The sequence below is a fragment of the Meriones unguiculatus genome, chromosome 4, assembly GCF_030254825.1.
Source record: "Meriones unguiculatus strain TT.TT164.6M chromosome 4, Bangor_MerUng_6.1, whole genome shotgun sequence".
In the NCBI taxonomy this organism is placed as follows: Eukaryota; Metazoa; Chordata; class Mammalia; order Rodentia; family Muridae; genus Meriones; species Meriones unguiculatus.
This window is the reverse complement of record NC_083352.1, coordinates 112,583,907-112,696,036: the sequence shown is the minus strand read 5'-3', so window position 1 is coordinate 112,696,036 and position 112,130 is coordinate 112,583,907. Positions and strand designations below refer to the sequence as shown.

General features: G+C 44.6%; 1 protein-coding gene across 1 annotated transcript; it reads left to right on the top strand.

Moving 5' to 3' along the window:
• Window positions 1–15,378: 15,378 nt before the first annotated feature.
• On the top strand, window positions 15,379–104,371 carry Arfgef2 (ADP ribosylation factor guanine nucleotide exchange factor 2). Its single transcript, XM_021637923.2, has 39 exons — window positions 15,379–15,683; window positions 32,175–32,205; window positions 32,795–32,918; window positions 39,241–39,387; window positions 41,111–41,290; window positions 41,873–42,116; window positions 46,766–46,834; window positions 48,710–48,861; window positions 51,446–51,576; window positions 53,533–53,767; window positions 54,444–54,543; window positions 56,278–56,417; window positions 58,491–58,599; window positions 60,041–60,224; window positions 62,776–62,887; window positions 63,374–63,579; window positions 65,683–65,767; window positions 65,887–66,058; window positions 66,954–67,105; window positions 73,389–73,517; window positions 74,563–74,721; window positions 75,575–75,722; window positions 76,470–76,569; window positions 76,718–76,758; window positions 76,844–77,013; window positions 78,670–78,821; window positions 79,906–80,078; window positions 81,165–81,325; window positions 82,510–82,640; window positions 82,776–82,905; window positions 85,682–85,817; window positions 87,308–87,446; window positions 87,555–87,609; window positions 89,810–89,924; window positions 92,580–92,710; window positions 96,413–96,581; window positions 97,852–97,990; window positions 99,707–99,824; window positions 100,903–104,371. Exons 1-39 carry the CDS (start codon window positions 15,563–15,565, stop codon window positions 101,077–101,079), a joined length of 5,367 nt encoding a protein of 1,788 aa, XP_021493598.1. The 5' UTR covers window positions 15,379–15,562; the 3' UTR covers window positions 101,080–104,371.
• The last annotated feature ends 7,759 nt before the right edge of the window (window positions 104,372–112,130 follow it).

Below are 112,130 nucleotides of genomic sequence, written 5' to 3'. Positions count from 1 at the left end.
ATGAGTCCTATGCCTTGTCAAGATGCCAGATTTAATGGGCAAGCAAAAAGGATCAGAGAGAGCCACTGGCAACCACTCTTAGTGGGTCCTTCCAGATGTGGCCTGATAATCCATCATTGGTCTGAGTCCAGGGGTTGAATCTCAGGTGGGAATGATGGATCCAAGTCTGTATTCCATCAGCTTTCACAGCCATAGGTGTGGTATGGATCACTATATAAGGCCACTTCCAGTGAGGGGTTAAAGATTCCCACCAGTTCTCTTGATCAGGACCAGGTCACCAAGCTGAAACTAATGGGGGTCGATTGGTGGCAGCTCGTGCAAATGTCAAATATTGATGTAGAGATCGTGGATTGACTTTAGAATGACTGGAAATGTCTGTTAGTAGGTCCACTTTAATACTTGGGAGGACCGGGAGACTCCCAAACATTATCTCATTAGGGGTCACTCTTATGAGTAGGGATTGTCCCTGACGTGTAGGAGGGCAAAGCAAAGGGGAGTAGGGACACCCAGTCATTCCAATTTATCCCCAATGCTCGAACTAAGGCTTGACTAACCTAGAGACGATGGCTGGACCACAGTGCTATCCCAGAGCTGTTGGAGTCCTGAATCAAGGAATTATTTCTTTTATAAGTTTTTTACTTACAGTTTGGGCTGTCTCTCTCTTAGCTGGGAAAGACTCAATCCATCCTGTAAAGGTATCAACAAACACTAAGAGGTATTTATAGCCAAATTTTCCTAGTTTTACATCTGTAAAGTCTGTCTCCTAGAAGACGCCAGAAAGTTCCTCTCACTTTTGGCTTGTGTCACGTTTGGGACTGAACTGGTCATTTGGCAATAGTGACACTCAAATAGTGACATTCTGCAGTTCTTTAGTCAAAAGTCTGGGAAGTAAAACTTAAGGGTGATCAATTCTTTCATTTTCCCACTCTCAAGCTGATGTTCTCATGAAGCAGTTTAATCAAGGCTCTTCCTAGGGCCCTGAGCAGGATTTTTCTCCCATTTGTCACATGTGTCCATCTTTGAGCTTTTGGGTAGAAGTTGGTAGGTCTCTGATAGACTAGAATCAGAAGGAAGGGGAGGAAGACCTCCCTTATCAATGGACTGGGGGAAGAGCATGGGTGGAAAAGAGGGAGGAAAGGTGGGATTGGGAGGGAAGAAGGGAGGGAGCTACAGGTAGGATACAAAGTGAATAAACTGTAATTAATAAAAATAAAAAGTTGGCAGGTCTCATCATCTTCCTGATGGTAAGGTGGAGCTTCAGGCAAGATAAGGTCAGGCAAAAATATCAGCAGGAGCCATGTCTGCCCTAGAGTTCCCTTAGGCTTTAGGTGACTGTTCCTTTTGGTGTCCTGGACAGTATATAATGGCCAATTTCCTAGGTGTTTATAGGGCTGTCAAGAGGTCTAGGATCTCTTGTTTTTAATAGTCTTTCCTTCTGCTGTTAAAAGTCTCCTTTCATGGTATATTGTCCACAGACATGTATGGTGGCAACTGTGTTATCACATGTCAGATTTTTTTTAAGGTTTATTTATTATGTATACAGGGTTCCGCCTACATGTACACCTGCTTGCCAGAAGATGGTACCAGATCTCATCTTAGATGGTTGTGAGCCACTGTGGTGGCTGGGATTTGAACTACGGACTTTCCTAGGAGCAGCTAATGCATTTAACCTCTGAGCCATCTCTCCAGCCCCGCTTTAAAAAAAAAAAAGATTTATTTATTATGTATACAATATTCTGTCTGCACGTACACCTGCATGCCAAAAGAGAGCATTAGATCTCATTATAGATGGTTGTGAGCCATGTTGGGAATTGGACTCAGGACCTCTGGAAGAGCAGCCAGTGCTCTCAACCTCTGAGCCGTCTCTCCAACCCCAGACTGAGTGCTTTTGTTAGAGCTATCAGCTCTGCCTCCTGGGCTGATGTCTTGCTTGGGAGGGGAGATGCCCACAACGTCTGATTCAATCCTACCACTGGCTACCTTGTCCTGTCTTCCATAAACCTGCTTCCATCAGCGTACAATGAGGTCTGCATTGGCCTACAGATGGTCAGGTCTGACTGGGTCCCACATACATGCTGCAGGATCTCCAAGCAGTCATTGGTTGATAGATTGTCTAAATCCGGGTTGGGTAGCAGAGTGGCAGGGTTCAGAGATGAGCTACTTGCAAAGGACACCTGGGGATGTTTCAAAGGACACCTGGGGATGTTTCAAAGGACACCTGGGGATCTCTACATCGACTGATGGTGCATGAGCCGAGCATTTGAGACCCGCTGATCAGATGGGCTCTTGAGAACTCCTTCTACGGCAAGGGGCACAGAGATGGGCAGGGAGTGTCCCAAAGTCCATTTGTTGGCATCCTTGATGAGCAGGGCAGTGGCCGCTATGGTTCTCAGACAATTTGGCCAACCTGCCACCACAAAGTTTAATTGCTTAGACACACAGGCCACTGGCCATCGCCAGGGACCCAAATTTTGTGTCAGTACTCCTTTGGCAATGCCTTGGCTCTCATCCACAAATAGAAAGGCTTAGTCATGTCAAACAAAGCTAGAGCTGGGGCAGACAGCGATCCTAATTTTAAGCCACTGAAGGCTTTCTCAGCCTCCTCAGTTCATTCAAAGGCTCCCTCCTGTCCTCTGGTTGCCTCATAGAGTGAAATAGCAAAGCCAGAAATCCAAAGTCTGCAAATGCCTCCTGGTGCTAAAAATTCGTGCATTTGGTGTTGGTTCTTGGGCATTGGAATGCCCAGGATGGCTTCTTTGTGAGCATGGGATAGGCTTCCCTGAACTGCCTCCGCCTTGAGTTTGAAGCCCAAATAAGTGACCCCACTCACACAGACTTGTATCTTTTTGGCTGATACTCAGTATCCCAACTCTTGTAAAGTTTCTAGGAGGGTCTCTGCTGCCACCATGCAAGAGTCCATGTCTGTGGCGGCTAAGAGCAGATCATCTACATCTTGAAGTAGGGTGACGTCTGTCGTGTTTCACCTGTACTCACATAGTTCTCGGTGGAGGGCTTCACTGATGATGGTGGGTGAATTTTTAAACCTTTGTGGCAGCCTCCTCCAGGTCAATCGTCCACTGAGTCAATTTTCCAGATCGTGCCGTTCAAACGTGAATATTGGTAACTCTTCTTGTCTAAGGGAGTGCTTCGAAGCCTTCAATATTGTGGATCTTCTTGTGAATGTCCAGAGCCAAGTAACACATAAAGGCCCCATTTGATGGCCTGTCGGTTCTCTGGAGCCTTGGAGTCGACTAGAGTGTAAGTCCAGTAAGCTTTCAGGAGGTGCTCCAGAAAAGTGGCTGGGGGCTCCATAGGTCCCTCCACTATTTGACTCACCTCAGATAAGTTTGTAGGGCATTTGGCTGCCACCCAGAGACAACCCCCAACCCATAGCATTAGTTTTTAAACTCTATTTTATTTGGGGTTCCTTAAAGCCTTTCCCTTCCAACCTCCCAACCATAACTAGCAAAGGGAAGGTTACTGGGGAGAGGGGGCACAAACCCCTTTACTTTTTCTGGTTGTTTGGGGTCAATCGTTTTTGTTTGTTTGTTTGCTTTTTTGTTTTTCAGGCTACACAAATCTCCAGCAACAGCAAACACAGACAGCAGTCTCCTCCAAGCTGCTATGCCCATGAGAATCTGGGGATGACTTTAAAAAAAACCCATTTACTTATTTTCGTTTTATGTTCTTAGTGTTTTTCTCCACATGTTTGTCTGTGTGAGGGTGTCAGATCATGATTAGATGTCAGGTGTGAGCTGCCAGGTGGGTGTTGCTGGGGCCCTCTGGAGGAGCAGTCAGTGCTCTTAACTACTGAGCCATCTCTCCAGGCCCTGGTGATAAGTTTTAAGTGCCTTCCTACCTTCAGCTGAATTAAGGTCCCAGTCAGTACTGCTTCCGGGGAAGGTGGCATCAGTATCCACTGGGTTCTTGGACTATCTGCCATCCTTTCGGGGAACCAATTTGTGAGCCAAAAGGATCTGGTTCCTCCGTAGTAAACCGAGTCTGGAGGTGTTGGTTATCCTCCTAGGTAGGCTGGTGGGTGAGAAATAGTCTCAAGAGGAGAAATCAAAGCCTGAGGTTTCTCAGAAAAGGGGGATTTTGAGCCTTTTGCTTCTTTCTTCCTGATGATGGTGTCACCATGGCTGTCACTTCTCCAACCAGTGAGCTGCCACAGCAGCTTCTGGTTCAGTGGTCCGGGCATCCTGCCCTATTCCCCAGGCCCTGCTTCCAGGTCGGTCTCATCTCTCCCCGTCACCTTTTCCATGCCTATTTCCTGAGCCTGTCGCTTGCTGCTGCCTGACACCTGGAATGTCACCCCAGGTTCCCTGCTTCCCAGCCTGAATTTTCCAGAAAACTTGTGGTTCCCCGAACCTTCTCTGGCATTCAGCGCCAGTGCCTTTTCCAGTGGGCTCACCTAGCGCCATAATCCTCCACACAAACTGTCCTAGGGTGGAAACCAGCCTCCTCAGGTTGTAGTGTGAGAAGAGGCGCTCCTGCCTAGGTTCCCTCCCTCTGCCTGCTGACAGGAAGACTGCTCTTGAGTGTTGTTTTCACGTGGGCGCCTCTTCCGAGATTGTAGGACAGTGTATGGCAGTGTGTGAGTCCTTAGGTGAAACTAAACACACGTGGGCATGCGAGGGGCAGTGGGGCACGTGTCAGGGTCTTGGCTCTCTGGATGGTGGAAGTCTATCTCCTTCTGTCTTTTACTCCAGGACAGGCCTACAAGCACCAGGTAGGGGCTGTAGTCAGGACTCTTGCCCTCTTCCCTGGCATGTGGCTCTTTGGGAGCTAGGAGGTCCCTGTCTGCTCTTCCGCAGTCTGGAGACACAGACACGGCAATTGGAGGAGCCCAGGTACGCTCACCTTCCCAGGGTGCTGGCACCCAGCGAGCCCGCATGCTCCAGGACCCGCTTGGTACTAGCCAAGTAACGCCTGTCCCTAGGCTGTGGGCCGGGCTGAGAAGCACCTAGCTCTTCCTAGGTTCTATCCAACCATCCAACCGCACCCAACACACCCCATCCCAACCCCGCGCAGTCCCAGGTCAGCCCCGAACTCTACGGAGCAGGCGCTGCAAATGCCTACTTGAGACTCTGAGACTCCGGGTGGTGGAACCGCTTCCCCAGCCCGGTAGCAGGAGGCAGAGAGTTGTGCCCACGGCCCGCCCCCAACACACACACTGTGGATCAAAGGCTGCATCTACCGCATCTACCTCTGGGACCTACAGAAAAGAGCCTCCGGGACAGGACGGCTGGGGAGGTGGCGGGACCCCCCTCCAGAGCCTAAAGGAGACGGCACTTCCGCCCTGAAGACTGCAGCGATTCTCCGCGAGTGGGCTCCTGCTCCCACATCGCAGCAGGTTTGCCAACACCCTCTCCTCCCCTGTGTCTGAAGCCCAGTTTCAGAGGTCCAGCTAGAGGACCCCAGCCTCCTGGGTCGTGCGGTTCCGCGATCCCCATTCCCAGCACCCTTGCTCACGCCTGTCCTGTGCTCGGCCAGCCAGATCCCGGGTAGGTGGGTCCGCTCTTCATGCTCTTCATGAGCCAGAGTTGCGGGCGCCATCCCATCCTCAGGTTCACTCCATCATCATCCTGGATACCTGGATCTCCCCGACATCCCAGAGCGGAGGCCTGCGCACACCACAGGCACACAGCTACACCCAGACCGTGGACAAAGCCAGGTTACAGCACAGACATCCTACGCCCACCCCCTGGAGGCCAGGGCAAGCCTGAGAGAACCAGATAGACATGGGACACATATGTAAGTCACAACACCCGAACGACACTCCTTCTGGGAAAAAAGGCACCAAGACAAACGAATCAAAACCAAGGGAGAAACAACGGCAGAACTGAGAGTTAAAAAAGAGAAGGCTGCCAGGATGAGAGTCCTTCCCAAGTCCAAGTCTGAAAGGGTGGACAGAGATCTGTGCCGAATGGAGAACAAAGGACTCCCTGGCTCGAAGAGCAATCCTGCGTCCAGTTTCTCTCCTTTGAGCCATCAAAAGGTCTAGAGTACAAGAACAAAACCAAAGAACAAGAAACTTACCTCCCATCGGAGGGGCCGTAGGCTTGTTGGTGTTTGTTGATATTGACTGAGGAGTAGTCAAGGCTATGGGGCTAGTTCCAGGCAATGCAGCAAATACTGGGGTTCAGGAACAGCCGCACAAACTACTCAGAACTATCTCAGTCAGACGTGGGTGTTCATTTGAATACACACTCCCAAGACTGATCGATCAGGGACATAGCTACCCTGGTGGTTCCAGGAACCAGTTTTTATTCGGGAACAACCACAAACAGGTGCATTTGCAACATTTCTGCAGGGTCTGACCTTTAAGCTAATTGGCAAGGTCTAATGTCATAGGAGTCTAGGGAGTTTCCAAGATCTGAGGGCCTCCTGATGGGGAGCTTCTAAGCTACAACAACACAATGTTTTGGTTAGGGCAAGGAACGTGAGGTCAAATTAAGGTTATGAGCTAAAATGGTGGAACTATTGTCATGCCTAAGCCTAACAGTCTGAGGAAATAAAAGCAGTTACAGAACTGAGCAGAAGGCAGGGTGTATCTAGGGCTTTTTAAAGGATGAGCTTTCAGGGTGAAAATTTGTAAGGTAGAAATTGGTAGGTTGTCATGTTCAGAGATTGATGGGTTTCTGTGACAAGCTCAGTGACTGTTGAGTATCTGTGTTGAGCTCAGGGATTAGGATTCTGTTTCTTGGGCTTGGGGTCAAGTCAGTGTATTTGTTTTGTTTTATTTTTTACCTTTTCCCCTCACACAGAGGCCATGTGAAGAGGGCCCTGTCCACCGTAATCAATCTCCTATTTAATTCTGGTAAGTCTTCACCCCAGCAGAACCAGGCACCCTCATTCTGAAGATGAGGAAACTGGAACCCAAAGGGATGGTGCTGGCTGCTAATGCTAGGCACTAGTGGTAAAAAACAACAACAACAACAACAATAAAATTCTGCCTAACCCATTCTTCCCTATTGGATTACAGAGCTTGTTTCCATCAGTTGATGTGTGAGGAGCACGAGTTCAAAGCTAGCCTGAGCTACACAGTGAGACCCTGTTTTAAAATGGAAAGTGGGGGGGACTTAATGGAAAGGAGCAGAGTATCCCCAAAAGAAAGGATGTCAGACCCTGAGCATTACCAACGGGCTTCCAGAGAGAGAGCCAGAGAGAGAAGCTGTTGACAGGAAGTTGCCGCTCACTGAAATAGAGGAAGAACCGTGGAAAGAACCGAATCTAGTATCCAGAGAGGCTAAGCTGAGCTGGAAAGGTCTGGAGGAATCTGAGGTGTAGGAAACAGTTCTTGCCCTCAGGCCCTTTTCAGGCTCTAGCAGGGTAAAAATCGAGGAGGGCTGTTTTCAAGAACAGGAGGCAGTTCTGCATGGGGTGTTGGGGGCAGGGATCCGGCCAGCAGCAAAGCTCCCTACAGACTCGGATGGCACACAGATGAACTTCATGCCTGTAGTCTGGGAGCTAACTTAGACCGGAGAGGACCTGCCACTCCAACAGTCTTGGTAGTTAGTCTTCCAGGCCAGCCTGATCTACAAGGAGAGTTCCAAGACAGCCAGGGTACACAGAGAAACCTTGTCTCAAAAATAAACGAACAAACAAAAAACCCACAGTGAAGGTGTGTGTGTGTGGGGGGGGGAGGGCTGAGCAATTTTGCAGGGACAGTCACCAAGGGAGGCAGGCAGGCTGCTGTCCAGCGTGGCAGGAGAATAAGGAGAGTCTGTGTGACAGACTGCCGGAAAGTCGGGCATGCGCAGAGACGCCAGACTTTGAGGACTCCTGCCTTGCCACGTGGGGACGCTCCTCAGGAAAGCCGGGGCCAGAAAGATCCTTGGAGGACTCCACCACTGAGCAGCTGCAAGGGGAAGAAAACAACAGGTGCTGCTGGGTTCTGTCTCATGTGAAAGCTAAGATACGCTCCTCAGAATCAGCTTGGCTCTCTGGAATGCCAGGTACTTGGGTGCGGGACATTTCTCATTCAAAGCGTAACCCATATTAACAAAATGCACGTGTTTATCTGAATCTGGTATGTTTCGTCACCTCAGGAGGAAAGGAATGAAAAAGGAAAAGGAATTATGTTTCTTGTTGCTTTAACTAAGGGTTTGCTTGGCACAGAGGTTGCGAGGGCGAAGTTCATGGTGGAAAGGAGCAATAGCAAGTTCTAACGAAGGTGACGAGGCTCCTGTAGACGGAAGCAGAGAGGTGGCGTCTGATACTCAGCTTGCCCTCTCCTTTACGTATGATCGGGATGGTGCCGCCATTTGGGTGGCTTTTGCTCCTCAAGTTAAACCTTCCTAGAAATGTCCTCAGCCATTCAGAGGTGTGTGCCTTAGGAGATTCCAAATCCAGTCAAGTTGGCAATGAACACTGTCAGGGACAAAGACAGAACAAGGGAGAGATGGACAAACAGCAACATCATCATAGATGCACGTAGTAGGAAAAGGCGGACTGGAGAAGAGCTGGCAACCAGTAACCTGGCCTGGGAGAGAAGGAATGCTGGGACCAGCAAGACGGCTTCAGCTGCCAAGCCTGATGACCTGAGTCATCAGGAATGACTGGGATCATCATGACAGAGAAACCAACACCTGAAAGTTGACCTCTGACCTCCACACCTACATATCAGGGAACACACACATGCACCCACACAGAAAAGACAAGGTCTTTTATTAAAAAAATAAAATAAAAATTTGCTAGAGCTTTGGTCACTGATACAAGATCAAGCCAGCTAGAGCAGTCAATATTGCAAGAGGCAGCACTGCTTGAACTCAGTGGGTTACAAAGAAAAGGAAAGGAAAAGGAGAAAAGAAAAAGGAGAGGAGAAAGTAAGCAGGAGGGGAACACGTTGGAGGGAGTTGGGGGTGGATGTGATGAAGATACAGTACATAGGTGCTGGCTAGTTTTATGGCAGCCTGACACAGGCTGTAGTGATCCCGGGGAAGGGGATCTCAATTGAGAAAATGCCTCCATAAGATAGGGCTATAGGCAAACCTGCAGGGCAGTTTCTTAATTAGTGATTGATCTGGGAGGGCCCAGCCCATTGTGGGTGGCACCACCTTGGGCTGGTGGTCCTGGGTTCTAAAAGAAAGCAGGATGCCAAAGCAGTGACAAGCAAGCCAGTAAGCGCTGTCCCTCCAGGGCTCTGTGTCACCTTCTGTCTTTGCCTCCTATGTTTGATGGTTAGATGGTTTTGGTTCGGTGGGTTTGTTTGCTTTTCGAGACAGAGTTTAACTCTGTGTAGACCTGGCTGTCCTGGATTCGCTTTGTAGACCAGGCTGGCATGGAACTCTCAGAGATTCACCTGCTTCTGCCTCCTGAGTGTTGTTATGTCTTTCTGTATTATTTTTTTAGGGTTTTGTTTTTTGTTGTTTTTGTTTGAGGCAGAGTCTCTCTATTTATATAGCTTTGGCTGTCCTGGAGTTCACTATGTAGACCTGGCTGGCCTTGAACTCAACGAGATCTACATGTCTCTGCCACTTGAGTGCTGGCATCAAAGGCATGCGCCATCATGTCTGGTGGCTGACTGAATCTGAAGTCTCTCTGGTCTTGGGTAAGTCACTGAAGCCATTCCTTGCACAGAGTCCTGACTGGGTACCCTGGGCAACGACGTGGAAGTCATACAACCTGGGGAGTCAGCAAACAGTGCAGAAACACTGCTTTGAGATGGCACCTGATGATTCCCAAGTGTGTCTGGACTGGTCACTCAACTGGGTGTACACCGAGACAAAGCTGAGTTGTGTTTGGAACGTTAGCAAGTGTTGCTCGTTATTGCAAGGGCACGTCACCAACACCCATGCCTTCCTTGTGTGAGTCGCCAGAATACCCGTCAGTCTGCACAGTGAGTTGCTTCGAGGGCTTTCATAAAACTCACTTCTGTTTCCTTCCCCACTCTCTTTCTCCCACCCGCACTTTTGCATATGCCAACAGCTTTACAGTCTAAGACCTCCCACCAGTAAGGCCATGGCAGGGGCTTCTGGGAATTCACCTTCCCAAGAGGAGGACATCCCACAATGCCTCAAATTCCCAACCCTTAGGAACTGTGAGGTGGTAAGTGCCTCATTTTTTTTTTTAACTTGTTCTCTTTTTTTATTTGAAAAAAAAAAATTTTTTTTAGTCAGTATCTTGCTATATAGCCCAGGCTGATCTCAAACTTGCAGCAGTCCCCTGCCTCAGCCTCCCGGAGTCATAGATGTGAGGTACCATGTCTGGTTTTGTTTTGGTTATTCTATTTATTTATTTACTGACTGATTGACAGATTCTCTCTATGTGGCTCTGGATGTCCTGAAACTCACTATGTAAATCAGGTTGACCTTAAACTCACAGAGATCCACTTGTCTTTACCTCCTGGGTGCTGGGATTAAAGGCATGTGCCATCATACCCAGTTGTTGTTATTAATTTTTAAATTCCACCAAGTTGCCCAAGCTAGCCTTGAACTCGCTTTACTTCTGTCTTGACTTGAGTAGCTGGTGTCACAGATGTGCACCCCCACCTCACTCTGATGAATAATTTTAAACCATTCATTAGGTATTCAGACACTTGCTATATAGCAATAGGTAATTACAGCAGATAGACACCATCCTTTCAAATTAAGTGCATTGCAAGTAAGAAAGCGATCAGGATGATTTAGGAACAGGTGGTGAGGGAGGGGCTTCCGGCGGGATTGGAAAGGCCCCGGCTTGTGACATTGAGCTGAAATCAGAATGGCAGGAGGGGGCCACTGGCATGCTTATAATCTCAGTAGATAGTACACATATCATTTTATAACCAAAGGCTTCCAGTAACTATTTTGAAAAAAACAAAACAAAACAAAAACAACAACAACAAAAAAAACAGGTCATAGATAATAGCATCTTCCTACACTCATAGTTTTAATAAAGAATAGTGACTTTAAAAAGATGAGCCAGAAGAAAGAACTGTATAATTTCCTAATTTTATTTCCATAGATAAACAGTCACAGTTACACTAGAAGACAAGATAAAGCCGCCACCCGCAGGCGGAGTTCTACAGCTCCACCTGCTGGGGCTTTGGCTACAGACCCACCAGTCCTACACTAGTCCCCAGCAGGCGCCATGAGGCCTGGGTTTTTGCATGATGCTGTGAAGTCTCTGACAGGAAGCATCGTAAGGGAGACAGGGCTTGTTTCAGCTCAAGGTGTGAGAAGGGCTACAGTCCAGTTATTCAGGAGAAGCCCTGGCCGAATGAGCACATAGCTGTGAGCTGGTCACATCACATAGGTAGTCTAGGAGCAGAGAGCAGACAGGAACTGGCAGTCTCTAAAACCTCAAGGCCTGCCACCAGTAACCCACTTCCTTTGAAACGTAGGATCTTTATATTTTCTTTCTTGTCTTTTTTTCTTTTTTTGTTTTGTTTTTTTTAGAGATAGGTTTTCTCTGTGTAGCCTTGGCTGTCCTAGACTCGTTTTGTAGACCAGGCTGGCCTGGAACTCACAGTGATCTGCTGGCCTCTGCCTCTCCTCTCCGAGTGCTGGGATTACAGGTGTGTGCCACCATGCCTGGCTATGATCATTGTGCTTTCAAACACAACAGGTGGTAAGCATTATTTGGTGAAATTCCAGACCAAATACATGCTCCCTTGACTTGTAACAACAGCTATGTTTCTGGAAAACTTTGTAATGTTAAAACTGTGCAGCTGGGCGTGATGGCGCATGCGCTTAATCCCACCTCTGGCAGAGGCAGGCGTATTTCTGTGAGTTATAGGCCAGCCTGACCTACAAACTGAATCCAGGACAGCCAGGGCTCTGTTATACAGAGAAACTGTCTCGAAAAACCAAAAAACAAACGAGAAAGAAAACCTGTGCAACTGGGAGTAGTGGAACACACCTGGAATCCCAGCTCTTGGGCAGTGGAGGCAAGAGAATCAAGAGTTCAAAGTCATCCTTAGCTACATAAGGAGTTCAAGACTAATTCCGGTTACATGTAATTCTGTCTCTAAAAGGGTGTGTGTGTGCAGGGACTGATGTAAGCTATGCAAAATGTACTGTGTGCTTCTATGCAAAGTAGACTTTGTGCCTACGTCCTGTCTCTGTAAATACACTGCTCAGCTCCAAGACTGCCCAGCCCTGTGGCTCACGTGTAATCCTTGCCCTATGGGCTGACCTAGATCAGTCTGTTTCCAGCATTTCCACAGTCCAGACTGTCATACTAACAGCATTTCTCCAACTCAGTTGCAAAATACCAGCCAGGGCACAGGCCTGCAGCTTCAGCTATTCAGGAAGCTGAGATAGGACATCACAACTCCAGGCCTACCTTGAATTCAAGGCCAGGGCAGGCAAGGCTATACAGAGAAACCCTGTCTCGAAAAAAAAAACCAAACCAAACCAAACAAACAAACAAAATCATCTTGGCATTGTACTTGGTGGGCTAAGAGGGCTCAGGAATTGCTGCACCTTCTTCTTAGCTGCCATTCTACCCTGGTCTTGGCCTCATGGTTGAGTCTGGACCTTTACAGCAAGGCTGAAGGACTAGGGGTGTTTGAATTGTCAACAGGAGACCCAAGAAACACATGTTGGTTCTGAGTGGACAATCATCCTGATTGTTGTTCTGGATAAAACGCTACCCTACCTACCAGTGAATCTCCATGCAGGCTGAGTAGAGTCTGACTCAATGGTTGGGTAGTTAATGGGGGCAGGAGCGGTTTGAAGATGGAGCTACTCAGAGTTTAGTTCCATCTCAGATACCCAACAGGTCCTGTAGCTCTAGTGAGAAGTCACCACCGTTGCAAAAATGGCCTTTCAGTGTCTGCAGAAGTAACCAGGCAACTGTTAGAATGCACACATGAGCAGTGTCATCTGCATGGAAGCTACTGGGAGGCTAGTTATGTATTGCTCACTGTGAGAACCCCCAAATTAATGACATTCAGGTCAACCGAGAGAAGTGATTTTTGCTTTCAGAGCCTGTCTGTGTGCTCCCTGGGCTGATCTGGGTCTTCAAAGGGCACTGTATGGAACAATGTTTCCCTCTTGGTAACAGTCCCCCCTTGTCTTTGCTTGTTGTTTACACAGCCATCTTGAGTCCCACTAATTTCAGCTTGGTTTCGTCATGGAGGATCAATCCTACTTTGTAAAGGGCCTGTGACCCTCCCTGGTGTTTTATGACAAAGCTGTTGAAAGCAGTTAAGGGCCTAGAGCTTGCTTTTGCTTGCCTTTTGTATCCTTGCAGTGGCTCCTCAGTGTCTCAGTCTGACCTCCCTGAAGGATATACGGTTCACTTGGCCCACCCCACTACACTGTGCTTTGAGAATTTCACACATTTGTTCATTTATTCACTCAGTGCATAAGGATTAAGAGATTCTACTGGTTGGTGTGTAGCAAGCACCCCCAAGCTATGGCGACTTAAAATGAGAGTCTGTTGTTTCCCTCTAAGGGGTGGGTTTCTAAGCAACTCTGCTGGTCTCACTACACTGTGTCCTGCTGCTGTGTTCACCTGATGTGTTGCCTGAGAACTGGCGACGGCTGGGAGTATCCAGCTCTCTTTAAGTCCTCTTTGTTTTTTGGGACTCTTCTGAGAAGCATGCAAAACCCACAGAGAGCAGAGGAAGGTATGGGCCAGGCCTCTCTGTACCCAGCCTCAAACTCTGCCACTCTGTTGGTCACGACAGTCACAGGGTAGTCGGGGCTCAGGGGTGTGGAGAACCAGATGACCTCTTGCTGACAGGAGCTTCAAAGTCACTTTGTAATCAACGGAATTTGGCTACAGACCCCCCCAGGGACAGAGCCCAACAAACTGACAAATACAAAAGGTCCACAACCGTTATTAGAAACATCAGCCAGGATGACAAGAGCTATTTGAGCTATTTGAACATGATGGCATGGGACATTCCCAAAATTTCCACAAGAAACTGTCTCCTTGTGAGACAAAACATCAAGGCTGCCTCCTATGGGGAGGGAGGGGGCGGGACATCAGTCCTGTTAAGACATTGGAACTACTGTGCCATGGAGTAGAAGCTGCCCGGGGTCAGGGCCTCTGTCTTCCACTCTTGTATAGGCCATGCCACACTGGCAACCCGAGTCAGTTTCTTCTCCCGTCTTGCCCTCTATACTGTGAGAACTTGAGGCTGATGAAAACCCACCAGGAAAAAGGGAAGTCTCTCTTGGCAAGTACCACCATAGACTGGCACTTAGAAAGCAGATGGATTCAGGTGTGGTGATATACTTCTGCAATCCCAGCTGGGAAGAGGACACTGAGTTCGAGGTCAAGGCCAGCCGGGAATAGTGAGGCATGTATCAAAACAACAAAACACAAGCAAGCAAGTAAACAGACAAACTTTTCCACAACAAAGGCAATTGTGGTTGCTGTATGCCATCATCCCACCATTTGAGAGGCAGAGATAGAAGATTACTACAAGTTCAAGGCCAGCCTGGTCTATGTGATGAGTTTCAGGCTAGCCAAGGCTACAGAGTAAGACCTTATGTAAAAAACACAAACCAAACAGACAAACAAACAAATCAAAAACAAGCTGAACTTCATGAATTGGCCATTCAGAAGCTGTCTGCCCTATAGCACCAGGACAGTGGGCATGTCCTCAGGTTGGTCCAGGGCTGATGTGGTTGCTGACCAAGTCCCAAAGGGATGGACACTGGCCTTTCCTTCATCTCTCATCTTCTCTCCCAACACCCTCCCTTTTCCTCTTCTCTGCCAGCATGTCCTCTCCAGATTTCCTTATCTCCTACCCTTTTCCTCCCTCGAGGACCATCTTTCTCCACATTCCTCTCCCTGCCTTCTTTTCTGTTCCCCTCTGCTCTGCCCCGCCTTCTCTCTTCCTGCTTCCTCTCATACCCTCACCTCCAGCCTCAGCCCTGGTTCAACACTTTCCTGAACCTCTTTCCTCTCCCATTTTCTCTACCCTTCCTGGATTCTCCTCCTGACCATCTTCCTGTTCTCAATCTCCAGGCTTTTCTCTTCACTGTCTCCACTCTCTGCCACCTCTCTTCTTTCTCTACCCTTTGCCTTCTCCTCTTTCCTAGTATCACTCTCTTTTTATAAGTTTTCTTTCCCGTTTACCCCTTTTTATTTTTTCAGCTTATCTGTCTCTGTCCCATCACCTCTCTTCCTACTTCCTGTTGCCTGTATCTTCGCTCCTCTCCCCTTCAGAAGAGCTGCCCACTTCTCTAACCTTTGACCTCCATTTTCCTCCTTCATAGTCTTACCATACCCAGCTATCCTTCTTGGACATGCTCCTACCAACCCAACTCGACTAGGCCCCGCCCCAAACATACAGACCACGCCCGCCACAGTTCCACACCCCACGCACCACACCCACAGGGCTCCACCCCCATTCTGGCCCCGCCTCCAGGCTGGACCCCGCCCTGGGGTCACAAGGTCGACCGACGCACAGCAGACGTAGCGACCCCACCAGTCACGTGGTCACGTGACGCGCTCCAACATGGCGGCGCCGTGGGGCCAGGGCGTCTCTTCCTGACAGGGCGGCGCGCTCGGACACGGCCGGTGTCGGCCGGGACGCCGGGCCCTCAGCCTCGCACTCCTGCTCGCTCGCGCCGCCGGCTCGCGGGGCTGCTGGCCCCCGCCGGCCGGGGCCATGCAGGAAAGCCAGACCAAGAGCATGTTCGTGTCCCGGGCCCTGGAGAAGATCCTAGCTGACAAGGAGGTGAAGCGGCCCCAGCACTCCCAGCTGCGTAGGGCCTGCCAGGTGGCGCTCGGTGAGTGAGCCGCCCCGGTCTGGCCCGCGCCGGCTTCCTCACGCCGGCCGTTACCCCCAGGGCCTGCTGGCCTCCGGTTCCCCCAACCCGAATCCCACCCTCCCGGCCTCTTCTGCTTACTGGCCCCCGGGGAGCTGGTGTTGGGGCGGCAGAGACTGGCCCAAGGTCACCTAGCAAGTTGGTGACAGCCCGGGCTGGTTCTTTAGCTCCCCTGCCTAGGGCGCTTGCCACGACTTCTTGTCCCGTTTCCTGGTTCCTCCCCTCACCATCTCCAAGTCCTCTGAAGCAGTAATCTTTGTTAAGTTTTTCCTCTACCTGGGCTATGCTGGTTGGGGTTCTCCCACAGGAGCGAGCAGAGCAGGTGAGAGAGCTGCCCAGTTGGTGTTGAGGGACCCCTTTGGCTTGTTTTGGAAATGTCTCACAGGAGAACATTAGGGCTCCGAGAGCGCTTCCCCTCGGAGGATGAAGGGTGATCTATGTTTCAGGCATTGGACAGTGCACAAGGCACTTATTTTAGGGTGGGTCCCTAAAATAAAGGTTCTGAAGAGCAAAGATACTTGTCTTGATTTATTCAGTGCGGTATCCTGTACACCTATTACAGTGCTTGCCACACAGTAGGTGCTTAGTAAATATTTGCTGGTTAAATGGATCTGTGGATTGTAGAAAGAGCTTGGTAACTAACATCAGTCTTCTATCTTTTAAGTTACTTATCAAGTACCTGTGTAGCGGGCACTGAGGATATGGCCATGACGGAGAAATGGAGTCCTCGTTTGCCCCCGTGGATCATATTATATTCTGATAGAGGCGACAAAACAATACTAATAAATAGTGGCGTGAGAATAAAAGAGCAAGAAGTGATACAGAGGACCTGAGGTCTGCTTTAGCTTGGACGGTCAGGAAAGTAGTACTTCTTGAAAATGTGGCATTTGAGCCCGTTCTGAAAGCCAGGAAGTATCCACCATGTGGAGTTTCAAGAGAAAAAAAGTTGTGGGCAGGGAGCACTTGACCAGAGCTGTCACCCTGCTAATTCATCACCCTCTGCTGCAGTTCCACGTTGGCATCTTGTTAAAAGGCCTGCTTTCCTAACAAATTGAGTACATAGAAAGGCTGCTTTTCTGTTGCCCTCACCTTTCTCTGTTTGGTGCAAGGAGAGAGTTCACTTGAAACCTTGGATGGTCTTCTGCTCTTTGCGCTTCCCTGCGAATAAAGTCCAGGCCCTATGTGGGAAGCATTTGAGAGTCCGTTAGGGTCAGAAACTATTGTTGGGGAGGTGCTTGCTGCCTGAGTATCCCAGAGCAGCTGACCTTGTGAAATTCAGGGTCTGTGGAAGGGATTTATTGAGACCTAAGGATTAAAGCTTTGAACCTAAATGTTAAAGCTTTTCTGTTTTGAAAGCTAGGGCTAAGGATTGCGTTTTGTTTTATCGGGAATGTAGGATAAGCATTACAAGAGCAGCTGTGAGTTAGGCATGAGCCTCAGGTTGAAATCCACCTAGACTCCATTCTTGCCATAAAACTTTAAATTTTAATTTCATATATATATATATAGTTTGTTTGTATAGTTTTTCAGGACAGGGTTTCTTTAACAGAGCCCTGGCTGTCCTGGACTTGCTTTGTAGACCGAGCTGCCCTCAAACTCACACCAATCCTCCTGTTCCTGCCTCCCAAGTGCTGGGATTAAAGGCGTGTGCCACCATGCTTAGCTAAGTTGTAATTTCTTATTCAGAAATTTTAACATCAAATGTCACATTGCTGGCACCTACTTATAAAGTTGTCCTGTGGGCCATACCGGGCCATAACATTGATACATTATTAGATCACATTATTGGATCACATTTTTTTGTTTAAAAGTTCAGATTTTCCCAATGCAGGTTGTTGAAATGCACATTTGAATTATTTTATACACATGTGTCTTCACATGTGAACATGCATACATACTGCATACACATTCGTGTAAGAAATGGCCTTGACAGGAAGTAACTTCAGTGTAGGTTATGTGAAATTTGAGTGATGGCTTGTTGTTATCAGTGATAAGGGACTCACACATGAGGAGTTAAAGGAGCCATCATTTAAGAGAGTAGCTGTGTGCATAGGTAAGTGAAAAGACTTGCTTTTATTTCTGAAGAGTAAAAGCATTGCAGAGAACCTAATGTTCCTTCACTCATTATCTCAAGGCCATGTCTTGGGTCTAAGTAATCCCACTTAAGAAATGTGTGGGGCTGGGAAGAAAGCTCAGCCGATAAGATGTCTGCAGTGTAAGTTTGAGGGCCAGAGTCCACCTCCCCAGAACCCATGTGTATATATAAGCCAAGCTGCTGTGGCTGCCTATAGCACAAGCGCTTGGGTTCTTGGGCAAGCCGCTCAGCTAGCTAGCTGAATTGGTAAGCTCTGGTACAAGGGGAGATACTGCCTGGATAAGTGGAGAGCAATCAAGAAACACATCCAACACCAACTTTGGGCCTTATTATTATTATTTTTTTTTTGGGGGTGTTTCGAGACAGGCTTTCTCGGTATAACGTGTACTTGGGTGTCTTGGAACTGACTCTGTAGACCAGACTGTCCTCGAATTCAGATCTGCCTGCCTCTGCCTCCCAGGTGCTGGGAGTGAAGGAGTGCACCACCCCTGCATGGCTATTTGTTTTTTGTTTGTTTGTTTGTTGTTTTGGTTTCTTGCTTGCTGTGTAGACTAGGCTGGCGTTAAACTCACATTGATCTGCCTGCTTCTGCCTCCCTGAGTGCTGGGATTAAGGGTGTGTGCCAGCATGCCCGGCTTATTTTTTCTTTATTTTTATTTTTTAAAGCAGGGAGTTTTTTTGTTTTGTCTAGTCTTGAATTTTTATTGATTTGTTTATTTTTATTCTATATGCATTGGTGTTTTGCTTGCATGTATATCTGCATGAAGGTGTTGGATCCCTTAGAACTGAAGTTAAAGAACCAATAGTTGTGAGCCACAATGGGGTTGCTGGGAATTCAGCAACACTGGGTCCTCTGAAAGAGCAGCCAGCGCTCTTAACTGCTAAGTATCCCCAACCCCAAGAAGTATAATGTGTTTAAAGATAACTTATACAGTGTCATTAATTTTGATAAGAGTTCTGACCACTGAAAGCTAAAGTGCATGGATGATAAAGAATTCTTACTGCAAATTGTCTTTGTGACAGATTTCAGTCAGTTACAGAATGTCTTGAGAAGTTATGAGCCTTCCAGGATTCAAGACTTCCTGGATTCAGAGTACCTGCCATTACTTTCTATGTTTATACTCTATCTTACATGTTTGTCCGGGTTACCATTAAGATGAAGTTAGTTGACATGGATAAGCCCTTGGAGAGTAGTGGGCACTCAGCAGATGCTCGCTGCCATGCTTATTGCCACAGAATCTGTTAGCACTCTGATTTGGTGTTTTTAACCTTGGTTAGGTCTTTTAGGGATCTTTCAGTGTAATTACGGGACTGGGGAGCAGGCTTAGCAGTTAGGAGTGCTGGCTGCCTTTGCAGAAGACCTGGATTGTATTCCCAGCACCTACATGGTAGCTCACAAATCTGTAACTCCAGTGCCAGAGGACTCTTAACACTCTCCTTATCTCTGTGAGCTCCAGGCATACACACATACGTGTAGACAAACACTCATATGAATAAAGTAAACATAAATCTTTTTTTAAGAAAAAAGAACATGATTATGCGACAGAAAGGCAGTGCTTGTTACAGCATTAACTTGCTAAATGCAGTGAAGACAGTTTTCTCTTGTAAAAGCAGTGATGAGCCATGTGGGACAGGATGGAGTGACCTCAGTGAGTCATCTCTTTAAATACCAAATGCATAGGTAGATGACTGTCCTAATCAGGGTGGGGTCCTAACCCTATCAGGAGAAATCAAGAGCCCTTGAGAGTATTTCACCCCAAGGACATTGTTGATCTTGTCCCTTCAATGAAGCCTTTCAGCCCTCTCTCAGGGGTTTAATTCCATTCTTAAAACTTTTCTTTTGTAATTGTTGCCCTGAAGGCCCATCTTTCTCCATGATGTCTCTTTATATTCTGTTCTTAGATTGTGTAGAGTTTGGAAGCTTAACAAAAAAAAAAAAAAAAAAAAAAAGTCTTAAGTGTTTTAAAATTGAACATGGAAAAATTTGTCTGCAGTTTAACTGACTCAGCCTAGTAATCCTTTTGTGTGTGTGTGTGTGCGTGCAAGCAAGTGAGAGAGAGAATCTAATAATTTAATGTGCACAAATTACTATGAAAGGGTCAAAGTGTTCTGCAATTGTTAGCTGTCATGCTCAGTCATCATGAAAATATAAGAATGAGTATCTGTCATATGAAACTGACGGTAGGTACATGGCATATAGCATCTATATAATATCTACTGTATACTAAGTTTCTGGATCCTGGGCACAGTGCCACTGTGAGCTTTGGTTTAGACCTTACTATTATTATAATCTCTATTAATGCCTAAGAGTTGAGCAAGCTGGCCAGGGGTCACTCAGCCAGTAATGAGTCCCTACATAAGGACTCCATCAAATCTTTGTAAACAGTCTTTGCACTATGGTAAAGTTTCAGTCAAGAAACTGGTTTCTGTCATGGGATTCTGAGTTATATTTGAAAGCTTCTGGTCAAAAAGATTTTTTTTCCCCCAGCGTTTAACTGTCTTTGTTGTGCTGGGAAGTGGTTTCATATGAGCATCACTGAGCTAGGTTTTTCTTATTCGTGATGTCTGCATTAGCAGCATTGTGCTCTGTCCTGCAGATTCTGGAGTGATAACTGTACCCATGCAATGGGAAACACAGGAGAGTAGTTTGCCCAGTTACATGGTGGGCAGGCAGACGAGGCTGCACTTCCCATTTATCTAACCTTTGGAGGATGAAGTCCAGTCTCAGGCCTACTGCTCTCTCTGCTTAATATCATAGTGTAGAGGCTTGAGAGGCACGTGTCATCATCATTGAGCTATTTGAGTGGCACATTGCAGGTGAAAGCCACACTGGTGTGGGAGGAGTGTGAGTGGGAGATGAGGACATAGTGGGCACAGGCAGGGCTTTCTCCAGGTTTAGCTATACTGTGTTTGTCTAGCGTGTATGGTGTCCTAGTCACAGCACAAAATCCTTCTAAACAAAAACCTTTTGTCACTGTTAGGAAGAGGAAGAGCCTTAAAGTGTAAAATTTGAAAAATATTAATAGTATTGCTACTTGCCTAATGTGGTATGCACCTTTAATCCTGGCATTCCAGAGGTTGAAGCAGGACTGTCTTAGTTAGGGTTTTTATTGCTATGAAGAAACACCATGACCGAAAAGCAAGTTGGGAAGGAAAGGGTTTATTCAGCTTATACTTCCACATTGCTGTTCATCATCAAAGGAAGTTGGGACAGGAACTCAAGCAGGGCAGGAACCTGGAGGCAGGAGCTAAGATAGAGTTCATGGAGGGTACTGCTTACTGTTTAGTTCTCCATGGCTTGCTCAGCCTGCTTTCTATAGAACGTAGGACAACCAACCCAGGGATGGCACCACCCACAGTGGGCTGGACCCTCCCCCATTGGTCACTAACTGAGAAAAAATGCCTTACAGCTGGATCTCATGGAGGCATTTCCTCAGCTGTGGTTTCTTCCACTCTGTGACTCTAGCTTGTGTCAAGTTGATACACAAAACTGTCAGGTACAACTGACCTCTTGTCAGCTTGACACACAAACATATCACTATTAAGCTAAAACCCTTCCTTTTTTATTTATCCCCAAAAATCTCACCTTAAAAACATAAATAACTTTAATAAGAGACCCACAATTTTTACAAATTATAGCACATTGAAATTTTAGTCTCTTTAAAATATCCAATCTCTTTTAAAATCCAAATCTTTTGAAATTCAAAATCTCTCAACTGTGGGCTCCCGTAAAATACTTTAAGAGGGAAATATCAGGGCACAGTTAAGTCAAAGCAGAATCAAACTCTTTAACTGTCCAGTGTTTGAGATCCACTCACAATCTCTGGACTTCCAAATGGTGTGGTCACTTCTCCAGCTCTACCCTCTGTAGCACACACAGCTTGTCTTCTTGGCTCTAGATGGCTCCACTCCATTGCTGATGCTGTCCTTGGTGGCTGTCCCATGGTACTGGCATCTCCAAAACACTGAGGTCTTCCGTTGCAACTAGGCTGCACTTTCACCCATATCCTCTCACAGGCTCTCTTCATGGTGCCAAGCATCAACTTCTTTACATGACCCCTTCAGTCCTGGACCTTCAGCTGACACTGAAACTGCGACTTCATCAATGGCCTTTTCTGTCCTCTCACAGTGCCCAGCCTCAGCTGTTCTCCATGACCATTCATGCCTTCAAAACCATTGCCACCTGGGTGACTTTCACACATTACCAAGTCTGGCTGCCAGCACAAGGTACAACCTTGGCTATCTCTAGAACACAGCTTTGTGCTCTTCAGAAACTACTTCCCAGAAAATTTCACCTCATTGATGCTGGTCTCTTCTTAATCGCTGCTAATTTCTTAGCTCCAGCTAACCAGCATCAATTGTCCCAGTAATGTGAAGGCCTTGCTTTAGTAGTTCTGGTATCTTGTTAATCACAGCTGATTCTTCAGCTTCAGTTAGGAAGAACCACAGAATCTTAAATCAAAATAGCAAATGATCCTGTAGAGTCTTTAATCAGCCTTCTGAAATGCTACAAGCCAGGCCTCCATCTTCTGTACTGCTCTCAACATTCTTATCTTCCAAGCTTCTACAGAACATCCCACAGAGCTCTTAATACCCTTTGGCCCTTCTAGCCTAAAGTTTCAAAGTCCTTCCACAATCCTCCCCCAAACATGGTCAAGTCTATCACAGCAACACCTGACACACTGGTACCAATTTGTCTTAGTTAGAGCTTTATTGCTGTGATGAAGCACAGGACCAAAAAGCAAGGTGGGGAGGAAAGGGTTTATTCAGCTTACACTTCCACATTGCTGTTCATCATCAAAGGAAGTCGGGAGAGGAACTCAAGCAGGGCAGGGACCTAGAGGCAGGAGCTGATGCAGAGGCCATGGAGATGCTACTTACTGGTTTGCTTCCCTTAGCTTGCTCAGCCTGCTTTCTCTAGAACCCAGGACCACCACTCTAGGGATGGCACCACCCACCATGAGCTGGTCCCTCCCCCGTTGGTCACTAATTGAGAAAATGCCCTACATCTGGATCTCATGGAGACATTTTCTCAACTATGGTTCCTTCACCCTTCACCTCTGATAATTCGATCATGTGTCAAGTTAACACACAAAACCAGCCAGTACATTCTGGCTTTTATTAATGCTCTGCTACTTATTGAGATCTTGTCTCAGAAATGACACCTGATCAGGCATCAGGGTGCATACCCTTAATCCCAACACTCAAGAGCCAGAGACCAGATGTTGCTGTAGTTTGAGGCCAGCTTGATTTGCAGAGTGAGAGTGAGTTCTAGCTCAGCCAAGGTTCTATGGCAAAACTTTTTATATCAAAATCCCCAAATAAATAGAGTAGCTAATTGAAATACTGTCCAGAATCAAGCTTTCAGTTTTAGTGTGCATTCCAGTGTCTACATTAGGAATCTGTCTGCAAGTGCTATACTTCATAAAAACTGAACATGGTAAGGCTCTGCAGATTGCTCTAGGCAGTGGTGGTACATTCCCTTAAATCTAGCACCAAGGGGGCAGAGGCAGGCAGATCTCTGTGAGTTTGAGGCTTGTCTGGTCTACAGAATATGTTCAAGGACAGCCCGAGCTACGCAGATAAACCCTGTCTACAAACAAGAAAACCAACCCAACCAAGCAAACAAAAGTCCCAAAACAGAGGGGACTGGATTTACGGCTCAGCAGTTAAGACCACAAGCTGCTCTTCCAGAGGTCCAAGGTTTGACCCCAGCCCCTATGTGATGGTTCACAGCCATTTGTAATTCCAGTCCCAAGGGATCTGATGCATTCTTCTGGCTTCTCATAATGCATAGACATGCAGGCAAAACACCCATACAGACAAAATAATAAAATAACTTTAAAAAATACAATTTTTTGTTTTTGTTTTGAGACAGGGTTTCTTGTGTAGCTGTGGCTGTCCTGGAACTTGCTCTATAGACCAGGCTGGCCTTGAACTTACAAATATTTGCCTGCCTTTGCCTCATGAGTTAAAAATAGATTTATTTTGTTTGTGTGTGTGTGTGTGTGTGTGTGTGTGTGTGTGTGTGTGTGTGTATGCACACACACGCATGTTTATACGTGCCCATGAAAGTTAGAAGAGGGCACCAGATTCCCTGGAAGAAGCGTTGCAGGTACGTGTCATGGGTGCTGGGACTCAAACTCAGATCCTCTGCAGGAGCAGTGCTGAGCCATCACTTCAGCTCTCCCTGCAGATTGCTCTTTGTTAAAAAGTTTTGTAGTGTTTCCAGGAGGGAGCTCACCTTTTAGCAACAGCAGCTAAACATTGTGTCATGTTGCTAATTGAAGTGTATGTCAGGATTAGTGGGAAAGTTTGACCCTTTGCTTACAGTCCTGTGGCCTGAGTTACTAATCTAGCTTCTTGGTGCCTTGTTTCTGAGATGAGGAGAATACCTGCTGTTTCTCAGACCTGTGTGGCCAAGGAGGAAGGCCTGGGTGCTCACCCTTCTCTGCCTCATGAGTTGGTCTGTGGAGCTGCATCCATGACTGTGGCTGAGCAAGTGAATCTAGACCTGTCTATTATCATGCTTGTAAGTCTCCGGAGACTCTGAAAGCAGTGCCAGGACAAACAGCAATCCTGTTCCTTTGGGAGAAGAGCAGACCTGTGAAAACATGTGCTTTATCACAGAACACAGAGTCTTCATATGAGTAGCTTGGAGCTGGGTTTCCTTATCACTGCCCCCTGCAGGCACAGGGGACCTGCAGAGACACTGCTTGCCTTTCTTTCCTGTGAGGCGACGGCAGAAAATAGTTTTATGTTTGCTGATTCATTCTTGGAGTCTTCCTGCCAGGCTAGTTTTGGTTAGCTTGTCATTTTACTGGGTTTTACAGTTTGTGCAGAAAATAGGCCTTCTGTTGGTGGGCTGTAAAGGTTAACTTCCCCTGAGCACTAGGGAGTTGTCTGGGCATATCTGTTGTTGTTTATTTTTGTCTGTTGTCCAGACCAATCTGACTCTTGTTCAGAGGGATTTACTTGGGTGCCACAGCTGGGGTCATGATGCCAGAGGAGCAAAACAAACAAGGACTGTGCTCTGATGCAGCCACAGTCACACCCTCTGGCCATGCCAGGAAGAAGCCTGCCCCTGTTAGAGAACTGGACTCTGACTTGAGCGCCTTCCCTAAGGATGAGTGAGATCTGAATGATGAATGCAAACACAGAAGTTGGGGTGGGAGGTAGTTCAGCAGAGGGAGCAGCCTAAGCAAACAATTTGTGACAGAGCATCATGTGGCTGAGACCTAGTGTGCTTGGGAGGAGGGTCAGAGCCCCACAGGGCCATAGACAAAACAGTGACTGACACTGAAGAGTTCGAAACAGAAAGAAGGTGCTGGCACAGTCAGGCTTGTGTTTTGAAAAGGTCACTTGGGCTGTGTACACATCTTACAAGGAGACTAGAGGGATTGCTTGGGATCAAGTAAGAGGCAGTTATCGTCATACTGGTGAGAGACTTGGAGTGATGGCAACACAAACAGAGCTAAGAGAATGCATTGGTGGCCTGGTTGAAAAGTAGAACTAAGAGAACCGGGGTAAGAACATAAGAACTGGAGTTGTTCAAGGAGCTCCAGATTCCTAACTCTGGTCTGAACTCTCAGATGGGAAGAGGGAAGACCATATGGGGAGAGGGAGGGAGAAGGCTTATCTGAGCTGGGACGAAGTCTGCCTTTGACTTTGATTAGTCAGTGTTTCACCGCTGTGGCAAGTATCTTAGAGGAATAAAGAAGGAAATGTTTGGCTTATAGTTCCAGAGCCTTCGGTCATTGGTGGCTAGCTTCATTGTTTTGGGTCTGAGATGAGGTGCAAGGGTGTGGTGGATCAGAGCTCACGCCCAGGAAGGAGAGAGAGAGACAGAGACATCAGGAACAAGACATCCTTCAGAGGCACATCCCTAGGTCATCTACCTCCAGCCAGGCCCACCTTTCATAGCTCACTCAGTATGAACTCACCAGCAGATTAACCTGTTGATACAGTTAACACCTTCAGGAGCTAATCACCCCTCAACAGTTGGCTCCATCTAGGGACCACAACTTTAAAACATGGGTCTCTTGGAGGACATTCCATATATAAACCTTAAGCACCATCAAGTTAGACACATGAAACAGGAAGTGACTGCATAAATAAGTCTGAGGTTCCTAAGAAAGAGGCCTAGTCTGGAGACTGGAATGTGTGGGAGGGGGCCTGGGACTAGAACCTCCAGCTCTCTGCCTGGGCAGAGGAGGTGACATGCGCAGAGGGAGCTAGAGTAGAAACAGGTGAGAAGCACAGGCAGATGCAGAGGAAAATTCTCGGTGCATGGGGTTGGTAAGTGGGTGCCGAGGGAAGCATGCCTATTAGGTTAGAGACGTGGTTGTTGATGGCCTCTTGAGCTGTTTGGGTGGAGAGCTGCAGGTGAAACCCAGACTGGCGTGGGCAGAAGTGAGAGTAGGAGGCTTGTTTGGGTGTGCTGTCAGGAGGGTGTGTGTAGCCTGTGTAAGATTTGTCTTTTTCTTGGTTTTGAGAAAAAACCTTGCTGTGTAATAGTGGTTGGTCTGGTACTTGTGGCAGTTCCGCTTCAACCTCCTGAATGCCGGGATAACGGTTGTGTTGCCATGCACACTTTTAGTTTTCTTTAAGGTAGAAGAAGCTTGAAATTTTCTAAATGTCATTGAAAAGGGATCCACTTGAGGGAGAGGTTAAATAATCCAAGAAAGGTGTTCAACACACACTGAGTGCCTGCTTCTGTCTGCTGACATATTCTGGTGGACATCACAGACAGGCTTGTTGTAGAGTTTCTATCAGGCGTGAAGGAGCTAACACATAGTATGTCAAAAGTGATCAGTCAGTACTATGAAGAAAGATGAGACGAGTAAACCAGAGTGAATGTAAAAGGTCTTAGGGATGCAGGGCAGGTTGGTACCAGGTGGCAGTTGTTAATGATGCTGATAGGCCTCTCCAGAGTGGTGACATGTGAGCCTGGAATTGAAAGGAGAGCCATAAGATATGGTGGGGAATGGAGGGTGGCATCCAGAGTTGTCGGGGGGTTGGGGGGAACAGAATGGTGACCGGGGTCAGATCATAGAGGCTTGGCAGCCATACAGATTCTGAACTTACTTGGTGATGTGGGAGAGTTGAACAAATGAGGGCCATTGGCTCCCCTTGTGTGAGCCACATTGCCTCTTTGCTGCCTCAGAGCAGCTAATGGAAGGAAGAGTTTGTTTGGGGGGTCAGTTTGATGGACAGTGCACTGTGGCAGGAGCTTGAGGGTCTGGTCACATGTCCACAGTTGGGAAGCAGAGAGCAGTGGATGCTGGTGCTCAGCCTTCTCTTTTACCACCCAGGACTCTGGCCATAGAGGATGCTGTCCACAGTTAAAGTGGCTCCTCTTACCTCAGGTGATCTAATCTAGGGAATCTCACAAGCATGCCTGGAGGCTTATCTACTAAGTGATTCTAGATCCTGTCAAATTGACACTATTAACTGTCACACACTATAAGATGGTCCCTCTGCCTACTGTGTGGAGAAGAGCTATGGGATGGGAGAGAGGGAGAGAAAAAGCCAGAAGCACAACAGTAAGGCAGGTAAGTGTGGCAGTGATGATAGCCTTGTAATGAGAAGTGATCAAAGTGGCCAGTCCTGAGAACATGAAGTCCCCAAGCAAGCAGATCGGAAAAGGAGGGCATGGAAGGTGTACCCTCCACACACAACAAGAGGTCAGAGGGTGGGCACAGGCAGGTCCCTTTGTAGGCTTGCTGACAGGAAGTTGAAGGAGTCTCTGTGTGATAGCTTTGAGCGTCTCTGTGAAGGAGAAGCCGCCACATCAGCTGTGAGGGAAGGATGTGATGATGCCAGTTGGTGAGGTAGACTGAGTAGAATGAAGTATGGTACGCATGGTGCGGAAATAGGGCAGGGGGACAGACTGACTGTATTGAGGTTCCCTCTGAAGCCGGTGATGGCAGCATCATAGACCTGACCGTTGATGGATGTCAGCTTAGGTGGAGGCCAGTCACCACAGGATGGAATTATTATCTTAGGATGGAGTTTTGCCAAAAATTGAGACCAGAGATCAAAAGTCATGGTTGTTGAGTCTCTCATTCTAACAGCAGTCCTGCTGAAGGGCTCCACCTGGAAAATTCAGGAAGAGGAAAGCGGATAGGTTGGTCATGGGAAGGTTTGGCAGGCCAGGGGAAGATCCCCTGGGAGCATTTGAGTAGGTGGGCTAGCTGGAAGGAGAGGAGATCATGTGGAGAGGCTAGCAAGGAGCTGGAAGTGCCCCAGTTCTGCATTGGGCCAAGATTCAGAATGTGACCAGTCATTGTAGGTGGCTTTGGGGTGGAGGAGCAGGTGGTTGAGAGACTTGAAAGGGAATAGGGCTGATTTGGATAGTAGGGATATATGGCTGTCCTGTTGGAAAGAATGCTGTGGCCTGAGGGCATTGGCTAATAATGGTTGGGCAGGGCTGGATGTGAGGATTGTATAGGCCTTTGTCAGGAAGGAGAGGTGAGCTGGTGCCAGGTTGCTGTAGGTAATGGCATCACCCAGAAACATCTCGGGAGAAGTATGGCTTTTAGCTACAGCTGTCCTATCCCAGGCCTATTTCTCTCCTTTTTGGCCTGCTCGTTTATTGTTACTGGCTGCCCCTTTGGCACTAAGGAGTACAGTGCTATTAGCGTGTGAGTCCCACCAGCTGTCCCTCTCCCTGTCCTCCTCTTGGGTGGGTAGAGTGTGGGTGCCCTCAGTAGGTGGCCTGCGAGGAGGTCCTCACTGAGAGGACTGTAGGCTTCACATGTGTCACACTGGCTGGTGAGTGTATCTTGTTCTGCCACCCTGGGTTACAAAGGACACAGTGGGCACTGTCACTAGTGCCAGGTTAGTGCAGTCAGCAGCTGTCCCGCATGTTCTCTCCTTTCACGGCACTGGAGACTCTGAATCCCCACTAGCTTTTGGCTTGAGATAAGAGCTAAAGAAGTGACACTGTCGCCTGCTGTATGCATACTTTGCCCCTTCAGATTATAGCAAGACTTCTTTCCTGGGGTTGTTCATTCTGGGGTCTGGGACTGCTTGTCATCCAAAGTTCTTACAGTAGGAAGTCAAAATTCAGGAGGTTTGAAGATTCACCTTGCACCAGTCAGCTGACAGGTGTCCATGCCTGGCTTGGAACCTGGTTGTGTTTGAGTCTCACACTCACAGGCTATTGGGAGGTTCTACCTCTCACTTGCCCTGGTTCTTTATTCTCCCTCTTTTTAGTGGGAAAACAGTTGTGTTCTCTAAATATACCCAGAGCCCACCTCAGCCAGAACCATGGTATGCTATATTTAAAGCTCGTCTCAGCTGAAACCATAGTTTATGTAGGACCCATCTTTTAGCTGGAACCATGGCATATCTAGGGCCCATCAATAAGCTAGAACCCTGGATACAAAGATCCACTTGCCTCTGTTTCCTGAGTGCTGGATTAAAAAGGCATGCACCACCATGCCCAGCCATCTGATATTTCTCGAACTACCTGGTAGCCATAGCTCATGGGAGAGGCCTCCTGTTTCCCGCCTACTGCTGCTGCTGGGTGTGTGCCGGTGGTGAAGTGCTTGCTAGCACATGGAAGGCCATGGGTATCCCCAGCCCCCTAGGCTAACCAGAGTGTACTTTTGCCTTAGTCCTGATAGGAAAGGTGATTGGGAGATTCCATACCTGGGTTGTAAACCAGCTTTTACCTGGAGAAAGTGCCTGTGTTTTGAACTATTAGTTGCAGCTTTGTGATTTGTGTTAGTGAAAACAAAACCACATTTAGGTTGTGTTGTTAATAGCTTACAGATTAATTCTCTGTGCATGCTTTTGAACTTAAGCTCACATGAGCTTATGAACACAGGCTCTCTAGACTGATTTTCTGGATTCATCCCAGCTCTACTTGGAAAGTTCTCTGGCTCTTGTTTCCTAATCTGTAAGATTCATACAGTGTTTGCCTTGGATTCTGGCCTGCTTCACTTACTGCCCTTCCGAATTTGTGCGGAGCCTGTTGTTCCGTCCTCGGTTGCTGGTTGTACTCTTTAAAGCCACCACTCTCGCCTGCTGGTGTTTTTCTGCAACCAGTAAAGTACTGTCTCTGAGCTCTTCCCTATTCCTTGAAAAAGAAACTGTAAACCAGTAAGTAGCCTCATGGCCAGAGCAGCCAACAGATCAGACTTACCTGGGCATAGTAATTATACAAAAGCTACATTTTTCTTTGAGTTGCAATCTGAACTTTCCTATAAAGACTGGGTTTTGACATTTGGGGTAATCAGAGCAACTAACACCCTTGGGTCAGGGTCTCTGAGGGTGCCAGTGCTAGCCATTGAAGGCTGCTGCTCTCCTGTCCCTAAGATTCCGTCTCCCTGACACCTTCCTTGACATTTCCTTCCTGGCCTGCATAAGCCTTCAAGTGTGTAGCCCTGCATTTAGTCTTGTTTTTAGTGTCTCGTATGGTCAGTGAATGGCCATACTGGAGAGATTCGTTGCTCACTGGCTTGGCATCTAAAGCAGATGGTTGGAGACTCAGGGACCACCTCTTTCTAGCACAGGCTTGGCTGCGTCAGATGCGTCTGCCTGAGCCCTAAGAGTGCTTCTCATGACCATAGTAACCTTACGTTTAAGTTGGCAGCAAGAATGTATCTGTCACACAAGCTTGTCATTTAAGCATAACACACAGGTTGATGGAAGCTAGATCTTGAGGCCAGTTTTGTGGCCTTCTGTTGGAGGTGGGCGCACCACTCTTAGAAGAGTCATGTCCTCTAAGGACAGGGTCCTTGTTGTACAGTTCCTTTCACAGAACATCACAGGCCTTATGGCTTGATATTGGTCATCTGGATATTCTCTGCTGTTTTCTTAGGTGTGCAGTGAGAATTCGTAGGCCAGCCAGAAGGTTAGACATTACCACCTCTAGCCAGTCCTGTTCCTTGATTTTCCGAGCAAATGGAACTTACAACTTCCTGAACTGTGTCTTAGTACTGTTAGGATGCCTAGTGCTAGACTGCTGGCTCTCAAGAGAGTGTGTAGAAAGGCTTTGGTGTGTTTTCTTTCTACCTTCTTCCTTTCTCCCTTCCTTCCTTCCTCCCTTGCTCCCTCATCTGTTTTGGTACTACCTAGGCCTGGGGACCTAACATATGTACATGGAGTATATTGGTGGCTGGGGTCAGGAGTATTTAGCTAGTATTTAGCTCTTATTTTGGTGGTACCAACTTAAAAAAATGTTTAGATCCTAGAAAATATGCAAAAAAAAGGGGGGGTGGGGAGCTGGAAAGATGGTTTAGCAGCTTAGAGCTCTGGATGATCTTCTAGATTTCCAGGTGCTGGGTTTCCAGCACCCGCATGGTGGCTCACAACTGTCTGTAACTCTATTTTCAGGCGAGCTGATACCCTCTTCTGGCCTCTTTGGGTATCAAACATGCATGTGCATAGGCATACTTGCAGGCAAAACACCCAAACACATAAAAGGTACTTGGTTCCAAGCCTCGTGACCTGAGTTCAATCCCAGGGACCCACAGGATGGAATTAGTGAACAGACAACTGATAGTTGGCCTCTGATAATTACATGCACACTGCTGCCCTTCTCCCACTATCTAAATAATGTAATTTAAAAGACCCAAACATCACTTCTCTACTATTTAGTTAACTTCCAATATTTGCCTAACTTGTTTCAGTATTTTCTTATCATATTTTCTTGCATAGTTAGATGTTTTGTGTTAGCTGTTTTTAACATACACCAGCTATGCAGAGGAGGTAGTGCATAGACCACAAAGCCAAGACCTGGGTTCAAATCCTAGTTCCCCCATTTCTTAATGTGTAACGTGGAAAAATTCCTTATTCCCATGATATCCGAATTTCACATTGAAATATTCATTCTCATTGGAGGGAATTTGTTCAGGGAACATTTGGTATTCAAGACTGGTACCTGCCAATAGAATTCAACAGGCTGAAGCAGGAGAATCATGAGTTCCCAGTTAGCCTTGGCTACATAGAGAGACCTTATCACAAACCACAACACAACACTGCAGGGGAAAGGAAGTGCTGTTGTCATTTAGAAGGTAGAGGCGTGCACAGGATGGCTCCAGAATGTCAGTAGTACCAAAGATGTGAGCCTCCTCTAAACAAGAGAGAGATAACAGTAGTGCCAGTGCACAGGGTCCTGTGAGTGTTAGGTGAACTGAGCATGAACTTACATTCATGCCTAGCACAGTAAGTCCCAAAGGCTGCCATTACTGCTGGGATAGATTGTTGCTTCCCATTATATCAAAAATTGAGTGTTCCATAGTCTCATAAATATTCTTTTCAATGGTTTCCAGATACTTTATAGCAAGCCTTTCTCTTTTGTAAGTGTTGCATGCTCCTAATGTGCTTTTTTCTTCTTCCACCAGATGAAATTAAAGCAGAAATAGAAAAACAGAGGTAAGCAGCAGTGCTTCCTCCTTTTGGGGGTACAGCAGGTGGTGACCATGGGAACCCCTTTCCATGCAAATTTACTCTTAAATTTAAAGGGCGCACACCTCTGCTAGCACAGTGCTTGCTCACCCACCAGACCTCCCAGGCTGGGCAGGCGACCAGCCCAGTGCTATGTGCTTGGAGGGATGTTAGAGAAGGCCAGATGAGGCCTTTACACCTTCTCCTGAGGAGGAAGCAAAAGCCTTGTCTTGTGTGGAAGGGGCAGCTTGCTGTGGTAGTGCCTGCCCCTTATCTTGATGGGGCCAGCCAGTCATGGATGAGAGACGTGGCTCTGGCATGGCTGCAGCAGGTCCAGTCCAGGATGCCAGTGAGTCCACTCACAAGTCAGGGCTTTCTGCATGTGACATTCTGGTGGTTTTTTTCTCAAGTTACATATACTCAGCTTATAACCATAGTGCCCCAGGATAGAGGTCCCAGCACTTTTAACTAAGTGCTTACCAGCAATATGGGAAAATAGAGTAAAGTGGAGAGAAGTGACCTTTTTTTTTTTCCTTCTTCTTCTTCTTCCTCTTGGCCCTTTCCTGCTTTTCCCTAGGCTTGGCACTGCGGCTCCACCAAAGGCAAACTTCATTGAAGCTGACAAGTATTTCCTTCCATTCGAGCTGGCCTGCCAATCCAAGTCCCCTCGGGTGGTCAGCACATCCCTGGACTGCTTGCAGGTACCATGTTTAAACTTGGTGTGAGGGGTTCTTCAGAGCCACAGGCACTCCTTTACCTGTAGCCATGCTGTCCTGGCACCAAGAATGCCCCTGGAGGTAGTGGTGCAAGAGCAGTTAAAATCTTCCTTTGTGGAGATCTCATGGTGGGAAAGGGGTTCGCGCTTCTTAGCAACAGTAGACATTTCCCCAGAGGTACATTGCTTGTAGGTCAATTGTGTTTGCTATACACAGGCACATGACATGCCCCCAGCCTCATTGTTGATGGCATCAATGCATACTGTAAGGTGTAGAAACAGGTGCAGCCACACTTGATGATTTGTGGAAGCTCTGATCTACAGTTGCTATAAACGTGAACTGGGCAGCCCCAAGAAGTACAGGCTTGGGTTCCCCGGTTCTTCAGTTTGGCTCAGCTGATTATAACTTTATTCTCTGTGTGTTTCTATTTAAAGACACCTCTTAATATTCATCATTGGCTCATTAACATTGTGTTCACAGCCAGCAGCATTAATGAAGTGCTTGAACCAGGTTTATCTAACCCGCAGTTTCTTGTAAGCAGTCCCAGCCTTAACTCTAGGAAGCACTTTTCTCACACACTAAGAGGGTGTTTAAAAGAGCATAAAAGAGAAAACTGTGAAAGGCAGGCAGTGAAAACATCACAGAAAAACCACTTGACTATGGAGGAAAATCTGAAAGAAAGCAGTGTCACCTTGTTCCACCTCCGCTGTGATTTGGGATTTTCACTGTTCTTTGCATTTCTACAAGTAACCATAGAAGTTCCACAGTTCTGATTTGGGGCTTTCAAATACATGTGAGTGAGTGAATGAGTGAGCAAGCAAGTGAGTGAGTCAGTGAGTACATTTGAAACCAACAGTCTGCAAATGATGAGGATTGACTGCAGTTAGAGCTTCAGTGATGTCCTCATAGATGATCTCTAACTGCTGAAGACAAGGGAATTTAGAGGTGGAGCCTGTCCAACAATGTCGTTAAGAGACAGTTTAGGCTCCTTAGTTCACAGTTCCCAAGCCACATTTTTTTTTTCATTAGCTCCAAGTTTCTGATCATCTCTTAACCTTAGTGGAAGATGTATGTGTGTGTGTGTGTGTATATATATTTTATAAGTTTGTATTTTATGTGCATTGGTGGTTTGCCTGCATGTATATCTGTGTGAGGGTGTTAGAGCCTTTGGAACTAAAGTTAAAGACAGTTGTGAGCTGCCATGTGGATGCTGGGAATCAAACCTGGGCCCTCTGAAAGAACAGCCAGTGCTTTTAACCAGTGAACCATCTCTTCAGCCCAGGAAGAAGTTTGAATATATTGAAGTTTAGTAGCAATTCCTAGAACAGGGAAACTGAACAGATGATTCTGTTCGAGTTGCCTAGAGAGTTGTGTAAGAAGGTTTGTGAAGTCTCATTCAGATGAACATTTCTTGAGAAAGAATGCTGTCATTGATTGGTTCTGTGTGCCAAGACATAGAACTGCAAAGTGGCAGGGCACACCATGTTTTTGGCATTCTCAGTATAATATTTACTTGATTAATCTCTTTTCTTTAATATGCATATACTTTAGAATTGATGACAGGTTTTTTTCTTCCATAAAAGCAGTTCTTCCAAATGAAAAATCATCTTTCTCATTACAGATAATTCTGTACATGTTGTCCTATGTGAAGCATCTAATGAGCCAAGAATTCTTAAATGGCATGCTCAGTCCTATTTCTATCCTAAAATATTTGATGCTGTGAATGTTTGGTGAGGAAATTTGACATAAGCTTAATTTTAGTTGTTTTCTCCCCCATGATGAGATTTAGTTTGGGAACTGGTCCCAGCAGCTAACACATTGATGTCCTAAGAATGATAGCATACAGCCTTCATTGGGCTGTCAGCCCTGCCCAGGTGCTTCATCCCCGTTACCTTGTTTAAGCTTCATAAAGGTGTTTATTTTCATTCTTGTTTTTATTTTGTTTTGTTTCTTTTTTTTTCTTTTTTCAAAATAGGGTTTCTCTGTATAGCCCTGGCTGTTCTGGAACTCACTCTGTAGACCAAGCTGGCCTTGAACTCAGAGACCCACCTGCCTCTGCCTCCCAAGTGCTGCTTCATTCTTGTTTTAGAGTCAGGGAGTCTGAGGCTTAGATAACAAAGTGGCCAGTTCAGTTCAAGACCTCCTGTTCAATAAGTAGGGGCTTGTTTGGGTATGTAGAACTTCCTAATCCCACACTTAGGGTCTGGTCTGTTGTCTGCTTTTGTGGATAATTTGATTGGAATACAGTGGTCTCAGCTTGGGCTGTGATAGCTGAGTCTCACAGAACACCAGGCCCTTTCTCATACCTCTGGAGCGTGAGCAGTCTAAGATCAAGGCCCTGGCTGATTTGCTGAGGACTGTGGCTCAACTTGTAGACTGCCATGTTCTTATTGTGCCCTAGTGTGCTAGCATACAGGCTTAATTTTTTTAAAATTCTGAGACAGTTTCTCTGTGTGGCTTTAGCAGTCCTGAAAACTGCTAGACCAGGCTGATAACCACTGCCTGACAAAGGCATAACCTTTTAATGGTCACTTTTGGTTCTGGGAGTTAAGAGTATAGATCTAGGAGACACATCTTCCAGTTATAGCAACAAAGAGATGTGTATTTTTTCATTTATCTGAGGCTGCCTTCGCACCGTGTGGCTTTGGTGACAAGTTGCAGTGGAAACCAACTGACCTGTGTATGTTCAGTGCCTAGTCCTTTATGGGAAAGATGGCTGACCTTGTTCTTAACTGTCACCCTCTGACCTGGCCTTTTCAGTGACTGCATTAGTGTCTTCACTCTGTGTGCTTGCATGATTTTTAAACACCTTGGCGTTCTGTTTCACTTTAACCCACTGGGAGTCTTAAGGCTGAAGGTGTGTGGTTCTCCTTTTGGGTGGAATTCTCTGGAGTTCAATAGGTACACTAGGGCCTCTTTGTTTAGTATGCAAGGTGTAAAGTGCTACCCTTTTTATGACTTTAGGAAGTGGATGGGCACCCTGGAAGACTGAATGGAAAGGAGCTTACCCTCTGCTGCCTTGCTGAGCCTGCTTGACTGGAATTTCCTGGCAGTTGAGGAAATTCATGTCTTGGAAACCAAAGGCCAGAATCTAGGGATAAAGTCTGATTTCAACAAGAGTGGAGCCAGCTGAAGTCACCTACACTGTGCTTGTCATTTGCTTATCTTGGAGAAGTGACAGGGACAAAGGTGCTTTAGAGTTTGCTTTGTAAAGAGAACAGTTGGCACAGATGCCCCTCCCTTCTGGGAGAAGCCTAGAGACTTCTGCTGCAGCTTCTGCAACACTGAGGAGCCCTGTGCTCTTGTTCTTTAGCACTGAGTGACCCATACTGCCTAGAGGCAAAGCCTGTCTTGCCTAAGTTAATGTTTTTTTCTGGTTGCATATTAATATTTTTTGGAATATATTTCAACTTAAAATTAACATATATACTGTTATTAAACCTTGTTCATAATAAAACATACAAAAATAGAATTTTTTGGTTTTGTTTTTGAGACAGGTTCAGCTTTTTTGTGTAGCTCCAGCTGTCCTAGAACTCACTGTGTAGACCAGTGGCCTTGAAGTCACAGAGATCCTTCTGTCTCTGCCTCCTGAGTGCTGGGATTACAGGTATGCACCACTACACCTGCCTTCAAAAATAGAATTTTTCTTTTTCTTTTACTGTTTGTTTGAGACAGGGTTTTTCTGTGCAGCCTTGTAGACCAGGCTGGCCTGGAACTCACAGAGATCCACCTGCCTCTGCTTCCCTGAATGCTGGGATTACAGGTGTATGCCTCCACATTCAGCTCCAAAAATATAATTTTTAAAAGGTCAAGATAAAAATTAAATACAAGTCATGTGTAGGCAGAGATGAGTGGAACTCTGTGTGGTGGAGGCCAGCCAGGGCTACACAGTGAAACCCTGTCTCAAAAACAGCCATAACAGTGGGGCAAAGAGGGATGCCTCATTGCTAAGAGCAGTGGCTGCTCTTTCAGGGGACTCAGATTCAATTCCCAGTACCTATGTGGTGGCTGGTAGTCATCTGTAACTCTAGTTCCAAGAGATCTGATGCCCTCTTCTGGCCTCCACAGGCACCAGGCATGCACATGATGAATAGACACACATGTAGGCAAAACACTTACGCACATAAAAAATAAGAATAATTGTTTTTCAATTAGGTATAAATTAGTGCTGGAGATGTGGTAGAGTGCTTGTACAGCTTGCATGAGATCCTGGATTCAGTGTCCAGTACAGCATAGAATGGCCATGGTGATTTGTATCTATAATCCCAGCACTCAGGAGAGAGAGGCCAGGGGATCAGAAGTTCAAGGTCTTGTGTACATTGGTCTCTGTCTCAAAAGGAAAAAAAAAAGATAAAAGTGGAATACTATTTTCATTTTACATCCCAGTGAAGTCTGTAGGAAACAATTGGCCCAGAGTGTCCTGTTTTTATCACATATGTTGTGTTTTAGCTCTTTCTGCTGTTTGGTTTTGTGTGTAGAGGTTTAGGTTCTGTGGGGGTTAATGGTGAGTTGTGTGCATGTGAGTACATGTGGAGGCCAGAGATGACCCTTGGGTTATTCTTCAGGAGTGTCTACATGGTTTTTGAGGCAGGATCTCTCACTGGCCCTTGGGGCTCAATGATAAGGCTTGGCTGTCAGGCCAGCAAGCCTCAGGGATCTGTCTGTCTCTACTTCCTGGGCACTGGAATTACAAGGGCCTGTCAGCCACTATTCCTGGCTTTTATGTGGGTACTAGGGATCAAATTCAGGTCTTCATCATTGCATGGCAAGCATTTAATGACTGAACTACATCCCTAGCTCTTAATTAAAGTTAATTATTTAATATTATTATATTTGAGACAGAATATCTACTATGGTTGGCATGGACCTCGCTATGTAGACCAGAGACCTGCCTGGTTCTGCCTCCCAACTGCTGGGATTCAAAGCATGGCCCTGTTTTTGTTTTTCGACACAAGCTCTTGCTATGCAGCCTAAGCTGGCATCAAATTCATAATCTTTCTGCCTCAACTTCCTAAGTGCTGGGGTTACAGGCCTGTGCAAAAAGCCCGTCTGACCAAAAGCCCATTTTCTATTTTTTGGTGTTTGAGATGGAACCCAGATGTGATTTTGAAGCATCAAGCTGCTTCCTGGTCCCAGGGAACTTCCTTTTTGAACATTGATATTTTGGGAGTTGTAACTCATCCATTCATATCTCAGTGTTCATGACAGAATTTGAATCCTAATGTCAAGAGGGAGAAGCAGAGTCAGAACTGGACACTTGTCCACCCAGAGCCAGCCCTATCCTCCTAGGATCTTGACCAACAGATCAGGGTGGGATGAATGGCTCTGGCTTGTCCTCCATTCTGCCTGCTTTCTTCCCAGTCCCAGAGTTGGGCTTGAACAGCAGAGGGGCAGGCAGTCAGCTCCTTCTGCCACACTAGTGTGCACTGTGTTTCTGCTTAAGCCGCTCTTAATCTTTTTCTGCTTATTCAGTAAAGGTGCTTTGTAACTTGTGATGGAGAAAGCAACTCAGAAATGTTACAAGCTTCTGCAGGATGGCCACTTTCATAGTACGGTGGCTCTGTGGGCATCCTCAGAGCACTTGCTTGTCTATCTTGTATCTTGGCTTGTGAGCAGTCAAAAGACTACACACAGAACAGCGGTGTGCTCCCATTCTTACCAGCTTCCTGAAGCAGAGTATGCCTTAGAAGTCTGGGCCTTGGGGCTAGAGAGATGGCTCAGTGGTTAAAAGCAGTAGCTACTTTTCCAGAGGACCCACGTTCAATTCCCAGCACCCACATGGCAGCTCACAACTGTCCGTAATTCCAGTTCCAGAGGATCTGACACCCTTACTTAGACAGACCTGTAAACAAAACACCAATGTACATAAAATAAGAATAAATAAATAAATCACATAAAAAATAAGTTTGGGCCTTTTGTCAGGCTGACCTTTAGAATAACCTAGACAGTTGAGAGGAAAAAAATGGTTTCCTGAGCTTCCCCTTCCTAACTTCTAGTTCAGTAGGTCTGGGTTGAAGTCCAGGAGATTGCATTTTTGTGAGCTCCTCTGGACGATCCTGAATCTCAGCCAGGTGTAGAGCTCACCCTGACCTCTGCCTCCCAGTTCTCTCTCTGTCCCAGGGTCTAGATTGGGTATGAGGTTGCCTGCCCAATGGGGGATGTTAAAGGTTGTGCCCAGAATACCTGTACTTGCCTGGCTCCTGGGAGCAACTGTTTCCATGGGAACCAGACGTTCAAGGCCAACCATCTCTCCTGGCTTATTGTCTAGCCAGGCAGAAACTTATAACTTTTTTTTTTCTATGTGCAGAAACTCATCGCATATGGACACATCACTGGCAATGCCCCTGACAGTGGAGCTCCTGGGAAGCGCCTGATCGACCGGATTGTTGAAACCATTTGCAATTGTTTTCAGGGTCCTCAGACGGATGAAGGGGTTCAGCTACAAATAATTAAGGTATTTCTGTTTGCCTGGTCTGGGTGTGAGAGTGTGGGTTAATTTACCCTGTGTTGGTTGGAACAGAAGTGTTGATGTGTTTCTTAGATCTTCTCTTAGTGTCACAATTTATGAGCATGCAGTGAGCCCAGAAGAGTAGGGTCAGCTGTGTCCCAAGTAAACAATCCCACTAATGATGCTGTAATCACCTGTGGATTCATTTGCTTGAGAATCCTCTGGTATATCACCTGGAGATCCTGGGTTCCAGCCAAAAGAGTCTATGAGTCTTCATTAGTACTTTTTGGTTTTTCAAGACAGGGTTTCTCTGTATAAATATGACTGTCCTGCACTCTCTATGTAGACCAGGCTGGCATTGAACTCATGGAGATCTGCCTGCCTCTGCCTCCTGAGTTCATTGGTACCCTTAATGCCTGAACCTGCCCCGTCTCTTGCCATCTCAGCTCTTCCCTGTTCTGTGTCTACTGCCAGGAAGGGCTTGGCATGAGCTGGTACCACCAGTGTGTCACAAAATGAGTGGGATGGTTGAAGGCATCCCTCCAGATCTTAGGCCCCAGGTATCTCAGCTATGTGGGAGTCACTCCATGCCAGCTGCACTGTGTTAAAACTTTTTGAACCCAACAGGGAACTGGGAGCCATCCATACATTGGTATTCCTGTGGATGAGGTCAGGGGGTGTGTTTTCATTTTAGGGTTTTTTTTCTTTCTTTTTTTCATTTTAGGTTTTGTTTTTATTTTAACCAGTTAACACTCAGAATTTTATTTATTTAGAGTTTTTTTTTTTTTTTTTTTGAGACAGGCTTTCTCTTGTGTTTAGCTTTGGCTGTTCTGGAACTCATTCTGTATACCAGGCTAGCCTTGAACTCTGAGATACGCCTGCCTCTGTCTCCTGAGTGCTAGGATTAAAGGCATGCTCTAGCACCACCTGGCTTGAAAAAAAATTTACTTCCCACCTACTTCAACACAGCTTATATACTACAAATGATGTAAATTTTAGGGAATTAGCAATGCTTTTTTTAACTCCAAACAGTAGGAGTTTGGTTCTGGGTACTAATTATCCAGATGATTTTGCAGGACCATCTGAGAATTTAGAAAAATCAGGCTGGGTATGTTGATATACACATGTACTCTTATCACTTGGGAGACCAAGGCAGGAGGATTGCTGACAATTTGAGGCCAGCCTGTATATAACAAGTCTCAGGGCAACCAGGATTATTGAGTGAGACTTGCTTTAAAAAAACAAAACAGCATCCAAGGGGGTTCCCCAGTAATAAGAATAGGGACCATCTCTGACATGAACTCATGGGCTGGCTCTTTGATCATCTCCACTGGAGTGGGGAGCAGCCTTGTGAGGCCACAGAGGAAGACAGTGCAGCCAATCCTGATGAGACCTGATAGACTAGGGTCAGATGGAAGGGAAGGAGGACCTCCCCTATCATTGGACTGGGGGATGGGCATAGGAGAAGAAAAGGGAGGGAGGGTGGGATTGGGAGGGGATGTGGGAGGAGGCTATAGCTGGGATACAAAGTGAATAAACTGTAATTAATAAAAATAAAATAAAATTTTTAAAAAAAAAAGAAAAATATGCACACAAGTTTAACATCAAAAAACAAAACAACAACAACAACAACAAAAAAAAAACTGGCAAAACCCCTCACTGTTCTAGAAAAATTTTCCCAGGAGGACTGTGGGCATTCTGGAAGGTGACCATTTCTGATCTGTCTCAGGCTCTTCTGACCGCAGTGACTTCCCCACACATTGAAATCCACGAGGGCACTATCCTGCAGACGGTGAGGACATGCTACAATATCTATCTGGCCAGCAAAAACCTCATCAATCAAACCACCGCCAAAGCCACACTCACCCAAATGCTGAACGTCATCTTCACCCGCATGGAAAACCAAGTGGTAAGTGACAGCTGGGCTGCCCACATGTCCTGCTGACATCAGCTCATGCATGTGCATGGCCACTGACACTTGAAAGTTTATCCTTTCCTGACACTTCTGATTTTAAAACCAGAGTGCAACTCAGCATGGGTTTTGAAGTTTGGTCATCACATTCTAAGTTTGCTTTGGATTTGTTTCCTTTTAAAAACTTCATACTGGGATGGAATATAGCTTAGTGATGGAACCCTTCTCTAGTATATTCAATGCCCTAGGTTTAACCCCAACACCCAGAAAAACAGCACAAAAGTTTTATCAGCTGCTTGAAAAATTTTAAAACAATAGTCTGGTAGATTTATTGTTTGTTTGTTGTTTGTTTTGGGTTTTTTCGAGGCAGGGTTTCTCTGTGTAGCCTTGGCTGCCCTGGACTCACTTTGTAGAATAGGCTGGCCTTAAACCCACAGGATTCACCTGCCTCTGCCTCCACCTCCGTGATTGCTGGGAATTAAAGGCATGAACCAGCATGCCTGGCATCTGGCATAATTTTTGTTTCTTACTGAAATGCTAGAACTATTTAGATGGAATCTTTTCTCTATTGTGTTTTAGTTGCAGGAGGCCAGAGAATTGGAAAAACCAATCCAGTCAAAACCTCAGTCCCCCGTGATCCAGGCCACAGCAGGATCTCCCAAGTTCAGCCGATTGAAGCAGAGCAAACCAACGACTCCTGAAAAAATAGAATTGCCCAACGGTGACCATGCCAGGAGTAGCCTAGGAAAAGTGAGCTCAGAAAATGGAGAAGCTCACCGAGAAAGAGGCTCATCATTCTCTGGAAGAACTGAGCCTTCAAGCGGTGAGCAGGTGTCTTCCTGGGGTTATGAGACACACTGGGAAATGTTGGCTTGTGGGGCAGCATGTCTGTTCTGGGCCTTTCCTTGGCTTCCCCTATTCTCTTATTGCATGGGACACAGCCAGTGAGGCCTGATGGAAGTCCTGGAATAGAGCCAGCTGCTGCTGCTTCTTGTCAGCCTTAGCACTGTTGGTGCAGTTTGGGGCACTTGGTCTCCACAGGGAGTTAACTAGGTGATTAATCACTTAGTACTTGGCAGTCTGGTTCCATGTATAAACCCCTGTGAAGAGCTAGAACACCAGATGGGCAGGCATGTGAAGGAACAGGTAGATGGCATGGTGAGAGCTTGATTTTTTTTTTCTTAAGTTTTTAAAATTTGTGTGCACCGTGTCTGAGCATGGATATTCATGTGTCATAGGATACCTATAGAGGTTAGACTATAGCCTGTGGGAGTCGTTTCTCTCCTGAGGATAGTACGCATGGAGTCAGGCTTGGCAGTAAGCATGCTTACTTGCTGAGCCGTCTTACTTGCCCTTTGTTTCCATTTTTAAACAAAATAATATGCCAGGCCTGGTTATAATCAGACAGTAAATGATTTATTAAGCATAAATTATGATGACTTAGGAATGTCTGCATCTCCTCCTGAGCCACTGGAATGAACCAGATCCAGAAGTCTTTGGCTAACATGACCTTGTCTTTCCTGGGTGGTTGTAATTCTTCACTCACGATCTTTGCTCTACACAGCATATTTCCAGTTGATGTCATCTCTGCTTCAGTTACATGACGGATGATACTTTTAGACAGCATCTCCTGCTAGGGCACGCATATTGGACATCTTACTAAAGTGCAGTAGTAACCGTGGCTATGCAAAGAGAACAGTCCTCTCTGGGCTACACCAGAGTGCTTTCTCAGTGGCACATTCTGGGCTTCAGCCAGAATGTTCTTTTAAAAGCATGAGTAAGGTCCCAGGCTCCCTTGGGATTCCCCATTCTCTGACAGTCAGAGCAAAAGCTATGCCGTTCTGCCTTGACTACTTGTAGAGCCTTATGAGAATGGGCTCTGCCTACCTCTCTGTCCTTTTCTTTAAATTTAAAAATTCCCCTTTTCTCTTTTTATCCCCTCCCTTCCATCTCCTCCCTTTTCTTTTCTTCCCCAGTCTCTCTCTCTGGTGTATGTGCCTATATTTGGGGTTGTGCACCTACAGAGACCAGAGGATGGCATCAGGTGTCCTCCTTCTATACTCCTAGAGTATAGAAGTCTCAGCAATCATCCAGTCTCCTCCTGCATTCACCTTTGGAGTGCTAGGATTACAGGGGTGGACCATCATGACTGCTCTATATGGTGCATGGGCTCAGACCCAGGGCTTGGTGCATGCTGGGTAAACATTCTACTATGTGAACCACATCCCAAGCTCTTGTCTGTCTTTTTATTATTTGTTTGTTTGGTTTTGGTTTTTTGAGGCAGGGTCTCTCTGCAAAACCATGGCTATTCTGGAACTCACACTGTGTAGACCAACTTCAGCTGACTTCCAACTCACAGTTATCCACTTGCCTCTACCTCCTGAGTGCTGGGATTAAAGGCATGCACCACCATGCCTGGTCTTTGTCTTTTATAAGCATATCTTTTTTTGAAATGCAGTTTTGCATCATAGTGACCCATTTGAAATGCACAATATAAGCTAGGTGTGGTGCATATTTGGAATCTTGGCCCTTGAGAGCCTGGGGCAGGAGGATCACTGTAAATTCAAAACCAGCCTGGGCTACAGAGATCCTTTCTCAAAAAATAAGACCAATTGCCTGGTGTGATGGCGCATACATTTAGTCCCTGTACTTGGGAACAGAAGCAGTCAGATTTCTGTGAGTTTGAGGCCAGCCTGGTCTACATAGTGAGTTCCAGGACTACATAATGAGACCCTATCTTAGGGGGGAAAGGAAGGAAGGAAGGGAGGGAAGGAGGGAGGGAGGGAGGGAGGGAGGGAGAGAGAGAGAGAGAGAGAGAGAGAGAGAGAAAGAAAGAAAGAAAGGAAAGAAGGAAGGAAAGAAAGAAACTAACTAACTTAAGCCTCATCCAGAAGAAGCGTCAGATCAGGCTGGAGCTCTGCCTCAGGGAAGCTGTTGGGCTTTTCCTTAGCAGCTGCCTCCATAGGAGCCCTTGGTGTCAGGATTAGGCCTTCCTGGCCTGAAAACATAGTATTTGTAGCAACTCCCAAAGACACAAGATCCTTCTGTGGTTGACCCATGGTTTAGAATGGCGTAGTAGAGCTGGTAAGCATGGCTCCATGGGTAAAGGCCTAGCCATCAAGGCTGGAGACCTGAGTTTGATCCCAGGACACACGTGGTGGGTGGAGAGAACCAACTTCCACAAGATGTCTTCTGATCTCCATATGTATGTGGAAGCATATGTGTGTTCATACACAAACACAGACCGTATAAACACGTAAAGGAATAAGGTGAACTGTTATGGTATTTACATAACACTTACATCCTCTCACATTATTTATTAAAAAAAAGAACTCCATCAAGGTGGAGAGAGTTCAAGGAGAAACACCCTACTTTCATTTTTTTTTCTTTTTAAGTTATGAAGAAAAGAGTTTTATTTTGGTTCACAGTCCTAGGACAAGGTCGAGGGCTAACATCTGGCCATCTGGTGATAGTCTTCTTGCTGGCTATCCTGGTGTGGCATCCTCTGTGTTAGCTTAACTCTCCTCTTGCTGAATTGGGCTGCCCTGTACAAGGCAGTGCTATGCAGATGGCAAACTATTGTTCTGGGAATGACAGTGGCAGAGTACCTCTGCATGTTAGTACTTTCCCCGAGTATTTCCAGGCTGCATCTGGTTGAATCTCTGTGCCCACGGACACAGAGCCAGCTGTTGTGTTTGCACAGGTGCAGTTACGGTCTGGCCTGTACCCTTGCCAGACTGGAATGAGGAGTGGTAGGAGGATTCAGAAAAGGGCAATACTAAAACTATTTAAATGAAAATCTGCAGTGAGAAAAGGGAAGGGGTCTGTGTTGATGTGGTAATTTTATTTTTCTTTTTGGAAATGAAAGATAATGAAGGCTTTAGCTAGTTGAATGTGCCTTCTATATGGGTAATTAGAAATTTTCATTATAGACTTAGTCTCTGGGGCCAGAGAGGTGACAGGAATGAGCAGTCCTCCTTAGGAGGTACATGAATGCCTTCCCCCAGCACACTCAATCACATCTGAAGTACAGGCCTAGAGGAGTCACCATGGGAACACTTTTTAGGGACCAGCCACAGTGTTTACAGGTGAGGAAATGGAGGCTTGGAAGCTTGAGGGAGTTCAACATTGGGAATTGGGCCAAACAGGTTGTCTCCAGAGCCTTCACTAGGTCCCTACTAAATGTACTTCCGTGGGAAACAGTTCTGTGGTCTTTTTTGTTAAAGAGCTCTTTCTTTTTCTTCTCTTTCTACCACTGCTACAACCACCACCACCATTTCCTCCTCTCCTCTTCCTTCTCTTCTTCCTTCCTGCCCCCCTCCTTTTGGACAGAGTATTACTTTTTAGCTCTGGCTGACCTGGCACCTATTATGTAGCCCCGGCTGTCCTGGGACTCACTATATCAATCAGGCTGGCCTTGAAGTCGTGGAAATCAACCTGCTTGTGCCTACTGAGTGATGGGATTAAAGGCGTGAGTCACTTTGCTGAGCCTGGCTTCAAGTTTTTTAATAGAAGACAGATGTGTTCCTTACTGAGTACTCTCAGTAAACAGTTATTAGCTGCTGATTAAGAAACAGTTGGTGGGTAAACAACGAATACCTGCCAGCCTGCATTTATCAGCCACCACTTTATGGCCTCTGGTCACGCTGAGCCACCCAAGCCTCTGATAGCTTGACTTCATGTCTCTTGGATGTTGAATGTGAACAATGTGCTATGTAGCAGACAGTACAGGTTGGAAATGGCCAACATAATTTTATGAAGTCATAGCATCAGTGTGTTGGAACTAAACAGGAACATAGAAATAGGAAGTCATGGGCTGGGGTGGAGTTCCATGGTAGAGCACTTGTTCAGTATGTGTGAGGCTCTGCTTCAATCCTAGTACCAAAACAGGAAGGCCAGCTCTGACATATCTAGCCTTAATGTCTACAAATTATGATGTAGGTGACTATATGGGTGGTAAGTGAGCAATTTTTAATTAATAGTTATACATTTATTTTAACATGAATTGCTACAGTATAATTAGCTCCTCTTAGGTTGACATTTGTGCATTTCATTCTTAAGGTAAATTGAATGCCACCACATGTGTGATGATGTAAGTAGGCAAAAATCATGAAGGTGTTATGAAAAACCAAGTGGAAGTTTGGGTAACTGTAGTCCAGACTAAATCATGGTTTTGAGGTTAAAATTTTTTTTATTTAGAAGATTTTGGTTGTGGCTGGGTTGTTCCTCAGTTTTCATTCTTTATTTTATTTTATTTTTGCCTCCAAGAAAAGGGTATCAGTAATCTCATTTGAGTGGACCTGGTTATGTGAGGGGGCTCCCCCTGCTTGCAGACTTGGCAGTGGGGGGAGCACGTTTCCTCTCTGCCCTCTAGAGCAGGACTCTAGAAGGCCATTGCCATAATCTCCTCCTCCTTGTCTTCTTTTCCCTGGAAACACCCTGTGTGTGTTCTTGTGTTTGGGGTCTATATAGGCACTGATGACGGAGCTCAGGAGGTGGTGAAGGACATCTTAGAGGACGTGGTCGCATCTGCTGTGAAAGGTGAGCATGGAGGGTAGCTGTGAAGCCCCTCAGGCCGCGTCTGGGTAGGAGTTTGCAGTGTGTGGCAGTCACCTAGCAGTAGTGTTGGGCACACAGGAAGGTTATGCTCATTGTGACCCTCCAGTCCTGCCTCAGGGTGCACTGAATGCCAGTTAGCTTATAGAGCTAGCCGTGATGATCTTTCCTTCGTCTTTGCTCCAAACTCCGTCAGTGGCTGCATGTTGAACACTATTCCAATACCATTTATTAACTAGATAAGAAATTAAAACAATGGTAGTAGGTTGCAATCAGCATTTTTAAAATGAAAAACAGAAAAATGTAGCAGAACAAATGATTATATATTTGCGTCCATGGAGCATGGATATGTTCGTTCTTTTTCATTAAATGTTACAGTTCTTTATTTGTACATGTCCACTCCACACTGGGACATGGTTTATATTCATTTCTACAGGAGGGTTGTGGCCAATGCCTATAATCCACACTTGAGGAAACTGAGACAGGAGAACCCATAGTGAGTTCCAAGCTGGACATTGGGCCTCACACACATCAAACCCTCCAGAGTTATATCCCAGGCCTGATGTCATAGTTGGAAAGCCACATCCCTGAGCCTTCTGTTTGGTTAACTAGGGTGCTGTACTACCAAACTCTTTCAGATTTTGAGATTTCAGAGAGCCCAGCACTTATTTAACCATGAAGCGAGGCCTTTAAAAGAGCAGCAGTAGCTCTTACCATCCATTTCACAGTTAGTACTTCCTTGAAGGTCATTTCTCAGCTTGTCATGTCGTAGCACTGGGTAAATAATGTGTCGGTAAACATCTGCTTTATAAAACTGTTGCCACCCATTGAGATCCTCAGCAGGGAAAGGTGTATCTGCCACCAAGCCCAAGGACTTCAGTTCAGTCCTTGAGACCCACTTGATGGAAGGAGTGTGCTGATGTTCTTTGACCTACAAACACAGACATAAACAAACTTTAAAAATATTCTCTAGGCCAGCCCTGGTGGCACACGCTTTTAATCCTAGCACTCAAAGGAGGCAGAGGCTGGTAGAACTTGGTGAGTTCAAGACCAGCCTGGTCTACAAACCAAGTCCAGGACAACCATGGCTGTTCAGAGAAACCCTCTCTTAAAAAACATATATAGAGAGAGATAGATATATACGTACATATACATGTATTCTAATTAGAAAAACATTTTGAAGACTGCTTATTATTATTCTTCAATATCTCAAGCATATATGAAGAAATAACAGATTCCGCCCACATATATTGTTCTGCTCAGTATCAGATATGCCTTTTCTTATTTAAATGAAGAAATTTGTATAATTCCTTCTGTGTTTTACATGATTGCCAGAAAGATTGAATCTTTTTTCTGTGACTAAGCCTTTTTTTTTTTTAATTCTTTTGAGAAGTGGTTTCTCTGTGTAGCCCTGGCTGTCCTGGAACTCACTCTGTAGATCAGGCTGGCTTAGAACTCAAAGATCCACCTGTCTCTGCTTCCCAAGTACTGGGATTAAAGGTGTGTGCCACCTAGCTTTTTAACTACCTGTTAATTCTTGTGTTACTAACCCTTTAGTTGGATCTTTGTTTGTCAAGTTTTGCTCCTTCCAATCTTTTCAGAAGTAGATGGATGAGCAGAGCTGCTCCATTTCACAGGTTTGCAGCTGATGTGAGTGAACCCCTTCAGGGAGTTTGCATTACTGTTGACCTGGCAGTGAGGCTGCAGATAAGATTCTGTAGAAATAAGCCCCACTGTGTTGTAGGGGGCTAAGGGATGAAGGGGCACACAGTACTGAGTCTGTTGGTAAGTTCTGTCTGATTCAGCAGCCTTTTTAAGATACACACTCATTGTGCAATAACTTTGCACTTATGTCTTAAGAAGCCGCAGAAAAGCATGGTCTGACGGAGCCCGACCAAGTCCTGGGTCCCCTAGAGTGCCAAGAATGTGCCGTTCCCCCAGGAGTTGATGAAAACTCACAGACCAATGGCATAGCAGACGACAGGCAGTCGATGTCCTCAGCAGATAATCTGGTATGTCATTGCACATCCCGCATCCCATGGACACCCTTCCATTTGTATGTTTTTAGAAGATGCAGAATTATATCTGTCAGAGAAGGAAGCTATGCCAGAGGGCCCTGCAGGTGCTAGTCACACAGTCCTGGCCTCACACTCTGTAAAGCAGAGTTACCTTTTATGTAGACCACCACTACTGAACTCCACCACCCACCCCACGTTGTTGTTGTTTTTGTTTTTGAGACCTGGTCTTAACTGTGTAACTTGGCTAGCCTCACACTCACACTTATATGTATATGTATCCCTAATCCTCTTGAGTGTGTGATGTGTGTGTGCGTGTGTGTGTGTGTAGGAGCTCGGCAATTGGCTAGACTGGCTGGTTAGTGAGCCCTGGATCTGCCTGTCTGCACCTCCCAGCACTGGAGTTACAGACACATGCTGTTATACCTGACTCTCATGTGCTGAGATCTGAGCTCAGGTTCTCTTGCTGTGTGGAACACACTTCACCCTTACCGACCCTTCATTCCTCTTTTTTTCTTTCTTTTTTGTTTTTGTTTTTTGTTTTTTGTTTTTCAATACAGGGTTTCTCTGTGTAGCTTGGCTGTACTGGACTCGCTTTGTAGACCAGACTGGCCTAGAACTCACAGCGATCTGCCTGCCGCTATCTTCCCAAGGGCTGAGATTACAGGCATGTGCCACTGTGCCTGGCTACCCTTCATTCTTTTTAATGGTAAATTTCTTCAAATAGTATCACTGGGTCAGGAGTTGGAAGCCTTGGGCTGGGTAACTAGCCCAGATTCAGAGTGATTATCTAGCATGAGCTAGGTTCTGGAACAGTAAAATATAATTGAATTGGATTTTTAAAAAAAGTCTATGTATACATATACCCAAAGCAAGAGAGAAAATGTTTTAAACTGAACATGAAGCTACATGCCTGACAGGTCAGCACTGTGAGGGCTGAAGCAGGACCAAGTTCGAAGCCACCCTGGGCTATATATAGGATGACTGTCACAAATGAATGATTTGGAAACTTTAAGCCTTTGGTCCACTGGGAAGGCACTACTCAGATCCTGCTCACCTCCTTTAGTTTGTTTTCTCTTCCTGTGTTAAATTCATTCATTTGAATCTTTACATTCTGACAAGAGGACAGTCCTATCCTAATGGTCAGTAATAACAATTTTTAGATTTTGTTTTTCATTTGACTTTCTTGGTGATTATTTATTCATAGTTTTTTCCCCTCAGTTTTCATTTGGGAGGAAGGTTTCCTTAATAGAGTCTAAGAATCTCTGTGTAAAGGCTAGTGACCTTTGTTATGTATTATACATACTTACTTTATTATGCTTAGATGTAATTTTTTCAACTGTATTTGTGTGTGTGTGTGTGTGTGTGAGAGAGAGAGAGAGTGTGTGTGTGTTTCACCTGCATGAATGTCTACACACCATGTGCATGTCTAGGGAGAGAAGAAGAGGACATCAGATTCCCTGGGATTAGAGTTACAGATGGTTGAGAGCCTTTGTGTTGGTGCTGGAAATTAAACCCTAGTCCTTTAGAGGAGTATCAAGTTCTCTTAAACATTGAGCCAACTCTCTGTCTCCTAAATGTATTGATTTACTTATGTACTTTTGGAATCAGGGTCTGAGTATCCCTGGCTGGCATGTACTGTGTAGGTGAGGCTAGCATCAGAGTCACAGAGAACGGCCTGCCCCTGCTTCTGAATACAGGGATTAAAAGTATGTGCCACCACACCTGTCTAAATGTAATGTTTTTAATTTGATTTTGAAATGTATATCATTTTCCCCAATCACTCTGCTTTAGAATTCTTTCAAGTGCCTTCCTTCCTTCCTTTTTTATTTTTTATTTTTGGTTTGTTTTTTTTTAATTTTTCAAGACATTGTTTCTCTGTGTATTTTATCTCTGGCTGTCCTGATACTCACTTTGTAGATCAGGCTGGCCTGGAACTCAGGGATCCACCTGCCTCTCCTTCCTAAGTGATGGGATTAAAGGCATGCACCTCCACGGCCAGCACAAATACCTTTGTTACCAAGTAGATATAATTGCCTGAAATTAATTAACTTTTGAATTTTGGTCATTTTAAACTTTACCAACTTTTTCTGTGTTATCTCATTTAAAACATTTTGTTTGTGTTTTTTGAGACAGGGTTTTCTCTGTGTAACAGCTCTGGCTGTCCTGGAACTCTTTTTGTAGACCAGGCTGGCCTACAAACTCAGAGATCCATCTGCCTCTTGCCTTCCAAGTGCTGGGATTAAAGGTATGCTCTGCCACCCAAAAGTTTTTGTTTTTCTGAGACAGGTTCTTATATATCCCAGGTTGACCTAGAACTCACTATGTAGTTGAGGAGGACCTTGTCTTCCTGGTCCTCAGTCTCCACCTCCTAGTGCTGAAATGACAGGCATATGTGTACCTGGCCTCACACAGACTTTAAGGAATAAACAACAAGGTTTACAGTTGCTCTGGCTACATGGCTGTGGCGTCTGTCCTGTGTCTTCTGCCCCTACCTCCCAGCTGAATAAATACAGGAATTTAGGTTTCCATGAAATAATTCCTTTCATTCTTGGATTTTCCCCTTTGTTTGTAATCACAGGAACCAGATGTTCAAGGACATCAAGTGGCTGCTAGGTTCTCCCACATTCTACAGAAGGATGCCTTCCTGGTGTTTCGCTCTCTGTGCAAGCTGTCAATGAAACCCCTTGGGGAAGGACCCCCAGATCCAAAGTAAGTTCACAGCAGCTGTGGCCAGCTGCTACACTGTGAACTAGAAGCTCGTGTTCTGTGTTTTGTCCTCTGGTTCCCACAGTGTCGGTGTGGGATGGTTTAACAGCTTTCCAGACTTGGCAGTTCCCACACACACCCACATCTCCACTATCCAGAATCTTGCCCAGATTTGCTTCTGGGTTTATATGTGGAGGGCAGGCAGCATGTGAAATTTATGCTGCTTTTTCTTACTGACTGAGGGGCTTAATCTCCTTGTGGGGCTGTGGAGGGGCAAGATGTCTGTAGACTCCATTCAGACAGCTTCTCATTATGTAACTTAGTCTGACCTGATTTATCCTCCTGCCTCAAACTTCCTGAGTACTAGGATTATGGAAATTTACTATAGTACCCAGCTAGAAAATTTCTCATTTCTCTTTTTTGTCATTTTAGCTTTATTAATTTTACTTTGTACATATGGATGCTTTGCCTGTATTCATGTATGTACACCAAATGTGTGCCTCCTGCATCCTCTGGAAGCAGGAGTTATTGATGGTTTTGAGTCACCATGTGGGTGCTGGGAATTGAACCTGGGTCCCCTCCCAGACCCATAAGTACTCTTAACTTATGAGCCATCTCCTCAGCCCTGAAGATTTCCTTGTTTTACATTATGTGTGTTTGGCCTACATATATGTATGTGTACAATGTGTGTGCCTGGTTACCTTGACATCAGAAGAGTATCAGATATCCTGGATCTGGAGTTACAGATGGTTGTGAGCTGCATATAGGTGCTGGGAATGGAACCTGTGTTTTCAAGCAGCAAGTTCTTTTAACCACTGAGCTATCTTTTCAGACACTATTTTTATTGTTGCTGTTTGTTTTTTGAGACAGGGTCTCACTGTGTAGCCTTGACTAGCCTAGAATTTGCTATATAGACCAGGCTGGCCTGTTAGCTAATAGAGATCCAACTCCCTCTGCTATTCAAGTGCTGGGATTAAAGATGTGTACCACTCTACCTGGTGAATTTTTGGTTTTGTAAAGTCCATGATAGTGGTAGGAGGAGTCTTTGAGGCTGATGGATAGAGTTTGTAGTTGCTATAACAAAAATTCTAAAGGAAGAAATGTAAGGGCTCATTTGGGCTCACAGTTTGAGGACCCTGTTCATCATGGCGGGGAAAGCAAGAGCTGCAGGTGGCTGGTCACTTTGCATCCATGGTCAGGAAACATTATAATGAGCGCTGGTGCTTGGCTCCTTCTTCCTTTCTATGCAGTCTGCCACTCTCCTGGGATGGCACCACAAGCATTAAGGGTCAGTCTTCCCCTTCATTAACTTATTCTGAAATCCCTCACTGCCGTGCTCAGAGGCTTATCTCCTGGGTTCTGTAAGGCTGTCAGAGTTAACCATCACAAGCCTGTCCTTGTGGCAGAGGAAGAGTGGAGAGTGTGGGGCTGAACCTCTAGGAGAGTAATGTGAAGTAACTGCATGTAGCCAGCCTGGAGTGGCTCTTCCAGCTCTACTCTCTCCTGGTTCCTGGCCACTATGCACTGTGTTGGGAAGAGACAAAAAGGAAAAGGAATTGGCCATTCTTGTTCTCAGAGCGCCTGCATGTTCTGAGGGACCCAACTCATGGCCTCTGTCTTCACCCTGTTAGCATATAGGTGCGATTTCTAAATCTGAAATCATTGGCCTCAGGAGATTCTGCTTGGCTGGCCATGGTGTGTATTTCTGTATTATCAGTCCTTGGGAGGCAGAGACAGGAAGATCAGGAGTTCAAGGTCATCCTGGTCACATAGTAGCTGGTAAAAGATCAAAGGCTTTTCAGGAAACATCCTTTTTTAGTCTTTGCTCAATATTTGGGTCACAAGTTCCAGGTCAGCTGTACACAGTGAGACCCTATCTCAATACAAAAGTAAAAAGCAGCCGCCTGTCTAACATTCTACCTGCTAGTATACTACCACAGTCTTTCATTGCTTTTGCAGGTCCCACGAGCTTCGTTCCAAGGTGGTTTCCTTGCAACTGCTGCTCTCAGTGCTGCAGAATGCTGGACCTGTCTTCAGGAGCCATGAGATGTTTGTCACTGCCATTAAGCAGTACCTGTGTGTGGCCCTGTCCAAGAATGGCGTGTCCTCGGTGCCTGATGTCTTTGAGCTCTCGCTTGCTATTTTTCTTACTCTTCTTTCAAACTTCAAGATGCACTTGAAGATGCAAATAGAGGTACATACTTCAACTAGTGTTTTTATTTGGGGACATTAATGCCAGATCAGAAGCCTGCTTGTAAGCCATGTGTGCCAAATGCCTGTAATCTTAGCACTCATGAGCTAGAAGCAAGGCATTCAGGAGGTCAAGGCTAGACTGTACTTTATGAGACCCTGTCTCCAAAAGAAATGAAAAATAAAAATAAGCAAGTAAGCTGCTGGCAGCCTAGCCACCATAGTGAGGCACCCTTTACTCGCTGGCCCTCTTGTTGGAATTTCGGAATGAGCGGGAAAGACCTTGTCATAAAACTTCTGTTCACCAAAGATTTATGGTCATAATCTGTTCAGCTCAGATTCCTCCACTCTGATGTCTATCTAGGCTCAAATTGTTTGAAATAATTTGAATTAGTTGTCAGATTGAGAAATTATATTACACAAATACAGATTTCTGGTTTCTCTCAAGTCACAACACATGTGGGCCCTGCTCTAGCTCCTCAGCACTCGGTGGAGCCCCTGCTAGCTGTCCACCAACCAGGCTTATCTGCCGTGCTCTTCAGCAAGTGTGCGCCGTGCTTTGTCCTCTGCCCAGGCTGCCTCACTTAGTAGAAAATCTGCCTGGCCTCTAAGATGTTGGCATCTTGAGCATCCTAACTGGAGACTGCTCATTGCTCTTCCCTTGTCTCCATGCCACATAGGTCTTTTTCAAAGAGATTTTCCTGAACATTTTAGAAACATCTACAAGTTCTTTCGAGCATCGCTGGATGGTCATTCAGACCCTGACGAGGATTTGTGCAGGTATGTTCACCTGGGGACCAAAGAGCTTCTGAAGCTTGTCTGACAAGCACAAATCACAATCTTCAGTTCCTTTCTGTAGTGTTTTAATGAATGATTGAGAAGATCCTTCCATTGATGGGTTTGTTCACACAGTTGGGTAGTTTTTTGTTTTTTGTTTTTTTTTTTTTTTTTAGTTTTGTTTAACCCTGGCTGTCCTGAAATTTGTTCTGTAGACCAGGCTGGCCTCAGAGATCTGCCTCCTGAGTGCTAGGATTAGAGGTGTGCACCACTACAGCCCAGCTCCTTTCTAAGCTTTTACAGAGGACCCAAGTTTGGTTCTAGCACCCACATGAGGTGGCTCACAACTACCTTTAACCTTAGCTCCAGGGGATCTGGCCACTTTCAACACTGCACCCATGTGCTTCCTAAACCTTCACATTGACATATACACATTTTCTTTTTTGAGATAGTAGCCCTGGCTGACCTCAAACTCACAGAGATACCCCTGCTTCTGCCTCCCAAGGTTAAAAGTATGTACCACACCCCACTTACAGAAACTTGAAAGAAAAGACAGAAAGAGAGAGAGAGAGACTAGGTGGTGGTGACTCAAGCCTTTAATCCCAGCTTAAAGAAAGAATGGAAGGAAGGAAGGAAGGAAGGAAGGAAGGAGAAAGAAAAAGAAAGAAAGAAAGAAAGAAAGAAAGAAAGAAAGAAAGAAAGAAAGAATTAGACTAGGTGACTCAGCCTTTAATCCCGGCACTCAGGAAGGCAGAAACAGGCAGGTCACTGTGAGTTTGAGGCAAGCCTGCCTGGTCTACAGAGCAAGTCCCAAACAGCCAGGGCTACACAGAGAAACCCTGTCTCAAAAACAAATAAATATTTTTAAATATGTTTTTTTAATCTTAAAAAAAAAAGTTTAGTTTATTCACACTGAGAAAGGCCCATCTCACCTCTCTTGATACCATCTCAGGCTGCTGTGCTGGGAACTTTTGGTATTAGCACCAAGTTTTGCACATCCTGGAAACTTACAATCATGGCAGATTGGTTTTGATGCTGCTGTCCTCCTCTGGGCTGGAGATAAATTTCAGTGAATTTCTGCTATCCTAAGGCTCTGCAGATAGGCAAACACTGTCTCTGAGTGACTCCTCAGCACTTTTAGCCCCTTTTCTGGTGAGGAAACTGAACTTTTACAACTTTTTAAACTATACTTTTACAATGGAAATGGAGACTTGGGAGCAGGTAATGCAGAGGGGGGTGGCCTGAGAATGGGAGACCCCATGCTTCCAACATGTAGTTCCTACTTACAGTGTGGCCACTTTGAGCAGAAGCTCACTCAGTATATTTTTTGGCAAAGAAACCTTGTTTAATAAGGAAGCATAGCTGGAGGCTGGAGAGATGTCTCAGCGGTTAAGAGCACTGGCTGTTCTTCCAGAGGTCCTAAGTTCAATACCCAGCAACCATACGGTGGCTCACAACTATCTATAATGAGATCTGGTGCCCTCTTCTGTCCTGCAGATGTACATGCACTCATATACATTAAATAAACAAATTGTTAAAGAAAAGAAAAAGAAAGCATAGCTGGGCTCAGTGGTGGAGTTCTTGTCTTGACTGCATCTAGGTTCAATATGCAAAAGAGGGGAGGGGAAGGGAAGGAGGGTGGGAGAAAAGGGAGGGAGAGAGGGAAGGGGCAGTGGGAGAGAGGGAAATGTCTTATCTTTGATCTAGATTTCTAATATGTGTATGTTATTTTCTAAGATGCCCAGTGTGTTGTGGATATTTATGTCAACTATGACTGTGACCTAAATGCTGCTAATATTTTCGAGCGTCTAGTAAATGACTTGTCCAAAATCGCTCAGGGAAGAAGTGGACATGAACTGGGGATGACACCTCTACAGGTAACAGCCCCAAGGTTGTCTTCAAATTTTACTCATTTCAACAAGCATCAGGGAGTGCTATCACATGCCGGCCCTGGGTCTGTGGCTGTACTAGGGAACAAAGGACACAGATACACAGCTTCTACTGACATGGAATGATGGTAAAGAAGTAAGATGTCAGGAGGTGACATGCTGCAGAGAGGAGATTGCCTGTGTTAAGGGCTTGTGCCCCCTAAAGTGCCCTTGGAGACAGGCAGTTCTAGGTCCCTGAGAGGCATGTGTGGAATCTTGGCGTCTAAGCTTTTCCTTGGAGTCTTTTCCTTGTGTCTTTAGGCTACGGGAGGATTTGTGCTGCATAAAACCTTGTGAGTCTAAATAGTGGCCTTTTGTTTTTTGTTTTTTTTTTTTTTGTTTTTTTTTTGAGTCAGGGTGTCTCTATGTAGCCCTGGCTGTCCTGGACCAGGCTGGCCTTGAATTTACAGAGATCTGCCTTCCTCTGCCTTCCAAGTGCTGAGATTAAATTCATACATCCAGCTTATGTTCATTTTTTAAAAAAGATTTATTTTATGTATATGAGTGCTCTATCTGCATGTATACCTTCATGCCAGAAGAGGGCATCAGATCCCAGTATAGATGGTTGTGAGCCACCGTGTGGTTACTGGGAATTGAACTCAGGACCTCTGGAAGAGCAGACATTGCCCTTAACTGCTGAGCCATCTCTCCAGCCCCTTGAGTTCATTTTTAAATATAAGAAATTGTATTTATGTGACAGGTGTGGTGGCACAAGCCTGTAATCCCAGCACCCAGAATGTTGAGGCTAGAGGTTCATACCTTCCAAGCAGGCCTGACCTATATATATATATATATTGAGCCACAGTTTAAATAAAATTAGTGTTCTTATTTATCTATAGTGTCTCTTAAAATGAAATACATTCATCAGTCTTTCGGGTAAAATGACTCGTGCTAAATAATTTATCTCTTTTTTTTTTTTCAGGATCACAGGTTAAGACTTTGTTATACTTGCTCTTATTTTTTTTGGGGGGTGGGGGAGATGTTTTAAGACAGAGTTTCCCTGTGTAGCCTTGCCTATTCTGGACTCACTTTGTAGACCAAGCTGACCTCCAACTCACAGCGATTTGCCTACCTCCCAGAATGCTGGGATCACAGGCATGCATCACCACACCCAGCACTTGCTGGTATTTTATTCCACAAGCAATGAGTGGAGCAATCTTTCCTTCCTTCTTTTCTTTCTTTCTTTTTTTTTTTTTTCCTTTTTGGTGTCCTATATCACACTCTGACTGTTTCTTTGAGGTAAGGTCACTCCCTCAACCTGGTGTTCTTATTTTCTTGGCTAGGCAGGCAGCCAGCATTTCCATCAAGCATCTTGTCTTGCCCCTCTGAAAGCCTCTTAAAGGGTTACAGGTGTGAGTTGGTCACCCAGCTTGTAAATGGGTGCGGAGGTCCAAACTCTGCTTCTCATGATTATATATAGCAAATACTCTTAATGACTGTACCATCTCACCAGCCCTAAACTTTCTTTTGAAAATGTGGTTAATGGGGCTGGGGAGATAGCTTTGGTGAAGTGCTTTTTTGAAAGCAGGAAGACCTGAAATTGATCCCCAGAGCTCATGTACAAAGCTGAACATGACACCATGGAGCTGGAACTCCAGTGTGCTTGAGAAGAAGACAGGCCCTGGAGTTTGCTGACCAGTTAGTCTAGCTTGATTAGTGACCTCCAGGCAATGTAAGAGGAGGTGAATGGCATTTCTGAGAATGACACCCAAATTGTTCTCTGGCATCCACAGGTATGCATACATGTATGCATTTATGCATGCACACAGAGACAATTTGTAAAAGGTACAGATAACCCTTTGCACTTAGGAAGTCACACTGGTCATAGTGTAATGCTTACAGTGAATGATACCATTAGGGATGTCTAAGCTCTTTGGTGTATCATAACAGTTTCCTGGATTTTGTCTGTAGTAGTACTGAGTGTTAGTGACTCCCTGGCAGCCTCACAGGACTGCCCAAGTACCCCAGAATGCCCATGGTTAAGTATGTTAAGGCTCTGTACTTTTGACTTTGGATCTCTAGGAGCTCAGTCTGAGGAAGAAAGGCTTGGAGTGTCTTGTGTCCATTCTCAAGTGCATGGTGGAATGGAGCAAGGACCTGTATGTGAATCCTAACCACCAGGCCAGCTTGGGTGAGTGAGAAATTTGAACAACTCCTCCCTTCAGATGCGGCTTTCTACTGTGGAAACTGTGCCTAACAACTGTGTTTCCTAAATACTTGTAGTTGCTGTAAAATTCATGCTTTTTTTTTTTAGACTTATTTGTTTATTATGTATACAATATTCTGTCTGCATGTTCACCTGCATGCCAGAAGAGGGCACTAGATCTTATTATAGATGGCTATGAGCTACCTTGTAGCTCATAGAATTGCACTCAGGACCTTTGGAAAAACAGCCAGTGCTCTTAACCTCTGAGCCATCTCTCCAGCCCAAATTTGTGCTTTTTAATACATGCAGAATGTTGGGGAGTTTAATTTGTCTTCCTGAAGCTGTGATATGGTACTCTGACAAAGCACTTAAGAGAGAAAGGTGGTGTTTTTGTTGTTTTTTTTTTTTTTGGACAGGATTTTCTCTGTGTATCCCTGGATAGCCCAGAACCAGCTCTGTAAACCAGGCTGGCCTCAAACTCAACAGGGATATGCCTGTCTGTGTCTCCTGAGTGCTGGGAAAAAGGCTTACACCACCCCCACTCAGCTAAGGTTTTTGATTATTATGTTTTTGTAGTCCTAAAGATTGAACCTAGAACCTACTGTATGCTAGCAAAGTGTTTTACCACTGAGCTACTCAGCCAAAGGATTTATTTTATTTTATTTTATTTTTAAGATATTATTTTTGTTTTCCATGTGTTTGTATGCCATATGTGTGTGGTGCCCAAGCAGGCCAGATCCCCTGAACTGGAGTAAGCTACTTGATGTAGGACTCAAACTTGGGCCCTCTGGAAGAGCAGTAAGTGCTCTTAGCTGCTGAGCCATCTCTCCAGTCCTTCACCACTCTCCTTATCCCTGTTTTTTAGATTTTAAAAAACTGTGTCTGTGTATGAGTATGTGCACATAAGTACAGGTGTCGTTGAAGGCCAGAAGAGGGCGTCAGATCCCTGGAGCTGTAGTTTCATGAGGAAGATACTGCAGGCTTCTCCTTCTGTGCTATGACCTGGCCCTGCCTAGGTCTTCATTCCTGACCTCATTCCTCCCACCACCCTGAGTCAGGCCTGGTTCAGGAGAATTTATCTGAATCTTCGTGTTCTCTTTTATTCATTTGTCCATGCTTGCACAACTCCCTAAATTATATAGAGTGATGGAAGTTTGGATTTTGGTAAGGCAAGTCCTGCTTATTTTAAGTGTCTTGGCTTTATATTTTTCTTCACTTGTGAATTTTAGTAGTAGTTGAGTTCTATGTAAAATAAATTCTGCATGAAGCTGGAAAGGATTTAAGTGATAGGCTTGGAACCTGTGCCTCTTTGGGTGCAAACCTGCTGCTGTGGTAGATGTGAGAGAAGGGCGCTGAAGCCAGAGCTTGCACAGCTACATCTGTTCCATCTGCTTAGTTGGTTTTGTTTGCTTTTATGTCACTGCAGGTCAGGAGAGGCTCCCAGATCAGGAAATGGGGGACGGAAAAGGCCTTGATATGTCAAGACGGTGCAGCGTGACATCAGTGGAGTCCACAGTGTCCTCAGGGACCCAGACAGCCATTCAGGATGACCCAGAGCAGTTTGAGGTCATCAAGCAACAGAAGGAAATCATTGAGCACGGCATTGAGCTGTGAGTGTGGCTGCTGTGCTATCTCTCAGGGCCTTTGACAAAGCTACATCTACTCTAGGACCTGGAGGCTGATTCCTGCAGGGAAAGTACTTGGGGGAGGGGACCATGTTCTCCCAGGCAGGGGGATGCATGCAAGTATTCGTGAGAGGAAGAAAGGAACTTTGTATGGAGAATTCTTTGTGTAACTCAGGATGCCTTGATTTCCTTTTCTGATAACAGAAAACAAGGCATAGTGCCTTATAATGGTAATCCCAGCCCTTGGGAGGCTGAGGTAGGAGAATGGCCTTGAGTTCAAAGCTAAATTCAGCTACATTGTAAACTCAGGGGGGAAAAAAAGCCACCAAAAAACAAAACAGGGGCTGGAGAGGTGGCTCATTGGTTAAGAACAATGGCTGGCTACTCTTCCAGAGGACCTGCTCTTTAGGTTCAGTGTTCAGAGGCATTCAGAGGAGGCTCACAACCATCTGTAACTATCATCTCAGAGGGTCTGATGCCTTCTTCTAGCCTCTGAGGGACATTACATGCATGTGGCTTGCAGATATACATGAAAGCAGAACAACCATACACATAAAGTAATAATAAATAATATCTCAAAAAAAATTACAGGACTAAGCAAACAAACAAAAAGCACCAGCTACCTGGAAGAAACCATTGTCTATTTCCTGAATGGAAAGCTCAGTGTTCACCACGTTTGCTTTACCCATGTCTAAATTTCTCTGAGCCATTTGTAATTTGTAGCCATCACCATACTTCAGCACACATGTTTGAAACTTAAGAATGCTCTCCACATCACCACGACACCATCATTGTGGTACTTCTCAGTCTTTGCTTCTCCCTAGTCCTCTAGCATGTCGTCTTCTGTGCTGTTTCTTTTGAATAACTAGCACTCTTCCTTATTTTGACAGTAGAAGCAAAGCACTTAGGCTTGTTCCTGTCTCACCATTCCTGGGAAGCTTTGTTTTCTCCATAGCAACTAAAGTTTTTGAGAACAAAAACTGCAAAGAGAACAGTGAACTTGAAAACATAAACTAAGTCTCACCCTTCCCCTGCCCACAGCCATTGCAGGCTTCCTATTTTATGCCATGAGTTAATCCTGCTTGGGCCTCCCTCCATGTCCTCATCTTCTGATAGCTCACTGGCTTACATGGCCTGTTTTTAGTCTCCTAGTACTCATCATGGTGAAGAGCTCTCCTTTTTTCTTTGTTCATTTTAGTCTCTCAGCCATGGGACACTATTTCCTCCTCAAAGAGGCCCCTATAACCACGCTGACTAAACATGCCTGATTTTCTGTCCTTATTCAATGTGTTTTCATGGCCCTTACCTATTTGTATTTGTACAGAAGAATCCCTCTGCCATGCAGGAACTGGCAAATTTTGGACTGGCCCATTAGTTAGCTTTGCCTCTTCTAACTAGAAAGCATAAAGTAAATATCTAGTACCTAAACAGAATATTTAACAAAGGATGGAAATGCCAGATGATAGTTTGAGGTGGTTATGATGTGTCTTCTAGACATCTGTGACCCAACTGTGATTTCAGAGGACTACAGCAGCATTAGCCATCACACATATGTGTTAGAGGAAGGGGGAGAGGGCAGAAAGAAAACAGCCCTTTAAGTCCCCTTACTCGGGGAGAGATGATTCAATAGTTAAGAGCACTGGCTGCTCTTCCAGAGGACCTGAGTTCAATTGCCAGCATCCACAAAAAGCAGCTCACAACTGCCTGTAACTCCAGTTCCAGGGGATCTAATAGATGCATGTGTAGGCAAAACACTAATGCACACGAAATAAAAATAAATTAATAATAATAAAAAAGAAGTCCCTTTACTTGCTACTGTCTCACCAGTGGCTTGAACTTTGTTTTACTACTGTCCTGTATTCCAGGTTTCCCAATTCAGTGCCCAGGGTTCCTTCACTGTTCAGGATGGGGAGAGTGGGCATGGGTGACAGGCAGCTAAGTCTAGAGTTTCAGGGTCAGAAATTAAGAGCACCAAGATATGGCAGTTCACTGTGGTATCAATACTCAGGAGGCTTAGACAGGAAGGTGTCCTTGAGTCCGAGGCCACGTTGGGTCATAGAGTGAGAACCATGTCTCAAAAAACAAAATACATGGTCAAGTGTAGTGACATATACCTTTAATCCCATTATTCCAGAGGCAGAGGCAGGTGGATTTCTATGAATTTGAAGCCATCCTAGGCTGCAAAGTGAGACTCTGTCTCAAAAAAAAGCCTAAAACAAAGCCAGAACAGGGCTGGTGAGGTGGCTCAGTGGGTAAAGGTGTCTGCTATCAAGCTTGAAGGAAAAAGGCTCTAAAGACTCAAGTTCTGCAGTTTGTCCTCTAATCCCCATTCTTGATTACATATGCACACATGTAAATAAATAAATAGAAAAGATTTGATGGTAGAATTTCAGAAAGATATAGAACATTTGGCTTATCATTAGCTAATGTGATGGCTTGTTCAAGGTGTCCTATAGCCATTTACCTTGAATGTTATCTTTCTCTCTGCTCCAGATTTTTAAGTAAGCCACCTGTGTTTTGTCTCCTCCTTGTACAGCTTCAACAAGAAGCCCAAGCGGGGTATCCAGTTTCTCCAAGAGCAAGGCATGCTGGGAGCAACCATAGAGGACATTGCCCAGTTTTTGCACCAGGAGGAGCGGCTGGATTCTGTAAGTTGGGGCTTGGCACCACATGTTGCTCTGAGGGCTGATGTGTGTCTCTCTGGCTTGCACCTCCAGCTTGCCTGGCCCTGAGTGTAGAATGCTCTGAACCCTGGCTCCTGCAACCTTGCTCTTCTCTGGCATCGTACAGCATTCCTTGATGAGAATGAGCTTGGCTTTGACTCGCAGTTGTTTGAGGGACAGTGTCAGAATCCAAAGTGGTCCTTGACTACTGGAAGCTTTTCTCTGGCTGAGTGTGTCTACTGTCCCTCCATATTTAAGCCTCGTGTTTCTGCTTTTCCTCTCTCTCTGATAGGCAGTTCTGCATATGGAAGCAGGGGCAATCTTTCCCTGTTTCCCAGCAGTCAGCTGCTGTGGGCACTTAGGGCCTTTGTATTTCAGTCACCACCACCAGCCCTATTCCACCCCATTAGTGCTTTTTGTTGCAGGCCATATTTGGCAGTTTCTAGATGTGAGTGCATATACATGTTTCAGACCCAAGTTGGCGAATTTCTGGGAGATAGCACGAGGTTCAACAAGGAGGTAATGTATGCCTATGTGGACCAACTGGACTTCTGTGAAAAAGAGTTCGTCTCAGCCCTAAGGACATTCCTGGAAGGCTTCCGCTTGCCTGGGGAAGCCCAGAAGATTGACCGGTTAATGGAGAAGTTTGCTGCACGATACATAGAATGTAACCAAGGGTGAGCACTGTGGCCACTACTTCTTCCTTTTTGCAGATGGTTATTTTGACTTGATGTTTGAATTTAAGTGTTGCAACTGCTGAGACACTAAAATGTCTGGTCACTCTGTGGCAGGCTCTGCTGAGCAGTATCCCACATAAGACTTTGCAGCAACATTATTTATATCTGAATACTATAGACAGTGAGGTTGGGAACCAGAAACGTTAAATAACTTTCTAAGTTCTCATGGCTAGCTGGGCATGCTGACACTGAAGGAGTAGAGGAAGATAAGTGAGAGGTGGAGGCAAGCCTGAGCTACCTTGTCTTAAACGAAAACAAGGGCTGGGATGTAGATCAGTAGTAGAGTACTTGCCTTAGATGCATAAGGCCTCAGGTTCAACCTCCAGCATTGAGGGGAGCAGGTTCCACAGCTAAGAGTAAAACCTGTGCGTTCACTCTAGAAAAGCAGCATTGAAGAAGGGTGGTGCTTCTTTAACTAATAGCTGGCGTGGTGTGGGATGCACTGCTTCTTTGATTACATGCTGATAAATAAGCTGTAGAAGTGGCTGTGTAACTTAATAAAACCTTCCAACAAGTACTTGGTTTTATCTTGGGTTTTTAAATTTTTATTGTGTGTGTGTGATAATGTGGAGGGGCATGTGAGCCACAATCTGGGTGTGGAGGTTAGAGGACAACTTTGGAACCAGTTTGATCCTACCTTTATGTGGTTTCTGGGAATTGAACTCAGGTCATTAAGGCAAATAATTTTACCTGCTGAGCCCTTTCACCAGCCCTAATCTTGGTTACTTAATAGTCCATTGCTGTTTTTATAGGAAATAGAGAAGTTTTGATCCTAACTGGGGTGATTAGAAGAAAGAGTGATGGAATGGAAGTGACATATAGCAGAAGTGAGGACTAATTGACGAAGGAAAAGAACTAGCTGGAGGGAGGAAAGCTTCATGGGGGAATCATGAGAACAAAATACAACGACAAGTATATACACAGAAGCTAAAAAGAAAGGGGCTAAGTGTTATTCAGTCCTCCTTGCATTCTTCAGGCTGAATCAGTGACAGGCTTGTTACACGTGGGAAACTGAGGCTCTGAAAGGTTGATTATCTAGTCCAAAATTAGTTAACTAATATATAGCCAAGTCAAAATGTCTGAGGAGTCATGGGCCCCCCCTCTGCATGTACAGCTGTGAGTATCTAACTGCACTGTGAACATGCTGGGGGAAGTGCTCAGGAAACACTTGGATGACAGTTTTGTCCTAGGTCCCAATCCTGCCAGATGGTCTGATTGGCAGAGGCAGCCTCTGGTTATTTGAACCTAACAGACAACTTGATATGAAGATGTGATGGCATGTTGCTAACTTTAAGTGTGCCCTCCAGAACCTGGAGACATCGCTCCATTACCCTAGTCAGTCGATTCAGGTCCTGTAGCTTTTGCTGTATTTCTTGGAATTTCTTTTCCTGGTGGAACAGTTTGTACAGACGAGTTTCCAGCTTCAGTTCACCTGTAATATAGCTTAGTGTCTATACAGTTCTGTCTTTCTTTCCTTACCTAAAATTAAAATGTTAAACCTTAAGCATATGCTTTAAAACAATGCAAATATCTTGCTTTGTATTTCGGCTATTAAGTGTCAAGTGGATAATAGAAACAGTAAATAACTAACAACCAAAAAGATTTTATGTGGTACCTCAGTGTCAGAGTTGATGCTCTAAAGTGGCATCCCAAGAGGCCCCTGGCATGTAAAGGGTAAGGAGCCATTCATCCCAGGATGGTCCATAGCAGGCCTGGTACTTGTGAGAGCATCTCCTGGCATCTTGTGCTGTTTTTGCCTGTACTCTTGGCCAGAATGCTCCTTGAGTCTTTTTTTGTTTTAATTACTTGAGGTTGCTTGGCTCAGAGAAGCCTATGCTCTGCTACATGGGCTTGCTTAGCTCCTTTTGCACACTGAACTGTTAACTCTTATTTGGTGATAATTTTTGTTGAGAAGACTCTACCCTGGCTCCATATCATATGGTGCAGCAGGGCTGCTTTTGGTGACCTGTGTCCCCACTAGTGCCCTTCTCTCTGGCTTTCATCACTGTAACCGTGCTTCTTATCTGGGTTCTTTCCTTCCAGGCAAACCCTGTTTGCTAGTGCTGACACTGCGTATGTCCTAGCGTATTCCATCATTATGCTAACTACAGATTTGCACAGCCCTCAGGTAAAATACCTCATCATTCATGTATTGTAGCCACAGACATGGCTGAATTTGTTTGGGCATTTCAGTGCTTTAATAAGGTTTTTTGTTGTTGTTGGTTTGGTTTGGTTTTTTAATTTCAGGTAAAGAACAAAATGACAAAAGAGCAATATATTAAAATGAATCGGGGTATCAATGATAGTAAAGACTTACCAGAGGAATATCTGTCCAGCATCTACGAAGAGATAGAAGGCAAGAAAATTGCAATGAAGGAGACAAAAGAGCACACAATTGCAACAAAATCCACCAAGCAGAGTAAGGCCTGCCTGCTGCATACTTGCCCATCAGTGCTAACTTTCATTAAAATATAATCAAATCATTTTCCCTTCCCTTATCTACTAATATCCCCTCCTGGGGGGACCCCCCACTCCCTCTCAGATTTATGGCCTCTTTTTCTTTAAATTGTTGTTGTTTCATATACATGTACATAAAAACATAAAATCAAATGTATAAATACAACCTGCTAAGGTGGTTTAGTATTGCTTGTAAGTAAATGATTTCAAGGCTGACCCCTCAGCCCTGGGGGAGATGAATTCTCACAGAGCAGTCCTTAGTTGCTTATAGTTCTTTGTCTAGGGGTGGGGCTCACCTCTGCCTTTTGAGTACATCAGAGAGTATGATTAAGTATGCTGCTGGTGGTAAATTTAATTTGCATATTTAAAAACCTGAATAGTAATGTGATTAAATTAATTATTATGATTATATGCTTATTTCATAATATGATTCTTGCTAGATTTGTAATTAGGAACAAGAAGGAATTTAAATGTATGATCTAAAAGCTAAATTATCCTCCCCAAAGTTCTCCACAAAACTTTGAACTCATGGTAATTGTGTCAGTTGCTGCTGGAACTCTCAGTGAGCCTCTGTGGTGCTGTCAGTCTCTGTTTGAGAAGCTCAGGTGCAGAGCCTGAGAGCACAGGCCCTAGAGCCTCACTCCTGGAGCCAAGCTGCAGCTTTACTTACAAGTCCCATTGCCATGGGCAGGGTTAAGGAAGCATTCCTAGCCATTCTGCCTCATCATCCCCATTACAAAAATGGTAATATTTGTAACCGGTTCACAAGCTGATTGGAAGATTTGTGACTTAATTGGGCTTTCAAGGCGGTTCCTGACACACACCAAGCACTGTGTATGTGTCTTATTTCTTTGAAGATGTAGCTAGTGAGAAGCAAAGGCGGCTGCTGTACAATGTGGAGATGGAACAGATGGCTAAAACAGCCAAAGCTCTGATGGAGGCTGTGAGCCATGCTAAAGCTCCATTTACCAGTGCCACACACTTGGACCATGTCCGGCCAATGTTCAAAGTGAGTATTCTAGGAAGTTAGCATGTTGCCAACCCTGATTCTGCATTTAGCTTGCTGTAAATGTCTGGAGAGATCACAGTAGGAGAAAATGGAGAGGAAAAACCAGGGTACTTCCATAGGAAGTCCCTTCTGCAAGTGCCACCAGTCATGAACTCTGCTGTCTCACTGTGTGGGTTGGAATCTTGGCTTTGCTACTTTGTAGCCATGTGTGTTGTTTTTAAACAAAACGTTTGATTTTACCAATGAAGACTTCTAGTGCTCAGAGAGGCAGAGAAAGCACCAACCTGACTTTCTCCTCATGTGGTTGTCCCAAAAGAAGGCCCTTTCCGGTACTGTCCGAAAAAACCCTCATACTCAGTGTCCCTTATTTCTACTTTCTATGCATCTCTGTATCTATCCTTCTGACTTCCTCTTAACTCTCTACGGTTTTTTCCCTATGTTCACTTCCTGTCAACTGGTTGCTTGCTCTGTCTTTTGACCTATGGTTTACTTTATTTAATTCTGTTTACAATATTCAAACAGAAAGCACTTGGATTAAAGGTGTGTGCTAGGGGTGAGCCATACCAAAACTAGAAACAGGTTTTTCCAGGGAACAACACAATTTAGAGGTTCACAGTGTCATCAAATATCCTGCAACATTTCCCTCTTTTTATCTAAATAAAAACAAAACATTTTACTTCTGACACAGTAAAACTGTTTACAATAATGAGGCTATATTTCTGCCAAGCTTTCCACAATGTCCAGCTTGTTTGTATTTGGCAGCTTTAGGGTTAAGTTTTTTTGAGTTCAAAGTTCTATAAAATGTCTGTGTCAGTCTCCTATGAGCCCAGCAATTTGAATGTCCTGAGTAGTTTGGAACCCGAAGCTGTTCTTTGGGTGGTGTTTGTGAGCTTAGTGGCAGTGCAGATTGGGTAGAACATGTTAGTCAAACTAAAGGGGTTTACTGTCTGCGCAGACCCTGACGGCAGAAGAGACACGGCGCAATTTTGTCCTAAAGATAGCGTTTCCAAGATCCAAGTGCATTTGTGGTTGTAGGCCCCATCGTGGAGACCTCAGATGTTACTGTTGGGAATGGTAACAGTTTATTGTAGAAAACGTAAATTTGTGTGTGAGGGAGGTTATCTGTTTTGTTTTGAGTCAGAATTGCTCTGTGTAGCCTTGGCTGTCTTACCAGCTTGGTAGACCAGGCTAGTCTCAAACTCACAGCAATCCACCTGCCTCTGCCTCCCTGAGAGCTAGGATCACAGGTATGTGACACCACTCCTGGCCAAAAACTTAAAACATTTTAAACGCTATATTCAGCAAATCTCCAAAAGGTTTGAGGACCACAATCTATTAAGTACAGCCAAGTTACACAAACTTTGTTCTTAGCTACGTGCTTCAGACTCAAAGCCAAAAACATGTACAGGAAGCTAAATGAAGCTTATTTCTTGAATTAGTACTCTCTATGACCACTAATATCACAGTAGAAAGTTTATATATACATAATAATTTTCTAGATTTTGAGATAATATTTGAACCTTAAGAAAAGTTTAAAATTTTAAAAATTAAGAGATTAGGGGCAATATAATAGTCCTTTATTTTCTCTTTTCCTCTGTTCCATACCGGGTGGCTCTTCTGATATGAGACAGATATTTTGGATTTTCATTAACAAGCATGCATGGGTTTAAAGAAGGAGAGAGCTGTGCTCCAACCCCAAAGCCAGCTTTAACTTTTAATTGAATTGAGACCACGTAAAGACCATTTGTCTGTAGAGGGCAGCAATACCGCTTGGCCATTTTACTCTTTTTCTTGGGACATTTTCTCTTGATGATCCATTTTTTTCTTCAGCTGTTTCACTTGTCTAGTGGTCTCCAGATTTCTTAGTTGGATGCTTTTACTCTCCTGGAAAGATAAAAGCAAAACCCTGCCCCAACCCTAACTCTGGGAGTTCCTTTTTTGGCAGGTTATATCTTTCCTAGGGCAAATTTTTTGTTTGTTTGTTTGTTTGTTTGGCAAGAGAAAAGGTATAATCTTTTAATTAAAATTTTAAAAAATTCTTTTGAAAATTTGAAACTGAATATCTTAATATGTGTGGATAAATATACCTGTATTCCCCTTTCTCTTTATATATAAATTCAAGATTTAAGTGTATTTATTTTTAGGTCACAAAGGACATTCACTTTGACTTTCAGCTTGCCTTTTGCAAGTGGCTTTTAAATTTAAATCACTGTAATTCTTACGTGCCAGCCTCTGCCTCCCAAGTGCTATGGGTTCTTATAATAGTTTTTTTTTTTTTTCATAAGGTTGTCCTGGTTTAATTTGGTTCTCCATTTCCCCTTATTTTTTTAGTGTTAGGTGTAAGTTTTTTGAATGTGTAATCTATCACTCCTGATTTATTCTGAACTTATTCCCTGGCAAATTTTAATATTCTAGCCTTAATTAAACATAATGCCAAATTGTCTACTATTTCATTATTTTCAGATGTTTTATCTGTTTTGCCTGTATGAACTTCCTTAAAATTTGATGTTCTTGCTAAGTCTTGCTAGATTTTGTCATTTCCAGTCATGCCTCCCATGACCAGATAGATATCTCTTTACCATTTTTCTGCCAGTTAGTGGTTTTCCATTTTGTTGACCATATAACTGTATCATTGTACCATGAATTGGAGAAGATAGAGATTTTGCTTTTGCTTTCCTAGTTGTTTGTCTTATAACCAATAGTGCTGCATAGGTTTTTGTGGTTCCTTCCTCAGTATTGGCCATTCCATTCCCTGGCTGCTTCTTTCCATTAGTTTTGGTTCCATGAATGGTTGATAAACCATCAGTAAACCATGCATTAGCTAAATGTTGTGACCATTCTGTTGGTCTCCACAGTTTAATAGGTGCTTCTTTTGGGAGAGGGATGAGTGGTTTAGGGGTGGGGATTATAGGCAATTGAGGTATCTTCTTAATGGAGGAAATACGCTACCATATCCTGGACACAAAGGAATTCAGATAGGTACCATTTCCACTGTAATACCTTTCCTTCCATGGCTAAGCCTAGGAAGGACTCTGCCTTTGAAGGAATCGAATCCATCAGTGTAAGGGATGCCCTTATGACCACTGGCAATGACTGAATATAAGGTTCTCCATAAAATGTTCAGACTTGTTTCTCAAAGAGAGAATATTTATTCTCTGTATATGGAAAGTGTTTGCAATAGAAGCCAACAGGCAAATGTTGGTGGACTCCTTTTTGCTTTATAAAGGGTCTCCAGTTGCCAATTCACCAATAAATATATCCATAATTAGATATTAGTTCAATACTGGTCAGATGTGCATTCACAAAGATGAGCTTAGCAGCAGTTGCAAAAGCTGCTCTTTGTCTGTGTCCTCATTGGAAATTAGCTGCCTTTCTAATAATGCTATAGAGGGTTTTCATAATGATCTGTAAATATAAATAATCTGTGGTTTCTAGTGTGCAGATATAACAATTCGGAGCTATATTCAGTTTTGTCCCTGGATGGTAAGATTAAAGGCATGCCCCACCACTACCACCTTGTTCACTATAACTCTAGAATTTAGAAAATAACAAATTAGCCGGGCATGGTGGCACACACCTGTGATCCCAGCACAGCACTCAGGGAGGCAGAGGCTAACAGATCTCTGTGAGTTTGAGACCAGCCTGGTCTACAAAGTGAGTCCAGGACAGCCAAGGCTACACAAAGAAAACCCTGTCTCAAAAAAAAAAAAGAAAAAGAAAAAGAAAAGAAAATAACTAATTTATAGAGCCCCACCTGTCTCTGCTGGGATGAAAGGCATGGGCTACCACTGCCCTGGTCAGATATTTTATCTTAGCTTCAAATCACTCCAACTCTTAGAGATTTAGAAAACAAGTGTGAACTGTAGTAGCCCCTGGATTTTACTTAAAACATTTTAGATCTCTTAATGGTATTTTTAATACCAAATAACAAAAACATCCTTTTTATTAAAAAGAAAACTTGGGGCTGGAGAGATGGCTCAGTGGTTAAGAGCACTGTCTGCTCTTCCAGAGGTCCTGAGTTCAATTCCCAGCAACCACATGGTGGCTTACAGCCCTCAACTGCTCTCTTCTAGCATGCAGGTGCACATGCAGATAGAGCAGTAATATAAATGCATAAAATAAACAAATAAAATATTAAAAAAAAAGAACAAAAAAAAAGAAAACTCAAGGACTGGGGGAGGGGCATGAGTGGGGAGAAAGGAGGAAGAGTGGGATTGGGCGGGGACAAAGGAGGAGGCTACAGTTGGGAAATAAATAAAACAAAGTAAATAAACTCATTAATTAATTAAAAAATAAATTATTTAAAAAAATTTTTTAAAAGAAGAAAACTCAAAAGCTAATGTTCAAGATGGTGTAGGCCATATGGCAATCTTCTAACATAGATTTAAGACACGTAGTTTAAGAACACCCATTTTTCATTTTATGTCAGTAAGACAAGTATGCCTTTGGTAAATTATCATTTGAAAATATTATTTTTATTTTTATATGCCTAATCAAATGAAAGACATTTAAAAGTCTTTATAAGTTAATTTGGATTGAATGACCAAGCTGTCTGATGAGCTATCACCTCTCCTTATTCAGGAGATCTCTCCCGTTTGAATCTAATCTTTATCAGTCTTGATGGTATCCATAGCTTTTCTCCTGTGGAAACAAAGGCAAAACCTCTTCCCCAACGTAACAAATATCCCAGTTTCCATTTTGAGGCCAACACTTCTTTAAAATATACAGGCTGATTTAATCCAGCAGTTTTTTCTACTATTCAGTGTCTCTCTGCAGCTGTTGTATCCAGTTTATGGACAACCTGACCTGTCTGTGGCTGTTCTTGATAATACCTTTTAATGTTTTTCTCAGAAACAAGAATGTTTCTGAGATTGGAGGACTTTTATTTTTATTTTTTTAAAGTATTTATTTATTTATTTATTTTATGTGCACTGGTGTTTTGCTTGCATTTATATCTGTGTGAGGATGCCTGAACTTGGAGTTACAGACAGGTGTGAGCTGTCATGTGGGTTCTGGGAATTGAACCCAGGTCCTCTGGAAGAGCAGTCAGTGCTCTTAACCACTGGGCCATCTCTCCAGCCCCGATTGGAGGACTTTTAATCTGTGTTTTCCATTGCTGCAACAAATCATGTCTCTATAAATTCATAGCTATATTAGCCATATAAGGCTTTAATTTTTCTATTTGTCCTTTTGGCCCTTTTGTATACTTGACCCATCTTGCACTTTGTTTTACCTTAGAAGCTGACTATTTACCTCCAGAAGAGGCCAATATGGATGTTACATCTGCTCCAATATCTACTAAACCTTCAATTTCAGTGCCATTTATTTGTATTTTCAGCTTAGGTCCCAGATCATTTGTAACAGTTTGCCAAAATACTTGTTTTGACACAGAGCCTCACTATATAGCCTTGACTGTCCTTGAACCTGTTACATAGACCAGGCTGACCTCTGTATCTCACAGAGATGCACATGCTTTTACTATGATTAAAGGCCTGTACTGTCGAGCACAGCTCACCTACATACTTTGTTCTGCAAAAACCAACTTTTTTTATGATTTATTTATTCATTATTTATAGTCTTCTGCCTGCAGGCACACATGCCTGCAGGCCAGAAGGGGGCACCAGATCTCATTATAGATGGTTCTGAGCCACCTTGTGGTTGACTGGGACTTGAACTCAGGACCTTTGGAAGAACAGCCAGCGCTCTTAACTTCTGAGGCAACTCTCCACCTCTCCAGCCCGCTGCATGCCAACCTCTGATTGTTTCTGGCTGTGTAGAGAACTGATTGTGTGGGACTAGTGAAGTGGTTCAGCATTGTGCACTGGCTGTTCCTGCAGAGGGCCAGGGCTCTGCTCTGGTTACATTCCATAGCTCCAGCTTCAGGGGTCTGTGACACTCTTGTTTTACCTCAGTGGTAGCCAGGCACAAATAGGACATACATGTAGACAAAACATTCATATACATAAAACAAATCTTCAAACCTCCTGATTATCAATCCCCATATACATTTAGCAGGGAAAGAGATCATCTTTGAATTACTAATGATGTCTGCTATACCTGTAAATATAAGTTGACTGTATATTTATAGTGCTGTATATTTATATTTATAGTATTGAATAGTACATTTATGGTGGTCATAGTTTATAAGCAGCTGTTTCATATTGTGAACGGACTAGACTGAGGTCAGTGTTACAGTGATCACAGCATCTTGGCTATTTCTGTAACTGGCATTGTATATATACTCTAAGTGCTCTTGCCATGCTGAAACTTAGTTTCTTGGCAGTTGGTGTGGACACCACTACTGGCAGCCTATAGCATTGGCCTGCAGAACTGTGATGACACAGAGGTGGCCTCCCTGTGTTTGGAAGGCATCAGGTGTGCAGTCCGCATCGCCTGCATCTTTGGAATGCAGGTAGGTAGAACTGAGTGGGTTTCCAGAGATACCATCATGTGTTTTTTTAAATTGTTAAAGCTTGGAAACTTCCAAGAGTTTCCAGTTGATGATGTTTATTTAGCAAACTACTTATTCATTCCCACTGAGAAACAACCCATGCCTTTATGCTAACAGTGGCTCCACTGGGGAGAATCCTGGAAATCTGGATTAAAACTAGGTACTGGGATAGCAATAATAAAACGGCCACTTCGTACACCTGCCACATTTACCTGCTCTGGCTGAGGGCATAACTGTCTAGTAAAAAGTGTGTGGTGTGATCAGCTGGCCAGAAGCCCTCAATTTTATCCTCAGCATTCCTACAATAGCTGCTGCTTTTTATAACCCATGTTTACTATGAGTTCCCTATCTCCCACCATGTTCTGGGGAAGTGGATGGTTGAATACAACATTGATGTGTCTATAAACCTTGTTTGAATCCTGAAACACTGAACAAATCAATGCAGTCTTTAAGCTGTTGTACAGTCACAAGGTTGGTGTCTTCTCCACACCTTGCTTCTAGGTCAGTAAGAATCTGCCCATTAGTTTGCTCAAAAAGCTTCAGTCTTCTGTCCCCATTCACTCTCTTACGTGTTAAGACCTGATGGTCTGAAGCTGGAAGTCAGGGTTTCAAAGCCCACTCTGGGATTTCTCCAGCCTGGTGGTGTTGGCCTCCAAATTCAAAGGCATAGCTTGTCTACTTACTTAACTGACCGTACAGGATTGTTGTAAATCTCAGCACTTATTTAACAGTCTTGGCATCCAGCAGAGAGATTAGAACACAGGACAGATAGACAGTGTATGATTGAGGTCACTGCAAAGAACTCATTCTCAAGTGTAGTTGTGCATAGGAAGCCTCAGGTAGTTCAGTGCTGGAACCATTCCAGCATGGGATGGCTAGAGTGCTGGTGAGCCAAAAGCCTACTGTGTACTTTCAGAAATAGCAGACAAGTACAGTGTGCCAGCCTGCCCCGTTAGTGGCCACACTGTGGGTAGAGTCATAGTGCTCTTTTGGGCTTCTCTTTCAGCTGGAACGAGATGCCTATGTTCAGGCTCTTGCTCGCTTCTCTCTGCTGACAGCCAGCTCCAGCATCACAGAAATGAAGCAGAAAAACATCGACACCATAAAGACGCTCATCACTGTGGCTCACACCGATGGCAACTACCTTGGCAACTCTTGGCATGAGGTATGCGTCTCTGCCTTTCCTCAGGATAACTGTAGACCTCTGACTCTTTTCATCTTCTGCTCAGTTCTATTAAGACTCCCTTTAGCTCCTGAATCTTAAAGCTGCCCACAAAGACAGAGCTTGTGCCCTCTTACACTGATGGTAGAGAACACATCAGCAAACACATAGCATGATGACAGACAGCAGTGAGCACAACTTGAGCTGGTGTTGGTGAGTGTGATCAGGAGAGTTTTAAGAAAGTCTTCTTGATAAGGGGAATACATGTGGTCACAGCTAAAGCTGGTGGGGACAAAGCATTCCAGACATAACAGAAATGCAAAGACCCCAGGGAAAGACAAGAGGTGGCAAGGTAGAGGAACAGAGCAGAAGCCAGGGAGACTATGTGCGGAGTCTGAGGAAGAGAGTGGATAGGGAGGTTGGGGAACTGGAACCAGGTCCAACCACATAGGTTGAGTGGCATGGGAAATAGAGCCCCGCTCCAAGCAGTGTTTTTCTTTGTTGTATACTCAATGAAGTTTGCAGATACACACACACAGGTATTTCTGATGTGTGTGTGTGTGACCCAACTGTACCAGTTCTGTTTATTGTTCACTTTTTTGTTGTTGTTGATGTTTGTTTTTGAGACAAGGTTTCTCTGTGTAGCTGTGGCCATGCTGGCCTCGAACTCAGAGATCCACCTGCCTCTGCCTCCTGAGTGCTGGTATTAAAGTCATGTGCCACCACTGCTCAGCTCTAAAGTTTATTCTTAGTGTAGAAAACTTCATGTTCCAGAAAACAGTAACTGTCTGAAGACTGTGGCATCCTCTTTCTGGCTGTAAAGCAAGGCTTCACTTCTCACATCTTCTTTTTTTAGATCTTGAAATGCATCAGCCAGCTGGAGCTTGCTCAGCTGATAGGAACTGGGGTGAAGACTCGATACCTGTCTGGCTCCGGGCGGGAAAGAGAAGGGAGCCTGAAGGGCCACACCTTGGCAGGAGAAGAATTCATGGGTCTTGGCCTCGGTAAGACAGCAGGCCCAGCTGGCCAGCAAAGACTCATAAGTTAACAGTGGTGAAGCTCGTCACATCCATTTTCCAATCGCATGTCTCTGAATTCCGTGGGCACAGGTCAAGTCACTTGGCAGAGTCACATGTCACTGAGGTAGCCAAGGTTGCTGGGCCCAAGTACAGTGGAGCAACGCAGTGCAGCCTCTGTACAAGTTCAGGCTCTGACAGCATCTAATTCTTGTGTGCTCGGGGGTAAGGGAGTGACTGCTGTGACATCCTGCACAGCCCACCAGTGTCCAGCACAAGAGCCACTGTGTGTTCTTGGAACCCTTGGCCACTCACTTGCTTCAAGTTTGTTTTCCTAAGCACTGGGAGATTGTCCACAAGCAAGAGAGTCTATAGTAAGGATGTATTTTAAACCCAGAACGTAAGCTTGTTACTCTGTCAGCAGTGGAGCTGTTTGTTCTTGGCTTTGTTTTACTTGCACCCTCATTCTCTTTTATGTCATTTGTTTTTTATTTGCCCAAGGCAAAGGGTGCTTCCTATTGTTTGTGTGCTTTGCTTTTTTAGGCAGTTTCCTATAGCCAGTGCTGACCTCGAATTTACTATATAGCAGGGGCTGGCCTTGAACTTCTCATCCTTGTGCCTCTGCCTTCTGAGTACTAAGAATATAGGTGTGCACCACTGTGCTCAGCCTGGGTACTTTGTTGTAAATACCGGACAGTGTTTGGAGCTGTGCTGATTTTGTGCACTATGTTTTAGGTAATTTGGTGAGTGGTGGTGTGGATAAAAGACAGATGGCCAGCTTCCAGGAGTCTGTTGGTGAGACCAGCTCACAGAGCGTGGTTGTCGCCGTCGACAGGTAACGAGTTTGTTCTCCCCTGGTGCTGTACCACCGCACCTGGTGGCATTTAGTAGCTTCTGGGTGTGGTGATTTCTAATCTGTTTAGCTGTTAATGTTTTCTCTCTGCCTTTTCCGAGTATTTGAGAAATTTCAATTTCCTCCCCAGAATTTTTACTGGCTCTACCAGACTGGATGGAAATGCAATAGGTATGTATGACTTTAGTGACAACTATATGTGCTTCCCACTGTGATTGTGTGAGTGTTACTATATGTTGCTGCCTCTGTCCTGTAGTTGACTTTGTCCGCTGGCTATGTGCTGTGTCTATGGATGAGCTGGCTTCTCCCCACCATCCTCGCATGTTCAGCCTGCAGAAGATTGTGGAGATATCATACTACAACATGAACCGGATCCGGCTGCAGTGGTCTCGGATATGGCATGTCATTGGAGATCATTTCAATAAGGTAACTGCTCGAATCTAAAGACCACTTTAGCGACAGCTGAAAGAAACTGGGTGCTACATTCAAGAAAGAAGTAATGTCAGGCAGGTGGATCTCTGAGTTCCAGGACAGCCTGGTCTACAGGGTGAGTTCCAGAATAGCAAGGACTACACAGAGAAACCCTTTCTGGAAAAATAAAACAACAACAAAAAAATGGAATCAATAGGAAGTGTTGACCCTTTTTTTGGAGGGGAGGGGTGTCTCAATTTATTTTTTCCTGTGAAATCAAGGACAGTTTGGTAAGAATAATGTTCTTATATTTGGATAGGAGTTGTGTAGCATGAATTAAAAATCTAGTGATACTGAAAATACTTTATAATCCCATATCCATGGCTGGGACTCTAGCTCAGTTGGTAGAGTGCTTTCCTACCATGCACAAAGTCCTGGATTCAGTCCCCAGCACTGCATACATAGGACATGGTAGTGCAAGCCTGTGTTGCACGCCTATAGCACATACCTGTAATTTAGCATGCTCATCACTGGATATGCAGCAAGTTCTAAGCCAGCCTGGATACATGACCCTTTTTCTTTCTTTTCTTTTTTTTTTTTTTTTTTTTTTTCTTCTTTTTTTAAAGGTCTTTGAGACAGTTTCACTATGTAGCTCTGGCTGTCATAGAACTCACTATATAGATCAAGTTGATTTCAAACTCACAGAGATCGCCCTGCCTCTGTCTCCCAAGTGCTGGGATTAAAGAAATGCATCACCATGTACAGCCAACCTGTGCATATTATTGCCACTCTGTTTCAAAAATAACCCCATATCCAGAACAGGCTAACACCACAAATGTTATTATAGTGCCTGGACAAACCTGCTGGTGCATGGAAGCATAGGAAATCCCACAATCTCCTCCTGTGATCCATGGTAAAGCCATGCTCACACACTGTTCAGTATCAAAACTTGTTATACACAGGCCCCCATTGCCAGTCTTCTTCCAAAACCTTGTTGGAAAATTGTCATTTGTTTTTAAGTCAGAGACAAGCCAAAGACATCCAGAACAAATGGGCATTCTAAAACCCAGCTATTGGAGTAAGCCAGCTAAGGCTTCAGTTCCCCACTCAAGGTTTCATTCTATTCAGAGAGCTAGTGATATGACTCAGTCTCCAAAGTGCTGGGCATGCAAGCATGAGTTTGATCCCCAGCACCAACATAAAAACTAGACTAGGCAGTACATATCTGTAACCCCAGGTAGTCTCAGAAACAAGCTCCTTAGAGCTCAGTGGCCAGCCATTCTAGCCAAGCCATGGGCTCAGGATTGCTGAGCAACTTTGTCTCAGTAAGGTGAAAACAGTAGAGGAAGACACCGAATTTCAACACCTCGCTTCCACATGCACTGCACACAACCCTATACACAAACATACAAAATAATAAATACTTAAAGAACAAGCGTGTGCCAGCACACATGCCAGTGTGCACACCTGTAATCCCAGCCCAGGAAGGAAGCTGGAGGCTTGCTGCTCTTTCATCATGACACTTGTACAACACTGGACAGGTCTCAGCCTCGAAGAAGCCTTTTCTGTCTTAGATGAACCTTCCAGAGTGATTGCAGGTGGGCGGCCTGTGATATATAGCCCTACTTGCACAACCATTCTGAAGCGGCTTTTCACTTTCTATTCTTCTAGGTTGGCTGTAACCCCAATGAGGATGTGGCCATCTTTGCTGTTGACTCACTGAGGCAACTCTCTATGAAGTTTCTGGAGAAGGGAGAATTAGCCAATTTCCGATTTCAGAAGGACTTTTTGAGGCCATTTGAGCATATTATGAAGAAAAACAGGTAATACACATTACTGTAAAGACCCATTGGTGTCTAAAAGTCTCCGCTACCACTAGCCACAGGATGAATGTTTTCTCTCCTCTTGGTGGTAGGTTGAACAAGTATTTAGGTATTAGGTAAGAAATACATAGTTCAAGGGCTTGGGATTAGCTTAGCCCTTGCTTAGAATATCTGCAGTCCTGGTTCAATCCTAGTTGACATCCCTCCTGCCCCCACATATATACATATATATATCTGTGTGTATGTATATATGTAAGTATATGTACATAGAAATCTCCAGTAAGCTTGAAAATTCTGTATGGGAAAACCAGGAATTGTGTTTTATGAGGTTTGGAATTGGCTATGTAGGCAGTCAGCCCTTCTTTGCTGCAGGTTACATCCTTACTTTGTGTGCTTTCTCTTTACTTCTCTGAATCGCTGCTGTGTGGTCAGTGAACATCGGCCCGTGTAGCCTGTTTCTTCCCACTTGTGAGAAACAGAGTTTCTCCATGACTGTGTGGCTTGCTAGCTTTGCAAGCATGTATGAGCATCTGTTACACGTACCCAGGTGATACTGTGTCCAGCCTTGCTTGCTGGGCCATTTAGCCTATCATCATATATATTTAAATTAAAAATATTATATTTTAAATTACATATGTATATTCTCATCCGTGTTTTGTGCTTAATCTGAACATATACCCTGCCTCAAAAGAGGATCAATTGAGTCTCAAGGATTTAGTGACTGATTTGGTAGAATTGTGGTGCACTAACTGAAATGAGGGCAGAAAAGCTGGCAAAGTGGCTTCAGTGGGACTTATTCAGTGCATTGTCACTGAATAAGAAGTCAGAGATAGACATTCTCAACTCTGGCTCCACAGCCCAAATCCTTATGAATCCAGATTCATCCAGTCTGTAGTTTTTCCGAAAGCAGAGTCACACTTTCTTTTTGACCTGACAGCTTCATGACTGCAGGATGAGCTCTCTGATTCTAGAGTGCGATAGAAGGAGAGCACAGAATGCTCTATGCTTTAAAATGTGAGTTTCCAGTGTGATGTCTGAAAGGGCAGAGTGTCTCTATCTTCCCACTCTCCCACCTCTTGCCCAGGTCCCCGACCATCCGGGACATGGTGATTCGATGCATCGCCCAGATGGTGAGCTCCCAGGCAGCCAACATCCGCTCAGGCTGGAAGAACATCTTTGCTGTGTTCCACCAGGCCGCCTCCGACCATGATGGAAACATCGTGGAGCTGGCCTTCCAAACCACTGGCCACATTGTCTGTAAGTATATCAGTTTACTCCCGTCTGACATCCCCACTTGAAATCTAGCAGATGGTCCCTTACTCTTATGAAGGCTTCCTTGCTCTAGTTCTGCAGTTATGGGATGAACATGCTGGGCAAGGTTGAAAGCCCTTGGCATGTCTTCATCTTTTATTATTATTATTATTATTATTATTATTATTATTAGTTGTTGTTGTTTTCTAGACAGGGTTTCACTGTGTAGCCCTGGCTGTCCTGGAACTCTCTCTATAGACCAGGCTGGCCTCGAACTCAGAGATCCGCCTGCCTCTGCTTCCTGTGTGCTAGGATTAAAGGCATGCGCCACCATACCTGACCTGGCATGTGTTCATCTTTACAACACTCCAGTGAATGAGATACAGTTGGTTCTCAATCCTGGCAAGTCTCATGTCGGAAGCTGCCAGCTCACTACAATGTAGCTCTAATCCCCACCCTCTACCAATGCCCCCCCTCTCTGCTTTTGTGGTCTTTTGCTAACGTGGGTATGTGGAACAGCAGAAAACCCGTCACCCAAGATACAGTCTCAGCTGAGGTAGAGCAAGTTGGTACTGCCAGCATGACAAGCAGAGGTCCTTTCAACAGTCTGCCAAGTGCCACAGTTTTTACCTTTTCATACTTTCTGTTGATGATTTCACTTTGAAAATGGCCCAGAGCATGGTGCTAAGGCTGGAGGATGTACTCATGTGTCTTGTACAGAAACACAAGCTTGCTGCAGGCAGGAGTTGTGGTGCTGTTGGCTGTTACTTTAGTGCTGATACCTTATCAGTGCCTATTACACAAGGCACTGTTTTGAACACTGCCAAAACAAGGCTCATGGTCACTGGTTGATGAGAACATGACACAGGAAGCTTCTCTTTCCCCTGGGAGCAGATGTTTAATGTTCCATATTTGTGTTCATGGACATTGTAAACAAAACTACTGTAAGTAACTTTTGTTTCCTCCATTTATCATAGAGGAAATTGAGGCACAGAAGTATAACAGCTGTGAAAAGTCCTGACCTAATTAGATTCATGAAGGCAGTTTTTCCTGACCTCCATTTCCAAACCCTGCTGCCTTATGTCTCCCCAGCTACCATCTTCCAGCACCACTTCCCTGCAGCCATTGACTCCTTCCAGGATGCTGTGAAGTGCTTGTCCGAGTTCGCCTGCAATGCCGCTTTCCCTGACACCAGCATGGAGGCCATCCGGCTCATCCGTTTCTGTGGGAAATATGTCTCAGAGAGACCTCGGGTGTGTCTCCTTTCCTTCCTTCTGTGGGTGGGACCAAAACCTTAGCTACTGATAAAGCCCTTCCCACCAGTGTTAGAAAAGTGTGTCCAAGGCCAGGTAGTGGTGTCACACAACTGTAGTCCCAGCACTCAAGAGGCAGAGGCAGGTGGATCTCTGAGTTTGAGGCCAGCCTGCTGTACAGAGCGAGTTCCAGGACAGCCAGGAAAACCCTGCCTGGGGTGGATGAAAGTCGTAACCACCGCTGGGTTAAGACTTTCCGTGCTGTGTATACATGGCATTTATTCATACTGATGGGTTTTGGTTTTAATAATGATAGCTAATGGTTCTTTGTTTACTTTAAATTACATTCTATTAAATTACATTACATGCACGTTGTGTTTGTGTGCTCTGTATGTTTAGGGGTGGATACCATAGCGCATATGTGGATGTCAGAGGACAACCTACAAGAGTCTGTTTTCTCCTTTCACCTTCTAAGTCCTGGTGGTTGAACTCAAATCGTCAGACTCAGTGGCATGTGCTTTAAAACTGAGCCATCTTGTCAGCCCACACTGTCTTGTTTGGCATTTTAAACAGCATCTTGGAGCTGGAGAGATGGCTCAGTGCTTGAGAACACTTACTGCTCTTCAGAGGACTTGGGTTCAATTCCCAGGACCCACATGGAAGCTTACAACTGTAATTCCAATTCCAAGGGATCCGACACCCTCACACAAATATACATGCAGGCAAAACACCAATGCATATGAAATAGAAAGACAGATAGCCCCTCAGGATGTGCAGAGCCTGCTGGGCCCTGGTTACATGATGGCCAGTCACTTAGGTTATCAGCCCTGCGCCCTAGGCAGCTTCTCAGTGAAATAGGCATATACCAAGCATTTGGTAACTAGTAGCTGCGGCTATTGAGTACTGTGTTGCAGTAATGTTCCAGAAACACAGGTGTTGTGAGTAATTGATCTTTAGCACTCTTCTTAATATGACACCCTGCCCCATGGCTCCTGTGAATCTGCCTCATTCATGGGGGAAAACACCTCCAGTGTGCAGGTAATTGTCTCTCTCGATCTCTGGGATTTCCCTTTTTATGCTCTTGAGCAAAGAATTTGATGAAAAGAGATTGTCTAGAGCCTCAGTTGCCTCTTTGATCCCTACTGCTTGCTTAGTCTATGTCTGAAAAATGATTTTCATTGCAGGTACTACAAGAATACACGAGTGATGACATGAATGTGGCTCCTGGTGACAGGGTCTGGGTCAGAGGCTGGTTTCCCATCCTGTTTGAGCTCTCCTGCATCATTAACAGATGCAAATTAGATGTGCGCACAAGGTAACTGAATCCCCAGGGAACCTGGACCTTGACATCACTAAAATGAGTCAGCTTCTTGCCCTCCATAGCTTTGTTCCCTCCCCCATCTCAGTTTTGGAGTTTTCATCCCCATCTGCTCTCCTGCTTTTCCTCCAGAGGACTCACGGTCATGTTCGAGATCATGAAGAGCTATGGCCACACCTTTGCAAAGCACTGGTGGCAGGACCTGTTCAGAATTGTGTTTAGAATTTTTGACAACATGAAACTCCCTGAGCAACAGTCAGAGGTGGGTGATGGCAACAGTATTGCCTGTGAGTGAATGTGATGGGTCCCAAGGCCTGGCTGGCCATCCTGGGGGTGTATTGCCAAATAATGGGTTTGAAAGCACAGAACTATTCAAGGTGCTTTTACAAGTGGACAAAAGGACTGTCCCTCCTAGACCAGTGTCAGGTAGTCCTAAGAGATCCCTTTCTGAGGAAAGAGAGGAAGTAACTCATGGTGTGCCCACCTGGCCCTGGATGCTGCAAGCCAGTTCTGCAGGCTTGTGGCTGCCTGTGTGTGTTGTTTGATACTGTCACTGGGCCCTAAGGACTCACAGTAGAAAGACAGGTAGGGGCAACATGGGAAAGACAAACCCTTCCTCCTCCTCTTTTTTTTTCCTCCCAAAACAGGGTTTTTCTATGCAACAGCCCTAGCTGTCCTAGAACTCACTTTGTAGATCAGGCTGGCCTTAGACTCACAGAGATCCTTCTGCCTCTGCCTCTGCCTCTGCCTTCTGAGGACTGGGATTAAAGGCATGTATCACTATGCCTGACTGGCCCTTTTTTAAAGTTTTGTTCCAGGAACATTATTTCTCCCTTACCCCAACATGAATACCCTGTTTAATAACCCCAACATAAAGATAGCATATGCTTAATATGAAATTTTGTGGATACACGAGGTTCACACCTCTATCACATAGAAATTGAAGCTACCACTGTGCTGTGTTTTCTTAAACATAGTTTATATGGTTGGAGTCATAGCATAGAATTTTGTCCTGTTCTTTAATGTTAGAGTAAATTTTTTTCCTTATCATAAAACAGATACAGATTCATTTCAGAAAAATGTTTGGGGCCTGGAGAGATGGCTCAGCAGTTAAAAGCACTGACTGCTCTTCCAGAGGACCCACATTCAATTCTCAGCACAGATATACATGCAGGCCAAACACTGATGTACATAAAATAAAAATAAATAAGAAAGAAAAAAAAATGCTTGGCTAGCATGCAGGAAGTATGTGGCACACACGTATAAGCTCAAGGGATCTATCTGTTTCTGCAACCCCAGACCCCCAACGCTGGCTTTTTACATAGATCTAAGGATTGAACTCAGGTCTTCATACTTGCATGGCTTTCCCAGCTGTGCCACCTCCCCAGCTCTTCAGTGAGAATTCTTGAAAATCACTTGTACTTGGGTTCTTCTTTCTTTCCTTGAGGACTAGAAGCCTGAAGGCCATACTTCTGAACTCAAATCAATACACCTAGTTACTTGCATGTCTGTCAGCAAAATATGAAAATTCCTGTGTCTCCATACCATTTCAGCAGTTTACATTTTAATTTATTTCATTGCTGTGCATAGGCCAAAACATATGACAGAGGTTCTTACTGGCTACTGGGGCTGCGTGTTTCCTGCCACCACTGATCACATGATTTTCCTATTACGGACTGGCTTTTTGTCTATGTGTTATTCACCTTTTTCCTGTTGGTTCCTTTTCTGTTTGTTGAGGGTCTGCGTTTGTTTGGGTGTTGTTTATTTATGGGTTTTTTGAGGCAGGGTCTTGTTCTCTAGCCTAGACTGGCCTGGAAATCACTTTGTAGTCATTGCTTTTTTTGTTGTTATCTTTATTTTTGTTTTACTTAGTTTTATGTGTATGTGTTTAATTTTGGGGGGTAGGGGAGGCTGCTGTTGAGACAGTGTTTTTCTTTGTAATGTGTTGCCCTGGCTGTCCTAGATCTCACTGTGTAGACCAGGCTGGCTTCAAACTCTAAATCTCACAAAGATCCCTCTGCCTTTGCCTCTGCCTACCAGGTGCTGCGATTAAAGGCAGGTACCACCATGCCCAGCTTAAACTTTTTCTTATATAGTATATTTTGATCATGTTTCTTTTTGTCTTAAAAAAAAAAAACACAAAAACAAAATCAAAACAAACAAGCAAAAGATAAACCAACAAACATGAAGTCCACCAAAAAAAAAAAAACCCATGGAGTTCATTCTGTATTGGCCTTCACTGAAGTGTGGCTCCCATATCCAGTGTCACTGCATTGAGGAAATTGGATTTCCCCTTTCCCAGCAGCTATCAATTGCAAATTTCTTTTTGGTCAGGAGTGGGACCATGTTCACCCACGCCTGTGCAGGTCTTCAGCGCTTAAGTTACCGAGTCTTTGAGTTTTGTTTCTTTCTGGCTTTTACTTTGAGAACTCTGTTTAGTGACTCTTTCCTGTTCTGTGCCTTTGTGAACATTTTCATATTTCTCTGGCACTTTTATGCAGTCATTTAAAAAAAAATACAACTTTGTGTGTGAATGTGCAGAGGACAGGATAGGGTATTGGGTAACTCTTTTTCACACTCCATCTATTACTTTGAGGCAAGGTCTCTTGGTGAGTGTGAGGCGCTCACATTTTCTCTACTTAGCAAACCCCGATGATGATGACTTCATTCGTTCCCCCAGAAATGGGATTACTGGGGTACTTGGGATGCCCAGCTTGTTGCTTGGCTCTGGGATCTGAAATTCCAGTTCTCGTGATTCCGTCACAAGTGCTCTTAACTGCTGAGCCATCTCTATCAGACTGTGCAGTTTGCAGAGTATGAACGTCATGGTGATGAGCAACTTCCTCAGCAAACATTTGCTCATACTTCTGCCTGTTCCTGCAGGGTCTGAGCCTGAAGGTAGTGATTCTGAGTGAGTGGGTGTGGACAGTTTTGAGACCGTGATCTTGCTGCTAAATGACAGTTTAGCTTACATGAGTAGCCATCTCACTACAGAGGCTGGTTTTGAAGATTCCTCTTTTTTTTTTTTTTTCTTCCAGAAATCGGAGTGGATGACGACTACCTGCAATCACGCACTGTATGCTATTTGTGATGTATTTACCCAGTTCTACGAGGCTTTGAATGAAGTGCTTCTCTCCGATGTGTTTGCACAGCTGCAGTGGTGCGTGAAACAAGGTATTCAGTGAGTCGGGAGAGGGGGCAACATTCCTCTCACAGAGTCTTAATGAAAAAGAAAATTTCCTATAAAGGGGACACTGTGTAAAATTTAATCCACTAGTCCCTTTCCAGTCCCTTTGGTTTATAAAGCACATTTTAAAGATGGATTTTATTGTTTTTGTTTGAAAAGGTGAGATGGACTTTTGTGCCTTCAAGTTTTATTTATTTATTTACATCCTGGCCACAGTTTCCCCTCCCTCCTCTACTCACAGCCTGAGTGTCCTGTCTAATCCCATATTCACCCCCTCCGTGTGCCTCTCCCCTCAAGTCTTACGTGTTTGTAAATTTTTGTAGTTAAAAAAAAAAAAAAAAGGTTTTGTTTGGTTTGGTTTGGTTTGGTTTTCAAGACAGGGTTTCTCTGTGTAGCCTTGGCTGTTCTGGACTTGCTTTATAGAGTAGACTGGCCTCAAACTCACAGAGATCCTCCTGCTTCTGCTCCCCAAGTGTTGGGATTACAGGAGTGCGCCATTGCACTTGGCAGTAAAATGTTTTTAAAAGTACTTTTGGAGTCAAGATGGAGTTAAGCTTCATCAGTGGAGATCCTTTTGTTTGAATAGTTATGTGTTCACGTTAGTATATATCAGATAAAGACCATGTATCCATTCTCAGATCTGGATCCCATTTTGGCCTAGGACAAAATTAAATTCAGTGAAAAGTGACCTTTTTTGTTTGCTTGCTTTTTGTTTTTTTGTGACAGGGTCTTTCTGTGTAGCCCTAGCTGTCCTGGAACTTGCTCTATAGACCAGGCTGCCTTTGAACTCATAATCGCCTGCCTCTGCATTCCAGGTTCTGGGGTTAAAGGTGTATACCAGCATACCTGCCTGGCAGAAAATTTATTTCATTTTAAAGTAAGCAGCAATCAGTTGTACTATTTTGTTGGCAAAAATTGGAAAAGTAGTTAATGTTTAAATCAGAAACACTCTTTTTATGCATCTTATACCATTTTCTGTATTCGAGCCAATCAGAGTAACAAAATGCTGAGCTTCCTCTATCCCTACCACCAAAACTGACTGAATTACTGTGCTTTGTTAAAAATACCTTTTTATTTTTATTTTTTTAATTTTATGTGCACGCGTATTCTCCCTACATGTATGTCTGTGTGCCAAGTGTCCATGAAGGAAACAAGAGAGATCCCTTTCTGGGATGGAGTTACAAGTGGTTGTAAGCCATCATGTTCTGGGAATTGAACCCAGGTCTTCTGGAAGAGCAGCCAGTGCTCTTAACCACTAAGTCATCTCTCCAGTCACAATTTGTGCCTCTTAATGACATAGTTCAGCGATAATATTTAACTCCTTATAGCCTGGTTTCACTAACACTAGAGACCTCCAACTACAATCCCCACCTCACACTGTCAGATAAGGACCATGGATCCATCAGACATGGATCTCATTTGGTTGGTATCAAGACAACAGTTAAAGTTTAATGACAGATGCTGTTGAATTTTGCAGATAATGAGCAGTTGGCTCGATCAGGTACAAATTGCTTAGAGAACCTAGTGATATCCAATGGAGAGAAGTTCAGCCCTGCTGTCTGGGACGAAACCTGCAATTGCATGTTGGATATTTTCAAAACCACCATCCCACATGTGTAAGTGCTAAGGCAGTTGGTTATGTAGTGTCCATGTGTCTAGGGGACATGGCCAGGCTCCCAGGTGCAGCTGATGCTCATCTTTGTCTTCTCTCCTGTTCCCTCAAGTTTGCTGACTTGGAGACCTGCAGGAATGGAGGAAGAGACAGCAGATAAACATTTGGTAGGTTCCTTTATTCTTTTCTCATGTCTTGATAAGGAAGTCAGCTTAGGCTAACAAGATGGCTCAGTGGCTAAAAGTGCTTGCCACCCAGCCTAGTGACCTGAGCTCATTGCCCTAGACCCACATGGTGAGGGGATGGAACTGATTCCTACAAGTTGCCCTCTGTCCCCACAGACATAACCTGGCACACAGGCCCCCTTCCTTCTCCACCCCAACATACAGAATAAGCAAATACAATCTAATTTAAAACATTAGTCAGCCTATACGTTTTGAAGCTTTCTTATGGGAATGAGAAAGTTTACACAGTCTAAAATTAATGTACCTTCTGGGTGTGATCATATACACCTTTTATCCCAGAGCTTAGTTAGGGCCAAAGTAGGCATATCTCTGTGAGTTCCAGGCTACCTGGGGATTCATCGTGAGCCTCTCTACTCCCCCAAAAGAATTATTGTAGACCTTTATCATTTCCTACAAAGTACAGAAAGCATTTTTTAAAAAATAAGTCTCTTGCAGGGCATTGGTGGCACATGCCTTTTATCCCAGTACTCGGGAGGCAGAGGGAGGTCTATCTCTAAGTTCATGGCCAGCCTGGCCTACAGAATGAGTTCCACAGAGAAATTGTGTCTTAAAAAAACAAAACAAAACAAAAAGCCTCTTTACTCTTTATGCATTAAAAAGTACTGTGTGCATTTCTTGCTTGTGCCTTGTGTCTTCTAATGCCATGGACTTGCACTCAGTGGAAATGGAGATGGGTGGGCACAAAGCCTTGTGGGCATGTTTCTGTGTCTTTCAATGTCTTTGAGAATGGCCTTCGGTTGGGCTTCGTGTTGCTGTAAGTTTGTTCTCTCTGGAACCAGCCCCCCTGAATGTTATGACAGCTCCTTGTTGATTGTTCTCCTGAATTAACAGTGCCCTGCTCGTCAAAGAAATGATCATCTTCTATTTTGTGGGCTGGGGAGGGTGAGTGCAGAGCCACCGAGGCCCAAAAAAGGCATTGGATCCACTGGAGCTGGAGTCACAGGAGGTGGTGAAGCCACCTGACATGGGTGTTTCACATGGGAATCAAACTCTGCTCCTCTGCCAGAACAGTCAGTATTCTTAACCCCTAAGCCATCTCTTCAGCCCTCAAAGTTGTAATTTATAACCTCTCTTTAAAACTCTTGGTTTTACTACTTCTGCAGGAAGGTATGTGAATTTGAGAATTAATTCATTTGAATTTCCAAGTAACACTAAGATTTTAAAATAACCATTAGATTTTAAAAGGGTTTGGGACTTGAACATGAAGATGAATTCAGTCAAAGTTTATTCAGTTTTTATTTTTGAAGTTTTTAAAACGTGTGTGTGTGTGTGTGTGTGTGTGTGTGTGTGTGTGTGATAGGTCAGCAGACAACTTGGTTCTCTGCTTCACCATGTGGATTCCAGGGATGAACTCAGGTCATTATACAGATAGTGGCAAATGCTTTTACTTGCTGAGCCATCTCACTGGCCCAAGAGTTTATACAGTTTAAAGCATGGTATTTAAACATTTTCTGTTTTCTGTCTGGTGGTACTCCCCTTTAATCCCAGCATTCAGGAGGCAGAGGCAGGTGGATCTCTGTGAGTTCAAGGTCAGCCTGATTTATAGAGTAAGTTCCAGGACAACCAGGACTGTATGGGGGAACCTTGTCTCAAAAACCTAAAAAATAAACATTTTCTTTTTTTTTAATTCTGTGTCTCTGTCTGTGTGTATGTGTGTGAGTGTGTGAGAAAGAGAGAGAGAACATGCCTGCTGTGGTGCACAGGTAGAGATGAACAGAAAACTTACAGGAGTAAGTTCTTTTTCTGTATAGCCCTGACTGTCCTGGAATCACTCTGTAGACCAGGTTGGCCTCTAACTCACAGAGATCTACCTGTCTCTGCCTCCAGAGTGCTGGATTAAAGGCGTGCACCACTACCACCCAGATAAGTCACCCTTTGTTTTTAAATTTTCATTTTAATATCGGTAGAAGGAAAAAAAAAAACAGCAACATTACTGATTTAATTTTAAACTTGGCCTGATTAAAAATTCTGTCACTTTCAGACCTGGTGGTGGTGAGTTTGAAAAGAAGAATGTGAAATTTTAACTAAATTTAACATGGACCATTGGTGTTAAGAGTCATCTCTGTGCTGGGCACTAGAGAAGAACAAAGATTGACTTTTTTTTTTTTCTGATTTACATTAGGATGTGGACATGGACCGACAGTCTTTAAGCAGCATAGACAGAAATGCCTCCGAGAGAGGACTGAGCCAGATCTCCAACCCAACAGATGACAGCTGGAAGGGTGCACCATATGCAAGTAAGACCTTTTGTTGTGGGTGTAGTTTCAATATTTCACTGGACAACATGTATGTGACTCAGATATTTGAAAGCACAGAAGTGCCAACAGGATATACCTCTCTCCCAGCTTCTTCTGTCTTTTGTGCCACAGTGTTTCCAGACTTTCTCGCCTTTCTGGAGTAATTTTATCCATATGCCTGCAAATACGTGCACAGACACATTCACACATGTGCCCTCCTCGCCTTTATGCCAGTTATGAGATGGTATGCAATAGTCCCTTTCACTTAGTGCATCATTAACTATCAATACATAAAGTTTTCACATTTTCATACCGTTGCCTGTTATCCCAATAAATCTTTGTTTAGTGGGTCTTAATAGTGGGCACCTGCAGTTTTATTATTCTCTCATTTGTGACTGTCACCCTTGTGTACTGTTCTGCAGGACATAACACACATCCTAGAAATTAACTAGCAGTGGGGTCAGGGGGTAAGAAGAGCATTTGGTATTTTGACAGATGTTTCCCGATTGCCATCTGTTAAGGTTGCACATGTTTGCATGATCTTTGGGAATACCCAAATAAAATTATATGCCTCTGGAAGGATTTTCTCTTTTAAATTATGATTGACTGGTATGAGAACCCATTCTGTGTCTGTCACACTCACCTGGGGCTGTGGTGCTCTGCAAACCAGTTCCAGTTTTTTTCTGATTTGTCTCTCACTGTTGCTCACAGGGTGTTTTGCTCTCTCATTTTGAAAGTAGCTTTAAGAACTGGACTGTGCACTAGAGAGAGAGGACTCAGTGGTTAAGAGCACTGGCTGTTCTTCCAAAGGTCCTGAGTTCAATTCCCAGCAACCACATGGTAGCTCACAACCATCTATAATAAGATCTGGTGCCCTCTTCTGGCCGGCAGATACACATGCAGGCAAAATACTGTATAAATAATAAATAAATCTTAAAAAAAAAAAAGAAAAAAAAACTCCGAAGCACCACAGTAGGATAAAGCAGAGTATAATCCCTGTTATCTTATTCAAGTATAAAAGTTACCTTGAACCCCATTAGAAAGGCCCCTGGGACTGAGGTGTTGTCTTTTGGTAACTGATCACAGCCACTCCCCTCTGCATCCAGGGGAGAAGGGTGTCTGATTTCTCATCGCCTCTAAGTTGGACAAGGTCAAGTATAAATCCTTTCAGTAGAACCACTCAAGGCAGCAAGTGTCTGCATCTGAAGAGAGTTTCAGACCAGAGCCCCTGCTATGCCTCTAGCCAATAGTTAATTCTTTCTCTGACTTCCCCAATTCTACCTCCCTTCTGAGCCCCAACTCTTTGTACAATTCCAGATCTTTGTTTTGGTTTTTGAGCCACAATCTAACATTGTAGCCCAACTGGCCTGAAACTTAACAATTCTCCCACTCCCTGCCATAGCCTCCAAGAGTGTGATATGGCCACCATACCAGGCTATATAGTTTTGGTTTGGGGGTTTGTTTGTTTGTGTGAGACAAGCTCTCTACATGTAATGCTGGCTGTCCTGGAGCTTGCTATTTTAGACCAGGATAAGCTGGAACTCATGGAGCTCCACCTTCCATTGCCTCTCAAGTGCTGTAATTAAAGCTTATTATTTTTTATTTTTATTTATTTTTATTTTATGTACATTGGTGTTTTGCCTGAATGTGTATCTGTGTAAGGGTATTGAATCCCCTGGAACTAGAGTTACAGATAGTTGTGAGCTGCGTGTGGGTGCTAGGAATTGAACCTGGGTCCTCTTGAAGAGTAGCCTCATTTTTTTTTTTATGTTAAAATTTGTTTAGGAGGCTAGAGAAATGACATATCAGTTAAGAGCACTGACTGCTCTTATAAAGGACCTGAATTTGGTTCCCAGTTCTACATGGCAGTTCATAACCTTTTGTAGCTCCAAATCCAGGGCATCTAGTGTTCCCTTGTGGCCTTTTTATATACCAGGTATGCATATGAGACACAGCCATACATGCAGGCAAACATACAAACAACAACAACAAAAATATTTAAGCAACAAAACTATTTTAGCTGTTGCTGAAGACTGAACCCATGATTTCACATGCTAGGGAAACATGCAGAAAGCCGTACCACTTCAAGGATGGAAAAAAAAGTGGCCCAAAAACAAAGACTTAGAAGTGCTCCCCTGACCCTCGAAAACTGAGGTGAGCCTGCCAAGAGAGTCTGGCTGGCATCGGCACCCTGCCCACCTGCCATGAGGATGCAGTCCACAGTTGTGATGCAGGAGAGCTGTGGCTGACAGTGAAACTTGCTGGATGACACAGATCATAGTCAACTTTCTCCTTCAGATCTTTGCTTTCTTCCTTTCCTTTCCAATTTTTCTTAATTTCCCTCTTTCCTTTTTTTTTTTTTCCTCTTTTTTCTTTTCTTCTTTTGTTGTCTCATAACCATATGAAACATTTCCTGAGACATTTCCTGGCATTTTATTTAAACATGCAGCCCAACCCTGATGCCTTCCCTCTGTACCCTGTCATACCAGTAAGCATCACTCTTAGGTCTTACCTAGTGTCTTCAGTGCTTTAGGAGTCTCCAGGGTTTTTATTCATTGGCATGCCACATCACCAAAAAGTGTTCTGGGCACGCTGTAGGAGCTCACTGAGGAGTGCTGAGTCATTGTCAGGGTTAACCTTTATCATCTAATATAGATCAGAAACTGCTGGCCAGCCTCCTCATCAAGTGTGTGGTTCAACTGGAGCTGATACAGACCATTGACAACATCGTCTTCTACCCTGCAACCAGCAAGAAGGAAGATGCAGAGCATATGGTTGCTGCCCAGGTAAACACCCCAAAGCCTGGGCTGGAGCCATCTTGTCCATGGGAGGCTGTGAGTAGCAACAGCTTGTTAGAACCAGCACAGATGGTCAGTCAGTCCTGAGCCCATCATACTCATCTCTGTCCAACCTCCCATTTAGAAACACTGTGCTAGGGAAAGTGTTATCTATCTCAGGAATGACTTCATACTGTTCGTATACAACTTCGCCATCCATAGCTGAGGAAGCTGTGTGGTGGTTCATGCCTGAGGTCCCAACACTCAGTAGGCTGAGACCAGAGAATTGCCATGAGTTCAAGGCCTGCCTGGGATATAAAGTAGGACCTTTTTTTAACAATAACCCCCCAGAAACTGGGGTGAGCAAGCCTGGCATAGTGAGGCACATTTGTAATCCCAGTAGTTGGGAGGTGGAAACTGGGAGGATCTTAAGCCCAAGGCCAACCTTGCCTACACAGCAAGTTTTGAGGCTAGCCTGAGCTATATGAGAACCTGTCTCAAAAACCACAAACAGAAACAAAATCAAGCGAAGAGATAAAAAGAAAACAAAACAAAATGTGAGAGGGACAATATTAAAAACTCCTGAAGCCAGTGAGATGGCTCAGTGAGTAAACATTTGCCATCAAGCCTGCCAGCAAGAGTTTGACCCCAGGACCTGCAAAGTAAATGAAGGGAACAACTCCCCTTTGACCTCTGTGCTGTGGCACCTACACACACACAGACCACATGTTTTGGGTGAGGGGCTGCAGTCAGTCAACCAGAAACCTTTGACCAGGCAGAGCCTCGTCCAGATCCCTGCCTCAGCCTTGCTGCCATCTAAATGGATAAGTACTGCTGAATTTAATAATTGGCATGTTCAAATCTGTCTTTGTTTGTTTGTTTGTTTGTTTGTTTGTTTGTTTTTCAAGGCAGTGTCTCTCTGTGTTGCCCTGGCTGTCCCAGAACTCACTCTGTAGACCAAGCTGGCCTCAAACTTAGAGATCTGTCTGCCTCTGCCTCCCAAGTGCTAGAATTAAAAAGATGCTTTTTTTTCTTTCTTTCTTTTTTTTTTAAGTATTCAGTTCAGTCATTTGTTTTTACAAAGGTATGCAGACACTGCAACTGGCATTTGAGAATGTTTTGACCCCTGTGAAAACAATACCGTGGCCATTAGCACTCTCTTTTGCATCTTTCCTCATCCCTCCTTCCTGACCCTGCGGGTAACCCATCACTTTCTGTCTCTGGATTTGCCTGTTCAGAGCATTTCATATAGAGTGTGTGATTCTTTAATTTAGCAGAATGTTTTGGGTTTGTTGGTATTACACAGAACAGCGGTGTTTCTTTTACATGTGGGTGTGCGTTGTGCTGTGGCCATCCCACAGCACAGTTGCTCCTCTGGCCATTATAACTAATATTGTGTGTGGCAGTGCCTGTTTGTAACCCCACCTGACTCCAGAAGCTAAGACAGGCCCCTCCCTACACAGCAGTACTCCTTCTTACTCATTAGAAAAGAAAAATGTGGCAGTGGCGGCACACGCCTTTAATCCCAGCACTCTGGAGGTAGAGGCATGTGGGTCTGTCTGAGTTTGAGGCCAGCCTGGTGTACCGAGTGAATTTCAGGACAGCCAGGGCCACACAAAGAAACCATGTCTCAAAAAAAAAAAAAAAAGAAGAAAAAGAAAAGGAAAAAAGTATGTAAACATTCATTTTACTGTTATATCAGTTGTTTTGTTTTGGGGTTTTGGGCTTTTTGGTTTTTTTTTATTTATTCAATCATGTATATTCATGTATATGAGCTCTCTGTCTTCATGCATATCAGAAGGGAGACTCAATCCCATTACAGGTGGTTGTGAGCCACCATGTGTTTGCTGGGAATTGAACTTCTGGAAAAGCAACCAGTGCTCTTAACTGCTGAGTCATCTCTCCAGACCTCTTATATCAGTTTTTTATTGGACATGTTTCTTCGGTAGATCCTAGGAGCTGAATTGCTTTGGTCATGTGATGATTATGTGTTTAACTTTGTGAGAAATTTTGAAAGTTTATACAGTTTGAAAAGGTGACAACAGCATTTTACACTCCTTCCAGCGTCATGTGGGGATTCCACTCTCCAGTGGCTGCTGCATCACTGTCAGCTTGATTTTCATCTCCCTGGTTACTGGTTGTGTGTACATGCTTTATGCTTGCAATTATACTAGAATCTTTTACCCCCAATTTTTATTGATATTTCGTACATGGTCTAATGCATTTTGCTCTTATTCAACCGTTATCTTCTCTGTTCCTCTCCCACTGTTCGTCATCCTCCCGACTAAGTGAGCCCCTCTTCAGCTTTCATGGCTTTTCTCCCTAAAAACAAACGTGTGTACAAGTGCTTTGCCTACATGTATATTTGTTAACCAATGCATGCCTGGCCCGAAGAGGGCATCAGATCCACTGGAACTGGAGTTACAGCCTATTGTGAGCCTTCCTGTGGATTTTGGGATCAGCCAGTGCTCCTTAACTGCTGAGCCCTCTCTCCAGCCCTTTAAGAGGTTTATATAAGTGGCCAGCTGTGGTGGTACACACCTCTGGTCCCAGCACTTAGAGGTGGATCTCCATGAATTCAAGGCTGGCCTGGTCTACAAAGTGAGTTCTAGGACAACCAGGGCTTTGTAAAAGACACCCTGTCTCAAAAACAGAAAGAGGAAAGAGGAAAAAGGAAAAAAAAAAAAAAAAAAAAAAAAGAATGCTTTATATGGGTTTACTCTTAGATCTTCAAACATGTTTGAGTTCTTGTTTACCATGTAAGGTAGGAACATAGCTTTTGTCTCAACACTATCTGATGCAATCTTTTCTTTCCCTAATGACTTTTCCTGACACTGTGTTAGGAGTCACTATACGGTCATTAGAAGGGCTATTTCTTGAGTCTCCATGCTGGTTAATGCTCCTGCATCTACCTCTGCGATAGCACCCAACCTACCCTGATTACTGGAGCTTTTTAGTATATTTTGGAAACTGGGCATTCAGCCTTCCAGTCTTGAATGTTTTCAGTATTTCTCTGCCAGTCTAGATCATATATGGAGTTTAACATCAGCTTTTTAAAATAGAGTCTCACTGTATAGCTCAGAGTAGCCTGGAACTCACTATGTACCCCAGACTAGTTTTGGTATCAGGAGTTGTGACCATCCTATCTCGGCTGGGATAAAGGTGTGTTGCAGCACTGTCTGGCATCAGCTGGGATTTTTAATAAGGATTGCTATAGACCAACTCAGGAAATTTTATGGTCTTCTCTCTTCAGCCTCTTATGAGAACGATGATCGATTCCCAGAAATCTCAAGAAATATAAAAATCTCAGAGCATGTCTCAGATTTTAGGCTGCACTTTCACTGACAAATTGGAACACTTTATACACGTTTAGCTGGCTTTTCCATTGAGGCTGACAGCAGCCCTTGGGCTTGAGTGATCACCTGAGCTCAGAGGACCATTTGTCATCAGCTATGCTTGGCAATCACATTTGCAGAGAAAACCACAGTGTTGTAGTGAGGTGCTGAAAGTGCACCCCTGCTTATGCAAGGGAGACAGGAGTGACAACATGAACACTTGCGCCCCGAGCCCACCAGCACCCAGAGACAGACTCTGAGTGGAATTGTCCCCAAGGATGGTTCTGGGAGAATCAAACTGCCTTGTCTGTCTGCCAGCACAGTGCCTCAGTCTCTACTAAACTCTTCGCTCCTCCATCTTGTCTCTCCCCTCCAGCAAGACACACTAGATGCAGATATCCACATCGATACGGAGAATCAGGGCATGTACAAGTTCATGTCTTCCCAGCACCTCTTCAAGCTGTTGGACTGCCTGCAGGAGTCCCATTCCTTCTCCAAGGCCTTCAACTCCAACTATGAGCAGCGAACTGTCCTCTGGCGAGCTGGTGAGGCACACAGGCTTAGGACAGGTCACCCTGGCCACATTCCAGAAACACCAAAGCCTTTGGAGAATTGTCCTATTTTATAATTCTATTTTTTGTTTTGTTTTTTTTATGTACATGAGTGTTTTGCCTGCATGTATGTCTGTATACCACATACCTGGTGTTCAAGGAGGTCAGAAGAGGGCACTGGATCCCCTGAGAATGGAGTTACAGATAGTTGTGAGTCTACATGTGGGTGATGGGTACTGAACCTGAGTATTCTGGAAGAGCAGCCAGTGCTCTTAACCCCTGAGCCATCTCTCGAACCTATATTTTTATGTGATATTTATATCTTTCTCCGAGGGTAATGAGTATAGGAGTTTGCAGAAACATACTGCAAACCTTTGTTACCATCCCTTAATGTTCTCCCCAGATTCCTTGTTTTGTTGAAACAATTTTTTTTTTTTTTTTTGCTATCTGCCCTAGCTAACCTAGAACTTCCTAGTAGCTCAAGCTAGTCTGAAACTCATATCAGTACCCTTGTCTCAGCATCCTGATTACTGGGATTACAAGTATGTGCCACTATGCCTGAGTTTGTTTTGTTTTGGGAAGTTGTTTGTTTGTTTACATGGGGTTTCTTTACATAGCCCTGTATGTTCTGGAACTCACTCTGTAGAACAGGCTAGCCTCCATTTTAGAGATTCACATGCCTCCTGAGTGCTGGGATTAAAGACATGCTCTACCTTGCCTGGCTTAAGTGACTGTTTTAAACCACAGAGAATGTTGTCTTCCTTGTAGTTGCTTTGTCCGTGCCATTGTCTTTTAAACTGTGTTCTTACATGAGCTTTGTAGGCAAAAAAAAAAAAGAAAGAAAGAAAGAAAAAAAAAGCTATCAACTTAAAAAAGTGCTAGAATTCTTTAAAATTTAAAAATTATTGTGTGTGATGACATGAGTACACATGTCACAGCATGTGTGTTGTGGAGGTCAGAGAACTTTGTGGAGTGAGTTCTTCCATCTCAATGTGGTTTCTGGGGATCTACCTCAGGTCTCCAAGCTTACAGTGAGTGCCTTTACCAGCTGAGCCCTCTAGCCTTCTTGAGTACTAGAATTCTTAAGATCTGTTGGATTTGAAATGAGACTAATGGCTTTACCAAGCACAATGGGAGAAGCAGGGCATCTGTACCATTGTTCTGGAGAGTCACAGCTGCCACCATCTGCCTCATTTTTCTTGTGTGACTAGAGGACTGTCCTGGCTGGTTGCATGCATTGCTGATGTAATTGCCTTATCTCTAGGCTTCAAGGGCAAGTCCAAACCCAATCTTCTCAAACAAGAAACCAGCAGCCTGGCCTGTTGCTTAAGGATCCTGTTCAGAATGTATGTTGATGAAAACCGCAGGGATTCCTGGGGTGAAATACAGCAGCGACTTTTAACGTAAGATTATTTTCCCTTTAATTTCACATCATTCTGTAAATTGAAAAGAGTAAGAGAGCCAGGTGTGGTGGCTCACGCTTCATCCTGGTGCTTGGGAGGCAGAAGCAAGTGGATCTCTCTGAGATTATATGTGTATACACACACACACCAAAATAGAGGGAAGGGTGGAAATGAATTTCTCTGAGTTGCAGGCCAGCCAGTACTACTACAAAAGAGTAGGAGAGAAATGCCTGCTCAGCAACATGACATGACTGGCTTCCTCTTGCTGCCTCAGCTATTTCAGGTCCTAGAATTCTGAGCAGAATGGGCAGGGCTACTTCCTTTGCCTCCAAGCCCTCCCTGGGGCTGAAAGAAGTGTTCTGACCTCTGAGTCCTGACTCTAGCTAGCACACAGGGTATGCAGGTTACTGTCCCTCCTGGGAGGAGGTCTAAGGAGTGGCTGTCAGCCCTGTCCTCCTATCATTCCATTATCATTAGCAGGATCAGCACACAGAAGTGCAGCAGTGCAAGCAGGAAGCACTGGTTTCCATCCACTTCCTGAGCATCACTAAAAGGCTGAGGAGCCTCATGTTTTATGTTTTTCTTTGATGCTGGCATATGAATTTGGCCTTGCACAGGCTGAGTACATGTTCTACAGCTGAGCTGCACTCCAGGTCCCCCAAGCCTCCTTTTACTTCTCTGAAACTTAGCACTCAGCACTGACCTGGCAGTGAGGCAGAGTCTCCAGCTCAGCACCGCAGCACACACGGCATTCGGGGGATGTTAACTGTCAAGTGGCTGTATCAATTGTCAACATAGAATTTTAATGTATTCCTATAATGGAATATTAATAGCCATTTGAAGAGGGGGGCTACAGAGTGCAGTGGTAGAGCACTTGCCTACCATATGTGACTCCCTAGGTTCATTTCTAGTATTATACACACACGCACGCACGCACACACGCACGCACACACACATCCAAAAAATAGAGGGAAGGGTGGAAATGGGCTAAAATATCGTCATATGTCCTTTTAAATGATGGAATTCTTTTCCCCTTTTTTACTGTTATTCTCTTTCCAGTTGTCTTACAGTGAGAATAATAAACTTTTGTTTGGTCCTTTGAGATAAATTTTCATGTAGCCCAGGCTGGCCTCAAACTGACTATGTAGACAAGGCTGACATTGAACTCCTGGTCTCTTGTCTCTACCTCCTAAGTGCTGAGACTATAGGTGTAGGAACCATACCCAGCACTAATAAGTCTTGGCTGAAAGAAGAATTATTTAATTAAAGGAGAGATAATGGGTTTTTCCCACCTTTCTTTAGGACAGAGTCTCCCTATATACTACATCAGGCTGATCTTAAACTCACAATTCTTCTAGCCTACTCTCCCCATACGAAGGTCATTTCTTAAATCAAGCCTGAAGGATAATTACTTGCATAGACTCCTAGCATATTTTGTTAGGGTTGTGGTGTAACATTTAAGTCCAGGAGCAAGTTCAGAGTGAGGAAGACAGCTAAGAACAGTGAAGGCCTCTTATGCTTATTGTGCTACAGACTGACAGAGTGCCACTCTAGCCATTGCCAGAGTTGTCATTTGACAGAAGAAATTAGGGCCTGATGGTTTGCCCAGACTGGCACAGCCAGTGTAGGTATTCAGTAGAGTACTAAAGGAGTCTGGCTCTCCACTGAATGTGAAGTGCCAACTACTGTCTTATCAAGCCTGTCTCTTATTTCTAGTGTGTGCAGCGAAGCACTTGCCTATTTCATTACCGTGAATTCCGAAAGCCATCGGGAAGCATGGACGAGTCTCCTGCTGTTACTTCTAACCAAAACCCTTAAAATAAATGACGAAAAGGTACAGTGAATTCCACTGTCTCTTTTAGGCTCTGGTCAGGGTGGGTGCTTTTTCTCCAATTGAGATGACTGTTAGGGACAGTTCTTCAGGAAAGTGGGTGCCTTCAGATGACAGGGCTTTCCCCCGAGAACCCCAGCTGGGAAGGGATGAAGTATGGGCCGTGTGTGGCTATTAGGAATGCTGCTGAAAAGAGGTTTGATACTATACAGTGGTGGCATGGACTAGGAGCCCACATTACAGAATGGAAGAAGCCTGTTGAGGATAGCAAGACTGTTATTTTTATTTTATATACCTTGGCATTATGTTTGCATGTATACCTGTGTGAGGATGTCAGAAACCCTGAAACTAGAGTTACAGACAGATGTGGGTGCTGAGAATTGAACACAGGTCCTCTAGAAGAGCAGCCAGTGCTCCCAACTGCTGAGCCATTTCTCCAGCTCCAATTTTTTTTTTCTTTTTCCTTTTTTTGTTTTTTTTGTTTGTTTGTTTGTTTGTTTGTTTATTTATTTATTTTCAAGACAGAGTTTCTCTGTGTAGCCTTGGCTATCCTGTACTCACTTTGTAGACCAGGCTGACCTAGAACTCAGAGATTTGCTTGCCTCTGCTTCTCTCTCTGAGTGCTGGGATTACAGTTGTGGCTACCTAGCCCAACCAGCTCCAATTACTATTAAAAGAAACTCAATGTCATTAAAATAAGGGTTTGGTGTGGGTGTTTTCTTACAGGGTCTCATATAGCACAGGCTAGCCTAGAGCTCCCTGTGAGCTGAAGATTCCCTGATCCTTCTGCCTCCTCTTCTTCAGTACTTATTTACTTAATGTGGTACTGGGGATTGAACTCAAGGCTTCATGCATGATATGTAGCCCAGGCTGGCCAGGAACTTGTAATCTTCCCGTTTAGTCATATACCACATCATCCAGCTAAATAAGTGTTAACTGCAACAAGTTTTAATAGTAAGAAAAAGCAGCAGCAGTTTTGTAGAATGTCATGGTTTAGGTTGAGATGAATGCCTTTGAGAAACTGATACACATAAAAATTGTTTCATGTCTAACTTGGCTTTCTGCTTTCCCCCCCTGCAAGTTCAAAGCACATGCTTCAATGTACTACCCCTACTTGTGTGAAATTATGCAGTTTGACCTGATCCCTGAGCTCCGAGCAGTTCTGCGAAAATTCTTCCTGCGGATAGGCCTGGTATATAAGATATGGATTCCAGAAGAGCCATCGCAAATTCCAGCAGCACTGTCATTGACATGGTAGCACTGGCTCCCATGGCCACTGTTGTGGTTCTGTAGATTATCCGTCATGCCATCCCAACTGACGAACGAGGAGCCACCCATCGATCATGTTGGGGCTCAAGTCTGGATAGCAGTGGCCTGTACACTGGCCTCATCACAGTCCCAGTGGAGGCCTGTGCTGCCTCATTAAACCATTGCATACCAGTAACTCATTGGGTGGGGAGCCCGTTCCATCTCTCATTCCATTTTACTGACTGAACTGTCAGGTCTGTTGTTGTGAATGCCACCGTTTCCTCGAAGAGCTCCAAGACTGGTGATAAGTTGTTGGAAGTCACCCTCCTTGGGAATAATGAACGTTGCTGTATAGGTTTGTGTTTGTTAGAGAGTATGTTAATAAAATTCCTTGTAACGGCTAACTGCCACCGAAGTACGCCGGGTGCTTTGTTGTTTGAATGTGGTAGAGAAGTTTGAATGTTTGTGTCAGTTTTGGGTCAGCCTAGTTAGATTAAAAATTGTAGGAAAAGAGGGGTGTTTCTTATGTTTTGTTTTGTTATTGTTTGAGTGATTTTCTAAAGTAATTTACAAAGATATATTACTGAAGATTTGATTTAAGGCAGTTTAGTAGACTTAAGAGCTTGCAAGGTTTAAAGAAAATGTAGTGCCTCATGCCTTATGGCTCCCTGGTTTAGTAACTTGGGGAGACAAAGTCTGTAGGAAAAAATATTCTAATGGTGAAGGTATTAGCCCTCCTTGAAGTATTTGTGGGTGGGCGTTCCATTAAATTTTCCAAAATGCATTGTGCGTCTTTGTCTGAAATCTAGAATATGAAATAGTAATGAAAATGAATAATTGACCCAGAGTCGGTTTATCTTTGAGTAAACCTTTTTAGTTTTTACCTCAGCAGAGTGTTAGTATGGCTGCTTTGCATTCCCTGTTAAAGGGATTGTCAGAGGAAGGGACAGTAACTTAGCGTACCCTCCTCAGCCACATATCATGAGTGGAACTAGAGCTTCTGTGGGGCCAGCACAGCTGGACTGTGACAGTGGCAGGGGTGGCACCAAGAGCTTCCGTTAACTTGAGCCGGGAGGTGGATTCTTTGGCAAGATTAGATTCTGGGATCCATATGTTGGTAAAAGTGCTGTGCCCAGAACCACAGTAGAGCGAATTCTGAGTGCTCCCAGCACCCACAGCAGCCAGGCTTGAGGCTTAATCAATTCGGAGCCCATGAGAAAGAAAACTCAGGGCTTCCTTGTCTGCCCTCACCGCTCACCTGGAGCAGCACTGAGTGGCTAACGTGTTATGAAACACATTGGAAACATTCAGACTTCTGCCTACATCTGTCCTACGAATTGGGGTTGTACTGATGTCGACTCTGGTGCCTTAGAAGTCAGTCATCCTTTGGAATGTGTCTGTGGAACTGGACCTTTTTTTCTTTCTAGGGATTCCTGGTGCTTTTGCTGTTTTCTCTCTTGTTTTTGATAGCCTGCCACATGCTCAGTGTAGCCAGAAGCACTTGTATTTATGCTTTTCTTTCCCAAAAAGTATTTTAATTTCTCTACCAAAGGGGAAAAAAAAAAAAGCAGGTTGAGGTTCTTGCTAACACACAGCAGTGGAGAGGGCTGTGTTCCTTAGAGGAAGGGCTGTGTTAGAGTGGGACCCATCCGTTCCATCTTTTCGCTGCCTACCCACCTGTGCTGAGAGGTCCTCCCCGGGTTGCTGCTCAGCAGGCTCTCAGCCATTAGCAGTCCTTGCAGTATGATACCAGACATGTAATCAAAGGACATGAATGCTGTTCAGTGGGCACATCCGGCCTAAGCTGTGTCCCTGACTGGTGGCTTTCCCTCCTGTGTCATGTAACATTCTAACTCATCTACAATAGCTTAGCTCCCTCAGTGTCCCCTGCTGCCTCTAATGTTTTGCCCCTGACAGGGTAAGGATTGTGTCAGTGTGTTTTCTTACTTGCTGAGATACTCGGGCTTGAATTTCTTTATTGTTTTGTTGTGTAAATGATTGACTTTTCTGAATGATGCATTTGAATTGTACAGCAATAGTACTTTGAAAAACGACGTCAAACCATTCAGGGTAATTTTTCTTGTCAGTGGCCAGTGGCATCCCTGACCTCCAGAAACAAGCCATTTGGTATAAATTCTTTGTGGTGAACAAGTCTCTTCTTGTCATTGGCATGTGTGGCTTGAGGCCACCAGACACCAGTGCAGAGCAGGTCCAGCTGTGTATCCTCGTGTACGCTGCCCACGAGGAGGCAGGGTGTAGCATCTTCCAAGGCCTTATTTCTTTATCAGAATGCTTTTAAGTGTTGGCTGTATGTGCTGGGTTCTCTAAAGAAGTTTCTGTTCCCAAGCTGCTGTTCTGAGCAGTTTTGTTTTTGTCTTTTAAGGATATCACCAGCTTTGGCATCTGAGCAACAAACAGTGAATGGGATATGTGATTTCTGATGTGTACCTTCAGAATCAAACACATCTTCCCTCGTGTACAACCAAAGAACAGACATTATGAAATTGTATAGTAATATCTGGAAACACAACCCTTTCGTCCAACAGGTGACTTTTGTACAAAATTCAGAAAATCTATAAAGACAACCCCCTCAAAAAAAAAAAAAAACCTAAACATTTTTTCTTGTTCTTTTGTGATTATGACTGTATATTTAGTTGTCTTTCTAGCTATTAAAAGAACGTGCTGACACATGTAGGCGTGGCCGCCCCACTCAGGTATCTGTTGTTACAGTGCTAATGGATACTGGTTGCAGTAGGCACTGGATCCTTCTGAACTCTGCTTCACTGTTTGTGGTAAGATAGACACAACTGGAGCTTGTGTGCAACCTGGAGTTGTGCTGCCATCAACTTTGTTTTTTTGGGGGGGAGAAAAAAAAACAAAAAACCCAAGCTGAGCATCATAAAAAATGAGTCCATCTGGAAAGCCTTGCTCTCAGAAAATGACACTCATCAAATGTGTGGTTTTTCTCAGTATTCCTAATTTTTAAAAAATTTATCTTGCATATTTGCATCAGACATTTCTTTATATGCAAAATTTATGTTTTTGCTCTTTAAAATGCCTAAAGGTTATTTAGTAGCTACTTTGATTTCATCTATACACAATGATTAAGTGCATTTACTATTGGTAATTTAATGAAAAGCATTCCTTGCCCAATGGATGTAAACATTTTTGAAAGAATAAAGCAGAATTATATAATATGAAATGCTATGTAAAGTTTTCTATGTACAAATATTATGTATAATACTGTTAAATACCCCAATGCTTTGATCAAGTGGAAAATGAATAAAGTTTTAAAAAGTAAAGCTGCTCCTAATGTCAGTTTATATTCTATCAAGCCATAGGTTGGGCTAGTTTGAGTTACAAATTTTCAATTGGGAGTAGGATTTGGCTCCAGGCAGAAAAGATGGCTTAGGTAAAAGTGCTTGCCCTGTAAGCCTGGCTTCCTGAGTCTGACCCCTGGGATCCACATTAAGGTAGAGACAGAGAACCCAGTCCACAAAGGTTCCTCTGGCCTCCACACTTGGTGCTCTACACACGCACACAATAATGAAATAAAAATTAAAGTAGAAAGCAAGACCCATCATTGTCTCAGTCCTGCTCCCTTGCAAGGTATTCTGACAAGCCTGGCAGGGGAAAGGAGGCTCCCTCTGGATGGTTTAGGCTTTTAGGCTTAGGCTTTAAGGCATTTTCTTTTCCCAGCATGAGATTCCTGATTCTAATTTGTTCGGGCCCATTGTTGGGGTAATTTGATAATCACACTATCATCCTGCTTATTGCACAGTTGCTGTGAGTTCAAGAGTGCGGCAGCCATGCCATGCCCAGGAGACAGCATTACTCAACACTCCCCTTCTCTAGCTCTTAAGTCCTTTCTGCCCTCTCTTCCATCGTGGTCCCTGGTGCTGGATGGAGTTGATGGAACTGATGGCCCTTATTAGTATATGATGGTTTTGAGGTGATTCATATTTCCCAGGTTTGCCTTGAACTTGCTTTGTATCAGATGACCTTGAACTTCTCATTTTCCTGCCCCCACATACCCAGTACCTCCATTAGGAGGGGTGCACTGCACTGGTTTTTATGCAGTACTAGGGATTGAATTCAAGATTTCACTCCTGCTAGCCAAACACTTCCAATGAGCTATAACAGCAAAACCAAGAGAATTTTCTGGCTCCACCAAGCTGCACAACAACACATGGCAGCATGGAGGATTGGCCTATGGCCTCATCGTTTCTACCTCAAGCTTCAGTGTGTATGCAAAGCTGAGTGTGTGTCCCTCTTCACATCTGTGTGTAACCTTTTCACGTCTACTACAAGCTGCTGCTCTTTATCCTAGCACATACTCCCTAGAAGTGGCTGTGCAAGAGGTCGTCACAAAACCCATGTGACTTCAGGGAGGCCTCAGATGGGCTGAACTCTGGATGAGCTAACCTACATTGCCTGAGGGGAGGGAGAAACTAGAAGGTAGGAGTGAAGCGCTCTAAGGACGGGGCTGCTCTCAGGCAGCATCACCTGTGGGAATGAGACTTTGGGAATGATGGGGTTGGGAAGGGTGGCATGAAAAGCATGGTGGCCCTGAGGGGTGTATGTAACTCAACAGTAGAGCACATGCTTAGCATGCGTTGAGGTCCTGTGTTTACTCTCTATCACTACAAAAAACAAAAAATACCTAAGTCTGCCGCCACAGCTACTCCATCTATTTGGTTGGCTGGTTGTGACAGGGTCTTAGTCTGTAAACCAGGCTGGCCTTGAACTCAGCAATTCCTGTACCTACCTCTAGCTTCCAAGTTCAGAACTACAGGAATTCATCACAGGACCTGGTTTTATGGGGTGCTGGGAATGAAACCCAGAGGTTAGCGTATGCTAGACAGGATTCTACCAACAGACTACATCTGCAGCAGTTAAACTGATTTCAAATAACTGCTTTTTGGTTTTGGTTTTGGTTTTGGTTTGTTTATTGGTTGGTTGGTTGGTTGGTTGGTGTTTTTGTTTTGGTTTTTTTTTTTTTGAGACAGGGTTTCTCTGTGTGTAACCCTGGAACTCACTGTAGACCAGGCTGGCCTTGAACTCACAGATATCCACCTGCCTCTGCCTCCCAAGTGCTGGATTAAAGGCATGCACCACCATGCCTGGGCCTCAAATTTTTTTAATTAGACTTTTTATGTGTGCACAGAACTGAACATGCTATGGCACACATATGGAGGTGACAGGACATCTTGGAAGAATCAGCCTTCTTCAATCATGTGGATCCTGAGTGTTGGGGGATGGTCTTGTGCACTGTGTATTCAGATGTTGATCTCTGTTGCAGTCCGGACATGGGCACTGTGATGATTATTGATCAATCTCCTGTATGAATGTTGTGTAAAGGATGGTCCCAAATTATCTGATTGGTTAATAAAAACCTGAAGAGCCAATAACTGGGCAGAGAGGTGAGGAGGCAGGACTTCCGTATCCAGTCTGGGGGGTGGGGTCTCAGGTAGAGAGAGGGGAGGAGTTTGTTATGAAGACAGAGTTAGCAGAAGGCAAGGCAAAACTGAGATGGCAAGCAGAAGGGCACATGGCTGGGACTTGTTACAGACTTGAGTAACTGCATTAGAACAGATGACTATCTGCCCAGTTACAGTGCTGTAAAGCTTGTTGTCTGTGTCAATTATTTGGAAACTTGGACACCTGGACATCAAACTCCAGTTGTTAGGCTTGGTGACAAGAGCCATTAGCTAACTAGCCCCAAATTTTCATTTTTTTTAAAAATAAGGGAACAGAAAAGTTCAGCTCAGGTCTATAGTCCCAGCACTCGGTAGATGGAGCAGGAGGATCAGGAGTTCAAGGCCAGACTGCTTACACAGCAAGTTCCAGGCCAATCATGAGAATTGACCTCAAAAACTCTTGTGTTGGCCTTCCTGCTCCGAGGGAAGGGTGTCCTGGGACTCAGAAGCCCAGGAACCACACAGCTCTGAGGTGGGACAGTGTCCCAGTGGAAGGCTATGCTGGAACTCAGGGGCCCAGGAGTCACACAGCTCTGAGGTGGGACGGTGTCCCCACGGAAAGACATCCTGAGACATGGGAACTCAGGAACCACACAGCTAGCTCTGAGAGGTGACCTCTTCAGCAGAGTAGTTGCAGCTCCCAGGGGAGGTATCCCCAGCCAAGCCAAGGAGCTGCTCAGCCCTGCTTCACCTCTTGGCTTCTTCCCTTCTCTTCATTGCTTCTTGGCTTCTTCCAATGAGTCACATCAGGTGACAAATGTCATAAAAGAGATTTATTGGAGGGATGAATCTAGGAATGTCCATCTCTGCTCCTGGGTGATGGTAGCAGAGAACTGAGCAGACACAGCCTTAATATAGGATTTTTTAGGGAGCAGAACATTTGAGGGCAGAGATAGCCAGAGTGAGGGTTGGTGGGATTTCAAATCCTGAGCCTGGGAGCTCAGGGGTTAGTGGGCTTTCCTGCTCAGGGATTGATGGAGTTTTGATTCAGACTCCACCTAAAATTAGCATAATCTAGGCTGGGTCCTACTGAAGGGCTGGAGATGACCTTTGTGACTGTTCCAAAGGCAGGAAACGCTGTTATGACAGTTAGAGAGGTCTAGGGGAGGGGCCTGGCTGCGGGGGCACCTCAGGCAGGACTCTGGCCACTTCCCTGCCTTGAGTGTTTACAAAGTTTGCCAAGGGAGTCCACAGCAAGGAAGAAGCCTTTCCCTGCAACATGAATAGCTGACAGCCACTGAAGGACAGCTCCTGTGCCAGCAGTAGGCTGAGGCAGGAGAGGTGTTTTCACCACGGTCAGCTCCCCCTGAAAAGGCATTGGTGCTCTGACCAAAGCTGCCATTTTGACAGTAGCTGCCGTTTCAATTGCTCCTGCAGCTGTGGCACAGCCTGGGCCTGGAAAGAGGGGCTCTGACAGCTCTGGGGGCCGGGGCAGCAGTAGCGGCAGATAGGCAGGCAGCTCTGATTGAGCTGCTCAGGGACTAAAGTCTAAGCCTGAAAGCCCAGCACTTAAGAACCTGAGACAGGAGAGCTACTGCAAGTTTAAGGCCAGCCTGGGCTACATTGCGAGTTCTAGATCACTCTGGTCTACAGAGTGAGACACTGTCTCAAAACCAAACCAAAATCCAACTAAGAGGAGTCAGAGGATACAAACACTGTTGTTTCCTATTCGGCTCGCATTCAGTGCTGAACTGTGGGGTTTTCTATCTCATGGATTGTACTCAGAACTAAAGCTGCCTCTTAGTTTTTGAGAGATTTGTTCTTATTTGATGTGAATGGGTGTTTTGCCTGACTGCATTTATGTGCATCACATGCGTACAGCGCCTGCAGAGGCCAGACGAGGGTATCAGACCCCCCCCCACCGAAATGGAGTTACACTTGTCAACTACCATGTGGGTGCTGGGATCTGAACCCCGGTATTCTCCAAAAGCAGGAACAGATCTTAACTGCTGAGCTATCTCTCTAGCCCAGCAGAGAGATATTTAAAAACAAACAACAAAGCCCAATGGGACTCTTCTTGATTTTAACTATGACCACTTTTCATCTCACCCTTTTCATCTTTTTGGGCCAAAAGAAGGCTTGTTCACTGCAAGTACAGGCAGATATGTCCACATCTAGTGACAAATCTGAAATTCTGGTTTCTTTAAAAAAAACCACAAATATAAGACTATGCTTTCGTTTTAATCCCAGGTGTGAGGATATGGGGCTGCTTCGGACTATCCACAGCAGCTGACTATGATTTGCCTCGTGCTCTAGCAGAGGCATGGTTTTGCCAGCTGCTGATAGGTTCTGCAATTGTGTAACAGTTGGAATTCTGGGAACTTTTCAGGGAGTATATAGATAGGTGAGGCTGGTGGTTGTTGGTCGTTCAGTGGGTTCAGTTGCAGTTAGTAGCCATGCCCAAAAAACAAGAAGAAATTAGATTCAAGGATCCTCTCTGTCTGTCTGTCTGTCTCTCCTCTGTCCTTTCTCTCTGGGGAGAGCAATAAAGGATGGAAAAAAGAAGAACCCACAAAGTAGCAAAGACCAGCTATGAGTGGTGCCTCAACATGGGGCTTGAAAGTTAGAAGTGACAAGTTTGATTTCAAATGCTGGAGAGGAAAGGGCAGAGGTAAAGAAACGAATTTTTTTTTTCTTAATATGGCAGCCAAAATTTTATTTCAGCTGCTACACTCCCCTCCTCTACCACTCTGCTCCCAAAAGTTTTTGGTTTGGTTTCGGTTTTGGTTTTTGGTTTATACCCAGTTTCCAGGAATTGGAAAGTTATCTCATATACCCTGGTAGCCAGGTTAAACCTCCTCTCCCCTTCTAAGGTCATGTCCAGCAGCACCTGGAATTCCTCCTCATGCAAATGAGACATTCCCGGCACCTTAGCCCTGGCCAATGATGTATGCTCACCTGGGAAGCCTCTACCTGCCCCCCAAAGGTTTAAGTCGCCTTGGTTCCCCATTAAATGAGCTGTCTCACTGAAGCTATCTCCCAAGAGTGTTTCTGGTCGCACTCACAGCCCTCTGAGGTCTCTTTCACCTCTGGCCATTCCTCACCTGGATTACCCTCTCGGGATCTACCAGTTCAGGTAGCAGGCTGATAGCAGGTGGAGCCTGAACAGCAGGAAACAAAGAAAACCTTATGAATGAATCCTTGAAATTCTGCTGTTACTGTGTTTTTAATACAATCAGCAGGTGTAGCCAATGCTAAGTATAGGCAGAGGTTCTCATTAGGCTTCTCCGAGCACCATGTAGATCAGCCTTCCTAAAGTGCCCACACCCGTGGTTCTTCTGTTGCTACAGAAAGACATGCTGTGCTTTGGGGGTGGTTATCCTCAAACAGACCCAAATGTCTCGGCTCAGCTTACCGGCTTTCTACCAATGCTGCAGAGATATTAGACTGATGTTATACAGATGCAGGGTACCAGCCTGCATTCAGGGTATGTGATATGTGTGTATATGTGGTGTGTACATGTGTTGTGTGTTTGTCGTATGTGTGTATATATATTTACTGTGTGTATAGTGTGGTGTGTGTGTGTGTGTGTGTGTTACATGTGATACTGGGACTGGGCATCAAACTGTAAGGAACATTGAGAGTCTTTTTTATCACACACTTTTCTTCATGACAAGAAATTCAAATATTTTAAAGTCCCAACCTTGTAAATCCTCCTACCCTGTAAAACCTTTATTTATGCAAAGACCCTGCTGCTTTCTTGAAACTTAAACGATTTAACTGCCCAACCCTTCCTCTCTCCTTCATTCCCTTCTGTTTTGTTTTGATTTTGAGACAGGTTCTCTGTGTAGCTCTGGCTGTCCTGGAATTTGCTCTATAGACGAGGCTGACCTTGACAAGGATTAAAAGCATGTGCCACCTTCATTTCCTCTTTAAACTAGCCAATTGATAAAGTGTGAGATCAGACACCAGTCAGTGAGGAAAAGACACAATCACCTCCTACATTAGAATAATGCTCTTCCATTTTTGTTAGCAACATACTCTAGAATCTAGAGTCTAGAAAAGTGGTTCTCAACCTGAGGGTGGGGCCAGGTCCTCAAAGGACCCTTTCACAGGGTTCACCTAAGGCCATCAGAAAACAGATACTTACATTGATTACTAACAGTAGCAAAATTACAGTTAGGAAGTAGCAACAAAAATAATTTCATGTTTGGGTCACCACAACCTGAGGAACTGTATTAAAGGGTAGCAGCATTAGGAAGGTTGAGAACCGCTGGTCTAGAGTCTAGGGTCTACATCAAAGTAAAGTCTTGCCTTGTTGACACATTTTAACTGGAGTAGAGGTCTCTTTAGAATCTTGAACTTATTTCTAACAAAATCCAGGGCCTTGGTTGGCCAAGCAGTGCTTTGTCACTGAATCATTAACTTTATACTTCCCAAGGGTAGAGGAAAATGTTTCTTTCAGACAAGCAGATTAGTATAAGTAAAATAATTGCTTGTGGGCTGGTGGTGTACATGCTCAGTGCTGGAGTGCTTGCCTAGCACGCCTGAGGCACTGAGTTCAATCTCCAGCAGGAGGAAGAAAAATAAAGTGTAAGATGATCGTTGCTGCTGCAACAGTAAATACATGGGCATTTCACCCATTCTGTGTGGAAACCCAACACAGGGGCAGGAGAGATGCCCAGTGGTTAAAAACACTGGCTGCTCTTCCACAGGCCCAGGTTCAGTTCCCAGCTCCCACATAGTGTCTCAAAACCCTCTGTGACCTCCAGTTCCAGGGGCAGCCAATGCTTTCCTTGAGCACTGCATGCACATGGCACACAGAAAATAAAATAAAAAATAAACCTTTAAACACAATACCCAGCACATCTTTATTGAGAATCTAGGATGTTAAAGTGCTGGAGGCACATCCATAAACAAAGCAGTAATCCCTAACTCCTTTCATAAGAGTCCTTGGACTCCTGATGGGTGATAATTAATTGCAGAGACTTATGCCATGCAGAAAACATGAGGGCTAGTTTTGAGGGTAGAAGCACTTGCTGCTAAGACTGAGGACCTGACTTCAATCCCTGGAACCCACAAGCTGGACAGAACTGATTTTCACAAGTTGTACTCTGTCCTCACTCAAGCACTATGGCAGCCATATACCCCTCCCATTACATAAATAAACAAATGTTTAAAAAACATTTTAACTCGGAATGATACAATACCAAGCCAGCTAGATAAGATACAGAATGCCTAGTTTAATGAGAACCTTACATAAATAATACATGCTTTTTAGGGTGAATGTTCCCATGAAACATCTATTATGAAAATGAGTGTTTGTTCCCTGGAATTCATGTCAAGTTGGGCAGCCTGTAAAAGTACTGGCTAAACAGTGTGCTGTTGGATCAAGATTGAGTGGGCAATTTCAGAGTGGTAAAGCAGCGCTGGGAAGATGTCATTGCTCTGCAACCAAAGTGCAAAGGGAGTCAGCCACTCTTGGATCCAGACAGAGGTAGGAACAAATATCAATGCTGTGACGTGGGGTAAGCTCGGAGCTGGGGGGAACAGAGAAGGCAAGCTGGGCTGGCCACCGAGGCCTCCCTCCTTAGAGCCTCGTCTTTTCTTATTACATCTCACTAGTCCTCAGCCTAGCTCA

Bases quoted from the DNA above. Each gene is read 5' to 3' on its own strand.
- Arfgef2 (XM_021637923.2), top strand. From the start codon at position 15,563: ATGCAGGAAAGCCAGACCAAGAGCATGTTCGTGTCCCGGGCCCTGGAG. The intron at 76,759-76,843 runs GTATGTATGACT...TCTGTCCTGTAG, and splicing joins ACTGGATGGAAATGCAATAG to TTGACTTTGTCCGCTGGCTA. The intron at 80,079-81,164 runs GTAAGTATATCA...ATGTCTCCCCAG, and splicing joins AACCACTGGCCACATTGTCT to CTACCATCTTCCAGCACCAC.